General features: G+C 42.9%; 2 protein-coding genes across 4 annotated transcripts; both read right to left on the bottom strand.

The window, feature by feature from the left end:
* Nucleotides 1–10,214: 10,214 nt before the first annotated feature.
* On the bottom strand, nucleotides 10,215–40,544 carry CYP4V2 (cytochrome P450 family 4 subfamily V member 2). The gene is made up of 11 exons (XM_048848039.2): nucleotides 40,253–40,544; nucleotides 31,064–31,176; nucleotides 25,649–25,734; nucleotides 18,601–18,791; nucleotides 18,089–18,158; nucleotides 16,789–16,915; nucleotides 15,511–15,702; nucleotides 14,418–14,520; nucleotides 13,796–13,930; nucleotides 13,460–13,639; nucleotides 10,215–11,694 (listed from the first exon to the last, which is right to left on the bottom strand). The coding sequence occupies exons 1-11, from the start codon at nucleotides 40,461–40,463 to the stop codon at nucleotides 11,522–11,524; spliced, it is 1,581 nt and encodes a 526-aa protein (XP_048703996.1). The 5' UTR covers nucleotides 40,464–40,544; the 3' UTR covers nucleotides 10,215–11,521.
* A 21,402-nt stretch (nucleotides 40,545–61,946) lies between these two features.
* Nucleotides 61,947–140,081, bottom strand: FAM149A (family with sequence similarity 149 member A). Of its 3 annotated transcripts, none has more exons than XM_048848038.2 (14): nucleotides 139,516–140,081; nucleotides 87,458–87,565; nucleotides 78,029–78,161; nucleotides 77,584–77,726; nucleotides 73,550–73,675; nucleotides 72,932–73,108; nucleotides 71,494–71,684; nucleotides 69,586–69,740; nucleotides 67,498–67,601; nucleotides 67,071–67,298; nucleotides 66,690–66,810; nucleotides 65,212–65,340; nucleotides 64,667–64,745; nucleotides 61,947–62,857 (listed from the first exon to the last, which is right to left on the bottom strand). In XM_048848038.2, exons 1-14 carry the CDS (start codon nucleotides 140,007–140,009, stop codon nucleotides 62,784–62,786), a joined length of 2,262 nt encoding a protein of 753 aa, XP_048703995.1. In that variant the 5' UTR covers nucleotides 140,010–140,081; the 3' UTR covers nucleotides 61,947–62,783. The 3 variants fall into 3 exon arrangements, with proteins under 3 accessions (XP_048703995.1, XP_074983978.1, XP_074983977.1); XM_075127877.1 differs by lacking the exon at nucleotides 139,516–140,081 and adding an exon at nucleotides 109,250–109,396; XM_075127876.1 differs by lacking the exon at nucleotides 139,516–140,081 and adding an exon at nucleotides 91,055–91,472.
* Between the last annotated feature and the right edge of the window lie 2,630 nt (nucleotides 140,082–142,711).

Here is a 142,711-nt window from a genome sequence, read left to right as displayed (position 1 = left end):
TTTTTCTAATATCCAACCAAGACCTCCTCCCCTGCAACTTGAGACCATTGCTCCTTGTTCTGTCATCTGCCACCACTGAGAACAGTCAAGCTCCATCCTCTTTGGACCCCCCTTCAGGTAGTTAAAGGCTGATATCAAATCCCCCCTCACTCTTCTCTTCTGCAGACGAAATAAGACCAGTTCCCTCAGCCTCTCATCATGTGCCCCAGTCTGCTGATCATTTTCATTGCCCTCCACTGGACTCTCCAATTTGTCCACATCCTTTCTGTAGTGGGGGGCCCAAAACTGGACACAGGCCTCATCAATGACGAATAGAGGGTAATAATCACTTCCCTCAATCTGCTGGCAATGCCCCAACTAATGCAGCCCAATATGCCATTAGCCTTCTTGGCAACAAGGGCACACTTCTGACTCACATCCAGCTTCTCATCCACTGTAATCCCCAGGTCATTTTCTGCAGAACTGCTGCTTAGCTAGTCCGTCCCCAGCCTGGAGCAGTGCATGGGATTCTTCCATTCTAAGTGCAGGACTCTGCACTTGTCCTTGCTGAACCTCATCAGATTTCTTTTGGCCCAATCCTCCAATTTGTCTAGGTCACTCTGAACCCTAGCCCTACCCTCCAGCATATATACCTCTCCCCCAAGCTTAATGTCATCTGCAAACTTGCTGAGGGTGCAATCCATCCCATCATCCAGTGATCACTACCCATTGAACCCGAAAACAGAGCCAGCTTTCTATCCACCAGACCCAGGTGCAGCCCGGGGTGGCACAGACCCGTGATTGGCCCATGGCATCTGACTTGCAGGACTCGGGATAGGGCAGGGGCAATGGATTCTTCCTAAATGTGCGGGGGCCATAAGGTCCCACCCCCTCCATGGCCCCATCCCTGCCCCGTAGTCCTCTTCCTCCTGAGGTCCCACCCAAGCCAGAAGCTGGAGCCAGGCCGGGGAGCCCAGGCTCCTCCACCTGACTGTGCTCCCCAGCCTGGCTCCATCTACACAAGAGCAGCCCCCGGCCCATGTCCCTGGCCCCCCCAACCCAGGGCAGGTGGAGGGTCTGTGGCTCCCCACACAGCTCTTACCCCAACCCGGCTCCGGCTTCTGGCCTGGGGGTGTTGCCTTGGTGACCAAAGAGGAGAGGCAGAAGACCAGGACTGTGGCAAAAAGTGGGAGGGCCATTGCCCCTTGGCCCCCCTGTTCCGGTGCCCCTGTTCTGGGACCCTCTCACCTCACAGAGTCCTAGAGCCCAAGCCTGGGAATTAAACAGCCCCTTAGCCTGTCAGATGGCACAGGCCAGCATTGGGTTCTTAATTTCAGTATAGGCATACCCTTAGGTGCCTGAATCTAACATCTAGGCACCACTGGCATTCATGAAACTACTGCCTGGCTGCTGCTTGACCCTTTAGGTGCCCAAAGTCCCTACGTGCCTAAGTTTCTGCTGGTAAAGTCCCCTACATTTCTGTCAGTGGGCATGCGCAAATCTAAGTTCTGACACTATCAAGCTGCTCTTTACATCTAAGCCCTAGTGGGATTCACATACTGATTTCCTCAGCTGGGCCTGATCCAGTAAGCGTGCTCTTTGCACACTCAACCACACAAAAAGGAGCAGAGGAGTGTGCTACTTCCCTTACAGTCAGTGCCCTGTCTAAATTTCCTGGAAGGCATGGAAATTATGAAAATGCCCCCAAACTGTGATCTTTTCTTTGTTTTTCCCCTCCTTCCTTAAAAAAAATGGCTACAAAGTCTTTAATACAATAATTATTTTAGCTAGTCAGTTTTAAAGGATGGAAAGAATTTTACAAGTAACTAGTCAAAATTGACTGAGGTTACTTCTAAATTTCATTCCTTCCTAGAAATTCAGTAGCATTACTTTAAAATCCATGGAAAATCTGTGAAATTCAATATTTTGCCATTTACACTGTCATGAATTTTCTACAAAAAAAAAGTATGAAAATCATGATGTATACAAGGCCCTGTTAATTCTGAATAACCGAATAGTTTGAGTACTTGGCTGGGATGTGGAAGACCCAAGTTCAAATCCCCACTCTGCCTGATTTGGGGCAGGGATTTGAAGCCAGGTCTCCTACTTCCCAGGTGAGTGCCCTAACAAGTGGGCTAACAGTTCAACAGGTCTCCTGTTGGCATAAGTAGCCTCTTCATTAAGTGCTACAGCGCAATAATTGTAGAGAAACCATGGGAAATTGCCAGGAGCAGAAGTGCCAGGCCCAGAGATGCTTGGGAGGGGCAGCCTGGAGCCAAAGAATGAGATAAGAACAAGGAATGCAGGCCAGATTTACAGAATGTGGGGGGGACTTTATCCTGGGAAGCAGTAATTCTGAAAAAGACTGAGGTCATGGTGGATAATCAAGTGAACACAAGCCCTCAGTGCGATCTGCAGCCAAAAAGGCTAATGCAATCCTTAGATGCATAAACAGGGGAAGATGGAATAGGTGTGAAAAAGTTCTAGTACCTTTGTATTTGGAACTGGTACAATGGCTGCTGTGCCCAGTTCTGGTGTCACTGTTCAGGAAAGATGCTAATAAACTGGAGAGGGTTCAGAGAATCAATGTACTACTTCTTAAGTGGCCATAAAGACCATAAAGTGGGCATATTATGCTTGCAGTTGCTCAAAACAGTGAACAAACATACTTTTAGAATGCAGTAGTAACAGAGATCCAATGTCGCAAGCCCTGTTAAGAGAGAATGACGATAATGAAACCTGGAGGTGGTCATGACACCGTGTGTAGCTATTGCAAGGTCCTAGTCTGCACCCACTCTGCCACTGAAAGTACAGAGATAAAGGGATGCCAGGATCCTTAACCCGACTCCATTTGAGTACCTTCAGTAAGCATGACAATAAGGGAAGACTTTGCCTGATTATTCTGAGAAGGCTATAACAGTATAACATGTCGTGCTGACACAGAGCTAATAAGATTCACTCAGTATTTCCCGAGTCCAGACAGTGAATTTGCAGGCTCTGTAGGTAAGAGATGTGTAATTATATACCACTGGCATCTTTGCGCTATTTCTGATGACATTTTTAAGCAACGGTAAGCAACAGGCACTTCTGTAATATGCAGTCAGAACCACACTGCAAAGTTATGAACACAGCGTATGAAGTGTATCTTGTGGCAGACCCATCCATGTTTCTCAGCAGCTGCTGGCCCAGAGAAGTACAGTTCCTTTTGGAAATACCACCTGGCAGTGTTTCTGAAACAGATTTTTTTTTCTTATTGAAGCAAGAACCTGAAAAGCTCAAGTCTGACTAGCTTAGTTTTTCCATTTGGTCCCTGAATGTAAGAACAGCACATTAGTCATGACACACCCCAAAATTCCCAACCTATAAACGTATACACCTGACAGATGACTGTGGAGCATTGATTAAACATAGCATCGCTCTCTGACATAAGAGCAACTTAGTGGCTCCTCTATGTACAAGGCTTCCATATCAAGTATTTTTCTACAATTCGCGGCATTACCCTAATGTTAAAACCCAGTTCTGAGATCACTGTATAATAATAGTAGTTTTTATCATACTACAGCTCAGGTATGTAATTTAGTGTACATAATTTACTGCTGTCAGAAAGTTATTCAGTCATCCAAAAAGGCACAAACACACAACAAAGACTCAGCAAGGCAAAGTTCTTCACCTGGTTACTTTATCCCAGTATACCAAAGCTTTAACACACTACAGTCAAGATGTCTGCATTAAACAGCCATACAATCTGCTAATACATAGTAGTAAGTACATGGGACATATTCCAAGTCAACCAGTCATTCATGTTATAATAGGCTAACTTCACAGATCCCTGAATGTGACAGCCTGCAGCATTCTATAGGGAAAGATGGTGCACCAGACCGTCAAAGCTGTCTGCATCTACACATCAGCAGGTGTTTTCCCCCACATGAAATTGGTAACCCAGTTACACAATATCTTCCTTTTTGCATAATTTTTCCTGCTTCAGCATAATACTCCTTCTATGGGCGTACGTAGGCCCAGCATTACCCGAGGGATTATGGCTACTTGGATTCCAAACATATATTTTTCTTTTCCACCTTCTGTGAGGCATGGTGTCAATTGCTTTTGAGTAAAATAGACAGCCAAGATTTCTGCGACTAGGTACCTCTAAAAAGGATGCCGACACTATAGATTATCTGTATTCAAAACTGCATCTGTTTTTGTCTCGTTACTATTGCACACTCCTTACCATTGGACAAAGCAAGTTAGTGAGCTCGATAAAAGATAAGTGACAAAAAAGACATTTTAAACAACTATGGATGTTCTCATTTTTGTGGATTCCCTACACTGATTTATCCTGCAACTGGCATTAAGTGAAAAGCTGTAGTGAAAAGCTGCAGTGAAAGCTGCAGGTACTCCGCACTTAAGGCCTGATCCTGCATCATTAAAGTCAGTGAAAGATTTGCCATTGACTTCAATCTGCACAGGATTAAGCCCTTATAGAACTAGGTGCCTAACTCTAGGACACCCAGTTTGAAAAGTTTTGTCTAGGTAATTTGATCAAGGTCACAGGGGGAGGTGGTGTCAAAAATGGAATGAGGCCCTTGCACAGGGAACGTGCTTCCTCACATGATAGTGAGCTTCCTCTCAATGGATATTAACAATTAAACCTACTGAAACAGTGTATTGTAAAACAACATGTTACAAAATATGCCTGAATAATTATCAGAATTTTGGACCCTACTGAGACAACTGAAGGGCTCAAACCTGGCTACAGTTTTCCAACCTTGTTGGAACCTCTTATTATGTTAACTAAAAAATTTAAACTTTTTGCATGTCAAGGTCATTCACAATCCCTTAAAATGTGTTGACACCCACTCTTGACCTTTTAGTGGCCGCCACTTGCTCCAGGAGTTCCGTATATCTGAAAATCTGATCCAAGCTCTTCTCTGCATTCCACTTCTGTAAATAAACAGCATGCAAGGTGACATTGGCCTGAAAGACTACATGGGTAATTAGCACTTAACCTTACCAGATTCAGTTTGGTGGGGGTTCCTTTCAACAATACACTTTGATGTACCATGTGTACTGCCAACAGGCAAAGAAGAGACTAGGGTGCTTAGGTGAAGCTAATGATCAAGTTAGTGACTTGGTTTCACTGCACAGCTGAGCCCAGAAGATACAAATGCTTATTGGGATCCTCATCAAAGCATACTTCTTATAGTTCTCCATAGAAGGAATTAGGTAGTGCAAACCAAATGTAAAAGCATACACACAAAGGTAAGAAGACCAGAATAGTAACTTAAAAAAAAAATCATGGGTCTTAATGCAAAAAGAATGGGGCAACGAGAGCCGGGAGAAGAGAAAGTCCTAAATATGGAGCCGAAAAAATCAGAATAAGAAGAAAAGCACCTTTCCAAAGAAACTTGCCTTGTTTGTGTTTTTTATATAAAGTGGGAAGGGATGGGCTGAGACCCATGCCAAGGGGAGCAAGTTTCATTCCATAGGGCCCACTGAAGCAAAGTCATGACTGCCTCAACTTTTTGGTGCTCAGCGGGAGACACTTTAAATGGGGCTTGACTTTCAGAGACTGCTGAGCACTCTCTGAAAATCATGCCCCAAAAACCAGGGCAACCAAAATCCTGAGTTGCTTTGGAAAATCTTAGCCAATATAGAGTTTAAGGCCAGAAGGGACCACCAGATCATCTAGTCAGACCTGTTGCATATCACAGGCCACCAACACCACATGGCATCCACACACTAAACCCAACAAAGGATATTAGAGCAGAGTATTATAGCCCACAGGAGACTAGACTACAATGCATCACAGGCAGAGAAAGCAGGGACCAAGGTACACTAGTGCTCTGCACGCCTGTAGAGACAGGGAAATGATTGAGATACACCCAGATAATCCTGGCCAGTGAACCACACCCACTTACTGCAGAGGAAGGTGAAGCACCGCAAAGGTCACTGTCAATTTGACGTGGGGAAAAATTCCTTCCCAACCCCACAGTTTAGGATCAGTTAGATCCTGAGCGTGAAACAGCCAGCCAAGCACCTGAGAGAGAGAATGCTTGGTGCCACCTCACAGACCTGGCCCTCCCTGTCCAGTGTCCCATCTTCAGCTCTGGCCAGAGGAAGGACATTAAAAAAACCCCAAAGAATTTGCTGGGGGGTGGAAATCCCATCCTGACCCCTGCACATGGCCAACAGAAATCCTGAAGCCTGAGCTTCTAGGAATATAAGACAAAAACTGGAAGTGAGCCTGAGCCCTGCCCCCTACCATCACAAACAACCCTGTCAGACAATTGGACTCATAAATTTGTCCAATTGTCTCTCAAAACTCATTAAGTTGTTTGCCCCCACAACTAGTACTGGGAGGCTGTTTCAGAGCCTCGTCCCTCAGAGGGATAGAAACATTCTTCTAATTTCCAGCCTGAATTTTTTCCCGGTCAGATTACACTCCTTTGTTCTTGTGTCAACATGTCCTTTAGCTTAAATAGCTCTTTACCCTCACTAGCATTTACCCCTAATGTATTTATAGGCAGCAATCACACAGTCCTCCTGACTTAGTCTTACAATGGTGATCTCCTCTTCATTCTGTCTGTCCCCTCTCTTGTTCATGACCCTTATTTATCTGTATAATTTAAGGCTGGATTATAACTTTACAATCTGCCTGAAAAAGGGGGTCATGTATAGTTGTGCTGCTCCAGGAAAGGAACAGCTAGGGAAGCAGACTGTGCCTCTGAGCTACTCTCTGCTGTAGGGAGGTAGAAAACGATAACCGGCCTCAACTGGTACAGTGTTCATCAACAAACACCCTAGTCAGTGCACTGAGGGTGCAGAGCCAAGTCCCTGACCTTTTCACATTTCCTCCTGCTTCCCTCTCAGGCTGCAACTAGTGGAATAAGTAGCCCATGCAAGAGAACAAGATGAGGTCTTAGATCTGGTCTACACTGCGAGGTTAGGTCTTATTTAGAATTTACACTCCCTTCCACCTATGCACAGGCACGTAGAGCTAGTGACAATCTAGCCCTTAGCTCTGTAAGCTACTTGGAGGTGGAATCATGTCTTCTTACATGTTTTTAAAGCAGCTTGTACACCTCCTGTTCTATGTAATTGATTTATAAAACAATGTTTATTGCCAGCTACTCATTATACAGAATAGTACAACAGCAGCCAATGGGACATATTTGGGATAAAATGCTACAGCGTGCTCAGTGGGCTTGATCCAAAGCCTACTGAAGTCAACAAAAGGAATGACCTATAGAATATAACGTGCACATATCTATAGCCTCCTCCTCCTTTAGATACAACTCTCTTCTACCTTGTTGAAACCATTGACCAGAGTTATTTGGGACACATGAGTCCCTGAGACATAGCATAGTTTAGAAAAGAGCTGGTCAAATAGTAAAAAAAATGGATTTGGGTATATTTTCATGAATACAAATGCCAAGTGAATATGGTTACTGTGATTTGTGGATTGATGTTATTCATTATATGTGAATATTTTGACAACTGCTGGTATCTGAGAAAATATTTGTGTATCCCAAAAGCTACACACATTTTTATTCTAAAATTTAATTCTAGAAGTTTGATTCTCCTGTTTAAAAAAAAATCTGTCACCCTAACATAAATACCATATAATTTAACATAGCACCAGGAACAAATAGCAAACATGGAACAGTCAAAGTGAGGGGGGGCAAACAACTCCGATTCTAAAATTTAGTCTTCTGAACTATTTGCCAAATGTGTATGAATAATTAATATGTTCAAAGAAAATCAGGATGGGTTCACAAATGATTCCCTAGCCAAAAAGTGGGGCTAATTCATAATGAATGTTTTTTTAAGAACTGGTAACAAATAATTTAACCATTATTATCATTAATAATTGTAGTTCGGAGGAATGAGGGAAAGAGTTGAAGTCAGGAACTCCTGGAATACTAATCCAATCACCCTGTGCCATTGGGTGACTCACCTGACCTCTCTGTTTCTCCATCTGAACAATGGGGATATTTACTTATCTACCTCAAATGAGGGAGGAAGGTTTAACGGAGTCATTTGTTAATGTTTGTAAAGTGTTGGCTAAGTGTTGGGTTGTAGTACTAATATATGGGTATGCGCACAACCTATCTGTTGTGATGCTCCACTAATTGTGTATTGTTTCCAAATCCCCAGATACAATCACCCTCTTCTGAGATTGTGAACAACATGTGACAAGTCATAGTCACGATGCTTAATGCAGTACTGGAAGGTATTTGGATACTACAGTGATGAGGGTGACATGAGAACCTATACGGAATGGAACAGAATAGAATATAATACTAATGTATATGTGGTCCCTTGTGTTAATATTTGTCATGAATCAGATACACACTCATCTAGCCACCCCATATGTGTAAGCCTACTCCTAGCAATTACACATCCATGACATGTATAATCTATAATTAAGTAAATATTCCATGTAGGCCTGATAATCTGAAGACAGCATCCACTCTAATTTACATGTCAGGATTACTCCTTTTCTCCCACTGTGACAGCCTAACCTGCTTCATCCATGTCTTAACCTGAGTCATCCAGGACACAAAAATAGGATATGAAAAGGGATCCGTTCCACTGAGAAGACTGCTGCATTTGCACTTGTAGAGATGCAACCCAATTCATGTCTCCTATCACCTATGAGAACCCAGTGATGGGCTCTTGGTCCAATACTATTCAGTATTTTTATCAGTCGTGTAGACGATGATACAAAATCTTTGCTGGTAAAGTTTGCAGGTAACACAAACATTGGTGGGGTCATAAATAACAAGGAGGCTAGGTTACCATTACAAAACAATCTGAATCACCTATTTAAACGATCACAATCGAACAAAATGTGTTTTAGTACAGCCAAATGGAGGATAATACATCTGGGAACAAGGAATGCAGGCTATACCTACAGGATGGGTATAGGATCTGAAACTGCCTGAGGGTGACCCCTGAGGAAGGCAAGGCCTATCACAAGCTTATTGATGGGCAGGTTGAGAAGTGCTTTGATGGCTGTGCTTAGGTACATACCCATGGAAAAGATATCTGATAGTGGAGATCTTTTCACAGGCATAACATAGATCCAATTGCTAGAACTGCAGTGAAACAATTTAACCTTGAGATAGGATGCAATTCCTTAGGTCAATTCACAGTCACTTAGAGTCTTTAAGGTGAGATTAGACATGTTTTTAAGAGATATGCTTTAGTCCAGCTTCTGGGAGAAATTGTATGGCCTATGTTTTTGGATGGGTGGGCTGCATGGTCATGGTAGTCCCTTCTGGTTTTGGAATCTGTGAATTTTATGAATCCCCTGTTCATGACCTTCCTTTGTGGGCCAAGAAAAGAATAGGATTACCTGCACTGCTTCAACATGCTCATAACACTTGCAGCTCTGCATTAAGACAATGACTATAATCGGCTCTCATGTCTCAGTTGGTCACCTACAGTGGCCAGAAAAGAATCTCTTTCCCTAATGAATAGTTGGCCAGATGTATTTTGGGGGTTTTTCTGCCTTCCTCTGAAACATCAAGAATTGGCCACAGCTGGAAACAGAACATAGGACAGGGTGGACCAGTGATCTGAGATGATACAGAGAAAATCCTTTTTCTCAGCTGCCTGGCTGGTGTGTGTTTCTCACAGGCTCAGGGTTAAACTGATTGCCACATTTCAGGTCAGGAATGAATTTTCCTTAGGTCAGATAGGCAGGGACTTTGGTGGGGTTTTGGCTTCCTCAGCAGCATAGGAGTATGGATCGCCTGCTAAGATTATCTGGGCATATCTCACCTAAATGATTCCTTGCTGTTGCAGGAGACTCACACCCACTGGTGGCAAGTAGGGGCTAGGAACCAGCTCCTCAAAGATATTTAGCTGCCTAACTCTCAAAGAAATCAGATAGAATTAGGCACCTCAATACTTTTGAGGATGTGGGCCTAGGTTCAAAGTGGGGATTTAGATTCGGTGTTACAATGCCTGAGATTAAGGTGCCCTGCCACCTAATGCCTGGGGAGAGTTAAGTGGCTAAGAAGGGGATTCATAAAAGCCAACAAGCTGACCAGGAAGCCAAATAAGCTAGCCAGTGGGAAATGCCTAAGCCCCCAGCCCTTAAAGGGATATTGAGCCTGAAAGATAGTGAGAATGACTCAGTAGCCCAGCAGCTAGAGCACTCATATGGGTGACCGCGGCTACAGTCCAAGCTCCAATGAATATTTTATTTATACAAGTCGAACAGCTTCATTTATTTCATTTCATTTATTATAACATTCATTTATACAAGTGGAACAGCTTCATCAGGACAGACTGAAAGACAACCTGATCAGAACACCCTACCCTGTAGCCTGGTGCTTTGGGCACTCACCTATAAGATGAGAAATGGAGGGGGAGGGTTTCAGATCTCTGCTTTGAAGCAGGTAAAGTGGGGATATGAATCCATATCTTCCCCATCCCAACTGAGTGCTCTCTTAGAGTATGGGGTGGGGGCAGCAGCACCTCCCTCAGCTGTGTTTTGTGTGGGGTACAATCTGGTAGACAGCTACTAAGCATGCCTACCAGATCAGATAAGATAGGAGGGTGACAGCCTAGACTGAGGATCCTGCTGGGGTTTAGATGTCCAGCTGCTCAGCCGTGTCAGAACAGAGGTTGCAATTCCTAGTAATTCATGATAACAATGGATAATCATAGGGCTAGAGAAAAGCCAGACAATGACTCCGTAGCCCATATCCTGCATCAGAATATGCCATAGCTCAGAAGCGAGGACACTCTCCTGAATGTGGAGAGTATTTGTGAAGTTCAAATACATTCTCTATATCAGGGAGGGAGAGAAATGAATCTGAGTCTACCACATCCTAGGAAAGTACCCAAACCCCTCGGCTAAAGGGTACTAGGAAGCTCTTTCCCACCCCTTCTCATGAATCCAGCCTTTGTTTTTATAAAAATGCCCAAAACTAGAATGAAAATTTTCAGCTCAAAACATTTTGTTTTGACCCAATTTAAAATCTGTTGACTGTTCAATACACTGAATAATTTCATAATGGTTCGATCTAAAACAAAATGGTTTTTATTTTTTTTTTTACTTGCCAGCAAACTTACAAATCCATTATTCATGCAGCTCTAAGTATGATATAGTCTTTAATTACATGATCAACATACTTGTTTTTCCATAGGACCTGGGTATCTCAACTGATTCTGGCCCTGCATGCTAAATTGTTAGAATTATTTGTGCTGGCAACCAAACTTCTTATTTTGTGCACAGACGAGGCAGATATAGAACCCCCACCTTGTCCTCCAGTACCTGCTCTATTAAGGGAGGGAGGTTACGCTCGACACTACCTCCGTTTTCATTGTAACGTGAAAATCGTGCTGTGTGAACAAAGTGCCAGAAATACAAACTGAACAACAAGAAAAACCCCTTCTAATAATTTGATACTGAGTTCCTTTATAAATGGTTACAATAATTTAAAATGCAGAGATTTACATAAATCTCAGCGAGAATCAACTGCTAGCTGATCTTATAATGGAACATGTTTTAGGAGCTTTCTTCTTATAACACACACACTCTTCTCCTCTTCAGTTGGATCCAGATGCCCTTATTTGGGCGAAGTATTAGTTCTCCCACGAGGCTAAGCCCTTCTCGCTCTTGACTTGTTTCCACCCAAAAGCGCCGTAGGATGATGGCTAGAACAGCTCTCTCTTCCATCTGTGCAAAGCGCTGGCCTTCAAGTTAAATTGGAACAAAACCAGTAGTAGTTTAGAAATTGTACTTTCACGGCAAAGGTTTCCCACAAGATGCAGCATGGGAATAACTGTGCATCTGGTGTCACAGATTATAAGCCAATATGGGCCAAATTCAGGGTTGAATGGGTGTGCACACACAGGGGAAATGATAGAATTATGTCTATTTTTTATCCTAAAAGTGGAGTGTGCTGGTGTGGTAGACAGGGAGAGGAATTAGGCAGATGATCAAAGGTTTACAAGAAAAGAGGAGGGGCGAAAAAATAGACAGAAATAAAAAAAGAACTAAGCAAAGTGACAAGGGTCACAGACCAGACAGTTCGCCTGGGTCTACATGAGAAATTGACATCAGTATAGTTTCGTCTCTCAAGGGCGTGAAAAATCCACTTCTCTGAGGGACGCAGCTATACCAACCTAACCCCCGGGGTAGACAGTGCTAGGTCGATGGAAGAATTCTTTCCTTGCCCTAGCTACCGCCTCTCGGGGACATGGATTATCTACACCGAGGGGAGAATCCTTCCCGTCAGCATACACAGTGTCTACACTGAAGCACTGCAGCTGTGCTGCGGTAGTGTTTCAAGTGTAGACAAGCCCTTAGCCAAAGATTTAACTCAAAAGAGGTGTGGATTTAAAAAAGTTGTTTTCTGCTGCATCTCACCCTTCCATCAACACCTACTCTGTACATTGTCTATTCAGACTGCCATCTATCTAGGCAGGAATCATTATGTCTGCAAAGCGTCCAGACTTCTTTGGGTGCTCTAGAAACAATAATTAATTAGCCTGGGTATAATAAATTAGATCAGCTTTCAACACACGAAGATCTGATCAAGAACAAAAAAGTAATCTTTGAGGGGGGGGTTAATTTTAGCTTCACTTAATATTTGGACTCCTGAGAATATCTACTAGAACTTCGCACTGCTGACAGAAGAAGAGCATTGCCCGTGATTCTGTCATTGGGACTGACCCATACAAAATGGAATGAAATCCTGAAAATGAAATGAGATCAGACCCATGGAAATTTACCTTCCTCTCAGTATTTTGACCCATTCAAGGCTGTTAATATAATAGAATAGTGCTTCTAGATGAAGGGTCAATGGAGGGACAGCTTCTCTGACGTCACAACAACTATATAATACATACAATACTCCAAAAGCTCTTTATTTTTGAACACCCATAGCTGTGTTAGGTGCTTCAGAGAAACAATTGCAGACACAGTCCATTCCCTGAACAGCTTACAAGTTTAGGAATTGAGCGAACACCCCAGCAACCAGTGCAGAAGACAGAGGAGGGTTCTTAAATTTTCCCCTCCAGCCTGCAAGTTAGGATTATTGTATAGCCAGCAAACATATCCCAAGGGAAAGAAAAGACAGACAGTGGCTCATGTTGTTCCCTAGTGAGTTGTCAGGGTGTCATTGATGGGTTCTGGAGTCTTGAGGATGTGTCCAGCCCTCTTGAGCAGAACTGAAGTTAGCATGATACAATGCTACATATGGAGCATGTCCCAACAAGGAGGAAAACAATAAAGTGGGTGTAATGTGGACTCTAAAGAACCCCACGGGAAGAAAGGAAATGTTGTGACAATGATAATGTGAGATACTGGTACTGCTTTGCTGCAGTTATCAGCCACAGAGATCTGAAATCTCCATTCAAATTCATAGGCTCTGTTGTGAGTACTACAGCAAAGGCACCTTCACCTAAGTGGTAAGAAAATAACCACATATGGGCCTTATTACACTTTATCATGTACCAATACAGTTTCTGGGTCCAGCAGAGAAGGGCACATATGCATATGGGTGCCTTCCCTTAGAATTCTCAGGGAAGAATCGCTCAGGCCTGAATTCTTCTGGGTCTGGGAAAATCTCCGGTTGTCTGTGCAGCACATAAGGAACCACGATTACCTCTGTTGCCTTTGGTATCTTAAATCCGCCTGCAAAAACAGTATCAACATGCCAGTGAAGTAAGTGGCTTTCTCTAATGGATACAAAGCTCAAAACCAATTCTTGACTTGTGCACCATCTTGACGGAGCAGATATTTATCATACCTAAAATGATGAATACATACAAAAGGCTGAGAACTACTTACTAATATGGCAATCTTCACTTGTGGTGCGGGCAAAAAATGGAACAGAAGGGAAGAGACGAAGGGCTTCTTTAACAACACACTCAAGATATCGGAACTTCTTCAAGTCATCCATTGTGACTGGCCGGTCAGAGTTACCTGATCAGAATCACAACAGGGGTGTGAGAAACAACTGTCCTAATCAGACTAAACACAAGCTAGCTGAAGAGGCTCACAGCTATCTTAAACGATGACAAAACTACAACTGCACCACTGTGCTTACGGATTTGAATCATTTATCTCAATTTTCATTCTTGCGATGTCCTTAAACTATTGTTATTTATTGTTTGTATTGAGGTAGCATCAAAGAGCCCCAGTCATGGACTAGGACCCCATTGTGCTAGGCACTGTACAAATATAGAAGAGATGGTTCTTGCCCAGAAAGCTTACAATGTCAGTACTGAAGTCTGTCACAACTCCCTTAGCATCAGACCAACTCCTAGTGACATCTCTTTCTCCACAGAAGAGTTACAGCACATACAGTGGCAGTAGAGTGGTTTGCCTTTCTATACAGAAATTAATATATAAACCATATACTGTACCATGCAAACTTACACCCACATCCAAGGAAAGAGTAGAAACTTACCAAACACTTCATCCAATTCTCTGTGAACTTTCTTCTGGGCTTCAGGATGGCATCCAAGTAAGTAGATGACCCAGTTCATAGCAGCAGCTGTTGTATCATGCCCCTAGAGGTACAGATTTATTCAGATGTTCAGATCTGCATTATCCTCATGCATATGAAGATAAATATATACAAATAATTAGGGATATTATAGTGGTATAGCCTAACTGTACAGATACAGAAGAAAAGGTAAGACTATATGAATCCATGTAACAATTTGGCACCCAAGACATAACAAAAATAACCAATTATGTAATAGGATGGATGGAGACTAAGATAAGTAAAAAGCTAAAACAAATCATAATAATTAATAAGCAGAAGTCCCTTTGCCATCCCTCTTCTATTACTTAGCTTTTCTATGTTGCCTGGGTGAAGGGTCTTCCTCCACATTCAGTCTCTATGAGGAAGTGGTTTGCCATTGCTTCCTTGTAGACATAAACTTGTTGACCCACTAAATTGCTCTGGACAGTCACAATAATTTAAACATTATATAGCAATCTTAAATTCACTATTTTTTTCCTCAGTCAACTGTTGGAAGGGCATTTGCCCTTCTTCACCACTTTACAATGAAATGTAAGTATGCCTGACTTTTTAGTTACTCACTATCTTTACTATCCCATGATAAAATATACAGTATTACCATCAATTACCGGAAGAAGGCAAAGAAATTTAATTTTGCTAAGATTATATATTACAAACATAAAACTCATCCATTCAGGTACTATATGCTAAAGAAAACAAGATAATGTTCACTAGCAACAGATTTTAGTACACGAAGTTTAATTTTAATCAAATGTACTCTAATTATGCCATAGAGTAATAGCAACCACAGTACAATTAATTCCACTGCCTCTGGGAGTACAGAGTTACATCATCAGAAAACTGGAGCAGTACAGCAGGGAACCAGACCCAGTGTGATCTTTTCCAGTCATCCTGTGTCACAACGGATCTAAGTGTTATGGAAAGGGTCCAAAGACAGCTGACAAAAGCGATTAGAAGTATAAAGAGATTCATTGTGGGAAGAGACTGGGACCATTCAGTTTAGTTGGAGTACCTCAAACATGAAAGTATCCACTTCTTCTCGAATATCCATGTAGCTCAGTTTGTTCCCTTCATCATCAATTGCATTGAGAAGCATATCAAGAAAAGCCCTTCTCCTTTTGGGCCCACTTTGTTCACAGTTGTCATCAAAGTCATCTTTCTGTTGTGTGTGGTTCTTTATTTCACGGGCTTTTTCTTCAATAACCTTAGATATAAATAAATCAATATATTATTTTTTCCACAATTTAGATTCCACAATCTAAGTGTGTGGCCACTGCATACGTACTTTAAAATAACTTTTACCCCAGATATTTAAAAACCGATTCTACCTCTGACTCCATACTATGCACTGGTTGGTGATAGGAAGCGACATCTATACCCACCCCCTCCGTATTTGTTTTCCTATTGTACACTGAGTTTGCACAGGTCAGGGTTGTGAATCATGTAGAATCTGAGTTTTTAAATCCATGCTGGCTCTTTACTTTGATTGTCCTTCATTTCTGAGTCTTCAACACTGTGTCTCTAGTAAGCAATATTATAATACTGTATAGTGATAGTACATCACACAAAATGCTAATCAGCATCAAGTTGTTATAGAAAGAAAGACAGGATTTGAATGGTAACCCATGTTAAGCACACCATTGTAGCTGGAGAAAATTAATTAAAATCAGATGTTACTTTTATGGATTTAAAATTAAGAGAAAATAGTGGACTTTTATAAAAAGTAGGTCATCTCCACGTATATTTTCCTTGCTGAAGTGTATTCATTGGGGTTTTTATTTTTAAGTATTCCATGCAGTCCAAATTTCTATCATTTTCTCAAAATTCAGATCTGAACTGAAATATTTAAGTACTGGACAAAGCACCAGAACAAAGCAGAATGCCGTTTTCAAATATTTTAGCTGTTACAAGCCTTAGGGGGAAGTGCACCAATTATTTTAAAATGTTGAGAACATTGTACGTTAAAGGAATTAGGATGATTCTGTGTGATTTTTTTTTTTACCACCAATTACAACTAAGTCATACTATTACCATGTGAGGGTGACCCATTGACTAAAACCAACACTCAAGCAATGAGTTCTAAGTCACATTATCTCTCCTCTTCAGAGGATTTCTTTAGGGACTGAATATCATAAATATTCAGTTCTCCTATTATATATGTACCACAGATAAGGTGATATTCCCAGTGACTGATTTCCTGTCACCACATTCACAACCTGGAATCTCTATATTTACTACATTATTTCTCTCCTTTAATGGGAACACAATAGAAAAAGGAATAACAGGTTACACTGTCAGTAAAACTGTGAAGGATCTTGAGGCTTCTAGTATGTTCCCTTCCTTCTTTGAACATAGGGTACATCAAGTTAGACCAAAGCCAAGGAGACTTCTGTCTATGATGAATGAGGTCACTCATCCTAGGGTAACAAAAATAGCATTGTAATATTTATTTCTGAAAACATATTCACAACATGACTACAAGAGTCTAATAGGGTCTAAATTTCCTGGTCCTGGACAGGATGATGCAAGCACTGCTTGATGTTGCAGACACAAACCATTTGGTCTAATCTTTAGAGATGCCCTCAATCCATTTTTAATTCATTATAATGCTCACTCCCAGCTATAATACTTTTCACATTTTTATTTCTAGAAATGCTTCTGTCCAGTGAAATCTATTTTTCCATACAAAAGCAGTATTAATTCAAGAAGTTTGTCACTATGAAAAAAAAAAACTAGGGTCAACTTTTTCTCTTGGTCACACTAATGTAAATCTGGAATAACTCTACTGAAGTCCACAATATTAATCTGCATTTGCAAAAGGATCAGTCACAACACAAATTATTGTATAACCAATGCAATGCTTGTTCTAATATAATCTAATGTAGACCCATATGGTCTGATTCTTATGGTCAATAAGGTGCCTTTATACTGCTGTGGCAATAAAAAGGGGCTTTTGAATTAGAATAAATTACAGTTACACCCACTGTAAGCTCCCTTTACGCTGCTATGGTGTGACTAATTTATTCTCACTTCATTGTTGTGTTGCACCTCCTGTAGTCTTTTACACTAACGCATGACGAGTGCAAAACATCATCATTCCGTACTCACTTTGCACTGTGTAAATGCCTATACAGGTGCAAATCAACAGTGAGTTGGGCCCAATGTGCCATATAGATTCAGTGTCCTCATGCCACCCATAAAGAAGACCGAAAGGAGCTGTGGTGACTAGTCCAGCCAATGTTAGCTATGGAAGGGCTGATTTGCAACTGCAACCTGTTCACACCGTTATAGCAGCTGGCCTTGCAGAGCCAATACAGAGGTCTCCTCTGTGCACATACAGCTTGCATAGGTTCTACCATCATCCTGCCACTCTACCTCCATATACACTCCCCCACCCCCACGCATGGGCAATGCAGGACCTAACTTGCACATCAGCGGGCCTTGTGCTTGGGTGAACTGTTGCTCTTGTGCAGGCCTGGTTGTCCTACCAGATTTTGCTTTCGTAAGCTTTGAGGTGCTATAGCTGGCATTGGCGTTCTCAATCCTTCACCAACAAAACTATAAGACAGACATGAAAGATCTACACTTACTTATAAACAGCACGGACATATTCAGAATCCCTGTTGTTCTGCGCACCAACATTCTTGCCCATTGCAGTTTCTAGGAAGAGAAAAGAGAAATTTTTGAAGAGTACATTAGTGGGGTGGAAAGCCCAAAGTACATTGACAACATACGGCCAGGAGTTGCATGAAAGCATTGCAGTCATTTACATCCTCATCTCATGGCATTTCTCTTTTTTTAGAATATGTACTCTCTTTGAGTCTAGTCCTAATATTCCTGTTCCTTTAACTCTCCCTCAGTTTAGATTCCATGTCCCTGTTTTACCCCATAACACAATGTTTGATTGTTCAGATAGACACAACATAATTAAAACAGAAAAGATGTGTTCAGTGTTGATAATACAAAAACAGTGGTACAAAACCAGCAGGGCTTTTTTGTCAATTATCACAACAAATGAAACTGTAGCATTGTGGACAGCTGTACTCTCCTCATCATTTACAGGACTTTTTATAGCAACTGTTGAATCATCACCAGGACTTACCACAGATTATATCCAGGGCACAGAGAGTGATGTCTAGAAAGCAATCAAAGGGCTCTTTGTCAACGTGCTTTTCAAGTTTATCAATCAAAATATTGGCTTGTTCGTTCATAACTTCTAGAAAATCAGCTAAGATTGTGAAGTGGAACGTGGGAGTTATCATTTTCCTTCTGGAACGCCACTTATCTCCAGTGCTACAGAATAAAGAGTTGGAAATTAAGTATAAAAAACCTCACCAAAAAGGAAACAATTAATTGCTTGTGGAAGTGCTCAGTGAACATACAATTCCTGGCACTAGAGTAGCTACAACTGGTAGATAGATTCTTAAAGCTAATCTTTTCAAATGTTGCCAGTGGACAATGTAGTCTTTGTCAGTCCATCTTCATTGATGACACTAAAGAGTGGCTGTAATGACTAGTAACATTTTTCATACCTAAATTAATGTCGGTAGTTGCAGCCAGCACCACTCACCATTAGGGGAAAAATGGAAGTGCATTTTGCTAAAAAAACATCTAATCATACAGTGCTCCTAACAGTTTGGTGCTAACTGTAGCTGCTGCAAGACAAATACGGTGAACAAAATTACTCTAAGGCAAGGGCTGACATTGAGAAGGCACTTGGGGTGTAAGAGGATGAGGATAAGGGTAAATAAAAAGTCCCTTGTTAAATATTTAGCATCCCAGCTGCGGCTAAGCCCATCTTCACTGATAATCGTAAATGGTGGCTGCCCTCATTTTTCCACTATGTAGAAAAGTGAGGTTTAGGGATAGTTATAGCCTAATGTCCAATTTTTTACGTCAGTATCATCTACCAAACGTTTCTCAGAGAATAGGATTCATCTCCCACAGAGCTGTTAAGGTGATGGGACAGAGACTGCCCAAGTATATGTTTCTGTGGTCCCTCCCCGTTGCAGGGAGCTGTTTTTATTGCAGTGAGACCAACTAGTTTCGTTCCTCCCATGAACCTCTTTCAGGGTGCTTGATCACAGCCTCCCAAGCCATCTGGCTCATTCTGGGTGGGCCAAATCTACTTCACCTCCCCTCTCCTGGGGTGCCACTGATGCTTCTCCAGGCCCCTCTCCCAATTACTGCTAGTCTTTAAGGATGTGCTTGATCTTGCACCATCACAACACAGGCTGGCCAAAGGAGACAGTGGGCCTTCTCTTCTTAGCTACTCTAGCCTGTATGCTCCTTATGCTGAATCCCTACTGCAATCTTAAGAGGAGACCTAGCCTGTGTCTCAGACGGTTTCAGCAGGGAACACAGCATCTTCCTGTTTTGAGCAGGGGAGCTCACAAACCCCCCACCCCTAAATCGCTTATTTTTAAATGTCCCCAAACTGAGCATTTCCTTGAACTGACCCTCCTTTGTCTATTGAGTGAAAGTCAGGAACACAGCATTGCTGAGATCCAGCCACAGTGTTATTCATTCTGAGTCTCTAATCAGCAAAAAATTATGGGGCAAATAATCACTAAAATATTTACAAAAGATCTGAAATGGCAAATACCTACATTACACTTGTGCTTCCAGAACAGCATAAGTAGGTACTATTGCACTGGGGGAGGAGTAAAGTGGGGCCCAGCCAGGGCCACCCCTCCCTCATGAATGGTATCCCCAGCACTGTACAGGGGAGACATCCCTGGTGGACATTAGGTGCCTTCCCTTCCCAGGCACATGTCTGCTGGGGCAAAAAAACAGCAGAGGAGCCAGCCAGAGTCTGAAGCCAGCAGAGCAGCAGTGGAAGCAATTGAAGCAGGCACCCAGGAACACTAATATTTTCCACAGCTTTGACTGGACTTTCTCTGCCTTGTGCTGACTGGGGGAAGGGACTGGAGCAAACAGCCAACATCTCTACTCCTCAGCCTCCCTTCACATCTAACCTTCCCCATATACCTTCCTCCCGTCCTGCTTCTCATCTGCTCTGTCCCTCTCATCACTCTCCTTTCCTGCCTTTTCTGTTGTGTGAATCTCCTCTTAGCCCCCTTCAGAAAAAATCATCACACTAGTATGACATCTGTGCTTTCACATTATTCACTTTGCTTGTGGGTCATATCCCTTTCCCTCACCCTGTGTCTGTCTTGTCTACTTATACTGTAAGCTCTTCATGGAAGAGTGTATCTACTGCTGTGAATGTGTATGGTGCCTAGCACAAAGGGGCCCAAGGCATTACCCTAATAATCATGATTCATAATAACAACAGACTGTCCCTTCAGCAGAGGTATAAGTGTGTATAACTGATAAATACATAAACACACCACCTTTGATATAGCACATAAATCCAAGCTGACTGTGAGTCAGATTCTGTCTGCAAGCTTGCTTTTCATTACACCCCAGCAGCTGCACTTAAAGTTCTAAGAACATAAATGAAGGCAGAATTTAATAATTCTGAATCAGATAACTGGCAAGGTGCTCAGGGTGTGCTTCACAAAGGGAGTTAAGTGCTGAATTCAGATACCTTGTGCAGAATTTAGGTCTAGACTGCTACAAGTACAAAAGGCCCTAATAATGAATGCAATGTTACAGTGGTGGCTAAGGAGCTGCTCTGCAGCTTTGAAGGGTGGAGAAGGATTCTCTTGCTCCATTCCCCCACATAGTGGTGCTCAACGCGTGCACTATTCTCCTTCTTTTGAGCCCCAGGGTTTGAAAATGAGCTATGTTTATTGTGCCACTTGCTCTGCATCTAAGCTGCTCGGTAGCCCTGTTGAGGGGCAGTGTGGTCCAACCGATCAGGTACTAGAATAGGAGTCAAAAGACCTGGGGTTTTGTGCCGCTGTTCTGCTAGATGAACTTGGGAAAGTCACTTCACCTTTCTGTACCTCAGTTTCCCAAAATGTAAAATGAGAATAATATTTACCCTTCTTTTAAAGGTTCTTTGAGATCAACAAATTAGAAGTGATACATGAGAGGCAAGTAGAAGTAGCAATAAAACACACTCAAAAATATTTAAAGGATGGAAGGAAGGGGAAGTAAATGGCAATGAATATAAGTTAAAAATGTAGGCAACTGATATACGAAGATAAAGAAATATATGAAATATCAATGTCCAAATTGGTTAGAGACAATAATAAGGTATTTTTTAAACATATCAGGAGCAAAACAACCCTATGTCAGGTAGCAGAACATTGCTAGATGTAAATGATTTAATTGTAAATACTGATGCAGAAAAGGGAGAAATGTTCAACAGATATTTCTGTTCTGTGTTTGGAACCATGCAGCAGCCTGAACCCATTACACACAATATTGTGGATGGAACAGAAAGGTCAACATCTATAACAAAGGAGAATGTGAGGAAGTGACACTCACCTCTCACGAGCACCCCTTCTGGTTGGATGTGTCTACAGTCTTTCAGTTCTGGTGGCCTCTGCTGGTGGTTCCTCAGGTGGTTTTTCAGTAATTCAGCCCTCTGGCTGAGTCACCCACACTGTCTATATGTGAATCAGAACAGACCCTTTCCAGGATATACAGTCCACCAGAGGCCTGTCTCTCTATCCCTCCCCGAGCTCAGTCTCTAAGTAGTCTCGGCCCTGGTATGGGTACGTGCCCCTGCAGCCCTCCCCAGACTCAGTCCCAGCAACTAGCCAGGAGCTCCTTCTTAGCTCCCCCAGTCACTGCCCAAACTGAGCTGTCTGTTGTCCTGCTGTTCTTTCAGACAGCCAGTAACCTGGTCCTCTCCCTTCCAGCTCCACCCAGCAGCTGACTGCTCTGGGCCTCTTGCTCCTTTTTATATTGCCCTTCTGGCCCCTGATCGGCTGCTCCAGCAGTCTCTCTGATTGGCTGCCTTCCTTGCAATCACTCCTAGGCTGCTTGGAGTACTTCTCTTCTGCTCTTCTCTGGGACGAGGTGTGGCAGGACCCTGAGGTCTCCAGCAGGGGGCCTGTGAGCCTAGTCTTCCCTGGCACACAGCATCTGCTTAAATTAAACATTTCCAAATCCACAGATAACTTACACCCAAGAGCCTTTAAGGAACTAGCTGAGGATCTCTCTCAATCACTAATGTTAATTTTTAACAAATCTTAGAAAACTGAGGAAATGCCAAAGGATGAGAGCATTGCCAATGTAGTTCTAGTATTTAGAAAGGGAAACAGGGATGACCCAAGGAACTATACACTGGATAGCCTGATGCTGATCCCAAATAAAATGATGGAATAGTTAATTTGGGACTCTTATTAAAAAAGAATTAGAGGCTACAAATATAATTAATGCCAGTCAACATGGTTTCATAGAAGGTAGGTCTCATCAAATTAACTTGCTGTTATTTTGTACCTGCTGCTGCGGAGAGCCCCAGGTCCTTTAAATCGCTGCCGGAGCCCTAGGTCTTCCAGCTGCTGCCGCTACCCCAAGGCTCTGGCAGCGGGGCTCTGGCAGCAATTTAAAGTGCTCGGGCCTCCGGCTGCTGCCCGGAGCCTAGGGCCCTTTTAAATTGCCAGCCTGAAGAAGCTGCCCCCTACTGGTACAGTTGGCTGTGCAAAGCTCTTGCAGGTACGCCGTATCGTACCGGCTTACTTTCACCTCTGACAAAGGCAGAACTCAATCCAACAGCTGGAAGTTAGACAAATTCAACCTTGAAATAAGTTGCCATTTCCTAGCCGTGGGGGTAATTAGACTTTGGAACAATTTACCAACGTAGGTGGAAGGCTCATCGTTACCTAGAGTCTTTAAAATGAGATTATATAGCTCTCTAAAAAATATGCTTTAATCCACCTTCAGGCTGGATGGTCATTGTGGGCTCTTTGGGCTCAGAATCTGTGAATTTATTAATTCCCCCCTTCGTCCCTTTTTTCATGGGCCATAGGGAGAAGTAGGTGTGTCTGCATTGCCCTCAGCATACTCATTTACACTTACAGCTCTGTATTAAGACAATGATTATCATCAAATCTCATTCTTCAGGGTTTCAGCCAGTCACCTGTAAGCATCAGGGAGGAATTTTTTCCACAATGCACAATTGGCCAGATTTCTTGTGGGGGTTTGTGTGGGTTCACCCGGGGTGAAAGTAACTAAAGGGACTTACTGGTACTCAGGGCCGGGGCCTCAACTGGAAGGGGCGGGGCTTTTAAATCCCCAGGCCCTTTAAATCACAATTTAAAGGGCCCCAGAGCTCCAGTGGAGATTTAAAGGGCCTGAGGTTCCCAGCCGCTGCTACCACAGCGGAGCCCCTCGCCCTTTTAAATCACCACCAGAGCCCCAGGGCTCACGGCCGCTACTCCAGGGTTCCGGCAGCAGGGCTCTGGCAGAGATTTAAAGGACCGGGGGATCTGGCCGCTGCCCAGAGCCCAGGGCCCTTTTAAATTGCCAGCCTGGGGAAGCTGTCCCCTGCTGGTACGGTTAGCTATGTACGCAGTACCATACCGTACCGACTTACTTTAACCTCAGGGGTTCACCTTTCTCTGAAACATCAAGGATTGGCCACTACTGGAGACAGGACACCAGGCAGGGTGGACCACTGCTCTGAATGGTACAGAAAATCCTCTCTCTCAGAGAATGCCTGGTGTGTCTTGCACACAGGCTCAGGGTCAAATTGATCACCCAATTTGGGGTCAGGAAAGAATCAGCAAGTCAGATGGGAAGGGTACTTGGGCATTTTTTGCCATCCTCAGTAGCACAGTGTGTGGATTATCAGCCAGGATCATCTGTGTGTAGTTTACCTAATCAATTCCCTTGCAAGGGCATTGGGTATTGATAGCACCTTAGTCTTTCTTGTTCTCTGCCCATAGCACACCACAGTTTCGTCTCCTGGGAACTGAAATACTTTACTTTAACCCAAGTGTGACAGATATGGCAACTTCCCACAATATCCTTGGGAATTAAGTTTACATATGTTTGGGGTACATTGCATTAAATGAATGGTTGTGGGCCTGGATGATCAAATGACTACATTGAACAAAGTAGCAGACAAAAATGGATTTTTGGGATAATACCAGTAAAATGGATTTCCTGGGAAAAATCTAGGGGGAGGTGAATGCAAATTTCACCCCCACCCCAACCCCACCTATGGTTATGCAACTGCACCCTAAGGACAGCACAATCATCAGCTGATTCCAGAATCCCGAGATCAAAGGACCAAGCTGTGTAAAGGAAAGATGAACCTATGCATCGGTGTGCTTGTTCTGAGCAAAAGCTGAATGAACTTGTAACTACAGAAAAACCCTTTGGTGCGGTTGGAAGGACTGACTCCTACCAAAGTCCCTGCTGGAGTAGGGAGTGGTGGGCGGGTCATCTTTGGTAAGCTTTTCAGCACATGTGTAGATTCTTTTATTGTTTTTTATATATTTTCCCTGTAATCCTTTCACCTTAAAAATAAGTGTGCTTGCTTAGAAAGATCTGTGTGGTAACTTATAACTGTGTGCAATTTAACTGTCTATAGCCTTTGGAGAAAAAGCAAAACACAGACACTGGCCTGTTCAGGCAGTCTGGCTTGCTGGGAATATCACAGTATAGGCAGGGAACCGTGCAGCCTAGAAAAACTCCATCAGGAGGGAGAGAGACATGAAACGGTGATGGGTGAGGAGTTGGGAGCCTAGAGTGGGTGCCCTTGCACATGGCTCGCCTTGAAGTTCATGAAGCTGAGTCTGAGGACAGCTGAGGGCTAGCTCAAAAAGACTACTTGTGTCATTTGTGTGGGGACAATATTTGATATTGCTGGATTATAATTGACTGATATTCTTTTGCTGAAAAATTAAAAGTTGTTTCTAACGATTATGAAAGCTCGAGCTCAGTGCATCCAAGTGAGGTCTTGCTACATCATTTGCTCTAAAGTCCCATTCACATTCCTCACATCACATGATCCTTTCAAGAACTGATCCTTTCTAGACTCCAGATGGTGGCAGGAGGACCCCATTTTATGGCCCTGCAGGCGATACGTGGGCCTAAAGCTGCTCTTTGGGCATCTGTACTTTAGATTCCAATATTCAGACACTAATTATGCCTTTTATTCTGCCTATTAGCGAATAAAATATAACACATTCTAGTCTTCAGGCAGTAAATATACATAATATCTTAGAATTAAACTTTGCATAACTTTAAAGGTACATGACTCTATTTATATATTACTATACCTTGTCAGAAGTCCTGTGCCAAGCCATGGATGTAGAAATTTGTACAGAAAAGATTTTTCTATGTGCTTTGAACTGTTCAGAACAACCTACCAGCAGGAGAAAAGACAGAGGGGAAATATCTCTTTAAAAGAAGAAGTTGGTAACACTGTATACTCATCCTATTTTTAAGGAGGAGGGCACTTGCAAAATATATTCAAAGATATGACTGCTCTCCTATATACTTGCACACTCATTTACAATCAGAGATTGCTTTATATGGCTCAGTCAACTTTACAAACCCTGGAGGTACAGGAGAGGTCATTAACAAGGAAATATTTATCACAATAAAAATACATCACTTTGACTGTAAGACCAGGAAAATGTTCCAATGGATTGTAATACTCAATAGTCTGAATGCGACATTCCTTTTTAATATATTGCAATATCTCCCAGGCCAAAGAGAAGCTGGATATCTGGACTGACAACCTGAACTGCAACAGAGGTTCTGTCTCTCTCATGTGACTGGTAAAAGTACATCTTCCTAACAGTAATATTAAACACGAGACACAGAATATAATTATTTATGTAATATATCTACAAACTTTGCCCAACTAGAGTAGGAGTCTTTTTTGGGAAACAACACCATCTTGTGCAGAATCTAAGCTTTCATTTTTAAAGTTAGGTTTCTAGCCCTTCGTCTTGTGAAAATAACTTGATTTCTGGTTGGATGGTTTACACCAAGGCAGCGACATCTTCCCAAGACAAAGGAGGTCAGTCTCCGGAGCGGGGCTGAGAGCGAGAACCACATGTTTATGAAGAAGAGTCTTTTCAGAGGCAAAAAATGGGTTGTTTTCTTGAGAAAGGGCGGTGGACATAAACACAGACTCTTATTAACAGTAAGATAAGTCATTTTGTCAGTCTCCTGGAGTTTTAGTTGGGCTAGTAGATTTTTATAGGAATTCTGCAGGTATAAACTGGTGCTGTGCTTCCAGGGGCTCTCCAAGCAGCTCATTTAACTACCCCTCTTAGCTCCATAGAACTGACATATCCCCAGAGAAATTTCCATGGGGTCAGGAGGAATGGGCGAGCAAACTAAAGAGGCAGATTTACTCCAGTCCATGACATACGGTAGAAGGGGCTCCTGGGGTGACGCTGAGTCAACCTGAATTTCTTGGACATATATTTAAAGATTGAATTATATACACACCTAGAGGCTGATGGTAGTGGGCAGATTTTATACACTGAAATACATAAACAAGTGTCCTGATAATCAGTGGCAGAAGAGATACCTGAACAACAAAGCTGCCTTAAGGCTACTCTAAATAATGCATTCTCCTTTATAAAATAATGCCTATGGTTTTAATTAAAACACTTTTTTCAGTTTTAATCTGATTGATGTAAGTTAAATCATTTCCATCAGATAAACTGTCTGTCCTCAAGTCCTGTTGAGAGATTTCTTTGTATGCACTTTATTTAATAAATACAATAAAATGTATTCACAAAAAGAAAAGGAATACTTGTGGCACCTTAGAGACTAACCAATTTATTTGAGCATAAGCTTTCGTGAGCTGCAGCTCACTTCATCGGATACATACTGCGGAAAGTATAGAAGATCTTTTATACACACAAAGCATGAAAAAATGGGTGTTTACCACTACAAAAGGTTTTCTCTCCCCCCACCCCATTCTCCTGCTGGTAATAGCTTATCTAAAGTGATCACTCTCCTTACAATGTGTATGATAATCAAGGTGGGCCATTTCCAGCACAAATCCAGGGTTTAACAAGAACGTCTGGGGGGGGGGGTAGGAAAAAACAAGGGGAAATAGGTTACCTTGCATAATGACTTAGCCACTCCCAGTCTCTGTTCAAGCTAAGTTAATTGTATCCAATTTGCAAATGAATTCCAATTCAACAGTCTCTCGCTGGATCTTCGAGACACCACTGACTTCCTGAGGAAACTACAATCCATCGGTGATCTTCCTGATAACACCATCCTGGATCTACTACCCAAGATCCATAAACCTGGAAATCCTGGGCGCTCCATCATTTCAGGCATTGGCACCCTGACAGCAGGATTGTCTGGCTATGTAGACTCCCTCCTCAGGCCCTACGCTACCAGCACTCCCAGCTACCTTCGAGACACCACTGACTTCCTGAGGAAACTTCAATCCATCAGTGATCTTCCTGATAACACCATCCTGGCCACTATGGATGTAGAAGCCCTCTACACCAACATTCCACACAAAGATGGACTACAAGCCGTCAAGAACACTATCCCCGATAATGTCATGGCTAACCTGGTGGCTGAACTTTGTGACTTTGTCCTTACCCATAACTATTTTACATTTGGGGACAATGTATACCTTCAAATCAGCAGCACAGCTATGGGTGTTGGATCATATTAAAGAAGTTCTGTATTAAAATCACAAATGAGTTTGATTCACCATAGTTTAAATTCCAGGGTATTACTAATTAAGAGGTCTCTTGGTTTTTGGTACTGTTTCTCTCCCTCTATGTGTGAAACTTGCAAGCTGCTAATTGTGTTAGTACATTCTAAGACAGAGTCTGTTCTCAAAGCAATTCACAGAGAGAGAGACTCAAAGCAATACTCTAACAACAGAAACAACACCCAGAGACTCCCCACCCTTTTGTTGTATTAACAATTGTGATTAAAATAGAGATAGAGGATGTATGTGGATGGATGCTTGGTGTGGATAATAACTGAATGATCAGGGAGGTGCCAGCCTAAGAATCCAGTGTCCATCGGCTGAAGAAGGCGTCAAGTGGAAATAACCAGAGGACCCCCCCGGAGGGCAGACTGGAATCCACCCAACAGCCTCAAGAATGGGAGAACCAAAGAACAAGATAACATCTTGGAGCCGTCAGGAATGTGCTATCTGCTGATTGATTCAGCAACAGCATGATGAAGCAATTCCCATAGACTGGCATAGGAAGAAATTCCTATAAAAATAGACTCTAAAAAGTGAGAACTTTGGGGGTCTGATTCTGCAAACCAACTTCCAGGAGCATCAGATGAGCATCTGACAAGGCCCTGCTCCCTCCTCATGTCCAGGCCACCTGGCCAGTGGCTTGGCATGAGCAACTCTAAGGCTGGTAACTATGATAACAACCTTGCAGAACCTGTGTGTGTGTGTATGTGTGTGTTTGTATGAATGAATGTGTGAATAAATATGAGATTGAATGGAATGTTATAACTAGAACTAACTGCTTTCTATGATTCTTTCTGTATTCACAATAAATGTGGTATTTTGCCTTTTTCCCTTTAATAAGATCCTGCTGGTTTTTATTTTATTGGTACAACATGGGTACCCGCATGGCCCCACAGTATGCCAACATTTTTATGGCTGACTTAGAAAAACGCTTCCTCAGCTCTTGTCCCCTAACGCCCCTACTCTACTTGCGCTATATTGATACACCTTCATCATCTGGACCCATGGAAAAGAAGCCCTTGAGGAATTCCACCACGATTTCAACAATTTCCATCCCACCATCAACCTCAGCCTGGTCCAGTCCACACAAGAGATCCACTTCCTGGACACTACAGTGCTAATAAACGATGGTCACATAAACACCACCCTATACCGGAAACCTACTGATCGCTATTCCTACCTACACGCCTCCAGCTTTCACCCTGACCACACCACACGATCCATTGTCTACAGCCAAGCTCTGCGATACAACCGCATTTGCTCCAACCCCTCAGACAGAGACAAACACCTACAAGATCTCTATCAAGCATTCTTACAACTACAATACCCACCTGCGGAAGTGAAGAAACAGATTGATAGAGCCAGAAGAGTTCCCAGAAGTCACCTACTACAGGACAGGCCTAACAAAGAAAATAACAGAAGGCCACTAGCCGTCACCTTCAGCCCCCAACTAAAACCCCTCCAATGCATTATTAAGGATCTACAACCTATCCTGAAGGATGACCCATCACTCTCACAAATCTTGGGAGACTGGCCAGTCCTTGCCTACAGACAGCCCCCCAACCTGAAGCAAATACTCACCAGCAACCATATACCACACAACAGAACCACTAACCCAGGAACCTATTGATCAAACTGGACAGTCTCTACGTAAAAGAATAAATGGACACAAATCAGATGTCAAGAATTATAACTTTCATAAACCAGTCGGAGAACACTTCAATCTCTCTGGTCACGCGATTACAGACATGAAAGTTGCGATATTACAACAAAAAAACTCCAAAACCAGACTCCAGCAAGAGACTGTTGAATTGGAATTCATTTGCAAACTGGATACAATTAACTTAGGCTTGAATAGAGACTGGGAGTGGCTAAGTCATTATGCAAGGTAACCTATTTCCCCTTGTTTTTTCCTACCCCCCCCCCCAGACGTTCCTGTTAAACCCTGGCTTTGTGCTAGAAATGGCCCACCTTGATTATCATACACATTGTAAGGAGAGTGATCACTTTAGATAAGCTATTACCAGCAGGAGAGTGGGGTGGGGGGAGAGAAAACCTTTTGTAGTGGTAAACACCCATTTTTTCATGCTTTGTGTGTATAAAAGATCTTCTATACTTTCCACAGTATGCATCCGATGAAGTGAGCTGTAGCTCACGAAAGCTTATGCTCAAATAAATTGGTTAGTCTCTAAGGTGCCACAAGTCCTCCTTTTCTTTTTGTGAATACAGACTAACACGGCTGTTACTCTGAAACCAATAAAATGTATCTCACCCATATATCACTTGCTTATAAAACACAACTGTGCCTCGAAGATAATAGCACAACACTGACATTTTAAATCAGTAGATCATTAACACAGTATCTGCATTCAGAACCTCTTAAGTTGATCATGCAAAGTGAAGTTCAAGGTTTTCCACAGTCCAAAACCTGGATAAACATTTCCTCTCACTTAGCTGAGAATCACAGAAGTATTGTTAATCAACGTAAAGACACAGAACAAGAAATTTTGCATTTATCTCCAAGCAAACTACAAACCATTCAGGGCTAGACTGCACTATTTGCACACTGCCATAATAAAAGGGATGGTACTCGCACCCCTGCAGTGAGAACACCAGGGGTATTGTGTCTCAGCTGGACTGACAGGGAGTGATTTGTGTCACTCCTTTAGCTCAGGCAGCATACCACTGCGAGGAGCATCTGGCATGCAGTCCCTATGCTCCCCTGAGTGCCTAGAGCTATAAAGCACCTGCACAAAAGTAGGGAGGGAGGGCAGGCAGGGAGGAGGAGGAGACCAGCATGAAGCCTAAGCTGTAGAACTAACAAGAAGTTTGGTGACTGGCATCTGTGCTTCATGACCAGCCATTTTCAATGTTTACTATAAACTCTGGAGATGAAACAACACAAAATTTCAAATTAGGGAATAACTGTCATAAATTGTATGACTTGTACAAACAAATCTATTAAACCTGAGATACAAACACTCACCTCTACAGCATCTGGATGATATAAAATCACAAAAGGCAATGGTCCTATCCAAAGTTTTAGCAGTGGTAGATTCCTGTATTCTTCAAATTTGTCTACTATTTGTTTAAAGAAATCTGTGGGGGGGAAAAATCAATTTGAATAGGCCAAAACCAGAACTTCTGTAATCATGTAATTGATCATGAGTTCACCGTAGTGTTAGTTTTGCTACCGTGACAAAGCAAGTATGTTTTGCACTTATTTATTATTTTGATCATAGTAGCACAGAGGGGTCTCAGTCGAGATTGTTATAAGTACTGTACAGACACAGGAATCTTGCAACTTAAATAGAAAGGACAAATGAAAGAGTATAAAGGAAATATTTTTATCCCCTTTTTACAGATGGGGATCCAACACACAACAGGTTATGTGACTTGCTCAAGGAAGTCCATTGCAAAAGAAGACTATGACTTGCCAAAGGAAGTCTTGCCCAAGGAAGTCTATGGCAAAGCTAGAAATTGAATACATTTCTCCAGAGTCCCAGTCCAGTGCATTAACACAAACCCATCCTCACACTGATTAATTTTTCTGAACAACATGGAAGACGGAATATAAATCTTGGGTGGGGGGAGGTAAGGATCATCTATTAAGTACAAGAGAACCTCTACTAACTGACTTTATAGACATTAATTGAGTCCCTCTAAAATGACACCATGAGCATCTGAGATAAAAGGGGAAATGAGATTGTGCAGATTAATAAATCATTCCACAATAATGCTAGAGTCCCACATTCAAAAGAGATTTATACACAAAAGACCAGAGGGTCACCACCTATTATAAACATTGCCTGACACTTTCCACTGTAAGGCCTCATTTTTAGTTGCTTATAATTTTGCCAAACTTTAACAGTTTGGGTTGCAAATTTCCACGCCAAGTGCCCACCTCAAGCCAAATTTCAGCCAAAACCATTCAGTTGTTTTGAACAAGTTGAACAAGGCTAAGTACAAATATGTTGTTGTTTTGCTCATGTTAAAAAATTCTTGAGACCTTTACTTTTAAATGCCTTAACACCTACTTGCAAGGGAGTGGACTGTGTGTCAGGAATGTACCTTGTGCCACCCCAGTAAAAATCCACCCAAATTTGACCATCTTTAGCCTTTGAAAAAAAACATTTTGTACTTGTTCAATAGAGACTTGCTGGGTTTTAAAAGCTAAAAATCTCTGAAGATTCCTTCTTCACTGAGCATGCTTGAGTCTCTCACAGCTCCTTTGTGTGACCACACATTTTATGTGCCATCCCTGCAGAGCAACTGGCTATGCTGCATCCCCTCCCCACCCTCACATGTGACCAGACCATGCATGTGCCATCCTCACAGAGTGACTGAGCTGCCTCCATCCCCTCAACAGCTCCTGCGTGGGACTGGACTGCACATGCCCTCTCCAGCCAAGGGTTACGAGGCTCAGAAGAACTTTCCCCATAATGGCTGCTTCAGCCCAGGGTGCAACTGGGCACCACAACTCAGAGCAGGGAGCCTCTCTCTTCTGTGCTCTCTATGACCCTCCTGCTGGTACCCAGGCAGCATGGAGAAGGAAACTGCAGACGAGGAAAAAAGTCAGACTGGGGGGAAGGAAAGGAGTAGATTGGGACAAGAGAGCTAATGAAACTGGGACCAAGGGGGGAGAGAAACTCTGACTGGGATTGGACAGGGAATACTGGGCTGACTGGGCAAGGAGACTGGGAGCTGGGGAAGGAAGGGCATGTTGGGATTTGTTGGGTGGGGAAACAGGGACTAATTGGGCAAGGAGACAGGAATCATTGAGGGAAATGGGAAGATAGGGGACTAGGATACAGTTAGCTGGAGGGCTGGGTGGAGGGAGGGAAACTGGGACTGTCTGGCCACAAGACGAGGACAAGGAACCAGGGGGAAATGGGAGCAGGTGAGAGGAGAGACAGATCTGACAAGGAACTGGGGAGAGTGGAAGGAAGTGAGACTGGCTGGGCAAAGAGACTGGGACAAGGAGCTAGGGAGGGAAGAGAGAGATACTGAGACTGGATAAAGAATCCCGAGAGGGAGACTGGGACCGACAGACAGTACAAGAGGGAGAGAAAAGGCATATCAGATGAGGAGCCAGATGGGAAAACGGAGAGTTGCTGGGCAAACAGACAACGACTGGATGTGGGGACAGGGAGAGATTTGGAATCATTGGGATATTTGGATTCAGACAGTGAGACCAGAGGGGAAGACAAAGACTGGCTGGGTAAGAAGACTGGGACTAAGATAAAAAGCCTGATAAGAGGTGACTGGGTAGGCAAGGAGGCCAAGGCTGGAACAGGAACCCAGAAGTGAGGAAGATATAGGACTAGAACAGGGATAGGAACAGGTTGGAGGGAACAGGGAAGAAAGGGATCAAAGCTTGGGGAAAACAGGCAGAAGAGTTTGTGGAGAACATAAGCCTCCAGAGTCTGGAATAAAAGCCTAAATTCCTGAATCTCATCATTCCTCTGTTGACAACAAATATCTGTGACACTAACTGGCAAATCTGTGTCTCATCCCTCTCTAGTGCTGGCCCACAAAGAGATGACACTGTACTATTGCTATCAGATACTCCATTAGTTTAAGTGGCAGAGGTCTGTGCAGTGGATTTAATGGTCTCAACCTTGCTGATGAACCATGTGGGAGTCAATCCAATGATGGACTACATGATGGAATTTCTGTGTTTTCAGCTTGCTTTTTTAAAAATTCTGAAAATTATACACACACAAACTATGTTTAAAAACATTGTTAAGGTTAAAAAGTCAATCACTTAAAAGTTAGGAAATGCCAGAGTTAAGTGTCCCTGTGCATCCTTAAGAATATACATTATGATACAGTCTTTATCTACATGATCACATATTTTTTTCCATGAGCCCCGTGCCTGATTCAGTGAATGGGATGGAACTGCTCTGAGGATTAATCAGGGCCGTGTAAGTGAAGGAATCTGCTGTCTGTAGGATCCCTGCCTCATATGTTATAGAAAAGGTGCATAGTTTGGGCTCTACCAAATTCACGGTCCACTTTGGTCAATTTCACAATCAGAGTACGTTTAAAATCATACATTTCATGATTTCAGTTATTTAAATGTGAAATGTCATGGTGTTGTAATTGTAGGGGTCCCTACCCAAAAAGGAGCTGTGGGCAGGGTTGCAAGATCATTGTACAGAGGGTTGCAGTACTGCTACCCTTACTTCTGTGCGGCTGCTGGCGGCACCACTGGCTGTGAGAGTGACGGCTGCTGGCCGAGAGCCCAGCTCTGAAGGCAGAGCTACCTGTAGAGCTGGGCCCTCAGTCAGCAGCTGCCACTCTCCAGCCACCCACCTCTGAAGGCAGCAGCGCAGAAGTAAGGATGGCAATGGTATGGTATTGCTAACCTTACTTCTGCACTGCTGCTGGCAGAGCGCTGCCTTCAGAGCTGGGCACCCAGCCAACAGCCGTCGCTCTCTGGCCACCCAACTCTGAAGGCAGCACAGAAGTAAGGGTGGCAATACCACAACCCAACCTAAAATAACATTGCAACCCCCCTGCAACTCCCTTTTGGGTCAGGACCCCCAATTTGAGAAACACTGTTTCTTCCCTTCCCCTCTCCGCTCCCCCTCCCCCATGTGAAATCTGTATAGTATAGGCGACAAGAACACAAAAGACCACATTTCACACGGGGGAGGGGGACTTCACGGTAAAGCTTTTTTCATGGCTGTGAATTTCGTAGGGCCCTATGCATAGCAGATGAGGGCAAGGGGTTGCAGGAAGAGAAAGGAGGATCTGGTAGTTTAGATAGTGGAATTCTGCCCTGGAGAACTGGCTTCTATCCCACCCTCTGCCACAGAGGGTGATGCTAAGCAGGTCACTTAACCCACATTTTCCACAGGTAGTCATTAATTGTGTGTTCCTCATTTTCTGGATGCCCAAACGTGGCCTGTTCAGGAGAAGTGCAGGGGGCTCATAATTGCAGCTGAAGGCAGTGGGAGCTGTGCTTGAATATATAAAGTGTGATACATTGTTAAGTACTATAAAAAATCAGGTCTTCAGCATCTCAGATTGAGCACCTAAAATCAGTGGATATTTTTTACCTTAATCTCTCTGTGCCTCACTTCCCCATAATAACACCCCCTCACCTCACAGTGGTGATGCAAAAAAATTAATTAATTAATGTTTGAGAAGCAGATGGATACTACTGTGATCAGTATCATAGAAGAGACCCCGAGGAAACTAATAATTCTATCTTCATATCAGAATTTGACTAGCATGCAGTAAATACAGCCTATGGCAACATACTGAACTGTGGGGTTAAAACAAAACATTGAATAGCTGCTGCATTAACTGAGCACTGTCCATCCTACATGCAGAATGACGCTGGGGTCCTATGGAAAATATAGTATGTGATCCTGTAATTAAAGACTAGATCATAATCCTTATGCACAAAGAGAGCTCTTTTAAGGTTGTATAGCCAACCTTAATTCTGGCATTTCCTAACTTTTGAGTGCTTGACTTGAAAACCTTCATAATGTTCTTTTAAAATAAATTTGTGTGTGAGATAGATATAAATGTAGCAAATGCTGTCTTAGGCCCTGAACTTGCAAGGAATTCCACACAGGCAGCCGCCTGCACCAGAGCAAATGGCAGGACTGTGGCCCTAGTGTATGTCTTTTAACCCACTTATGTCATAGTACAAAGTCAGAAATGACATGTAAAAAGAGCAGTGCAGCCAACTAGATCTTCATCAGAATGTATGATGCAAAAGAAACACATTTAAACAACCCAGAACCTTGAAAATTTCCCTGGTACTGGCAAGACATACCTACAGAAGCATTATTTATGCTTACCCTGATCAAAACAAAATTCTGCTTTTAAAGACACTCGTTGGCTTTCCAAATAAAATACTGTAACATTTCCAAATCTGAGCCCTGTCTGCTCTATAACTGGTTTCCAGGCCCTGGGCCAGGAATTGAAACAGGAAGACTTGGAATCTTCCCTAAGCGAGAGCTATTGGTTTCCGTAGAATCTAAGATTTCTGCTTCTTGTGGTTGTGAAGATAACTTTCCAAACATGACCCAAGTATGATCTGATGCAGCATTTCCTGGTCTTTCATAGAATCATAGAAGATTACGGTTGGAAGAGACCTTAGGAGGTCATCTAGTCCAATCCCCTGCTCAAAGCAGGACCAACACCAACTAAATTATCCCTGGCAGGGCTTTGTCAAGCCGGGCCTTAAAAACCTCTAACGATGGAGATTCCACCATCTCCCTAGGGAACTCATTCCAGTGCTTCATCACCCTCCTAGTGAAACAGTGTTTCCTAATAGCCAACCTAGACCTCCCCCACTGCAACTTGAGACCATTGCTCCTTGTTCTGTCATCTGCCACCACTGAGAACAGCCGAGCTCCATCCTCTTTGGAACCCCCCTTCAGGTAGTTGAAGGCTGCTATCAAATCCCCCCTCACTCTTCTCTTCTGCAGACTAAAAAAGCCCAGTTCCCTCAGCCTCTCGTCATGTGCCCCAGTCTGCTGATCATTTTCATTGCCCTCCGCTGGACTCTCCAATTTGTCCACATCTTTCTATAGTGGGAGGCCCAAAACTGGAGCAGGTGGCCTCACCAGGGCCAAACAGAAGGGAATAATCACTTCCCTCGATCCGCTGGCAATGCTCCTACTAATGCAGCCCAATATGCCATTAGCCCTCTTGGCAACAAGGGCACACTGCTGACTCATATCCAGCTTCTCATCCACTGTGATCCCCAAGTCCTTTTCTGCAGAACTGCTGCTTAGCTAGTCGGTCCCCAGTCTATAGCAGTGCATGGGATTATTCCATTCTAAGTGAAGGACTCTGTACTTGTCTTTGTTGAACCTCATCAGATTTCCTTTGGCCCAATCCTTCAATATGTCTAGGTCACTCTGGACCCTATCCCTACCCTCCAGCATATCTACCTCTCCCCCCATCTTTGTGTAATCGGTGAACTTGCTGAGGGTGCAATCCATCCCATCATCCAGATCATTAACAAAGATGTTGAACAAAACCGGCCCCAGGACCGATCCGTGGAGCACTCCGCTTGATACCGGCTGCCAACTAAACATCGAGCTGTTGATCACTACCCATGGAGCCCAACAATCTAGCCAGCTTTCTATCCATCTTATAGTCCATTCATCCAATCTATACTTTTTTAACTTGCTGGCAAAAATACTGTGGGAGACCGTATCAAAAGCTTTGCTAAAGTCAAGATATGTCATGTCCACTGCTTTCTCCGTATCCACAGAGCCAGTTATCTCATCATAGAAGGCAATCATGTTGGTCAGGCATGACTTGCCCTTGGTGAATCCATGTTGACTGTTCCTGATTACCCTCCTCTCCTCCAAAATGCTTCAAAATGGTTTCTTTGAGGACCTTTCTAAATCAACAGAAAGATTGTGCTGGTTAGGCTTTTGGAAGGGGAAAGAGCTGCCACCGTTAGGAGAAGGGTTCCATGTGTGTAAGTTTGTAGGAGGGCTGCACTTCCCACCTACTGGAACAGAGACTTGAGTGCAGTCTCACCTCCTAAAGCAAGAGTCCATGGGAGTATTCAGTCTCCCAAATAGAAGGCTCTTTGGGTGTAGGTGGGGACATCAACAACACCCCATCGCCCCTTAGAAACAGTTCTGTGGATAAGAGTCTCTCTTGCTATAGCAACAGAGGAGGAGGATGCTAAGTCCATCAACCACAACCTACCCCAAGCAGAGTTTCATCTAGCTCTCAACACAGACACAGCTGTCTGTTGGGATGGCCAGAGGGGCCCCAACACAGGGCTCTGTGCCGAAATGTCTGCTCATAGTTTTAATTGTCCCTCCCAGGAGTTTGATTAAAGGATAAGGGACCCCTGGGTCTTTGAGGCTCTTGAGGTGTTAGTGCTTCAAAGCTCCACCCTCAGAATACCTATGCTGGCCTGGTGGCTAATTGAAGCTGCTCTTTGTGAGCACTTGTGCACCAACTGGGACCCAGTGCCTCTAGATGGGTTCCCTGCCCAAGTGTAAAAGGTCCAGGCCATTGTAGTTTCTCATGGTGGCTGTGCTGCAGCAAAGAGCTCTGGGGCAGCTTGGAACTTTAAAGCTCCCATCTACAAGGCCTGTGCTGGCAGCTGTTGGAGCCATGGAGTGGGAGGTGCTGAGAGGAGCCAATGTGCCCCGCTGCATTTGCCTTAGCTCCAGCAGGTAGGGAAGGGTCCAAGAGGTTACATAACAGTTATATATAATGTGCTACAAATCGACTTTGTGTTGTTTCTCTAGTAAGAGAGTTGTGGCAGATGTACTTTAATTACACATAAAATAATTACATAAGATACTAAGTCCAGCAGTTATATAGTGTTATAAAATGTGGACTTCATATTTTACAGATAGAAGAACACAACGTGAAATACAGCTCACAATTTATAACCTATAGTACATCTATTATACTTCTGTTTTGCCACAGAAGCATTTTGTAGATGGAAGGCCATATCAATCTATATTTTAATGAAAATTCTACAAGTGTGAGAAGGGCAGGATTGGGCCTGTACATTTAGCAAAAAGCTAACAATAAACCAGATCAGCTACCTTTTGGGATATCCAGACACCAGATAAAATTCACCGTATTAGGTGTTCAGTTGTTGTAAATCAGCAGCACTCCACTGAAGACACCGGATTTACACCAGTTGCAGGTCTGGCATATTGTTTTCCCAAATGACATCAAAAAGAAAAAACTTCACCAGCAGGAGCATTAAACCTACATTTATAGTATTGTCTTCTTCAGCACAACCACCACACCCACCCTGCAGCAAAGTTAAGCAAAAAAATAATCCTTTTTCTTCATTCCACTTCAGGTATAACTTACCTGAAAGATCCCTTTTGTTAAAAAAAAAATCAAGGCTCAATAATACAGCACAAAAGCCCATAGTTGCACAGGTACAAAAAGCACAGAAATCCATGCTTATTGATATTTTTACTATCTCACTGGGGAGAAAGGCACAGTAACTTCAGCATCTTAAGACTCATATGAATATAGGTGTATAAAAAAGTCTCACAGTAGAAAAAGAATTAGTAATGTCCGATTTGTCTTGAAAATCAGAGGAGCATAATGAATGGACTCATAACACTGTAATGTGGAACTGTTCCAGTTTTGCATAAATACTGCATACACTTTGAAAGTTTGTTCTGAAACAACAATTCCTATGTACATAACAAGCTCATCTAATTATGTAATTATCCAGCGCTTTAGCATAAGACTCCTTTACCGTAGAATCTAGTGGGAAAGCATGTACCATGGCAGTTGTTTTTAAATGTATTAGCCATAAAGAGGCTGACCAATGATCTCTAAAGTTTCACTGAAAGACAAGAAATGGATTTCAAAGCATACAGGGGTGGAAAGGTAGCTTCTGAAAAAGGTAAACTTCAAAATGTCCTTTTGAACTCTTGAAAGTTAAAAATATTTGACATCAGTTAGGAAATATCTGGTAAAAATCAAAACAAACAATTCGTCCAAGTTTAACGTTACGTTTGGACCAAGACGGAGGGGGAGCTGAAAGCAACACAGCTGTCTGCCGGCTAGCTATTATTCCGGCTGCAAAAGAGAAACTAACACAGAAGGAGGCTTTGCAATGGGGAGGGGAAGTGCTCAAATAATTAAAAGGACAGGACATCATAATTAAGAACTTGTTTTCATGAAACAAATTATAATCAATTTATAAACTCGTTGCAAATAGCGGGGGAGGAGGGAGAATACCCCAGGAAACATAAAGAGGTGTCAGAGGTTTCTGGGGGAGGTTTGGTTGGTAGAAGTAGAGTCTCGGTAATACGGCCTGTCTGTTTTGCCTGGATCTAGAAATGCAGCAGGATGCTGAGTAATGAACTGTTTTGTTTTTGTCTGCAGCTTGGAAAAAATCCTTTAACCTAAGACCAGCTCGCTCCTACTCTGTTATTCTACAACACCACCACCACTTAGTGATGGGACCAGTCCAGCTCCACTGCTGCAAATCAGCTCCTATTTCTACAGCCCCTGGAAATCGCCAGCCACTTCCCGAGCACTTTACTAATGTCTACACCGCTGTACGCCCTGTTGCCGGGGCTGATCCCCAGGGCATTGCGGTCACCCGGGAGAGAGGGTGCCGCAGGCAGCAGCTCCAGGAGGGAAGAGGGGTTTGCAGGCACCCCCCGCTACGTGTCTGGGCGGCCGTTACCTTCCCCTTTGCGCTCGAAGAGCAGAGCATTTCCCAGCAGCGGGTAACAGGGGCTGAGCCCCGGAATCGGCTTCAGCGCCTTCCACTTCCCCAGGTAACCCGGCAGCAGGCGGAACGTGAAGGCTGCCAGCAGCGTGAAGAGCAGAGTGACGGCTCCAGCCCCCCAGTAGAGCAGCCGGTCCCCCTCCTGGGGCAGCTGCAGAGCCCCCATCGCTGCCCCGACCCGGCCGCTGGGCGCGCACTGAGCCGTTGTCCCGAGAACAGTTCCCCTCTCCTGGAGCCCGAGCTGAGCGGCTGCGCCAGGGGACTCCAGGGGGCGGAGCTCGAGCCCCAGGGGCTGGGCTGGAGCGGGAGGCCGGGGAACAAAGTGGCAGGGAAGGGGGGATCTCTAGGCAGGGAGCGAGCATGAGCGAGCAGAGCAGCAGAGGAAGGAAACGCGGCTGTGATCTATGGTTGGCCTTGTTCTCACTGTGTAAGCTGGGATCTGCAGGAGGTGACACGAGCCCACAGCAGGGGAAAGACCACGAAGGAGGGAAGCATCAGAGAAGACAGACTCAGCAAAGGCACAGACTCCATGCAACGCCCTCAGCTTCTGTTAGTGCCTCCAGCAAAAGGCAAAGTGTGACCCTAGGAGTAAATACTTCAGCTTTCAGCTGCCAAGGACCAGGAGCCCCAACTCTGAATGTGATACCCCTGAGCCTGTGCAGCCTGGGATCTGAACTTGGAGGGTCAAGTGAGGTCTCCCTGTAGTTGTCAGTGACCCTAACTACCACTGCTCATAGGTAGAGGGGTCAAACCATCTTTCACTCAGCTACTGCAAGGTCCAGGGCACAACTACTAGCCTCATGGGCAACACTGAGAATACCTTCAGGACACAGGCAATATTACATATGAGGGCAGGGTCAGTGTGGGAGAGGGACAAACTACAACAACCAAGTATAGTCATGAGTTGATACCCTGTGGGGTAGAGGGCCCAGAGCTCGGTCCTCCAGCCCAAGCCTGGAAGTCTACACAGCAATGAAACAGCCCCACAGCCCAACCTGTGAGCCTAAGTCCACTGGCTCCCTTCTTAGGTCAGTGGAAGCACTCCTGGTGAGGATGCGCACCACTGACACAAGGAGGGTAGCTGGATGTGAATCACTGCAGAAATTACTACGGTGGCTGTTGTAGTAATGTAGACTGTAGTTAGATGAGGCCCTGAAACATAAACCCTTGTATCAGAGGCCTGGTATGAGGCGTAAGGCCTGAACTAAAGTAACGGTCAAGACTTTGTTAACATAAAGCAAAGTTAAGCTGTGAGCAAAAGGCAGGCGCTGCTCAGAATCTGGCAAGGAAAGGGCTGATGTTTCAAAAACACACATACCTAAAAGGTACTGGACACTAGAGATATAAACACGTGCCAGGATGGTACCAGAACACTCCGATACTTGCACATTCCACACAGACAACAAGGAACAAGCTGACCCATCCTAAAGACAGGGGCAGAAGGTTAATATGATGGATGGGGTTGTTTTGATCAAACCAACATGTACAAGGTAATAGGCTGCACCTTACTACGTAGAGGGGTTGTACCTCAGTATGTCAGGAGTGAGGTGTAATTTGTTTGTACCTGTATATAAGAATGCACTCCTGAGGGGTTGTCTTTGTCTGGCATAGGGGGCAGTGGTAAATCCCATCACTGACTGAGCCGGTCCATTGTCAGGGAGCATATATGTACTAGTAGAGCTGTAGACATCTGATCCGGGGAGCTAGAGACTGTGTTTCGTTTGGCAATAAACCTGGCCAGGTGCCTTCGTACCTTATCAGAGTCTGTGGTCCTTGGGGTTTCTCTTGGGGTCTGCTGTGCCAGCTATCTGTGCAGAGCCACGGCAGCACGCAGCCAACTGTTATCAACATCTAATAGAGCAGAACACCACACTGGTGACACTTGACGACAGCTGTAAGCCAGCCGAATATAGGTCAACTTTCTAGCGTAGACATACCCTAAATCAGTGCTTCTCAAACATTGCAGGTTGGCAACCCCTTATTTGAAGTCAACATTTTTCACAACTCCATTACATTTACTATAAAAAGTAAGAGTAAAAAATGTATAGATGGTAACAATCATAACCCTTTATAATTTATTTGGGTGCGTGGTTTAAGAGGTTGCCATAGAATACTTGACTTTGTAGGTGAGGATATATGGGGAGTGAGATTTTCTTTACTATAGATTGTAATAAAATTTTCAATGCTTTGTGACCCTCCCACCCCCCCACCACCACACACGCACACAAGGGGATCACAAGCCACTGGCTTAGAAAACACTAACCTAAATTGTGTAGGTAGACTAGAGATGATCATAATGATCCCTTGTGGACTTAAAAATCTATAACTTCTCAAAGTTATTGATTTTCTTTCTGATCCTAGTCTAGTCCTTGTTGTTGAGGTGCACAACTCCTGACATATCCAAGTAACTTAACAATATTTTAGTACATTAGTTAGAGAGAGATCCCTCCTTCAATGCCCTTAGTGAAGCCAACTCTGCTACATTTCCTCCATGATGAAAACTTGTCTCTTTCCATCCAAACGCACAGTTAAGCCTGTCTTTTTGACATTTCCTTGTGTATACCCAGCTAGCAATTTATCTTCAACATGGCCAAAATTGAGCTTACAATCTTCATTCACAAATTTTCCATCACAGTGGATTACACCACCATCCTCCCAGTCACTCATGCCCAAAATCTGGATGTCATTTTTGACTGAGCCCTCTCTTTAGAGGCCATCCAGGGTCTCTCCAAGTATCACCACTTCTCTCTGCATAATATTTCAAAGTTTTAGCCTTTTTCTGTCTCTCTGGATTGCCGAGGCTATTGTTCAGGCCTTCATCATCTCATGCTTTTGTAACGTTTTTGTCCATGAAATAGAGATTATAAATTGTTTTGTACTTTAGAATAAGTTGTACTTTATGCCTTTACATTTGGTTAAGGTAGTTGACCATGTATTGGATGTGGAGTCTGAAATTCAAAATGGTGTGTCTGCCAAACAACTGCTCGACTCCATCTTTGTTTAGCTTCTTGTTGAAGTTTTCACGCCCTTTTGGAACTTTGGCAGGAAAGGCAGTTAACCATTAGCACAGAACTGGTTCCAGCAGGGGAGCTGCCAGTTTTACCTCAGAACTTTGGTGCACTTGTTCCTATATAAACTCTGAGCGCCCGCTGTCCTAGAGGCAGCCACGGTACCGTTGTATCTGCGCGGCTACATGGACCAGAAGATCAATATCTGAAGACATCAGCATTAAGAACTGTGACTGTGCTACCAATCTCTAAACCCCACATTATTTTCAGAGAAAGGTACAGAGGTCCTGTAGATCACACACCCTTGGGTGATCGCAGAGCCAGGCCTCTCTTTAGCATCAGCAGATCGTGTTGATCTCCCACTAAGAAGCAGTTGAGACCCAGGGTCCATCAGTTGGCTGTGACAACGGTGTCGTGCCATCTATTGCTTATCAACACCTAGAAACGGTGGAGTATCTAGGGTATTTTGGTTTTAGGTTTATTTGTTTATTGCCAGAGTATCTGTTTGGTTGGGCCTGGATTTTAAATCCAAATTGTCATACCACATCTCGCTGTTGCTTCTTATTAAGTTATCTGTTCTAAATAAAAGCTGTCATCTGTTTACTTTATTCTTCTCTCTTCTTTATCCATTTGCATCATGGAATAGGAAGGCACACTATCTTTCCCTTCTAACCCCCAGCTGATGGACCTTCATCCAGTATCTAAGATGCTGCTAATTAGCTGCAAGGGATAGCTGGCCTTTACCATCCTCACCATCACAGTTAACGTTGCAGGGTTAACACTTTCACTACTATAATCTCCCTTTCTCTGGCTTTGAGGCAAGACAAATTGCCTTCCTAAAGCCACTTAAAATGTTCCAGCTAGGGATTATCTTCCTGGCTCATCACTCAGAACTTCTGGGCTGCTACTGACAAAGTTCTAAAAATTTCTCCTATTTTAAGGGTCTAACTGACCACTTCAGCAGTCTGCTGCATGATCCTATTGCCACCTTTGAAAATCACCATGCCTGCAGCTTGCTGAAGGTCTCACATCAAGTCAGTAATACAGCTGGTGTGGTCCAGAAATACAAGTCAAGGGATACGAATTCTAGTCACAGCCTTGCCACTAATTTGTCTTGTGACCTTTGGAAAATCACATACCCTTTCTGTGCCTTTGGGATTTAAGGATACCGGTGAAGCAACAGGAATAATCTGTGAGATTGATAGTTAACTGGAGGGATTAGAGACAAGAACAAAAACTAAAATGAGATTCATCTTGGTAAAAGGTATATTGATGCCACACTTAACCCTGATTACGTCTGAATATTAAACTGAGGCTAAGGCCTAACTTCCTCGATCCCTGTAACTTTGTTTCAAGGGCAATCACAGTAGTTATCTTCCTCCCTACTTAATTGCTGTCCTGAGTAACAGTGGGGGGGGGTCTAGGTTGGCTATTAGGAAACACTGTTTCACTAGGAGGGTGGTGAAGCACTGGAACGGGTTACCTAGGGAAGTGGTGGAATCTCCATCTTTAGAGGTTTCAAAGGTCCAGCTTGACAAAACCCTGGCTGGGATGATTTAGTTGGGGTTGGTCCTACTTTGAGCAGGGGCTTGGACTAGATGACCTCCTGAGGTCTCTTCCAAACCTAATCTTCTATGATTCTAACATAACATGTGGGAAAATGGAATAACCAGACAGAAACACAGGATTAAGACTATCATAAAACTATTGGCCACATAATTGTGCCTCTAGCCTGCTTCGTGCATAATAAAAAGCCCTACCCTTACACGCCAGTGAGCTGCAGTAGCCAATGGGAGGGTGAGTATCTCTCTCTCTCTCGCTTGTTGGCATGCACATACACTCAGCCCTGCCGCCCACCCACCCCCGACGGTGATCACGCAGGCATGCGCCCCCAACCCCGCTCCTGTCTCTGAGGCTGCTCCAGGCACACTGAAACCATCCCAATGTGTAGAAAGAATAGTAAATATGGCAGGCGACCAACTTGGCTTAACAGTGAAATCCTTGCTGATGTTAAACACAAAAAAGAAGCTTACAAGAAGTGGAAGATTGGATAAATGACCAGGGATGAGTATAAAAATATTGCTTGGGCATGTAGGAGTGAAATCGGGAAGGCTAAATCACACCTGGAGTTGCAGCTAGTGAGAGATGTTAAGAGTAACAAGCAGGGTTCTTCAGGTATGTTGGCAACAAGAAGAAAGCCAAGGAAAGTGTGGGCCCCTTACTGAATGAGGGAGGCAACCTAGAGACAGAGGATGCGGAAAAAGCTAATGTACTCAATGCTTTTTTTGCCTCTGTCTTCACGAACAAGGTCAGCTCCCAGATTACTGCACTAGCCAGCACAGCATGGGGAGGAGGTGGCCAGCCCTCTGTGAAGAAAGAAGTGGTTCGGGACTATTTAGAAAAGCTGGACGTGCACAAGTCCATGAGGCCTGTCAAGGTTCCTCCCCCACTCTGAACTCTAGGGTACAGATGTGGGGACCTGCATGAAAACCTCCTAAGCTTACTTTTACCAGCTTAGGTTAAAACTTCCCCAAGGTACAAATTAATTTTATCCTTTGTCCTTGGAATAACCACTGCCACCACTAAACTCTAACTGGGTTTACTGGGAAACGCAGTTTGGACACGTCTTTCCCCCCCAAATCCTCCCAACCCTTGCACCCCACTTCCTGGGAAAGGTTTGGTAAAAATCCTCACCAATTTGCATAGGTGACCACAGACCCAAACTCTTGGATCTGAGAACAATGAAAAAGCATTCAGTTTTCTTACAAGAAGACTTTTAATAGAAATAGAAGTAGATAGAAGTAAAGGAATCACCCCTGTAAAATCAGGATGGTAGACACCTTACAGAGTAATTAGATTCAAAACATAGAGAATCCCTCTAGGCAAAACCTTAAGTCACAAAAAAGACACACAGACACAAATAGTCATTCTATTCAGCACAATTCTTTTCTCAGCCATTTAAAGAAATCATAATCTAATGCATACCTAGCTAGATTACTTTCTAAAAGTTCTAAGACTCCATTCCTGTTCTATCCCTGGCAAAAACAGCATACCAACAGACACAGAGACCCTTTGTTTCTCTCCCTCCTCCCAGCTTTTGAAAGTATCTTGTCTCCTCATTGGTCATTTTGGTCAGGTGCCAGCGAGGTTAACTTTAGCTTCTTAACCCTTTACAGGTGAGAGGATTTTTCCTCTGCCCAGGAGGGATTTTAAAGGGGTTTACCCTTCCCTTTATATTTATGACAGGGCCAGATGCGTTGCATCCGAGAGTGCTAAAGGAATTGGCGGATGTGATTGCACAGCCATTGGCCATTATCTTTGAAAACTGATGGCGATCGGGGGAAGTCCTGGAAGACTGGAAAAAGGCTAATGTAGTGCCAATCTTCAAAAAAGGGAAGGAGGAGGATCCTGGGAACTACGGACCAGTCAGCCTCACCTCAGTCCCTGGAAAAATCATGGAGCATATCCTCAAGGAATCAATTCTGAAGCACTTAGATGAGAGGAAAGTGATAAGGAACAGTCAGCCTGGATTCACCAAGGGAAAGTCATGCCTGACTAATTTAATTGCCTTCTATGATGAGATAACTGGTTCTGTGGATCAAGGGAAAGCAGTAGACGTGTTATTCCTTGACTTTAGCAAAGCTTTTGACGCAGTCTCCCACAATATTCTTGTCAGCAAGTTAAAGAAGTATGGGCTGGATGGATGCACTACAAGGTGGGTAGAAAGTTGGCTAGATTGTCGGGCTCAACGGGTAGTGATCAATGGCTCCATGTCTAGTTGGCAGCCAGTATCTAGCGGAGTGCCCCAAGGGTCGGTCCTGGGGCTGGTTTTGTTCAATATCTTCATTAATGATCTGGAGGATGGTGTGGATTGCACCCTCAGCAAGTTTGCGGATGACACTAAACTGAGTGGAGTGGTAGATACGCTGGAGGTAGGGATAGGATACAGAGGGACCTAAACAAATTGGAGGATTGGGCCAAAAGAAATCTGATGAGGTTCAACAAGGACAAGTGCAGAGTCCTGCACTTAGGATGGAAGAATCCAATGCACCGCTATAGACTAGGGACCGAATGGCTAGGCAGAAGTTCTGCAGAGAAGGACCTAGGGGTGACAGTGGACGAGAAGCTGGATATGAGTCAAGAGTGTGCCCTTGTTGCCAAGAAGGCCAATGGCATTTTGCACTGTGTAAGTAGGGGCATTGCCAGCAGATTGAGGGACGTGATCGTTCCCCTCTATTCGACATTGGTGAGACCTCATCTGGAGTACTGTGTCCAGTTTTAGGTCCCACACTACAAGAAGGATGTGGAAAAATTGGAGAGAGTCCAGCGAAGGGCAACAAAAACAATTAGGGGTCTGGAACACATGACTTATGAGGAGAGGCTGAGGGAACTGGGATTGTTTAGTCTATGGAAGAGAAGAATGAGGGGGGATTTGATAGCTGCTTTTAAACTACCTGAAAGGTGGATCCAAAGAGGATGGATCTAGACTATTCTCAGTGATAGCAGATGACAGGACAAGGAGTAATGGTCTCAAGTTGCAGTGGGGGAGATTTAGGTTGGACATTAGGAAAAACTTTTTCACTAGGAGGGTGGTGAAACACTGGAATGCATTACCTAGGGAGGTGGTGGAATCCCCTTCCTTAGAAGTTTTTAAGGTCAGGCTTGACAAAGCCCTGGCTGGGATGATTTAGTTGGGGATTGGTCCTGCTCTGGGCAGGGGGTTGGACTAGATGACCTCCGGAGGTCCCTTCCAACTCTGATATTCTATGATTCTATGAAACAGACATGTTGCCGAGGGAGAGGCGCGTGTCCCCCGGCAGAGATTTTTTTGCATTTTTCTGCACGGGGGGCACAGAAAAATGCAGGCCATATGAATTCTGTGTCCCCGCATTGGTGCAGAATCCCCCCCACACGTAACATATGTATAAGAAACATAGGGCATTAGGAAAGTAGATGTGAACTCTATATACCACAATCATAGTGAATAGTTTGTAGATACAGTATATGCAAATATATCCCAGTTTTATTAAACAGCTCTTTTATTATTAATTATTATTATTATTATTAGAAAAGCTATTTGTGATTTTCATGTATTTTACCATCCAGCTCTCACTCACTATTGAACCCAGAAGGAAGCCTCTAACAGACTGAATAATTTTCCTTCTCTTACCCCTTTATCCATCATCTACAGCAGCACCAGCCCCATTTCAGTCACCTTACCATTCGGCACCTGGTCTCACTGCACCGCCTCAGTTTTTACATTCCGGGGACTTAAGTGTGTCCCATGCCCCTGAGTCTCCATTACTCGGCACCAATCTATCACTGAGACCTTCAGCACCCTTTCTACAGTACTACCCTACCACTTCAAGCCTCTCAAATGAAGAGGACGACGACGAGGAAGACGGTGAACATATGTTTTCCTCACATATTCTTCCCAGGTTCCATTACCTGCAACTGGGAGATGCATTACAGCACAGTTTCCCTATCCTAGCGGCTACCTGCACTGCTATGGCAACCCCTGGATGGGACCACCTATGCCCTTCCCTGGGTGTCATATCCTTGGGAGCAGCAGTTTTAGGAAGAAATCACTTGAGACACAGAGAGCTGTGAGCCATGAAAGCAGTCATTTATTTTCACACACTGAACTAACCAAACCAGCCAAAACTGGCTGGGCTATCCCCTAATAATCTAACTCAGTTGCCATAGCAACAACAAGGTGCTGTTACCACGACAACCAAATACACAACATATTCCTCCCCCCTTAATAAGAACATCCCCTAAATAAAACAAACACTAAACTAGAGAAGGAGAGTAGACTGCCTCCATTCCCAGCTAAACCCCAGGGATTATGTTGCCCCATAACTGTGGGTTCGTCCTCGCTAAAGATCCAGCCATTGAGGAGGTCGTCTGTCTCTAGGTAGATTACGGCAAACTGCTGGTGTTGTTGCACCCAAAAGTACCTTGGGCGCAGGCCTGACAATGGGCTCAGGGTTCGTAGCGCAAACAGGTGAGGAGGTGTTATCAGCTTGTTCCGGGCAAGGGGGTATCTCAGCCACCAGCAATAATGGAGGAGAACAGTCAGGAACAGGTGATTTTTGATTCGGTGTCTCGCCAGAAGAGGTGAAGTCAGACAACTCAACTGAAGATGTGTCCTGAGGACTGACATGACCTGGCAACAGCTGATCTACATGTTGCCACCAGGTGAGATTCTCTGCAGTCCGGACTGTGTAGGAAACAGGTCCTGTTTGAGTGATGATCGTGGCAGGTACCCATTTAGCTCCAGAAGTACAATTCCAAGCCAAAACAGGCTCTCCCGAGCTAAAGGTTCGGTCTTTTGCTCTGGGTGCACATCTGCTGACTTGATATTGCTGCTGATGTTGCACAGTTTGTCTGGGTTCAGAAGGTTTCAGCAGATCAAAGCAAGTGCGCAGCTGTCGTCCCATCATTAGAAAGGCTGGGGATGCCTTGGTCATAGCATAAGGTGTGTTTCTGTAGGAAAGTAAGAAGGTGTCCAGACGCTCTTGAATGGAGTGTTGTCCCCTTGCTGATTTCAAAGTTTGTTTCATTGTCTGCACAGACCTTTCAGATAATCCATTGGTGGATGGATGATATGGTGCTGAAGTGATCTGGTGTATCCCATTTGCCTTCATAAAATTTTGAAACTCCTGAGAGATGAACTGCGTTCCGTTGTCACTCACAAGTTGTTCTGGCAGACCGAAACGACTAAAAAGAGTCCCCGCAGTTTTTGGATAGTACTCTCTGCAGTAGTGGACTGCATTATAGAGACTTCTGGCCATTTAGAATGGGCATCTACCATCACCAAGAATATGCTGCCTTCAAGGGGGCCAGCGAAGTCAACATGAATACGTTGCCACGGGTTTTCAGGCCAGTCCCATGGGTGTAGGGGCACCCCCACTGGGGTGCATTCCTGACACCCTGACATGACATACAAGCTCTTGCCTTCTCTTCAATAGCACTGTCCATTCCAGGCCACCAAAAATAGCTTTGTGCAATTTCCTTCATATGCACTATTCCACAGTGTCCAGAATGTAGCTGTTCTAACATCTGTGATCTCAGTGGTGGTGGGAAAATGACACGTCTCCCCGACAACAAACAACCAGATTGGATCGATAACTCCGTCCTCCTGGACATATAGGTAATAAGGCCGGGTGAGACCAGAGAGGTTCATCGAGATGTTCCATGCATCACCAGGTCCATAACTTGGGACAATACTGGGTCAACGCGAGTTGCCTTCTTTATCGGAGTAGCAGTGATGGGTGTATTCTCTACGTGTTCAAACTAGAAGATTTCCTTTTGGGCAGTATCTTGATGTTCGACTGGCAAAGGCAACCTTGAGAGACCATCTGCATTGCCATGCAGAGTGGATTTCCGATATTTGATCTCGTGTGTGCGCTGAAAGTAACAATGCTCAACATTGCATACGACTAGCAGCTAATGGAGGAATGCCTGTGTAGGGTCCAAAAATTGACGTCAGAGGTCGATGGTCCGTAAGAAGAGTAAACTTCCGCACAAACAGGTACTGATGAAACTTCTGAATTCCAAAAACAATTCCCAGTGCCTCACATTCGATTTGGACATAGTTAGTTTCTGCTTTGCTTAGAGTGCATGAAGCAAAAGCAATAGGTTTCTCTTCTCCCGAAGGCATAATGTGTGACACGACTGCTCCCACTCCATAAGGGGAGGCATTGCAGGCCAATTGTAGGGGTAAGGATGGATCAAAGTGCTTTAGAACTTCAGAATTTAGCAATGCATCCTTAGCTTTGTTAAATGCAACATTACAGGCTTCAGTCCACTTCCAGGTCTTGTTCTGCCCAAGAAGTTCGTGAAGTGGTTTTAGCAGTGTGGCTAACTGTGCGATGAACTTTCCATAATAGTTCAATAGTCCTAGAACCAAGTGCAGCTGGCTAACATTCTGAGGTGGGGGAGCCTCTACAATAGCCTTAACTTTTGCAGGGGCCTTATGAAGACCTGCAGCATCAATGATGTGTCCCAAATATTCTACAGAGGGCTGGAAGAATTCACATTTGTCTTTGCAGACTCGTAGGCCTTACTCTTCCAGTCTTTGTAGGGTAGCCTCTAAATTCTTTAAGTGATCCTCTTCATTCCTTCCAGTGACCAGGATGTCGTCCAGATAGCACTGGACTCCTGGCAAGACACACAAGATCTGGTCCATAGCCCTCTGGAACAGGGCAGGAGCAGACGTTATTCTGAAGGGTAGGCGACTGTATCGATAAAGCCCCTTATGAGTCACAATAGTCAACAGCTCTTGGGACTTTTCATCAACATGCATCTGTAAATACGCTTGACTCAGAACAATCTTAATGAACTTTTGTCCCCCTTTCTTTTGCCAGGCCCGCGAAGAGGTCATCGATGCGGGGAAGCGGGTATTGCTCTGCACACAACACCAGGTTGACAGTGATTTTAAAATCACCACAAATCCGGAGGGAGCCATCTTTCTTCACTATTGGAATGATAGGAGTGGCCCATGGGCTATGGGAAACTGGTATTAGGACTCCATTGGTGACCAGGCACTCCAGGTCTGCTTCAACTTTCGGCCTGATGGCATATGGCACAGTTCAGGCTTTCAGATATTTTGGTTGACTGTCAGGTTTAATGTTCAATGTCACAGTGATTCCCTTCATACTTCCCAGATCCTCTCCAAAAACAGCAGCACGTTTCGTTAGTATAGTGGTCAAACCGGTTTCTTCTTTAGTCATTCGGTGCACTTCTGCCCAATTCAGCTTAATCTTCCCAAGCCAAGACCTACCCATTAAGGCTGAGTAATTACCTCTCACCACAAAACAGTGGCAATTTAGCAGCCTGTCCATTGAACTCCACCTTATGCACAGCACTGTCCTTTTACCTGGATAGAACAAAACCGTTTAGAAAACCCCCCAAACTTTTTGTCTCTACTACTCAGTGATCACAGGAAAAAGCTCTCTCCACCCAGAGACTCTCCAAATGGATTGCTGACTGCATACATCTGTTACCAGCTGAGGCAAATACACCCTCCTACATCAATTAGGACACACTCTACTAGGGCTGTCTCCACCTTCACTGCCTTTCTCCATAATGTCCCGTTTTTTGACATATACAAGGCAGCTACCTTGGGCAGCACTACACTCTCATGCTCACTGCAACATACGAAACCAAGATGGGTAACGCTGTCTTGTCAACAGCCTTCTTACCTGATCCAAGGTCCCAACCATCCTAAGGGATACTGCTTTTCAGTCATCTGAAGTGGAGCACCCACAGGGACATTTCTCTCTCGAAGAGGTTACTTACCCTGTGCAGTAACTGACGTTCTTCAAGATGCGTGTCCTTGTGGGTGCTCCACTACCCACCCTCCTCCCCTGTACTTCGGAATCTGGAACGCACTCCATTGTAGAGAAGGAACTGAGAAGCCCGGGCCATGCACGTGCTATTCAAACACTGACAGCTAGTGAGGCAGGCACAGCACATGCACGGTCCACAGGGGTACTGCTGTAGAAATCTCCAATCAAAGGTACTGGGATGCACCTTGACCTGAAGTGGAGCACCCACAGGACACTCATCTCGAAGAACATCAGTTACTGCACAGAGTGAGTAACCTCCTCTTCCCGCCTAAACATAAAAAGTCACCAAATTCGGAGTGAGGAGGGGACAAGAAGGGCTTACAAAATGGATGCCTAGTTGTCCTTTAGAGGATGCAAGATGGCCTTAGGATTTTTACCTCTACACTGTGACATGGGTAAAAGCCACTCATTTTACAGCGTGGATACAGCTGATGCCTGGGTCACCAAACTCACATCCAGAGAGTCAGCCAGCATTATCTCACAATCACCTAGGCCTGTGTGTCCCAACCCTTCTACCCCAAATTTACCACTTGATTCCCAGGAACCGGAAGCACTCTCCTGGTTCAAACACAACTCTATGTGTTTAACCCTTCCTTTCCATGCCGACTGCTCAACTGTAAACACAGTTAACCTATTGTGTGTTAGCTAAGTCCGTCACTAAGAAGAAGCCCTACATCAAGCACACTGCTAGCTGACCAGAGAAACACAGCCAGATTCTGGTAAAACTGCAGTGGAAGGAGTGCAAGACATTTGACTTCATCAGAGCACAAGAAATGATCGTGGGTACAAAAGTATCTTACCTGGGAGTGTTGGGGAAAAAACAGTTACTCACCTCTTGTAACTGTTGTTCTTCGAGATTTGTTGCTCATATCGATTCCAATTAGATGTGTATATGTCGTGTGCTCAGTCGTCGGAAAGTTTTTCCCCTAGCAGCACTCGTCAGCTCGGCTGTGGGGCCCCCTGGAGTGGCGCCTTCATGGCACTCAATAAATGACCCTGCCGACCCAGCACCTCCTCAGTTCTTTCTTGCCGGCTACTCCGACAGAGGGGAAGGTGGGTGGTTTTGGAAGGGATACGAGCAACACATCTCAAAGAACAACAGCTACAAGAGGTGAGTAACCGTTTTTTCTTCTTCGTGTGATTGCTCATATAGATTCCAATTAAGTGACTCCCAAGCCTTACCTAGGCGGTGAGGTCAGAGTTAAGAGAAAGCTGATTGCAGCACCGCTCTGCCGAAAGCCACATCATCTCTGGCGTGCCAGACAATGGCGTAATGAGAGGTGAACATATACACCAAGGACCAAGTTGCTGCCCTGCAGATTTCTTGGATAAGGACTTGGGTCAAGAACACCACTGATGAGGCCTGGGCCCTCGTGGAGTGTGCTATAAAAGCCAGGGCTGGTAGTTTGGCCAGCTCGTAGCACGTGCGGATGCATGACATGATCCAGGAGGATATTCCTTGAGATGAGACTGGGAGTCATTTCATCCAGTCTGCCAATGCTATGAACAGCTGGTTCGACTTTCTGAATGGCTTAGTGTACTCGATGTAGAAAGCTAGTTCTCAGTGAACATCGAAGGAGTGAAGCCGCTGTTCCTAGTTACCTGCATGAGGCTTAGGGTAAAAGACGGGTAGGAAAATGTCCTGACTGGTGTGGAAGTACGACATCACCTTGGGGAGAAAGGCCAGACATGGCCTGAGTTTCACCTTATCTTTATGGAAAACTGTGTAAGGTGCATCAGAGATGAGGGCCTTTACCTCAGACACCCTCCTCGCAGATGTAATGACGACCGGGAACGCTATCTTCCAAAACAGGTACAGGAGGGAGCAAGTTGCCAGTGGTTCAAATGGGGGCCCCAGGAGCCTGGAAAGGACCAGGTTAAGGTCCCACGCAGGGACAGGTTGCCAGATCTGGGGATGTAGGCAGTCCAAACCTTTAAGGAAGCAACCAACCATAGGGTTGGCGAACACAGATTGACCAGACGCTCCTGGGTGGAAGGCCAAGATAGCAGCGAGGTGTAATCTTATGGAGGACATTGCCAGGCCTTGATGTTTCAGGTGTAGGAGGTACTCCAAGATGAGAGGTACTGGAGCCTAGAGAGGGGGTATGCAATGCTGGTCACACCAACACAAGAATCTCTTCCACTTCGCCAGATACATGGCTCTAGTAGAGGGCTTCCTGCTGCCAAGGAGGACCTCCCTTACTTGTTCCAAGCATGGAAGTTCCAGGGGGTTCAGTCATGAAGCTTCCAAGCCATGAGGTGGAGGGACTATAGGTCAGGATGATGGAGGCGACCATGGTCCTGAGTAAGTCGGGAAAGAGAGGGAACGTGACCGGTGCGTCCACTGACAGCTCCAGTAGCGTGGTGTACCAGTGCTGGTGAGGCCACACTGGAGCTATCAGAATTATCTTTGCCCCCTCCCTGCAGACCTTGAGCAGGACCTTGTGCAAGAGAGGGAACTGGGGAAAGGCGTAGAGCAGGCAACCTTTCCAGGGTAGCAGGAATGCATCCATGAGGGAGCCTGGGCTGTGACCCTGGAAGGAACAGAACATTGGGCACTTCCTGTTGCGTCGGGTGGAAAAAACAGGTCAACCTGGGGAAACTCCCACCTTTGGAAAATGAGGTGTATGATATCTAGCCAGATGGACCACTCGTGTGTGCGGAATGACCTGCTAAAGTGCAGGGCCACCCTTAGGCATACACAGCATGTGTGGCTGCATAAGGCACCCGAAAATTTGGGGTACCTCTGGGTCTTAGTGTCCACCGTCCCTCCTCTTCCTATTTCTGTTCTGACCCCTCCTGCAGGCTCCCACAACTACCTGCTGCAGCCTGGTGAGTCTTCCAGGAAAGGGAATCTAGTAACTTAAAAGTGAAAATGTCTTCCAGGCCTATTAGCACAACACTGAAACTGTTAAAGAGCCATTCAAGTAGTCATGAAGCCATTTAACAGGCATTTGCCAACCCCTAGGTATATACTGTCAGTTTCTGAATTTACTGACAAAAACAGTTGTGCGTTACTGTAACATGTTCTGAGTAAATATTAGTCTACAGGACCTTCGTTTAAAATTTGCTTTAAAAATATTTCATTAGTGTGTTGCTGAAGATTATAAAATCACATCTCTAAAAAATCCTTGCATAGATATTTAGATGCACAATCTGACTATTCATCTTTAGCCTTAAATGCTTAACTCTTCAGACATATATTTTTTTACATAAATCCTTCAATACACATTTTAATTTTAATTACCATAGTAAAAAAAAACCTAGCTTCCAACGTCGTCCTGTCCTTTCTGTCCACCTCTTTCTCCCTTCGCACCCCTGTTGAAGAGAGCCTTAAAGGGACAACACCCCTTTCCTTCCAGATAGCTGGACAAATAAGTTTCCCTTTCTTCCCTTCTATTTGATGAACTAGTTTTAAGAGAACCCTCTAGCAAAATCAGTATCTTAGTAAGATATAAAATCCTTTGTTATGCCTAAAATCTTTGGAAACATATTTTTTAAAGTTGGTGAAATTTCATAAACAGGTCCATTGTTATGGAGATCACACAAAATAAATTAGTGTTCCCTTTTTCTAAAACAATGAACATTCTTATAAACAAACTAAACCTCTGTGACTTTTTAATTTAAAATAATGTCTTCGTTTCAGTGAGTTAAATATGTAGTAATCTGGAATGATTACTTTATGAAGGTTTAAGAGTACATTTAAAATATAAAATCACCTTAGAAATATTGATTAAGAAAATGTAAATCAGAGAAGAGCTGCATCATGTATTGCATAATATTGAATGTTGTATTCAGCTGACTTACCCTTACTACAAAGTTTTTGCAAATAAATCTCTGACAAACTTCAGGGTATATCAAAAAACCCGTGACTGACATTTTTTATTCCCAAATATGGTGCTTTTAATTAGGTACCTTCTTCATCTCCAATCTTCACCATCTGACATACAGTGGAAAACATGCTCCATTTTCTTTAGAAAGAAATTGCAGAAGAGTGTTTTTTTCAAATGTCATTTGCTTTATTTCGATTCAGGGATTTGGCTGGAGTGGGGGCAGGGCCTGGAGCAGAGCAGGGGGTGGAGTATGGGCGAGGCCACAGGCAGAAGAGGCAGGCTGGGGAGCTAGCCTCCCCAAGCGGCAGCTTCACCCACCGCCCATGACAGCAGGTAATAACGGGTTGGCTCCCGCACACCCAGTGTGCACTGGAGACTCCTTAAGCAGGGGCCATATTCACAGAGCCAAATGCATTTTTGGTGCCACACATTCTGCATGAGGGAGAGGGTATGTGGGTCTCTGCGGGGAACTGTGATTCTCCACCGCCATGAGGCAGGCTGAGCTGCTCAGTATCCTTTGCTGCCTTGTCGCCCGTGCCCTGGGCTGTGAGCCTAGGCTGCCATCGGACATAGGGGCACCAGTTTAATAATACTGCGTAGGGCCCCATAAATCCTAAGGATGGCCCTGCTGAGGCGGTCGGCCAGTGTGTTCTGAACTCCTGGTAGAAAGGATGCTTCCAGGTGAATAGAGTGGGCTATGCAGAACTCCCACAGTCAGAGGACCTCCTGGCATAGGCGAGAAGTACGGGCTCCCACTTGCTTATTGATGTAAAACATGGCATTGGTGTTGTCCATTTGGACTGCTATGCATTGGCCTTGCAGTCGGGCCTAAAAGGCCTGGCAAGCGAGGCGCACCACCCTCAGCTCCTTGATGTTGATATTTAGGGAGAACTGCGACCACAGGCCTTGTGTCTGGAGGTCCCCCAGATACCCCCCCGCCCCATACCAGAGCCAACACATCCATAACCAGGGACAAGGAAGGTTGAGGGTTGTGGAAGGGTACTCCTCCCCACACCGCTTGGGGGGTCAAGCCACCAGCGAAGGGACGTGAGGACCTGCCCTGGCACCGTGACCAATGAATTCAAGCTGTCGCGCCCCAGGCGGTAGGCCAAGGTGAGCCATGTCTGCAACAGTCTGAGCCAGAGCCTAGCATGCCGGGTCACGTAAGTGCAAGAAGCCATTGGCCAAGGAGACTCAGGCACCCGCTTGCTGTTGTGGTTGAGAATTGCTGGAGGCTTTGAATTATGTCTGTGATGGCTCAAAATCGGGACTCCAGCAGAAGAGCTTGCGTCTGTACCGAGTCTAACACTGCCACAACGAATTCTATTCTCTGGGTCGGTTCCAAGGTCGACTTCCCCAAGTTGAGGAGACCAAGCTACTCAAACATGCAATTGACCAAACGGATTTGGGACTGCACCTGTGCCCTGGTGCAGCCCCTGAGCAGCCAGTTGTCTAGGTAGGGGTATACTTGCACCTGCTGGCAATGGAGGAAAGCAGTCACAACTGACACGCACTTGGTGAACACTCAGGAGGCTGTTGAGAGGCTGAATGGTAAGGCAGTGAATTGGTAATGCTTGTGGTTGACCACAAAGTATAGGAAGCGCCTGTGTGCTGGACAAATCGCTATGTGGAAGTACGGACTCTTCATGTTGAGGGCGTCATACCAGTTTCCCGGATGCAGGGAAGGGATAATAGTGCCCAGAGAGACCATGCAGAACATCAACTTTACCATTAATTTGTTGAGTCCGTGCAGGTCTAGAATAGGTCTGAGATCCCCCTTGGCCTTGGGGATTAGGAAGTATTGGGAGTAGAATCCCTTGCCCTTTAGCTCCTGAGGAAGCTCCTCCACCGCTTCTATGGTGAGGAGCACCTGCACCTCCTGGATAAGGAGTTGCTCATGAGAGGGGTCCCTGAAGAGGGACACAGAAGGGGGTGGGGGGGAGGGTAGGAACAGAACTGGACCCAGCAGTCCGAGGTTATTTGGGACCAAGCACGTTAGACGTGGGACAAACCATTCAAAAAGGGCGGGGAAGGATCCGGGAATGAGTCTGGTGCACCGTCCTCAAGCACCCCTTCAAAAGGCTTGCTTGGAACCCAACGATGGTTTGGTCGGGCCCTGGCCTTTTCCGTAAGGGGGAGGTGGGGTTGGAAGGCTTCCTTCTGCCGTTCTTGCCCCTTCTTCCATAAAATTCCTGCCTTAGTCGAGGAGGGTAGGAGAGCTGCTGCTCCTGTAGTGGCTTAAAATGTTTACATTGGGTTGTCAGCGTGTGCATACCCAAGGATTTCATAGTAACCCTTGAGTTTTTGAGGCTATGCAACTGAAAGTCAGTCTGCTCCATGAACAGGCCTGCCCCATCAAAAGGCAGGTCTTGCATTGTCTGTTGAACCTCGGGCAGTAGGCTCAAGGCTTGCACCCATGAGGTGCACCTCATGGCGATACCGGAGGACAAGGTGCGCACCACCGAGTCCACAACATCCAGTGAGGCCTGTAAAGAGGTCTGTGCCACCACCTTGCCCTCCTCTACTATGGCTCCAAACTCCTCCCTGGACTCAGTTGGCACAAGCTCCTTGAACTTGAGCATTGAGTTCCAGGAGTTGAAGTTATACTGGTTCAGAATTGCCTGCTGGTTGGCAATCCTGAACTGGAGCTCCACACTGTGGAGTACACTTTACGTCCGAACAAGTCCAGTCATTTGGCTTCTTTGGACTTGGGAGCTCTCATTTATAGCCGCAACCACCAATGAACAGGGCTGCGGGTGCATAAAGAGGTATTCGTACCCCTTTTAAGGCATGAAGTATTTCCTCTCAACGCCCTTGGAGGTGAGAGGGATGGAGGTCAGGGTCTGACAGATGGTCTTGGTATTGGTCTGTATAGTTTTGATGAGGGGCAGAGCCACCCTCAAAGGACCCTTTGGGGCCGAAATGTCGACCACCGGGTCCTCTGACTCCACTACCTCCTCAGCCTTCAGACTCATGTTGTGTGCCACCCTGCACAAGAGGTGCTGGTGGGTGCGACTACAGGAGGTGGTCCGGAGATGGAAGTGCCTGCAACAGCCTCGTTCGGGGAGAAGGACGAAGAGGCTAATGGGGGAACCAGGTCCTCCTGTCCCTCCTGCTCATCAGGAGCCTGACTACCTGTCTCGCTGGCTGTACCAGGCTCAGGAACCAAAGTTGGAGTTGGTTCTGGGGGGGGGCGCGGGGGCACAGCGCCTTCTTAGCATCCCTAGGTGTGGGGCGACTGGCTGAAGCCTCCAGCATCCTAGGTTAAGAGGTGGCCAATCAGAAGCATTTAGACTGGGTGCCCTGGGCGTAGTGGTACACCCACAGGGTCCAGAATGACCACGGTGCTGGTCCCTGCCACTGTGCAGGCCATGGCCCTGCCCCCACCACAGGGCATCCACAGCCTGACCGGTGACCCGCCCTGAGTACCTAGATCCCGAGTCCGAGGGCTAGGATCAGGACCGCAAGGGCCAGGGTGGTGCTGAGCAAAGCTGATCTGGCAAACAGCTCTGCGCTGGGGAGTGGTGCCGCGACCTGGAGCAATGCCACAATCTGGAGCAGTACTGGGATCTGGAGCTATGCGGGGTCACTGAGCAGTGTTGGGACTGGTGCCGGGTCCGGGACCTGCTGCGCGATGGGGACCGACACATGGATCAGCATTGCGATGGTGAGCGGTGGCGCAACCTGGAGCGGTGCTGCGAGTCCAACCGGTTCCGCGATTCTATCAGTGGTACCAAGCGTTGGATCATCGCTGGTTTGCCTCGAGATGGTGCCATACGATGTGGTACCAGAGGTTTGGCGCAAATCGTAGGTGACCTCGGCGCTGTCATGGCAATGAGGTTCCTTGCAGCAGCAAAGGTGTCTGGGGTGGATGGCGGGGTGGATGGCAGCTCCACTTCCTCAATGATGTAGGCTGGGAAATCCAATGGCACCAGACTCAACGGTCCCCCTTGCGGGGCCGAAGTCAATGGTGCCATCTCTGCAGGCTTCGGCACTGAGTGCTCCTCATGAGGATGCGCCCCATTGGCCGACTCCAGAGGGGTGGGCCTCTGGGACGAAGAACTGCTCCTCCCTTGCTTCCAGTGCTGCTTCTGCACTGGGGAGTGGGAGTGGGAGCGGTGCCGGGTCAATCCTGCTGGTTTCGGCACCGAGGAGCAGCGGTGCTACAGGTCTCTAGTAGAGTCCATCCGCGGTACCACTTCCACCACTGTCGCCAGGGTGCTACGCACCAAAGAACTTGGTACCAGGTCCTGCCGCACCGGCAGAGGCTGAGGTTTAGGTGTCACCTCCATAAGGAGCTGCTTAAGGCAAAAGTCTCACTCCTTTTTGGTTCTGGGGTGAAACCCTTTACAAATCCTGCACTAATCGGCTTGGTGAGCCTCTTCCAGACACTTCAGACAAACGTCATGGGGGTCGCCCGTTGGCATCAGCTTGGAGCAGGACTTGCAGGGCTTGAACCCCTGGGACTTGCGCATAAAAGCCCTCCCAAGAAAAAGCAGTTGGGATAGAGGGTAAACCCCCCAGCCCAACTGCTAAGAACTAATACTAACTAAAAATTAAACTAACTAAAATGTATAAAGAACAGAGACAAAATAAAGAGGCTGGGGAAACATGGTAGAACTTGCTGAGCAATACGCCACAGTTCCAACGACTGTCACTGGCAGTAAGAAGGAACTGAGGAGGTGCCGGGTCAGCAGGGTCATATTTTGAACGCCATGAAGGCACCACTCCAGGGGACTCCACAGCCGACCCGACGGGTGCTGCTAGGGGAAAAAACTTTCCAACAACTGTGCACGTGGCACACGCACACCTAATTGGAATCGATATGAGCAATCATTTGAAGAAGAACCACTGGCATGTGATCAATACTGGGAGCACGATAAGCACCTGAAGACCACTTATTGCCAAACCAGGGGTGATAACCACACCTTAGAGCACTCCCAATCAGCATCGACCTGCCTCTTGTACAAGCAATCAGATTGGGTGCTGGGAACTGTGCCAAGCAAAGAACCCACAGTGCTGCATGACAATTTCCTGAGCAAGCATGGCTGACAAGAATTATGTTGTCCAATGAACAGGGGACAGGACTGGGACTCAGCAGACCTGGATTCTATTCTCAGCTCTGCTACTCACCTGCTGGGTGATTTGGGAAAGTCACTAAATTTCTCTGTGCTCCTGTTTCCCCTCCAATTTTTAGCCTATCTTGTCTATTTAGACTGTTGGCCTTCTGGGACAGGGACTGTCACCTATTGTATATATGTACAGGGCTAACACACTGGACCCTGATCTTGGCAGTGCCCTCTAGGCACTACTGCACTACACATAATGAACAACAAACATTTTTAAGTTACTTTTTGTTTTTTTGTATGGTCTAAACAGATGCAGGGAGTATGAAATGCTGCCTCTATTCATTAAGTAAATATTTTAATGTTAAAACAAATCTGCTGCAGAATTAGATACAGGAATTTTTATTAGGTTTCACATTAGTATGTGTCATTAAAAAACTTCAATAATAACTGGTTTGGTAAGTGAGACCTGTCTTATTCACAGGTCAGCGATTCAAATCTTGAGACTGTAATGAATAATTCAGCCTGACAAGACAACTGTTGTTTCCTGAGAACAATTCCATTTGAGCTACAGAACACTTAACATTCTGAACAGCTTAATTACTAACAATGAATGAAATACAGCTCTCTAATCACTGTTCAGATGAAGATAAATTAAACAAGGAAGAAAGGCTAGGGACAGGCAATTTTTACAGAGAGCAACAGGAACAGTCCGAGACTAGAAAAGCGAAAGGGCATAATAAACACGGGGTACTACAAACTCTTATTTAAAAAGACATTAACTTTGTACATAATCAGTGCAAGGACAGTACAAAATGCCTGTAACACTGGAAAGAGGAAGGGGAATATAGCTACAAGGACTTAAGCAGGTTGTTACTTGCTTCTGCCAAAAGAGAAGCAGAACTATGAAGTTGCTTCCCAAATGAAGGACTAAGTCAGTGTATGTGTGTGAAAGAGACAGTGGCCTCATCTTTACCCTGGAAAGACACCAAATTCCTACAGTCTAGATTTAATCCATTGGTTTTATTTTCTTTCATTTTGCTCCAATCTCTGCTGATGCTACTTTTGAACAAGGCCATACACATATGCCCAGGACTGGAAGACGAAGTAGCATACAGTATGCTGCAATACTCTTTCTTTATTCCTTGTGACAATAGCTAGTAGGCCAAGCAGCGTAGTCCTCCAATTAGTGCCATGGATTTTCTGTCTCTTTCCAAGTTGTATTAAGAGGCTACTTGAAATCTCTTCCTGGAAGTGGATGGATTTCTTTGAAAGGATTTGGAGTAATGTTGTGAACCTGAAAATAAAAAACATTATTTAGTAAGTGTACTATAACCAAAAGTCACATCAACCCTGTATTTGGGTTGTTTCCGTAGGCCTCCTTTAGAAGAACATGTATTAGCTTGATTGTATTCTCACGTCACCTTTTTTATCAAAGTAGTTCTTTTGGTTTGTATTAGTTTCTCTACACAATGCTTTAACTAAAGAATTACACAAAACTCAGGAAAACCTACAATTCTTAGAAATGAGAATGGACACACAATGTGTGGAATGGCAGACTTTCATTGGCTGAATGCAACCTAACATAAGAAGTACTGCTTTATCCCAGAAGTTAGAGAGCCCCATACGAAGATTCATTTTAATACTGAATCCAATATCCAGTACCTCCTTGTTTTGCTGGTACAGCAAAGGAAAGACCTTAGCTGAAATCCAACAATGATTTAATTTAATATTTGATTTAAAGAACATTATAAACAAAAAATTTCCATTTTCTTTTTCACATTAAAATTACTTGTTTATGTTCAATATGCTATTAATAAATAAGGGACTTTTACACTTTGTAGCTCATGTAAGCCAATCTTATCACACACATCAGGGGCTCCTTGCATCCCTCCATTTCCCCCCACCTCCAGCTTCTTATGTGTCACCGTACCATCCCCCTCTTTTTCAGGGACTTCCTGCAACTCCCCCCAATCTTCTCGCTGCCAGGAGTTGTTTGTGCCCCCAATTTCCCCTTCCTCCCATGTAAAGGCTACCCTTTCTATCCCCCATGCTAGTGGCTCTGTGTCTCCCCATTCCCACGTCATCCCACGCACTCCTCCCCCCATCTCCCTATGCCAAAGGGTCTGTCTCCCTCCTCCCTCCCATGCAAGGGATTCACAAATATCCCCCCACACCAGGGTCCCCCCACTCTCCCCATCCCCCTTGGCAGGGACTCTGCTTGCAAACCTTTCACCTATTCCCCTTATATCACCCCCACCAATTGCCATCCATTCCCTCTCTTGCCCTATACCAGTGTCCCACATTCTCCCCTGAGTGACAGGGGCTCTGTGTGTATACCCACATTTCCCACCTCAGTATTATCTGTCTGGGTGTTGTCATTCACGTGTCAATGTGCCCCCACTTCTTCCCTTTCAATGTTCTGATTTGCCCCCCGCCAAAAAAAAAACCCAATAGGGTTCTGGCCACTGATGCCTAGAAGGGACCCTGATATTTTGGAATTGATTAGATGCAGTGTTCAAAAGTTTTTGCATTACATAGACAGACAGACAAACAGAGAAATGCTATCAAAAGTTGGGTGTAAAGCTTTTGCAGCCTCAGCCAATGAAAAAGCATAATTATATGGAGTATGTTTAGACATTTTATAATCTAGTGTGGAATGTCATGTGCAATACACATCTATGAGTAAGTGTCTGGAAAAAAAACTATAAACAACCACCACCACTGCTGCCATTTATATAGAACCTACAATGAGGGGGTTGCACACTTCATAGCTTCTGTAGGCCAAGCTTATTGTACACACCAGGGGCTCCTTGCATACCTCCACCCTGCCACAAAAGCTCCCTGCATGCTGCCCTCCCCTCTATTTCAGGAACTCCTCCAATCTCCTCCCTGCCAGGGGCTCCGTGTATCCCCCCATTCCCCTCTCCACCCATACCAGGGTCCCCATTATCCCCACCATTCCCACCTCTTCCATGCCCTCCTTTCTCCTCTTCCCCCCCATGTCAGAGGCTCTGTGTGCTCCCCCACACAAGGTACCCCCAATTTCCCCCTCATCAGGCGTTCTGTGCGTTCTTTTTTAAATTAATCTTTTGGTTTTGCTTACCTGTTAAAAAGCCTTGACCTGTCCATGTATGGTTAGCAAAATCCATGGGCGTCAATGACCTTTTATGAGGGGTATCTGACTGTAAAAAGGGGGGAAATATTTTTGTTCATTATGGTCCTCTCACAGGTTAAGGATTTGATTGTGACTTTCACACCACAGCCCAGCACAGAGGGCACTGCTCTAGGCGTATAACAGACATTGTGCCTCCACAGGCATCTTTCTTGCATATGGAGGTGGCGCAATCTGCTTCACTCACTAGGATGCAGCAGATCTCTCTTCCCAGCACACTAACCCCACTCTTCAGACCAGTGTAGATGGGGTGCAGGAATGTGGTCCCACCCTCTTTTAGACATCCTGCTCTCTGGAGGGAGTAGGAGTAAGCAGTCCCTTCACTCCTGAGATCGCAAGGTCTGGTACTGTGGGAGGCTGTTTTGCAGTCATACAAAGATGGTGGTGGTGTTGGGGAGGCAGGTTTTCTGCATCTCTCTCTGTCCCACCCTTCCATAGATGTCTGGCCCAACATCTCTAATCACACAAAAACCCACCCTGAATGTGTTAGTTGTGTTGGGTCTTGAAAACTGATCAATAATGACAGTTCGTTCTCTAAGTGGTCGTTGCTCTGTACTGTCAGGTACTGCACTTGACACTCTACTATGAGGATATCTCCCTCTATGCTGAAAGAGAAAAAAAAATTGAGCATTGAAATAAATGCAAATATTGGCATGGCTAAAATAAGAATCCTTTTGACCTTTGCTTAAATTAAAAGGAAAAAAAAAAGCAAAGAGCTAATTCTCCATTAAGTGAAAGGCTTGAGTTAAGAGTTTTTAAAATAACTATTTTGGGCTTTTCAATTGGATTTCAAGTGTCTAAAAATTAAGATAACATGTTTTATAGAGAGGGTAGGAGAGGGGTAAGTGTAATTGCAAGAGGCTCTGTTTAAGACGAAGAATGATAGCTGTGTTAACAGCATGTGTCTATCTCTCATGTTCTACATAATTTGAGAGGGTTATGCTAGACCCTACTGTACCTATTATAAAAGACAGCTAGGAGGGTCTTCCACATCCCAGGTGAGTCCTCTAACCATTGAGTTTTTAGTAGAAGGAGTGGGGGTGCAGGACCACCACCAGTACTGTTTTTCATGAGAAAGGACTGAGTTGGCTAAAATGCTTAATTCTAGGAAAGAGTTTACATGTAGGAATCCTGAAGCACCTCCCTCCCAGCACAGAGTTAGGCACCTAACATCCTTTGAGGGGCAATGCTTAGACCTCTCCCCTCTCCTCAACATCTCTACTGACTATGTCCATTTTAGAGATGAGGAAGTGAGGCACAGTAAAGCAAGTGACATGCTCACAGTCACACTGGATGTCTTTGCCAGAGTAGGGACTTGAACCAGGGTCTTCTAAGTCCTAGGATAATGCCCCAACCACTACACCATCTCATTAAGGAGCATAAGAACATACAAAACCATAAAAGTTATGGGTTTCTTCATGTATGTCCATATTTATAATTTTAAAAATATTTGGAAATATATTATTCAAACTGAAATAATTTCAAAATTCTAATTTACTTTTCATCATTTTTCTCTTTTCTTGTACTTCATACTTCTTGGACAATGAAAATGGATCAGTTTCACTTTTATTTATATTCACTTTTAGTCAATTTCAATTTCTACCTCTCATGCACTGGCACAAGGCAACAAAACACTGCAAGGCAATATATAAATCTAAAACACAGATACAAAATTCATTTATATCTGCTCTTTAGAAATTCAAGAAAAAATTATTTTATTTTAGAAAAATATCTTTAAAATAACCTACATTTGGGACCTAAAATATCTCCCAATGTCCCTTCAAAACGTAACTATAAATTCTCACATATCTTAAGGCCTTGTATCACAATAAAATATGATTGAATACAACTCTCCCCAAAGTACTAATTTCAACCAGTGATACAAAGTGGGTTTGGGGAATTTTTTTGTTCAAGTTACTGATGTCCTTTAACAATATTAACAAGCACATCTTACAAAGCCTTGCCGTGATCCAGGTACTGAAAGATACTGTTCAACAGTCTCCGTGTTTATTGGTGGTAACTTGTTCCGGGCTGTATGTACAAGTGGAGAGGACAAGCGATCTAAGCCAGTATACCTGTAGGATTCAGATTAAACAGATTTCATATTCCATCTAATACACCGGGGACAACATTTCTTAATACATTTAAGTTACTGTAAATAGCAGAACACTTAATGCAGCGGCAGCTCTCAGAACATGCTTTATGTATGCTTCATTTTTCTGTATGAAGTGTGGAATCTTTCAGCAATCTTTTACAATACTTCACTAAACCCTGTAACAATGAATGCTCTTGTTCAAGTTCAGCAAGGAAGAAGAAAGTGAAACTAAAAACTCACAATTTAGTGCCCCTAAGGACTTCATCACTGTACACATTAGGAGTTTTTGAGCATAGTGGGTCTGAAGTGAGAGATGGTAGCCTACGATGGGTTGGCATTTTCCTAGAAGATGCCAGCAGTACCCGAGATGATGAGAGAATACTGTTATCAGTAATTCGCCCCCGCCGAGTCCGCACTGAGTTGAGAACACTGGAGCCTGTACTATGTTGTTTGTCTTCTTGTTCATTCCTAGAGAGAAAACAAAACGCACACTTTTTAGAAGAATATAATTGTTACTTTTATAAATTAAAACTCAGTCATATCTATTATTGACAGAAAGATGTCTGCATTTTTAATTACATTTTTGAAATCCCAAAGCATATTTTATATGGCCAAAATGACAAAGTACAGCATAAAAAAAGTGTACTATTTTCATAGCAATATTTACTGTATCTTGTCTGCCAAGCTTGTATGCCTCTGTTGGAGTGGTTTAGCTTGAATTGTCATGACGCCATTCAAATCACTATAGAAATTGCTGGAGAAACGGTGAACCTAAACAGAGCAAAAAAATAAATGTATTTAACCTTTCAGTCTCATTACCTTCTATGGAGGAAGGCTTCAAAACCCCCAAAACCCACATAGTTAGGTCAAAAAATGCTTAAAAACAGTATGCAAGAGAAATCCCACTTCAGATCATAATGGAAAATGTCTCCCATAAAGAAGATAAAATGCAAACAAATAAGGGTTAATACTCCACAAAACAAAGCTGGAAAACTAAAACTAACAATACATATTACAAGAAAGAACTCCTGAATATTATCACTGCAAACATAAGTAATATGTATCCCATTATTTATTGCTATTATAGGCAGAGATGGCAGCAATGACTATAATTAGGGTTGCTTTTCCATTCTATTGTAAGTAATTGAAAACAGAGCCCTATAACTTTGCCTAAAGCTTTTTCTTCAGGCTAAAATTTTTCTTATTGTGTGTCCACTTCAGGCTTTTATATATAATTTATATATATAATTTATTTACTTACTTTTTGAAAAGTTCCACCAAAAATGGTTCAGCCATTTCTGAGAATGAGGTTAGTGAAAAATACGTTTTGTTACTATTAAAAAAATTTACAACCACTTTACAGAGAAGCTCTACCACCACCAGGCTTTGGAGTAGGGACTCAAAAATTTAGCGGAGGAGTTGCTGTAGGGACAGAGAGGCGACTTGAAATGCCCCCATGAAAATCCATCCAAATTTGGCCAAATTATAAACCTCTGACCATTGCTGTCTGCACTTAGTCAGTAAAGGTTTGTTAGAGGACGGTAGCTAAATTCTCAAAATATTCCATTTTCACTTGGCATATCCTAGATCAAGGCTGCAGGGGCTGAATAGGACTTTTTTTTTGGTTGCAATTTACTCCTGGCTGCTGGGCCACTACAGTACCAAGCACTGGAACTAAGGCCTTGTCTACACTACAGGGAAAATTCAATCTAAGCTATGCAATATGAGTTACATGAATAGCGTAACTCAAATAGACATAGCTTAGATCCTCTTACCGCGGGGTCGACACTACGCAATGTCGACAGGAGACGCTCTCCGCTCGACTCCCCCCACGCTTCTCAATCCGGTGGAGTACAGGAGCTGACAGGAGAGCGATCTGCGGTTGATTTAGTGGGTCTTCACTAGACCCACTAAATCAACCATCGATGCATCAATCGCTGCTCACTGATCCCCCATAAGTGTAGACAAGCCCTAAGAGCAGAGAAGCTGTCTCTCCTATGTTCTCAAAGTTCCCTCTGTGGATGCCTAGGAAGCATGGAGGAAAAGAAGAAAGCTGCTTGAATGCAGGGGTAGGGACATGCTGGATGTGAATAGGGACAGACTATGGGAAACAGAAGCATAGGGGACAGAGACAGAAAGGGACAGGCTAAAGAAAAGAAACAGAAGAGTATGTAACTGCTAGAGCATACCCACCTCCAGAAACTCAAATAGAACCCAAGACTCCCAAGTTCCAACACTGAGGCAGACACTGAACAAGTCCCTTTGTCCACCAACCCATAATGCAGTGGGGAGCAGAAGGGGAGAGAGAGGGAAGGGAAGAGAGAGAGAAGAGGAGCAACTAAGACAATCTGATGTTAGGGGTTTTGAACGAGGGGAGTTAAGCTGGAACTTCACATGCACCTTGCAGGGAAGAGTTCTTTCATGGTTCTATTAAAAGGGAAGGATTGTCTCTCAATATAAAGGGTATGATTTTCTGGGAGGGAATAGGGAGTACTGTTATCTGTTTTTATTGCACCTAACACAATAAGGTCTCAATTCTAATTGGGGTCTTTGGGCTCTAATTGGGGTCCAAATAAAAAGTGGTTATAACAATGATGTAGACTTGTGTTTTTTAAAAACCAGACTCAAAGATGGAAAGTCAAACTAAATACCTTAGATATGCATAAATCAATAAAATGGAAACTTTTCAGATCTAAGTTAGAAAAGGCCTAGGCCAACTGAAAACAGAATTCTGTTTTGTGGAACAATATTTTACCTGAGATGGAACAAAATGCGAACCAAAAGATGTGCTTCGTGCCTCAGAGCCTCTTGATGGGGGGACACTTGCTGTATCTGCTGTAATACGGGAGACTAGTTGATGTGGCAATTTACTTGTAATAGCTTTCAATTTCTCCACCTGCTTGTCATTCTCTGCACCAGTGTAGAACATACAAGTGATTAAGAAACAAAATTTTATGCAGTTAAACAAATTGATGATGGTAGGAAAATATCAGTGACTCAGGTTTGACATATTATCTGCTAGAAAAACAGTATTCCACATTTATTACAAATGTTGACATTTTGTCTTAGATTAGTTTTAATTTAAGTCTTCATAACATTTAAAAATAAACTAGTTGTGAGATTAAAAGCATTTATTTCTAAAAACATTTTCAAAATGACTGTATTTTCTCTGTCAATGATAAAATCAGTTGGGCCATGTACGTGGAAGAGATGTAATTTGCTTTTTTTTAGAAAACACTGGTAAAACAACTGGAACATTATTGAAACATTCTCATGTAAGGTGTGTTAGAAACAGAAAAATGTGTGAACAGAAGCAACCAAATGTCCTCTTAATCCATTCCTGCCTGCCAAAAGCTGAATTGCTACTTTTCCAGTGAGTATAAGCCATTATATTATTTCTATCATATCCTTAAATTTCTCAACAGTCCTAGCCCACATACTTTGCTTAGCAGCCTATTCTCCACAAGTGGATTTCCTTCTTAGAGGACAAGGTAGCAAACCTAAATCTCCTCCTCTTTAATGCATAATACTGAGCTAAACAATTCACTTGTAGCCTGAACAATTCTTGTGCAGTCTGGCAATTACACACGCAACACTCAGTTCTACCAGCATAGATTCCTGCAAATATTTAACAACTTCTACTTAGACCGTTTCTACACTATGGGGGCTATAATGGCATAGTTACAGCCCTGTAGCTATGCCAGCATAACTCCAAAGTGTAGACACAGCTAGAGCACTGGAACGGGTTTCTACATTGCTTAGGGAGGTAATGTTCCCACTGAAATAGTAACTAGGTCACTAGAAGCATTCTTCTGTCAACCTAGCTGTGTCTATGCCAGTGGTTAGGCTGCACAGCTACCCCACTCAGAGCTGTGAATATTTACGTGTAGACCAGCCATAGTTTTAAAATGAATTTGAGGTTTATTATTTTACTAGTTTCCATTGATATGTTTTTCCTTTTTATTTAAGATTAATTTTATGTATGTTTTTCTGGCATTGTTTCTTCTGTTAATCTGCATTGTTTCTTAAAATGTATATCCCATTAGCTTCTAAAGGCAACTCCATGCACATGCCAGAGGACAACATTTCACCAATAGTTAGTTCTTTACCTTCTGCTTTTCTGTGCAACAGTCTGTTGAAAACACCAGGAAGAGTTAAATTTAATCACAGTGAACTATGTTCTTTCATCCTATGTTCATTTCTGCATAACCCACAGTCAGCGTAGCTCTCTCTCCTCCTCTAGTGGCTGGACCACACAGAGTTTGATGAGTCTCTACTGTGATTTTGCTAACAAACTTGGGTCTTTTAGCTTAAACATTAGAGGCTAATGCTTTTAAATACCCAGGTCCCAGATTCAATCCTTACTGCTGAAGAGCTTCCAAGAGGCATCATGTTATATATTGCACCAAGGATCTCTTTGTGCCTACAAGCACTTCTTGTGAGAGACCTCTCTTTATGGGGCTGATCCAAAGCCCACTGAAGTCAGTAAGAATCTTTCCATTGGGAGGATGTGCATGAATTTTATAAAGTGCCATGTAAACACAAAGTGATATTTAAGAATAATAATAAAGATGTTTGCTAAGCCATATTTAATTAATTGGTGAAATTAAATTACTGTTCCAAGTACAAGTCTATAAGTGCCATCTACAAAAACTCTGAGTACCTGTGATAGCAGTTTCCCAGTTTTTTCTAATCAGCTCCTCCACTATTTCAACTATATTGCTCCAGACACCATCAAACACTTCAGCAGCCACTGCGTCTTTGATACAGGCATTGGGAGAAACTGGAGGAATGCCACATTTATTCCTCTTTCGAGCAAGCTGGGTTTTCTTTTGTTCCAAACACTCATCATCACTAATGATTGAAGCAAATTCAGCTTTATTACCAACTTCTACATGTTTCTGTTAACAAAAACAGTGAAACTAACATATTTTCTTATGGATCCAGAAAAGCATAAAATAGATTTGTATTTAAAAGATCAAGGTTCATATTATACATGACCCAAGTACTGTGGGAAGAAAACAGAACCGCTCTAAACTGAAATTATGAATTGGTTTTACTTTGCTTTGTTGCCTCTTGCTGGTTGAATGGAGGTGGTAGCAGCATGAAAAATTAAACTGGGGCGTTATAGCAAGAAGTTTTTGAGACTCTTGATATAGCAGCCATAGACATAGATAGTATAGCAGGAATGAGACAAAACTGATGGACTTGGGCACGTGGGGCTAGAATCCCACACCCCCTTACTTCACCACCACCTAAGGAAAATACCATCCCACCAGCTCTGAAGGGGAGAATATTGTGTAGAGTAGATCCTTAGCTCCACATCCTGCTCATCCCGACACATTTGCCATGACCATGTGGAATGACTTGGAGGGATTTCTACAGCTTTGCAGGAGCAGGGGACCATGTAACTTCATGTGCCACACCCACCCTTCCATTATTATATGGACATTTTCACCCTTTATTTCTCTCTCTTCCTGTCTGGACTGGGGAACAGGTGTGTCACAGAACCCTTACTCACTGCCTCATGATACACTTAGTATGAAAAGAGCTTTCTGGAACTAAATTTTATTCTGTGCTTATTCTAACATTAACTATATCATATTACAATTTAAGAAAATGAAAAAAATTATATTAAAAACAACCTCTATAATCTCAATTCAGAAAGGCCTCATCCTTGGCTGCATTCTAGATGTGCCGATGGAAAGTGACCCTAAAGATGGTGTAGCTGGCCCCAGAAGAATCAAACTAGTTCAGGGACAGGGAGAGGGCACAATGGTTCCTTTACCATAACTTCCCAACCCTACAGCCAGCGCTAGGTATGTGGTTTCCCTGCACTCTCACTCTTCAGGCTCCTTTAACTTATGCCAGGGGACACATCGGTAGCCCAGGGTTGGAAGGGAACGGAAAGGGGGCTTAAAATCACTTTTGCATCCCTCCTTTTTGAGCTACACAGTGTACTTCTGAACCACAGAAGTGAGGACTAAGGAATTTTCTAAATTAATTGGAAGTAGGTTTAGAGAGAAGCAAAGCACCAGGTTTTAAGCAATTTCATGACAGTTTCTCATTATATTCTTCAAAAAAATATATAATTTATTTACAGCTCCTTGTTGTCAAAAGCAAGATATTCTTCAAATTTTCCATCCACCTCATAGATTTCTTCTTCCAGGAATGAATACTCAGATGACTCAGAAACAGAAATCCTTGGGGAACCACAGTTTAATGATTTGTGTACTGGGGATGCTATTGGAACTAATTTAGATCCCGAAATGCACAGCCTGAAATAAAAGAATTAGAATTAAATATACATGGAAAGAAGTGTAAATAGGCAGATGCTGCATTATACTGAGGTGTTTTAAGGTTATTAAAATAATATGCCTATAAACCTATGAAAAGATATGATAGATCAAAGTGAAGTGCTTTTGACTAAGTAAATTTTATTTCCACTACATAAAGACAACATACTGAAATGATATCCTAATAAGGTCTTAAAAGCCTACGATACAATTGCTGCACAATCAGGGAACTCTTTGATAGGTCATACAAACTTTTCACTTATTTGATCATCTATAAGAGGTAATGTTTATGTATTTGTGACTGAGGTTTTTTTATGTTAACTGTAACTATATTTAGTTGCTATAAATATTAGGAATATATGAAAAAAATGTAATGTCAATAGAAATGCTTAAAAAGTAACATATATGAAACTGTTAACATACTCTTTTGTGTTGCTAGTACTTTCACAGAGGCCAAGTAAAGATTTGGTGTATGCCGAGCTAGTTGTTCTGCTCTGAAAATGCTGAAAGCCTTCATCCCTAGGAAAAAGAAGCTGTTTTCCTAAAATCCTGCAAAATACAGAATGTGAAGTAGTTACACGTAATCAAATCAGAATACCAGGAAGTGCAGCAATGTGAAAAATACAGACACCTGCAATACCAACAAACATGTAGAAATAATTTAATAATAGCTTCCATACATTTATTCTGAGTAATTAATGGGAACAAGGGGCCAGATCCTCAGATAATGTAAAGTGGTGTAGCTGCACTGAAGCCAGTAGATCTATGCTAATTTAAACCAATCGAGGATCAGGCCTATAAGCTTTAAAAATAGCCAGACATTTACTGAAAGGACAACAGATAACACCCACACGAGCTACATGAACTATGTTATAAAAGTTGATTTGCATACAGAACATAAAACTTTCTTTCATATCAACAGTCCATCAGACAACATAGAAAGAGAAAATTTTAAAATACATGGAGATCACGATCCCAATAGAGTTACTTTAACATCACTCTGCACAACTCTAGTAACACAAAAGTGACCTCTCTGGGGACAAAGGATCTGACCGAAAATGTTTATAAAGGTGGCTGCTAATGTACATGTTATTGAAATTGGGACCAGATAAGGCTTCAATGTATAGGCTGCAACTGGGGGGGTGGGGAGGGAAGTTTATTTTTCTTTTAATGTATACACAATCCCTTTGTGAAATAGAGAATTTTGGATCATTATTTATCTGATTAATGTTCATTACTTTACATTGCTTTCCACTAAACATTTTCAAGGGCTCTTGAGGGGAGTCTACAGGTAATAAGTAGGAACTTGTACATTTCAATCTGAGATTCTCAGGTTCGTTCAAATACTTGGAAACTCTTCCTTGAGAAACTCCTACTTTTTCACTGAATGGCACTGTAAATAAGAAAGTTCTGAGTCATGTTCATTAGTCAATAACTCATTAATTATTACAAATTCTCTACTTTATAAACTGACGCAGTAAGTAAAGACCTTTTCTTTTATTAGGTTTGATCCCATGCCTAATGAAATCAATGGCAATGTTCAGGCCCAGTCTGAGCAACTAAATATGTTTTGCTGTTCAAACAGAGACCAGCATGACTTACCTATTGGAAGGACTGACTGTAAACCTCTTTTTCACACTGGGGAACAATTACTCAGAGCAGCAGTCCCACTAGAGTCAATGGAGCAACTCCTGAAATTGCTCAACACTGTGAGTAAAGGCGTTCACAATCTAGCCCTGACTGAGAACTAAGGGTGTTTTTTTTTTAAAGCTCAGAGTTAACTATGGCACACTATGCATTTTTCAATATCAGGTGGTAGAAAATTCCCTAAAATAAACTCCCTTAGCACCTGTAATTAAGCACTGTAATGTTCACAGAACTTCTCGTACCTGTGAATATTTCTTCGAGAGCTGACATTCATGTCAGACAGGCTTTTTCTGTATCACTAGAATTTTTCCATACCTTTCCAGTAATCCAAGATCAGAAGAAACCACTGTGATCATCTAGTCTGACCTCCTGTATAACACAGGCCATAGAACTTCCACAAAATAATTCCTAGAGCAGATATTTTAGAAAAACATACAAACTTGATTTACAAAACAATCTCTGTCTGTGGAGGAGAGATATAGCTCTGAAAAATCTACATGACAGGATTTGCAAGAATGTTCCACTCACGGGACAGGGGATATGAACTTGAAAGCCCAAAGATCCACAGAGAACTGAAGGGCCAATGCAATGGACTCTCAAGAATCCATAATGACAGCGTTGTGTGGCTCTCTTGCTAACACCTCACCTAGTAGGATAGCTCCTTCAGAAATCATATTGCTATAGTGCTAGAGCTGTGCACTATTCTCCATTTGACAGGGTAGAGAGTTGCAGAGGCAAAGTTTATGTTGGTTCACTCATTAACTTGTACAAATTTCCAAGCAGAAATCTACCAAGTTCCCAAGGGAGCCAGTCACTCAGAACAACTGCTTCCAACCTCCACCCCCAGTCCTGACATACACTTGCAATCATTACAAGAGGCTTCAGCAGATTCCTGGAGAAGAAACGGAGCATACAGAAACAATCCAGACTGGAGAAGAGCATGAGGACCACTGTATCAAGCTTTCTTTTCTACTATACTCATCTTTTTTCAAAATAACTTAACAAAATAGTTAATGACACTTATATTCCATAACTAGTCTATCCAGTGTTATTGTAGCTATGTTGGTCCCAGGATATTAGAGAAACAGGGTAGATGAGGTAATATCTTTTATTGAACCAACTTGTCCCTCTCACCAACAGAATTTGGTTCATTAAAAGATATTTCCTCGTCCATCTTGTCTCTCTACTATCTAGTCTATAATCTTTAAATTGGCTCAAATTAAGTTAATATATTTCCCTCCTGAATCATGTACTGGTAGGCAGGTTCAATCTACCTATTTCCAGGAGCTCATTAATAAAAGTTCCATTTACTTTTTACCATCATTATCAGAGCTAAGTACCCAACATTCATATGAACTCTAGTCCAGTGAAAATACTGTAAAAATGTAATCAGCTGAGAATGCATATATTGAATTAGCTACACTTCTACACAACAGCAGGATTTCTGCATATCCTATGAATTGTTATAGCATTTAAAGAAAGAAAAGATTTTGTATAACAATACGGAAATGTTGCTTCAAGTTTATGTATTTAATGTCTCCTGATTCACATAAAGGATTGTAGTATTTATTAGTTATTATTATTGTCAACCTTAACAACACATTCTAAATCTTTTTTCATTGACATTTGGTAATTATGATTCTCTGGAAACTTAAAACTAAAATCCTTTTAAAGATTAAGGACTAGGTTATCCAGATACACACAGGCTCACATTAGAATGGTGTGGAGCCACCCTATGACAATAAGAGTGTACATATGTGCGCACACAAGGCAGTACCACTTTAATGGTGTTGTGTGACCCTCTGAGCACATAACAGGGCATGGGTCTCCTCCCTGCCCTCGTTGGGTGGTTTGCTGTGCTAGAGATCGAAGGAAAGAGCAGTCCCTGTGTTCCGCAGGCACCTTGCACCACCATGAAAGAGCCAAGGACATTTTCTCCATAAGTCCATATCTCTCCATTTACAGAACTACTTATTGCTTTGCTAACATTTCACTTTGGTTCATACTGGTTTACATGCCTCAGGATGGTGACATCACCATAGCCACATACTATTCCTGCAGCCTATGGACACACTCTTTTCTCCCGACTCCTAAAAAGGACTGCATTCAACAGGGTAGAATTGGCAGCATGGGTGTCTTTGTATTGACTTCAGGGCACACAGGATTTTGTTGTATGTCTTCACTGAGGTTGGTTTTTATAAATAGAGTATTAATTGCACTATTAGATGTATGCTGTAAATATTAAAAGTCACTACTGAAATACATTTTTCTTCTTTTCTCATATTAATTTTCACACACACAACTATTCTCATGATACTGCACTAATATAAAATCTTTTGCGATTATTACATTACTTAGGAAGAATATCATGAGCAGGTAGAGCACTGAGAGTCCATGCATGGCTAAGGACTAACACCCAGTTTGACCACTAAAACAATGAGGAGTCCAGTGGCACTTTAAAGACTAACAGATTTATTTGGGCATAAACTTCTGTGGGTTAAAAATCCCACTTCTTCAGATGCATGGAGAGAAAATTACAGATGCAGGCATAAAAGCTTATGCCCAAATAAATCTGTTAGTCTTTAAGGTGCCACTGGACTCCTTGTTGTTTTTGTGGACACAGACTAACACGGCTACCCTTCTGAAGTTTGACCATTGAACTGCAGATGAATTTGAACACAATTGTGAAAATAGTACTACAAATATATGCCAATAAGAACAGCTCAGATTGAGATACCTAGAAAATAAAATAAATTAATCAAACAAAATTCTGATAGCTTCAAACTAATTCTAGTAAGCAATTTCCTTACCTCAGATGAAGAGACCTTTTGGTCCACTCTTTACATTCTGCCTGCAGACTCTGGGTTTGAGAACTCACTTTTCCTTCAAACAACATTTCATCCACATCCCAGAATGACTGATGCACTCTTTGTGTATTAGCTTTGTCATATTCCTACAAATTATAAGACTGTTTTTAGGAAATACAGCTAAACATATTTAAAATGAGAACCATACCAAATATAAGACATTATTAGTAGTAGTCACTGGAGACACAACTGAGTTAACAAATGACCTTGTTACTAATTTGGTTTTCTTTACTGCTATAGCAGCTGTCCTGCACTGGAAAAAAAGTAACTTTTCGATTACAAGTCATGTGCTGTACGTTGATTCAAAACCTTAGTTTTCTGTAAAACAGTTTAATCTTTCATCAGTAAATTAGACAAAAAGTACTATTAATAAAAATTTGTGACATACATCATCCCTCCAAGAGTAAATTGAGCTTCTTTCAGTGGACAAGCCTGTAGTATAGCTTTGTATTCCAGACCAAGAATTATTCAAGTCTGTTGGTGTTATAGGACTGCTAGAAGACAGTGATGAAACAGTTTCACTGTGGAAAGAAACAAAGTAATAAGAATCAAATGTATTTTACACAAACATACTCAAAGTAGCATTGCACATATACCATATATATGGTAGTGATGTATGCCTGTGTGTGACACTGTCAAGGTTCCTTCCCCACTCTGAACTCTAGAGTACAGATGTGGGGACCTGCATGAAAAAACCCCTAAGCTTATTTTTACCAGCTTATGTAAAAACTTCCCCAAGGTACAAACTACTTTTCCTTTTGTCCCTGGACTTTATTGCTGCCACCACCAAGCGCCTAACAAATATAACCGGGAAAGAGCCCACTTGAAAACGTCTTTCCCCCCCATAATCTCCCCAAGCACTACACCTCCTTTCCTGGAGAAGGCTTGATAAAAATCCTCACCAATATGCATAAGGGAACACAGACCCAAACCCTTGGATCTGAAGAACAATGAAAAAACAATCAGGTTCTTAAAAAAAGAATTTTAATTACAGAAAAAGTAAAAGAATCAGCTCTGTAAAATCAGGATGGTAAATACCTGACAGGGTAATCAGATTCAAAACATAGAGAATCCCTCTAGGCTAAACCTTAAGTTACAAAAAGACACAAAAACAGGAATATACATTCCATTCAGCACAGCTTATTTTATCAGCCATTTAAACAAAACAGAATCTAACGCATATCTAACTAAATTGCTTATTAACCCTTTACAGGAGTTCTGACCTGCATTCCTGCTCTGGTCCCAGCAAAAGCAACACACAGACAGAGAGAACCCTTTGTCCCTCCCCCCAGCTTTGAAAGTATCTTGTCTCCTCATTGGTCATTTTGGTCATGTGCCAGCGAGGTTATCTTTAGCTTCTTAACCCTTTACAGGTGAAAGGGTTTTTCCTCTGGCCAGGAGGGATTTAAAGCTGGTTAGCCTTCCCTTCATGTTTATGACAGACACACATGACTTTCAGAACATGCTGTGAAATCCATCTGTTAAATAAGGGTAATGAGAGGGGTATAGGCTTTTAGGCAGAGCGGGATGGGTGTATGCTGCAATCATACCTATCATTCAAAGGCTGATAGGTAGGGCCCTACCAAATTCACGGTCCATTTTGGTCAAATTCACGGTCATACGATTTTAAAAATGGCTAATTTCATGATTTCAGCTATTAAAATCTAAAATTTCACAGTCTTGTAATTTTACGGGTCCTGACCCAAAAAGAAGTGGCCGGGGGGTTGCAGTACTGCTGCCCTTACTTTTGCACTGCTCCTGGCTGCAGCGCTGCCTTCAGAGCTGGGCAGCTGGAGAGAGATGGCTGCTGACCACAAGCCCAGCTCTGGAGGCAGAGTCGCCTCCTGCAGCAGTGCAGAAGTAAGGATAGCATGGTATAGTATTGCCATCTTTGCTGCTGCAGAGCTGGCCCCGCAGTCAGCAGCTGCCACTCTCCAGCCACCCAGCTCTGAAGACAGCACAGAAGTAAGGGTAGCAATACCACACCCACCCCTAAAATAATCCTTTAACCCCCTGCAACTCCATTTTGGATCAGGACTCCCCGTTTGAAAAACTATGGTCTCCCCTGTGAAATCTGCACAGTATCAGGTAAAAGCACACAAAAGACCAAATTTCACAGTGGGAGACCAGATTTCATGGTCCGTGACAAGTTTTTCATGGCTGCAAATTTGGTAGGGCCCGATTGATAGGTTAATTTTTCTACCACATTACACTGCTGGATGATTATCATTTTAACTATTACCAGGACACCCTGAACATGTGTATAGGGATTTACTTTACACATGCGACCATGCACATGCATACATACTCAATATGTGAAAGGTGCTGAAAGAATAACATGGTCCCTCCTGCACAGTTAAAGACAGTGAAGCCAAAATTGTACAAGTTATAGACAGTGTGACAAAGTTCCCCCTCTGCCTTGGTGGGTTCTCCACTTTTTGGCGGATTTGCCCACCTCAGAGGTTCACGGCAGCCCTCAGTTTGGCCTCTTCTGCTAGAGGCTCAAACCTGCTGTTCACTCAGCTAACCTCATCACTGGCCAGCATGGGGGAAATGGAGAACAATCTCTGCAGTCTCTGTTGACCCACCTAGTGGCTCGAGGACAGGCCAGATCCCTTTCCAAATTAGAACTTCCTTTTTGGTGTTGCTCACAGACCAGATCAACTCCTCCTGTGTCCGATCAGCAGTTGGAGGGATAGAGACAACCCAGGCCCGCCCTCTACACCGGGTTCCAGCCCAGGGCCCTGTGGATAGTAGCTGTCTATGCCTCCTGTATCAGCTGCGTGACAGCTATAGCTACAACTCCCTGGGCTACTTCCCCATGTCCTCCCCCCAGAACCTTCTTTATCCTCACTGCAGGATCTTTCTTCTGAAGCCTGATCATGCTTGTACTTCTCAGTCCTCCAGCAGAACGTCTTCTCACACCTTGCTCGCCCTCCACTAACTGATGGGAGGTCCTTTTTAAACCAGGTGTCCTGATTAGTCTGCCTGCCATAACTGATTCTAGTATGTTCTTAATTGGCTTCAGGTGTCTTAATTAGCTTACCTATCTTAATTGGTTCTAGCAGGTTCCTGATTGCTCTAGGACAGTCCCTGCTCTGGTCACTCAGGGAACAGAAGACTGTTCATCCAGTGGCCAGTATATTTGCCTTTTACCAGACTCCTGTACCCCACTGGTCTGGGTCTGTCACAACAAGTAAACTTTTTGAAATCTATTAGAAATTGATAGGCTCAATTTGCATTATTTCTTACAGTAAAGTGTTTAAAACTATAAAAGTTTCAATTAGTATTGCTTTATTATATTTACTGCTACTTATTATACTTTACACATACAGAGAGTGGGCTTGTGATGGTTTGCGCCCTTTGAGGTGTCACCTGATGTGCTGGGGTGTCACTGAGTCAGCCTATTCTTCCAGCCTGGGTCCCCTTTACCTGGCCTTGCTGGGCCTAGGCTCACAAGCCTCTTCCAGTCAAGCACACAGGCAGAGCCCACACCCAGCTGCATAGACAGACAGAGATCCATTCTGGTGCCCACTCTCTTTAAGGGGTACAAACCCAAAGGTTTTATGAAATTCGCCCTCTCCCTCAATGGGGAGGGAGATATGCACAACTTGAGTCAGTGGCAGTATGGACTGTCCACAGGAAGGCCAAACCTTTTGACAGTCCATTGTCCTCGCTGATGGGCCATGAACCGTGTCTGGCTTTTCCATTGTTGTACCTGAAGTGTTAGCAGTGGGCGTCACCCAAAGTAGCATAGTTGAAATACAAAGTCAATATTCCTAACTTCAGATACAGAAATGATACAGGCATACAAATTGGATAATCACATTCAGTAAATCATAACCTTTCCAATGACACCTCACAAGATCCATCCTGCATAAAGTATTTCTCAGCTGTTATTCCCATATCATAAGCATATTTTCATAAAGAATATGGAGTGAAACATCACACCTTCCCTTGGAGATTACTGCCAGAGGTTTGATCATCGACCAATACGGAGGCAGTATGCCTAAAATCCCTTTTTGGCTTTGGTTATACAACCGCCAAGAGTTATCGAACATTGTAACGTTATCCACAGGTGCTTTTGCAAAGTCCTGAGTTTCTGGTCTCAGGTTGCCTGAAAACATTTTGGTGTGTAGCATTGCGAACATAATGCAGATATCAATATCTTTTAAAGTGTAGGTGTCTTGGCATTTAGCCACCAATACCATGAGGTGGTGGGCCTCAGTTTCCCCTTTCACACAGCAGTCTAGATTAGTTGTGCTTTTTCTGGTGTGTCCAGCTCTAAGCCTGTTTACAGGCTCTAGCTCAGAAGCAGCACTGTTATAGGACTTTCTTGTTACCACTCCCAGTCCGTACCAAAGATTCTTCCAACAATCATGCATGTTACACATTTTGAAGTATTTACCACCAGTATCAAATTCTTTGTCTTGACCCACAGTGTGTGTAGTAAGAGACATAAAATTACCAGCAAATTCATGACAGAGAGGCGCTTCCAAGTAAGATCATCATACCACATCCTCTGTCTAAACAAATCAGTTTGTTTAACATTTACTGTATTTCTCATCCCCTCAGTAAAGGTTCTTAGTTTAGGTATGTCTTTGGAGTTTTGGTACGGAAAGGGTGTATGGAGACCTTGTATGTTACTGGCCCACCCCCTGTGGAGTCACATTTCCTCGCTAGGGTTAAGCCCATTGAAAGAATCCACTCCCACACACACATCCCCGGGGTTCCTTTGCGTTGCCAGCCCCCATCACTCAGTGTCTGATGCTTAGCTGTGGGGAGGGGTTTACCTGCCTGGGAAGTGGCGGTCTCTGCATGAGATGGTTCATTTGCATATCCACTGACACCAGAATGCCTGGAAGAACACCGTCCCCCCCTCCACCTTAAAGGGAGGGAGTTAGTTTTCACAGGCACAACAGGAAAAAACATTTTGCAATAGTGCTGGCCACAGGTGATGTGCCTGGGAGTGCAGATGCAGATCCAGCAAATTTCTCCTGTTACCCTTCCCTGTAATAAGTAGGGGGACACTCATGTACTCCCCCACATTCCTTCTTAACTCCTTTCCTTGCCCCTTCTCTCCCAAGGAACACACCCCTGTGTCCTCAGAGCGGCATCTGCCCCCTGTTCAGCTGTGGGCTCAGAGCTAACAGCCTTCACTGTTAATTGGGTTTGCCTCCAGTTACAGGGCCCAAGGAAACCTTAACCACTGCAGCAGTCTCCAGGATTTCACCCCCTTTCTCTGGGCTTTCTTCTAGGACACATTTTCCTATGAATTTTACAGTGAGTTCTGTTTCGTGCTTAACTGCCAATTCCTGGCAGCCAGCAACCTCGACACACTCCCTACCATCAGACAAAACACTCCCATCACCCAAGGGGATAGCAACAGGACAGGAGCTGGTTTTACCCACTCCCACCTTTGGTAGCAAATTGCTTTGCAGGGCAGTAGAGGAATTAAGGAGACATTCTCTCATTTCCTCAGCAGTTTCTGTAGCTTTGCTCCTTCCCACTGGGGCTTCAGCACAAGATTTCTCCTCGCTGTTGACAGACCCCTGCATAGCCCTAGCCACATTGAAAAAGTAATTTCCCAGAAGAATCTGGGTAGGATTTTGAGCAACCGCAGCCACGGTTAACTCAGCTTTCAAATCTCAGTTTCCATGTGCACTTTAGCCAAAGGCACAAAGATTTTGTGACCCCATACCAACAAAAGCTCTGCCATTTGTCCTGGCAGTATGTCTTTTTCCTGAACCAGGTCTCTCCTGACCACAGAGATTTCTGTACCAGTATCTCTCCATGCAGGGAGTTCTCTGCCAATTACTTTGACAGCCTTCATGTGCTTACTGCCTGGCTGTGCAGTGGCAACCTTTACAAATCCTGTGTGATAAGTGGCAACTGCCTGAGGTGCCTCTGTGCTCTGGGTAGCAGCATTTCCATGAGTTGCCTGCTGCCTGTTCCCACTCAGCAGAAGGCATATATTCTTCAGGTGCTCAGTGGAATTACGATAGCACCTGCTGGGCTCTTCTGCTTTCACAGGAGATTTGGGACAAGGACTGCAGAAGTGAACTTGGGGAAGTGAGTGTCCAGCCTCCCATCCACCCTCCTTCCTGGGGTAAAACAGGGACTTTGCTTCCCACCAAAATTAAACCCCTTTGCCTGTGATTTATTCCACTAGGTGCTTCGGATTGCTCCAATTTATCAGCATAAACTGCAAGTTCATCAACAGTTTCCATCTTTTTATCCCTTAAACACTGTTTTACATTAACACTAGACATATTCAGGAACTGTTCCTGACCAACCAAATCATACATTCCTTCAAAACTTGTATAAGTATCTTTTCCCCTCACCCACTTATCCAGTAAATCTCTCATTTTGGTTCACATAAGCCACATTACTTAATCCAGACCCTCTCTTAAAGCTTCTAAATTTTACTCTATACATTTCAGGTGTAATCTGAAACTGTTCAAAACCGAATCCTTAAATTTACCACAATTGGAAGCATCACCCATGGACATCTTATTGAATATGAGATTTCAGGCAGCAGAATTTTTGAATATGTCCAGAGCTCTCCCAGTCAATTTTGCAACCAAAATGGTCATCTTTGGATCGTCAGGAATCACATGGAGCATACACAGCCTCTCAAAGGTGATGAAATATTCAGCAGGATCACCAGATTCGCTATATAGTGGACACAACCGCTTCCACTTGTGGATTTTTGGAGAGGTGGCGCCCTCTGGTGTGGGGTTTTGTCTCCTCCATTCCATTACAGCCAGTTCATGATTCTGAGCTTCCCTTTCCCTGTCAGCCTCGAGCTGCCTCAATTCCATGGCCCTCTTGTGGGCTGCTTTCTGGGCCTCAATTTCTTTGTCTTTCAATTCCAGGGCTTGCTTCTGGGCTTCGATTTCTTTGTTTTCTTTCATTTCCAGGGCTTGCTTCTGGGCTTCCATGGCCCTCTCATGGGCTGCTTTCTCCCTGGCATTTTATGCTTCTTGTAATTCCATACGTCTTTTATGCTCTTTCTCATTTGCCACTGTCTGAAATCTGCAGAGCTCCAACTTTTTGGTAGCTTCACTTTCACTCATTTTGCTGTTTTTTCCTGTCCTTTTTTCTCTTGCCAGAAATAAGCAAACAGAAAATAACAAACCAGTAACCACTTTGTCTGTTCTCTAGTCACCACACTTAAAATTCACTTAAAATCACCACCAGTGTTTCAGGGCAATAAGCTGTGCACACTATCCTGCTGCTTACAACACTGTGACAGGTCTGGGCCCTTTGGGGTGTCACCTGATGTGCTGAGATGCCACCAAGTCAGCTTATTCTGCCAGCCTGGGGTCCCCTTTACCTGGCCTTACCGGGCTAATCTCACAAACCTCTTCCAGTCAAGCACACAGGCAGGGCCACACCCAGCTGCATAGACAGACAGAGATCCATTCTGCTGCCCACTCCCTTTAAGAGATACAAACCGAAACGTTTTATGAAATTCGCCCCCTCCCTCAATGTGGAGGGACATATGCACAACTTCTTGCCCCTCCCCACACAGTTAGCAATTACATAAACTGGGTTATATTATAAACAAGAAATAAGTTTATTAACTAGAAAAGGTGAATTTTAAGTGAATATAAGAGATAACAGAACAAAGCAGATTACTGAGCAAATAAAACAAAGTACCCAAGCTACGCTCAATATACTTAAGAAAAAGGTTACAAAATGTAAATTAATCACCCTAAATGTTATTTTAGGCAGGATGCAATGTTTCTGTGGTTCAGAGTTCCAGTTATATTCCTTTTCAGACTGGATCTCTGTCTCAGCCTGGACTCCCCCCTTGCCTTCCCCTCAGGTGGCTTTAGCAGTCTTTCTTCTTGGGCAGATAGGCCATGGAGAGCGGCAGTCTTGTTTGCCTTCCTCCCCACCCTTAAGTAGCATTTACATAAGGTGGGAATCCTTTGTTTCCCAAACTGACCTCCCTTCCCTTCCAATAGAAAGTTACAAGAAGTTCCAGGTAATGTTTAGTATCAGGTGACAAGATCACCTGACTCTGTAGTATTACAGCGTCCATGAGTCAGTTGCAGTGTGGATTGTCCACAGGAAGGCCAAGCCTTTTCACATTCCATCGTCCTCGCTGATGGGTCTTCAGCCCTATCTGGCTTTTCCATTGTTGTACCTGAAGTGTTAGCAATGGGCATCACCCAAAGTAGCAAAGTTGAAATACAGATACATCTCCAATATTCCTAACTTCAGATACAGAAATAATACAGGCATACAAATTGGATAATCACATTCAGTAAATCATAACCTTTCCAATGACACCTTACAAGACCTATCTTCCACAAAGTATTTCTCAGTTATGTCATATTCATATCATAATCATATTTTCATAAAAAATATGGAGTGAAACATCACAGAACCCATTCCAAACTTTCAGTTATGGGTTTTTAGTTTGTCAGGAGGCTTTTATATGGCTGTACTCCAGATCCTCCAACATCGGAATGCAGTGAAGATCTAGGCAACCATCTTTGCAGACCAACCAATGTCTAGGCCAGTGGTTCCCAAACTTGTTCCGCCGCTTGTGCAGGGAAAGCCCCTGGCGGGCCACGCCGGTTTGTTTACCTGCCGCGTCTGCAGGTTCGGCCAATCGCGGCTCCCAGTGGCCGCGGTTCGCTGCTCCAGGCCAATGGGAGCTGCTGGAAGCAGCGGCCAGCACATCCCTCAGCCCGCGCTGCTTCCAGTAGCTCCCATAGGCCTGGAGCAGCGAACCGCGGCCACTGACAGCCGCGATCGGCCGAACCTGCAGACGCGGCAGGTAAACAAATCGGCGCGGCCCACCAGGGGCTTTCCCTGCACAAGCGGCAGAACAAGTTTGGGAACCACTGGTCTAGACAGTGGTAGTTGGAATGAGGCCTCTTTAAAGTTAGCTGATCTACAAAAACAGTTAGCTTTCTCGTCACTGAACTCTGAAGTTTGAACCTGGACTCTCCATGCTGGCAGGTGCCTCTTCATTTTGCTCTGAGGTTGTGGTGCCCTGGAGCCCAGTAGCGTAGTTCAAACCCAGAGATATTTACAGACGATCTGATTAACAAAGGTTATTTGTATTTTGTGCAGTACAGAGCCTGTGTGTTTCTGTTCATAGATTAAATGCATTTAGATACAATAATAATAGTTTTATAAAAAAAGAAGAATGTGGGATTATATTACTCAGCAAGTGGGGGCAGAGGAGAGGAAAGGAAAAATAAACTCTGAGAAGGAAAGAATCATGGTTGTACAAAATATTAAGTACATTGGAGAAAATGCAGACCAAAAGCAAATGTTATCTGCCTGAAACGCGGCAAAGACAAACTTTGAGTTAAGCAGACTAATACATAAAAAGTTGAATTTACTTGCTATCTCAGCTAGTTAAACTGCTGCTTCCCTTGCATGGCATAATGTTTATTTGGAAAGTTGAAGTCCTCACTTAACACCTGTCATCCATGAAAATGACCTGGAAATGACCAATGAAATCCAAGAGGTATTCTGAAAATAATCACTTGAATTAAAAGATGATGTTTCTTGACCCAATACTCCCGCAGGAAAAGCTTACCTAAAAATGATTGATGATATTCATTTTAACTATGTTAGAGAATATACTTCAGTGGAAAGAAACTGCACTACATTTGTATAAAAGCATAATATTAAATGTAGCCACTTTTTTCCAAAATAATAAAGCAACCTGTTAATCATCCAGATTTGCTGTAGACACATTGTAATATTTAATTATAATGGATTATATTACCATACTTAGACCATTGTTCTATTATTAAGTACTATTTCAAATGTTAATGCATACCAGGTAAAATTGTCAATGGCGTCCTGCACATTTCTCCTAAAAATTGCTGGAAGATCTCCACTCTTCCCTGGGAAACAATGATCTGTAGATCCTTTGGACAACCCCTTTCTGAAAACACCACAAGAAAACAATATTAATTTCTATAGTCTGTACATAATCATAACTCATGTCTCACAATCAAAAACAGAAAGTAGAAACTAACTACTCATACAGCATACTACTGTATAGCCAAATGAAAAGAGCAGAGCAGATTTAAGATAGGTTCGGAGCAAATGATTTTCACACTGCAATTGATACTGTAAATTCCAGTCACAAGTAAAAGAAGATAGCTCTGGATTCCTGTACAACACTCAAGAATGTGCACTTATGGTGAGAGTGGTAGTACTACACTGTAAGACAGAATGTATTTGCTCCCAAACTGACAAATAAGAAGGCTTTTGCCTAGGAACTAATACTACGATCAGGGATCGGAGGGGAGATCCCACAAACCTTTTGCACACAGTCATCAGCCAATGGGATCATTTGTTTAAAGGTCATTGCCAAGATAGCAATGAAAAAAATAAAATAAATTAGCTTTGCATTTGGTCCATTTATAGGAAAAAAAAGTATTATTTTCCATCTCCTGCAACCTATTTTTCTTTACAGACTCCAACAGCTTATTTGCAAGATCTGGACCAACGACTGTATGATTGCACCTCTCACCACTAGACAGGAACACTGGCTGAAAAGTAGAATAAAGCACCTCTCACCACTAGACAGGAACACTGGCTGAAAAGTATCTGGCCTATTCTATATTCAGTATTCTGAACAATGACTTGAATTTCCGTCTCGGCCAACTCCTTAAAAGTGTTAATTAACAAAAATGTTTGCTCAAACAATTTTAAGATACAGTAAGTCAATTTACAAGAGCTTTCCTGAGGAATAAAATGTGAGTGTACTTTTAATGGAATTAAAGGCTTATGTTAAGAGTGATCTTTACAGAAATCTACATGTTATTCTTCAAGCATTTCTTTACCCTGCATTTTGCCATGCAGAAACCACAGGAAAAACACTCATGCAGTATTCCCTCCCGTCACCAGAGGTACTTCAAAAGCACAAAACAGTAATTGTTCAGACAGTACTTAGTTAAATAAATTTTGTTGTTCAATCATTAACCTGCAGCTGGTTTCACTGCCTGTAAAGTCTGCAGGAAGATACATTACAAATATGCTACTAAGTGGAAAAGGACCTTTTCAAAGAGTCTTTAAACAGTCAACTTAACATTTTCATTAGGAAATCTGAAATGCTAGTTAAATATCAAGAAACATGCACATATCAAAATTTTCATGAGCTGCAAAAAGCACCATGACTTTTGCATTAGGGAATAGGCCATAACATTTTTCATTACTCTGCCCTTTCCAATGTAACAAATGTTAGTACTGATCTTCTGACTCATTTTGATTGCTATTTATAAAATGTAGTTCTATGTCGCCACCCTCAATAACTTAAAGAGTCTATAAACCTTAAACTACATATTTTAAAATACACAGATGAGGAAAACTATACTGTTGCTTTATTGCTATTTCTACAACAATATCTTAGTGTGGAGAGAAAAGTTAGTGTTTTTTAACTGGAGTAGTTGTTGGTTTACAATCCTAAATGGCTATAATCTAACTCAGTTGTACAATTAATAAATTAAACTGATCCCTTTAGAACATACAACACTGAGAACTCACGTATAACAACTCTGACAAGAGTACCCTAACAATCATTAAACTTATAACAATCACTCAGCGACCTTAATACTAATATACAAATAACATTACTCTTCCAGCTAGCAGCCTTAAATAGTTAAATTCATGAAACAATTTACCTCAGCCAGCAGACAATAAAATCAGAAATACTCCAAAAAACCCCTCTCATCCTTAGATCACACACAGTAATATAACCTCATCTCTCTCCAAAAACCCCATCAAATACAACAGTAATTTTTTCCAATATTGCCACATTAATATAATCTCAGATAACATCTTAATTTTAATACTTACTTTTAGTTAATTTTGAACACACAATTTCTTTTCAACATAGTATTGTTGTTAAATCATTATATAGCAATTTATGAAGTATAAATATATATATTCAGAACACACATACAATATTTTGCACAGACAGGAGAGGGTTCAAAGCACTATTTGAATGGTAGCGTGATGGGACAACTGTGTTCTATTTTGATGCAGATACTTCTTAGACATTTTTCTTGGATAACTAACACTGCATGTAATATTACAATATAGTTTTCTTTAGAGAAATCACCTTGCTCAGAAAAAAAACTAAAATCTCTTTAGAAGAAATACACGCATTTGTAAACACAATATACAGGCTCAGTCCTGCAACCTTTTCTGAGATGTATAATTCCTACCTTAAGTAATACCCATGTAAAGATTATATGATCGGCCATACTATTTTCCAATTTGTCTTAATGTTGACTGGGATTTAATGTAATGCATAAAGCCACTGTCTATGGTTATGAGAAGAGTTCTGTTAAGAATGATAGGAGCAACTAAAGCCTTAAATTAAAATAAGAACAGTCACTTTGAGTTATATTCTACCCTTGTTCCAAATGTGGGCCTTCCACTGATTTCAATTGGACATATTTGTTTATTTCTAAAGAACAAGGGTCAAATACAGAATCAAATCACTAATCAGACATAAAAATTATTATTACATACATGTACACTCCTCCTATTTAATCCTGCATCTATCATGAACCTTTGACTGCCTCAGCTGCACTCTGCTCTTTAATCTATCTCCCCAGAGAATTCTAAATTCCAAACTTCTGAACAGCTTCAAAACAGACACCATTATTTTAATTAAATCCACTGGCCACAGAAATGTTTCCTTTTTTCTCTTCGGAGATGTGAAACTCACACCTCACATGCCTATGCTTAAAATGACCTGAAGCGCCAGTTGGACAACAGTCAGTCTACAATGGCGATGGTATTCATGGTCAGATATCTTGTGCCTCCTGAATGCTAGAAAAAGAACCTCATACTTTGCAAAAGGAGAGATTCCCAAAAGGCGCTGAGATACTGACCTGGAAATCATGACATTTGTATGTATAAACAAAATCTATTTGTACAGAATTTTTAATGTAAGAGATTTTCTTGCTCCCTCAGAGGTCTGTGTGAGTTGTTCTCCTGGCACTGGGAGAGCATGGAGCTACAGGCTGAGGTATGAAAAAGTAACAATAATAAAAAAAAATGCAAGTGCTCTAAAACGGGCTTTTTCGCCAGGAAAAACACTTGATGGTATGCTTTCAAGGTTTTACCGGTGACTCTTTGAGATGACTCGTTGTCAGTAATACAGTCATGCCAAATTTACACCAATACATCTTGCTGCCACCCCACCATGTATTTTATACACCATTCACGTACCCTATTCGTAATAAGCTGTATACAGATATACACACACACTGGACACGTGTAACACAGCCCTGCACACGCCCTGCCCCAGGGAATTCCGACCTCCGCTTGCACACGCGCGCAGGCTGAGGCCGGAGTCTCCGCAGGGAGGGTGCCCCGAGGCGCGCCCGCAGCCCCCCGTGTTTTCCAGCCTTACCCTACGACCACCAGCTCTGGATCTCGGGCAGGCCGCGGCGGGTCGGAAGTCACGGGCGGGGGGCAGGGGCGCCGCACCCCGCTAGCCACGCGCATGAAAGGCGCAGAGAAGAGCGGCGCCCGGGCTCGCAGCAGCCCAGCAGGGTCCCTTCCTGTCCTGGCGGCCGCAAGCGGCGCCCCCCTGTCATTTCTCATTGTGACCCTCCATCTCCCGTCGGGAGAGAGGCCGGGGGCGGCCGGGAGGGGGTGGCAAAGGGGTCTGCGGGGTCGGGCTGCTCCGGAGACGCTGGAGCTTCACCCTCCGCTCGCTGCGGGCTCTGAGCGCCCCTTCCCGAGGGCCGCAGGTGGCGGGGAGCGGAATTCCACGACAGCTGCAGTAAGCGGGGCTGGGCGGCTCCTTCTGCCCAGGGCGCGGCTCTCCCCTGGGCAGACACTGCGCCGCGCGGGCCCACGCGCCCGGAAACCCCACTCGAGCCAGCCTCCTCCACTGTCCGAACAGCCCCCACCTCCCGCCCCACCACCCCATCCAGCTGCCATACCCTGCCCTCTTTTCTCACGCGGTAGGGAGAGCCCTGACCACTACCCCATCACCATCACACCCCACCCCACCCCACACAAAGGCCCCTTCCCTCCTACCAATTATTCTCCTCCTTCCAGGAACAAGAGCCTCAATGCCCTAATGCCAATGCCCCCTAAACCCAACAAAGCCCTACCCATCCCCCAGGCAGGCTGGAGTAATTTGTATAGTGGGGGTGCTGAGACCTATTGAACCAAACTGTTAACCCTGTATATAATGGAAACCACTTCAAGCCAAGGGGTGCTGCAGCACTGGCAGTTCCCCACCCTCCTCTTAGCCAATAGGAAAAGCCATACCCACCATCGTAAGGTACGCAGGCCAAGTCCTTCCACCCACCCCACCCCCCTTTCCCATCCCCCCTACAAGCAGGAAGATTTCACACACAATGACCAATTAAATTGTGAGTTTTAAGAAAGGAAACCAGTGGTTCACATACACCTGTGCAGGTCAAGTCCATTGTCTTCCTTCTGCCCCTTCTTCACTGGATTTTCAGGACAAGGCTGCTGATGGACTACTCACCAGAATCCAGATTCAGCCAGCATCGAGTAGCACTTTACTGTCCTCATAACCCTACTGAATGACAGGGTGACTCAAAAAGAAAGATACTACTCAATGAATCCTAGTGGTGGAATCTGGCCCACCTTATTTGGAAGGGAAAAATGCAAGAACAAAACAAAACACAACAGAGGTAGGGACAATTGCTACAAACAGGAGTTAAAAATACTCTTGTTCAGAAAATAGTACCAGGCATAGGAGTTGGAGGGAGCTACAGCATCAGTCCAGGCAACAAGAATGCATGCACATCCTTAATGCACAGTAAACCATAAATATATGGAGAAAATAAGATAATTAGTGTCACTCTGGGGAATTATGGTGATTCCTCCTTTGCCTAAGTGTGAGAATTTTTATTTCAAAAGCATGATTTAATAAAGAAATTCCAAGGGAGATTTCCACCAACTGACTTTAAATGAAGGTTTATTTCAGAAACGAGTTTCTAATGCAGTTTATTCACTACAAAATTCCTGTGCTTGCCCATGGGACTGGCAGGTGTAGCCTATTGAGTATTTCCAAACTGTACCATTTAAAAATTTCTCTGTACTAATTATATGCCTTAAACAATTCCACACACTCCCACCCCTACCCGAATTTCCCCAGTTGTTTCTGAAACAATTCCTGTATGCTTGGTTTGATGCACGAGAAAGGCGAAGCACCAGATAACACTACATCAGGCCTTGGCTTTCCTTTGCAGGAGTTAATGAATTTGGGAAAATGAGTCAATCCAGAGCAAAGAGTTGGCTAGCAGCCTCTCCCTCAAAATCCTTCTGTGGGGGCAGGAGGGCGGGCCATCTCAGATAAATTAATCCACACCAGTTTCCCCCTTCACTATCCCAGTTTAAAGTATAGCTAATTTTCATGCTACAGGCAATGGGGGAAGGTGTATATTTACACCCGAGCACTTCCCACTGCTACTAGTGTACAGGTTCCAACAAAACATGTACATCTCAGATAAATACTGTACAACTCGCCATAAACAAGCACTACCAGGAAAGGGAGAGGTCTTAGAGGAGCTAAAAATAAACTGCTAAAATAGCAGGAATATATAACAATTTGCTAAGCTATATTAAAATATTATTTAGATCTTGAAAATGTAATTTTTAGATATAGGATTTTTTTTATTTTGGTTTGTTTTAAGAGACAGGAATGAAAAGGAAAGTATGCAGAAATATTTCTAATGTTTACTAATACAGTTATCCTCACATATAAGATTGAAAAACATTTACTTTACAGATTCTTCTGAACCACTACAACACTAAATAATAATAATTATACAATCCAGACAATAAGCACAAAAGAACATTGCAACATAATTTTAATTGTAAGCTGTTAGGATATAGATATTCAGGCCTGTCTGTAAAGGCCTATACTCTAAGAATTTAGGTGTATTCTTATCACTTGGCTAGTGATAGAGGTATAAAAGAAAGAATCAAAACCACTGTCTGCCAGTGTAAGGGCCTTCTCTTACTGTGACAGTTTGTGGCCTGTGCTTAGGCTCAGGCCTTTGGCTAAGCAGCAGAGGCAGCCATAAGCTGGGAAGCGAACGGTCACATCCTCACATTCCAAACTAGTCACATTGAAATAAGGTGCTATTGGGCTGTTAGGCACTATCAGGCCAGAGAAAGGGAAGTGCCTAGAAAATGTAAAAGGAAACTTAGTTTGATAGCATCCTGTCTGGCAAGAACTCACTTATCAATAGCTGGGATGTGAAATCCTCACTTCTGTATTGTTTTGTCATTATAGTTCCCATTTTGCTGTTGTTTGTCTGTATAATCTCTGTCTGGTTCTGTGATTGTTCCTGTCTGCTGTATAATTAATTTTGCTGGGTGTAAACTAATTGAGGTGGTGGGATATAATTGGTTACATAATCATGTTACAATATGTTAGGATTGGTTAGTTAAATTTCAGGAAAATGATTGGTTAAGGTATAGCTAAGCAGAACTCAAGTTTTACTATATAATCTGTAGTCAATGAGGAAGTGACTGGGGGTGGGTGTGTGAGATGGGAACAGGGAATGGGGGTAAGAAAATTGGAATCATGTTTTGCTAAAGGGGGAAATGGGAACAGGGAATGGGGGTAAGAAAATTGGAATCATGTTTTGCTAAAGGGGGAAATGGGAACAGGGAATGGGAGTAAGGAAGTTGGAATCATGTTTGGCTAAGGGTAGGAATGGGAACAGGGACACAGGTGTAAGGCTCTGTGGTGTCAGAGCTGGGAAGGAGGATACTAAGGAAGGAAACTGGAATCATGCTTGCTGGAAGTTCACCCCAATAAACATCGAATTGTTTGCACCTTTGGACTTCGGGTATTGTTGCTCTCTGTTCATGCGAGAAGGACCAGGGAAGTAAGTGGGTGAAGGAATAAGCCCCCTAACATAAGCCATGATGAATAAAGACATTAACAAAATGCAACTTATGAACTGTACATCTTTAAGTATAAATGAGAAATATTTGCTTTGTTCTAAACTATAATGTAGTTTTATACTGCCACTAGGTGGCTACTTTGTTTATCAGATGTTACACTAACACCACAATACAGGTTTCAGAGTAACAGCTGTGTTAGTCTGTATTCCCAAAAAGAAAAGGAGTACTTGTGGCACCTTAGAGACTAACCAATTTATTTGAGCATAAGCTTTCATGAGCTACAGCTCACTTCATCGGATGCATTCTGTGGAAAGTTTAGAAGATCTTATTATATACACACAAAGCATGAAACAATACCTCCTCCCACCCCACTCTCCTGCTGGTAATAGCTTATCTAAAGTGACCACTCTCCTTACATTGTGTATGATAATCAAGTTGGGCCATTTCCAGCACAAATCCAGGGTTTAACAAGAACGTCTGGAGAGGGGGGTAGGAAAAAACAAGGGGAAATAGGTTACCTTGCATAATGACTAAGCCACTCCCAGTCTCTATTCAAGCCTAAGTTAATTGTATCCAATTTGCAAATGAATTCCAATTCAGCAGTTTCTCGCTGGAGTCTGGATTTGAAGTTTTTTTGTTGTAAAATAGCGACTTTCATGTCTGTAATCGCGTGACCAGAGAGATTGAAGTGTTCTCCGGCTGGTTTATGAATGTTATAATTCTTGACATCTGATTTGTGTCCATTGATTCTTTTACGTAGCTAGCATTGCTGGCACATAATGGCATATCTCACATTGGTGGATGTGCAGGTGAACGAGCCTCTGATAGTGTGGCTGATGTTATTAGGCCCTGTGATGGTGTCCCCTGAATAGATATGTGGGCACAGTTGGCAACGGGCTTTGTTGCAAGGATAGGTTCCTGGGTTAGTGGTTCTGTTGTGTGGTATGTGGTTGCTGGTGGGGGTGGGGGGTGAGAAAACCTGGATTTGTGCTGGAAATGGCCCAACTTGATGATCATACACATTGTAAGGAGAGTGATCACTTTAGATAAGCTATTTCCAGCAGGAGAGTGGGGTGGGAGGAGGTATTTTTTCATGCTTTGTGTGTATATAATAAGATCTTCTAAACTTTCCACAGTATGCATCCGATGAAGTGAGCTGTAGCTCACGAAAGCTTATGCTCAAACACAATACAGCAGCTCTTATCGACAAGTCACTTCAGTTATAAGACACTAATTTACAGATGCTTGTGACAGTCTTTTTAAAAAAAAAAAAAAAAAAAAACCACCACACCCTGAGGCTGACATTTTTCATATTTGGTCAGTCCAGAGATGAATTTTATGGAAAAATTTGACAAAAATTCCAATTGGTTGCCTGAGATATTGTGGACAGGGCGATTTTCACCAGGTAAAACTAATTATTTTTTTCCTCTACTTGGATATCACAAATACTGAGGGGAACCAGGGAAGCTGAGTCAGATGGATCACAAAGGGAGGAACCACTAAAGCCATAATTCCCCTGTGGAGCTCCACTAGCGGTAGCAATTGTGAAAGCAGCAATTAGGACATGGTTACCATGGTATCTTACAACACTTGGTGAATGGACTAGGAAGAGGACAGGATTGTGGCTAAAAGGGGGCCAAATCTTCATCCCCTACATGGAGTTCAAGTAAAAGGGTTTTGCACAGGAGACTTATACAGCGGCTTGGAGGACAAAAATCCCCTCACCCAAAGAGGGAGGCAGGGCATGGAGCACCTGCACAGGTTGGAGTGCAGTGAATTTCCCAAGGAGGGATAAGATGTTAAATATCATTCAGTGGTCATTAAGGGCTACACCCTGCCTTAAAGAAGGCAAGAGAGAAAGAACCCATAGGTCTTGAGGCCTCTGCATGTGCTGGGCCCTCCACATTGCTTCCTCGCCACTCACCCGACAGCATGCCTTTCATGACCTGTACTGTCATTAGAGTTTCTACCAATCCCTTCAAGTGGAAGGAGTTTGGTGTGGAAGTCAATGCTGGTTGAAGCATCATTAACTCCTGTCTCAATATCCTTCAGTCTTGGAGTAAAGTGTTCTGCATAGAGTGATTGCTTCCTCTCCATCCCCACCCTCAGTATGTGTCCTGAATGCCAGCTGAAGCCCAGCTGTGTGGAGTTGGTGCACAGCACCTTTTGCTGGCTCAGAGAAAATGAAGACTGCATGCTATGTAGGCTCTACTGTACCCTTTCATGGGCTTAGAACCCTTCCATGTTCCTTTTTACTCTGTTTTGTTTCAACACCTTGATGTAGAGGAGAATATAGGGCCTCAAATGAGAGAGCAGAAGCGTATGGTAGTGCATAATGCCAAAGAAGTTGCACAGAGGGTGCTGAAGTACTCATGGAAGACTCTGTGGATGGGAGAGAAGGAGAGAATACTGGGCTCTCTATAGGAAGGGTGCAAGAGAGCACCAGAGGTTTATATAAAAGAGTACAGAACTGCTGTGTTTTACATAGAGGTCAGGAGCACATGAGGGAATTTTAGATTGTAAGCTCCTGAAGGCAGGGACTGTCTTCTTTTGTGTTTGTACAATGCTTCGCCCAATGGGGGCCTGGTCTATGACTGAGCCCTCTAGATGCTACAAATGCAATACAATATATACCTTTGAAATAGGTCTGGGAACACATAAGGGAACACTTTAGGGGAATGTGTAAATATCTCAAAAGTTTCTAAAAGAAGGTTTGTGAGCATGTAGGAATCTTAGCAAATGGACAGATTCAGGAAAACACTGAGGAGCATCTACAAAGCAGGAGCACTTAAATGAAATATTAAACAGGAGGGGTGCAGAAGAGGTATTCACAGGGGATGTTGAATTATATGAGGAAACTGAAAATGTGTTTAAAGTGCACAGGAAGGCTTCTGAGTGGTGTGCAAAAAGCATCAAGCATTTAAAAAGAAATGGAGTAACACAGGGTATCTCTATAAGAGAGGTGTGGTAAAAGTTTCTAGGGGAAAGTTGTGGAGCACTTGAAGGTCTCTAAACAGGAAAACAGAGACTACTGACATTTTCAAATGAGTTAACAGAAGTGTATGGCTGTGATAGAGAATTGGGGTCATTAGAGGAAGGGTACAAAAAGTACTTGGAACTTCTATGGTGAGCATATATGGAAGTGTATGGGTGATCTCCAAGAGAAATGGATACTCAGAGCAAAGGAAAGGAAACAAAGGAGCATAAAATCTTTAAAATTAGGGTTCTTGGATATGTCAGGAACTACAAAAAGAAAAGGAGTACTAGTGGCACCTTAGAGACTAACCAATTTATTTGAGCATAAGCTTTCATAAGCTCACAAAAGCTTATGCTCAAATAAATTGGTTAGTCTCTAAGGTGCCACTAGTACTCCTTTTCTTTTTGCAAATACAGACTAACAGGGCTGCTACTCTGAAACCTATCAGGAACTACAGTGCTTCAAGCAATCTTTAGAGTGGTGACAAAGCACATTAGAGAGAAATAGGGTGTGGCAACACGAGGTCTTTACAGGTGAATTCAGGAGCACACTAACTGTCCATAAAGGGCAAGGCAACCACATGCAATCTTCTCTTTTTCTTCCTTTTCTGACCCATTTCTCTCTTCCACTACAGCATACTAAGCAGCAGAAGAAAATTAACAATCAACATGAATTTGCCCATGCAGTGTTGAGCAATATTTTCCCAGAAGCACTGGCTACAGTAGTGTAAATTAAACTAGTTTTGACTAATCATCTTCAAGCTGCTACTGCTGCAAGCACATCCAAGGAAATAATACTCTGCAGCAGGACAAATACAATGTTGCTGATGGGAGAATCCTGTGGAAATAACTATTAGTGTGTGGGGAATGTGGTGGGGAGGGAAACTGCAGATGCCGCATATGTAGGATAACTGCAATATCATGCCTTGTTTAAACTCCTGTGTCCTCAGAGAGTATACTATAATAGATGTTAGATAACTAACTACGCTACAAAGTGAAACCATAAGAAGAAATCAGTGGCGAGCTTCCACGCCGCAAACAACAACTGCAGTCACCTCAACTTCCTTTTTTTCCTCCCCTCTTAAATTATATCTTGTGCCTTAAAATATGCATTTTATAGTGGTTTGCAAAGACCTAAAGAAAATATATTTCTAGAATGAAGATGGTAAAATTACAGCTCTGTTACATCAAGAAATAAAGAAGAAGAATAAGATTATGGAAATGATAGACTATCATATCATCTGAACAAGTGGGTGCCAAAGGAAACAAAATATTAGAAGAAAAATGTTTAGTGACTCTAATATGATTTATTGCAGGCTGGAACATACATGCTATAGTTTGCCAAAGAGGAAGTTCAAGATATGGAGAATTACAGAAAGAAAAGGGAAGTGAAAAAAGGCTGTCTGTAAAGCTACCCTGTGAAAACTTAAAAATAAATAAATAAATAAAAAGGACATATAGGACAAAATCACTATCAAAATAATGCAAATGGGAATGCCACTTGAATTTACAGTCCCAATAGAAATACAAAACCTTCACAACTGTATTTAAAACTTAAGTTAGGCTCGGTACATTATTATCTACACAATAAATGTTTGCAGTGCTATAGAGGGGACAAAACAGTCCCTCCCCTGAAAAGCTTACTATCTAGTTAAGAAGAAATTGACCAGCGCAGGTACAGATACATAGAATCATAGAAGTGTAAAACTGGAAGGGACCTCAGTAGGTCATCTAATCCAGACCCCTGCACTCAAGGCAGAACGTAATAACTTGACCATTCCTGATAGGTGTTTGTCTAACCTGTTCTTAAAAACATGCAAGTATGGAGATTCCACAACCTCTCTAGGCAATTTGTTCCAGTGCTTAACAACCCTGACAGGTAGTTTTTCCTAATGTCCAAAATAACCCTCCCTTGCTGCAATTTAAACCCATTGCTTCTTGTCCTATCCTTAGAAGTTAAAGAGAACAATTTTTCACCCATCTCCTTGTAACAACCTTTTATGTACTTGAAAACTGTTATAACGTTCCCTCTCAGTCTTCTCTTCTCCAGACAAAACAAACCCAGTTTTTTCAATCTCACCTCATAGGTCATGTTTTCTAGACCTTTAATCATTTTTATTGCTCTCCTTTGGACTTTCTCCAATTTGTCCACATCTTTCCTGAAATGTGGCACCCAGAACTGGACACAATACTCCAGTTGAGGCAATATCGGCATGGAGAAGAGTGGAAGAATTACTTCTCGTGTCTTGCTTACAACAATCCTGCTAATACATCCCAGAATGTACATCCCAGGTGTTTGCGTTTTCTGCAACAGTGCTACACTGTTGACTCATATTTAACTTGTGATTCACTATAATTCCCAGACTGCTTTCCTCTGTAGTCCTTCCTGGGCAGACAGGGGAAGGAGAGAGAACAGGAAGAGAGAATGAGGGTGATTACAGTAAGATCGCATGACTCATATTTTAGGGATTAATGCATATAGCATTGAGAGTTTCATTATTTCCCTTCAGCCTCACTATTTAGCAGGGGAAAGTAAGGTTTATAGATCTCACAATATGTGAGGGACTTGACAGAGTGGAGAGATGACAGAGAAGGTCAAGAAAGGAGTTCCAGACTTAGGAGCCACATAAAAGAAAGTGAGGAGAAGAACATGTGAGGAAGAAATGAAGGAGGTTGTTAGACCTGTGGCTTAAGCTGAATGAAGAGGTGAGGGGAAGAGTGAAGAGGAGGTGGAGGAGCATCAAAATAAATGCAAATGGAGAGAGATGCAAAAAACGAAGACTATGTCTATGCTACAGACTTCTGCCAGTAGATATATATGTTGATTGGGGTGTAAAGAGGTGTGATCACTGACTGATGCAGCTATGCTGACAGACATCTGTAGCGTAGACACAGTTACACTGGCAAATCTGTGCTTTTACTGTTGTAGCTTGCTTCACGTGTAGGGGATGGTTTTACTATACTGGTACAAAGCACACCTTTGCCAATATAGCTGTAGCCATGCGAGGAGTGCTTTGTCACTGTAGTGTGCCGGTATTCCTAGACCAGTAAAGCGCTGCTAGTATAGACATAGCTTGAGTTGTGCATGGCCTCAAAGGAGCTTGGATTTGTTACAGAAAGCCAGTGAAGAGAAGACTGAACATAATAAGAGAGAGGTGTCAGATCATTTTCACATCTAATTTTGGACAAACTAAAGGGGAAACATAATCAGGAAGACCAGAAAGGAAGTAGTACTTTAAATTCAAGAAGAGAGATTGGAATAGATAAGAATGGCTTAAGGTGGACAGCATCACAATAGCAACAATCTTATTTGATTTGGACAATGTGGGGAGGGTGACGTAGGGTACCACACTTCGGCAATACTAAGAGTATGGTCATTGGCATGGTCAAACTCAAAGTTCCCCCAAGTCAATGGTTCACTGGGCTGACACAGTGAAGACAGGTCAGTTTCACAGTCAGCATACCCAGGGGAGTGACATGGCCAGCATCATGTCTGACTGTAAGGGATCAGGGCATGGGCAGTCTTGCCTAGCAGTCACAGCTGGGCCAACCCACATGTCAAGGATGGCTACAAGGCAGAAGTCAGCAAGCAGGGATCAGAATAATCACTAGAGCCAAGATCAATAAGCAAGAGTCAGGGTCAGAGTCAAGGCAGGGTCAGAGGCCAGAGATCAGAGGTAGTTAGGCTGGAATCAGGAGGCAAGAAGAAGAGAGAGTCAAGCAGGGGTTGGAGACTGGAAATCAGGAAAAGAGGTGAGGTCTGGAGTCACAGCAGGCCAGAAATCTGTGTAGTTGCCCAGACAACTTCCTGGTGTACCTTCTACGTTTAAATAGCAAATATGGGACAATCAGAGGGTCATAGATTGCTGTCACTCTGGACGGTACTTCCTGCAGCACCTAATCTCCATAGTGCCCCTTGGATATGGTAGTGCATGGTCTCCTGGTGGCAACATCACATGTCCCAGGCTCTGCAGATCTGGGTTCTAGTCACATGGATCAATACATTATACTCACCACTTCCTTGGGGTTGGCCTCAGGCCTGTTTTATCCAGCTGGTCTTGAGGAAACCTTTTCACCAGGTCAGGGCATGACACGGGCAGCAGCAATGCTTTTCAGGATCATAACCCTCCCAGTCACTAAGCTAGTACAGTCTCCCATTCTGCAGTTTAAGAGAACAGGATAGTATGGACTACCCTCATGCCCTTGGACCTGGACTGGTGGGGGTGGCTGTTGGGACCGGTCAGGAAAAGGGTCCTCCATATAAGGCTTCAGGAGGGATACACTGAAATCATGATATGTCTCAAAGGATTGAGGGAGCTGCAATTTGAAGGTTACAGAGTTGATTTGCTGATAAATCCAGAATGGTCCAAGTAACTGGTGGTCTAGCTTGCAGATCAGCCTGTTCATACAGAGATGTTTTGCTGCAGGCCAGACCATTTGGCCTCCTGCGAGAGCTGGGCCTTCCTGGCATCAATAGTCCACATACCACTTGTAGTCCTTTTTCATGTCTTCATGGTGGTATTTAAGCTCCTCCTGGATATGTTTAATTCATTGGATACAGCCAGTGGCTGCTGGGTTTGGGCAGGCTGCCGGCAAAGCTGGGTGGAACCCATAATTTGCAAAAATGGGGAGGCATGGTCAGCATCGTTGTATGAGAATTCAGCATAAGACAGGAGGGAGAACAGTTATCAGAATGGTAGTTGACAAAGCACCTTCGGTATTGCTCTAGTACTTGATCCACCTTCTCTGTCTGCCCATCTGTCTGAAAGTGGTACATAGAGGAGGTAAAAGCGCGAAAGTAACCGGAGCATTTCATGCCAAAAGCATGAGACAAACTGTTGACCTTGGTCCAAGATAATACAGTCCAGAAGCCCATGATGATGGATTAACACACACCACTAGCAGCTGAGCCGTTGCTTCAGCAGAGAGCAGGGAGCCAAAGGAGATGAAATGCATCATTTTGTTCACTTAGTCCACAATGGTCAAGACCACTGTGTGGCCATCAGAGTCAGGGAGTTCCTGAAAATCCAGAGTGATCGAGGCCCAGGTTATAGATAAGGAGAATGCCAATGGGCTTAGCATGGGGTCTCTTGGTGTGTGCACCCAGGTCATGAGAATCAACATAATCCCAGACTTCAACTTGTAAATGGGGTCACCAGAAGAAATGGAAAGCCATGCAGGAAGTCTTAAGGCAGCCAAAATAGCCCACCAATGGAATATCATGGCACATATGACGCACTTCTGGCCTGGGACGCCCTGGTGGAATGTAAATAAGCCCATTGAGTTACGTGATCGTGTTCTGTGTGGATCATTGCATTTTGGTTCTGACTTTCATTTGTTCAGGCTGTTCAGTCACCTCCTGGGCTTACAGATCACGCCACAAAGCAGATCGGGTTAGATCAAATCAGGTCTTGATGTATTGCAACACTAAGGAAATGGTGAGTTTTTAGGAGATAGGGTGTTTTTGGTTAGTCTCCTCGTTCTCTTGGTAATGTTCACCCTTTTGGAATAAGGCATCGGCTTTCCCATTCCTGGCTCCTGGGCGATAGGTAATGATGAAACCAAACCAAGGGAAGAACAATGCCTACCTGAGCTGTCTTTGGTCTAAGGGTCAAGCCTTATGAGGCTAATCAAGGTTATTATGGTCAGAAAAAGACTTGCATCTGGTGTCAGACTCCCTTGAGGTGATGGCACCACTCTTCAAAGGCCGATTTAATCACAAGCAGTTCTTTGTCTAATATTTCATAATTCCATTCAGCAGAGGTGAGTTTTTGGGAGGAGTTTGAACAGCGGTACAGCACTTGCTGTAGCCTGTACCTCTGAATGAGTACGGCCTCAATCACAACACTGGATGCATCGGCCTCCACTATGAATGCCTGGGACAGGTCCATATGTGCTAGATCAGGAGCAGTCATAAAAGTGGCTTAAGCTATTTAAAGGCATGGTGAACTTCAGGCATCTAAACAAATTTGATGGCTTTCCAGAGGAGGTTTGTCATGGTGGGTATTTGCCCTGAGAAGCCTGGAATTAACCATCGGTTAAAAATTTGCAAGTCCAGAAAGCCCTATAACTCCCAGGGGGACCTGGGTACTGCCCAGCTGCAGACAGCCTCCATCTTTTGCGGGTCCATCTTAATGCCCTCTGGGAAAAGGATATAACCCAAAAATTCTGTGGAGGATTAGTCAGATACATTTTTCCAGTTTCACATATACACTCTGCTTCCGTAGTCTTTTCCGGATGGAATGAACATGGTAACAATGTTGATCAGGGTTCTTTGAAAACACAAGTATGTCACCAAGATACGGGACTGTATATTGGCCCAGAATGAAGTGTTGAAAGGTTATGGGAGCATTGGTCAGACTATATGGAATTACTAAATATTCGTAGTGCCCACAGCAGGTTAAAAAGGCCGTCTTCCATTCGTCTCCTGCTCGAAGGTACATTAGGTTGTAAGCCCTCCAGAGATCCAGTTTGGTGAAAATTCAGGAAGACCATACATGATCTAATAATTCTGAGATTAGGGGCAGGGGATACCGGTGTCAGACCATTACCTGGCTTCGGGCCCGAAAGCCTACACAGAGGAATAGCATTCCATCCTTTTTCTTAACGAAAAGGACCAGAGCCCCTGGCAGGGAGGTGGAGTGCTGGATGAAGCCCTAGGCCAGATTTTCCTGGATGTATGAACAAAGGGCTGCCAGTTCTGGCTCAGACATTGCATAGATCCATCCATAAAGGACCTTCATCACAGGATGCAGGTCTAAGGAGTAGTCATAGTTCCAGTGCAGATGTAGCATGTCTGCATTTTTCTTGGGAAGCTTGAGAGCAATTCCTTCTGGCTAGCCAATGCCAGAAATCTGTATGGTTGCCCAGACAACTTCTTGGAACACTCTCCAAGGTTAAATAGTGATCATGGGCCAAGCAGAGGGCCGCAGGGTGCTTTCACTGTGGACCCTTCGGGTGGTATTTCCTATGGCACTTAAGTGTTCCTTGGATGAGGCTCTGCATGGTCTCTCTCTGGTGATGTGGAAACATCTGCTATCCTAGACTCTGCAGACCCAGGTTCTAGTCCCACACATCCTTACGATTGCCTTTGATTGCCCAGTGGATCAGGTATTCATTTTGCACCTGGGTGAACCGGAGCTGGCCATTAAGTGTGATATCAAGAGAGACTTGAACACGACCTTCAGGGTTGTAGTCAAGCACCTTAATCACTCAGCCACCAATAATTTTGTTTGTTTTAAACTTAACTGGATTTTTATTCCCCCACACAAGCCTCTCAATAATGAGGATTTAAGAACCTAGCGTAATTCCTGATACATATATAAAATTAAACTCTACATAATAGCATCTGAATAAAGGAGATGGAGAGCGGAGTCCCTTATATATGAAATTTACTGTTTTTTAAATGAGTATTTGGCACTTACATCCCACAGTGATAAACAGATTAGAAATACATAGGCAGAGAAAGAAAAAGGGAAAAGTTATCTTGCCGTTGAACATTTCATGAGTTTTCTCTCTTTGAGTCCTGATGTCATATCAGGGTTCTAAATGAAGGGAAAAATCGGGGGAAGTGTAATTGCATTTGTAAAAAGAGCTTTATTACTTTAAACAACAGGAAAGCACATGGCTGATACCTGATGCCAGTTTTCAAACTGTTTGTAGACACAATATGAAGATACTGGGTCAGATTCTCAGCTGATTTAAGTCAACACAGCTCTACTGAAGTTAATGCAACTACCCAATTTGCACTAGCTGAAAATACAGCTCTGTTTATGTATAGAATACAGCACTGTTATAGTTACAAAACTAGATGGTCACTAGATGTCACTCTTGTTTCATAAAAATGAAACAGTATGCACTGATATTTCACTGGAGAAATTCATGGGTATCTTCCATAGTAACATCTACATGGCTAAAAGGAAACTTTAATACAATGATGATATTTACCTTCTCACAGAACTCTGTGTGATGAAGCTAAAATGCTTGAAATATTAACTCTCCACTAGAGATGGACCTGCATCCAATCCCTGGATCTGATCCCCCTTCCCACAAAACTTCAGTCTGTGTGGGTGGGCTGGGGGGGAGTGAAAGGGGGATTCAAAATCCAGATCTGAATTTTGCAGCTTTCAGGCCTATCATGTGTCTCTACTACAATTCTTGGCAACGGTAACGGGTTATAGCAGGGGGACTAGAGGTCAGTACCACGAAATGTTATTCTGATCTCTTTTACTGTACTGATATGCAAGTTTGGGAAAGTCACTGACCCTTTCTATGCTTCATTTTATCCACATACTAAATGAGTATATTACTATTACTGGCCTCATAGACTTTTTTTTTTATTTTATTTTTAGAGAGAGCTTTGAGATCCATGAATGAAAGCCACTATAACATTTGTCATCTTGCTGAACAAATGAACCATAAGATGTCTTTAACATAAAAGCAATAGATACATCTATCGAAGGAGACTAAATATTGAAAAAAAAATCCTTTGACACTAATTTGGAAGAATAAATATTGATACCTAGTTTTTTTTTTGTTTGTTTTTGCTTACCTGATTAAAAGTACATTTGTTATTTCGCAGAATCACTTTGCTAAGTGTAATGCTCACTATGAATAGTCTCAAGGAAGTTAATAAGACTGCTCATAGTAATGAGTGGCACATCTGATAGTAAGTGCTTACAGATTACTTCCTCAAGCAGAAGCACCAGGTCTTGTGGCCTGTAATGTAAACTTAAGTTCCTTCCTTTCTGGTGAATAGCAACATCATACACATTTGCTTTTAGCTTATACTTTTGAACTATTTTTATTGTCTTTTGTTTTATTGTGTCAGTAGTGCACTAGCCTTTCACAATTATGGCCTAATCCTGCATGCCCTCATTCATATTCTATGCAAATGGTGTCTGAAAACTTTCTCGCAGCTGAATGACTGCCAAAGTTTGGACATCATTCTGAAGTACTGTACACGGTTTGAATCTAACATTACCCAGAAAATAGAAAATGGGAAACAAAAAAAAACTTGGTAACAAAACTGCCTGAAAACAAATATTAAACTTTAATATGCAATAACCTGAGCATTTGCTGAGTATTAACTCATGCATGTTTTATTTATATCTTTTTTAATCCTGATTTGGTGCAAAAAACTTGTATTTCCCTAAGCAACAGGGTCATCTGTCAGATGATGTATTATATACATTATTTCTTAGACTGAGCTTCTGAACGCTACTGAGATAAGGCATACATACTTAGGAGTTCATTTATCTTTAAAGGCAAATCTGACATTTTATCATATTTTTACATAAATTATGAATTAATGTCAAGAAAATGCAATCATCTTAATTAACTACAATAACAAAGAAAGCTAATTAGTATTTTGGTAGAGGTGTTTTATTTCTTTGGGATCTGATAGGAAGCATTTACTACAGCAGGATCAAGTGTCCCTGGAACTGAAGGGGGAAGGGGGAAAAAAAAAAAAGGGTTGAATAAAATTCTTGGAAATGGTCCATAAGGCTTTCAAAGCACATCAGTAATAAGAATACAATGATAAAATACAGGGAAAACACAATTACTATTCTTTTCGCATACAATGGATTTCTTTTATCAACATAATGATTATATCAAAGTGGTCAGTAAATCTTTCTTTTCTCTTTTTCTTAACCCAAAAAGCCATGATCACACGGCCACCATCAGAACTATTTGATCCACTGTATATCAGGTACTACTGAGCAGCTAAGATAACAATGTACTTTAGAGTTTGCATTAAATTGTTTCAAATAAACCTCCACCACTCACAGGAGGTCTGAGCACAGCAGGAGTGCTCAAGCCATGTTTGGAGAAGGCCGGAGAAAGAGTCTGCTCTAACTTGTGCAAGGAGCCAGACTAGCTCCTGGCAGCCAAGGCACAGGAAGGCCCATACCTTGGTCACTGTACCAGGCTCACCAACAGCACAGAGGTAATTTGGTCCAACATGTGTGCAACACTAAACCAGACAAAAACTTGGTTTAATCTGGAGGGGTATTCAGAGGTGCAACAGGACAGCCTGTGTCCCAGAGTCACAGCTATCCCAAGACATGCACACAAGGTGAGTATGCTCCAACAAATCAATATTTAATGTGCAATGCCTCAGACATTTGATGTCCCTGACCTTCTCGCCGTTCATATAATACCGAATACCAGACTGAAAACTATCCCCACAGGCATACTACTGTATATTTGCTTATTTTGGGGATTGACACCTTCGTTCAAAGCATCTGGGTAATTTAGAAAGGGCCAATTTCACAAAGCTGAAAACAATTATGAGCCAAATCAGCTGGGGATAGGGGAGAATTTAAATGGAAAAATGTGAATATCTGTGAATGGCTTATTAGATGCTCAAAAAGCAACAATAAAGAAAAGTCTGCACTGGTTAAAAAAACAACCAAGCTTAGAGGGGATGTGGAGGCAGCTATAAAAAATGAAATATATGTAACAAATGAAGGAAAGTAAAGATAGTAATGAATATAAATCAGAAGCTAGGAATTGCAGAAAATTGGTAAGGGAAACAAAGGACACACAGGAAAAAAAAATCTATGGCCAGCAGAGTTGAGGATAATAAGAAAGAGATTGTAAGTATATTAGGAACAAAAAAAAATCCTGAAAATCATATTGGTCTATTACTAGATGGAAACGGTAGAATTATCACTAAAAATGCAGAAAAACCAGATATGTTCAATAAATAGTATTGTTCTATATCTGGGGGGGGAAAACAGCGATGTAGTCATATCATGATGATGATACTCATCCCATTCCACTATCATCTCAGCTTAGGTGCCCGCTGTGCAACCGCAGTCCCTGGCTTGAAGGGGTTTCCATCTTATACAGGGTTTACAGTTCGGTTCAACAGCTCTCAGTACCCCCACTGTATACATTGTTCCGTCTCAGCAGCTACCACAGTCAGACATTTTTGGATGCAGGTTATCTGGACCTGCTGATTTAAGAGTTTAAAAACAGCTAGCCCCAGAGCTTATTGGACAATTAATGTTGCCTTCCACTAACTCTTGGAACACAGAAGATTGGAAGAAGGCTAATGTTTTGCCAATATTTAAAGAGGATAATCAGGATAACTTGGGTAACTACAAGCCTATCAGGCTGACATCGATCCCAGGCAAAATAATGGAGTAGTTAATATGGGACTAAATTAATAAAGAATTAAAGGAGGGTAATACAATTAATGCCAATCAACATGGGTTTAAATAGATCCTGTCAAACTTTCTTGATGAAATTACAAGTTTGGTTGATAAAGGTAATAGTGTTGATGTAATATATTTAGACTTCTATAGAGCATTTGACTTTGTACTGCATTATATTTTGATTAAAAAACTAAAACAAAAATTAACGTGCTTCACATTAAATGTATTAAAAACTAGCTAAATACAAGGTCTCAAAATGTAATTGTAAATGGGGAATCACCATGGAGCATATATGTTTCTAGTGGAGTCCCATAGGGATTGATTTTTGACCCTACGCTATTTAAAATATTTATCAATTACTTGGAAGAAAACAAAATAATCACGATAAAGTTTTAAGAGAACAAAAAGGTTTGGGGAGTGGTATATAATGAAGAGGACAGGTCACTGATACAGAGCAATCTGTATTGCTTGATAAGTTGAGCACTAGCAAACAAACATGTTTCAATATGGCTAAATATCAATGTACACATCTAGGAACAAAGAAAATAGGCCACACTTACATGATGGGAGACTCTATCCTGGGAAGCAGTGGCTCTGAAAGTGACTTGGGGGTCATGGTTGATAATCAGCTGAACATGAGCTCCCAGTGTGACACTGTGGCTAAAGGGCTAATGTGATCCTTAGATGCATACAACAGAGAAATCTCAAGTAGGAGCAAGGAGGTATTATTGCTTCTGTATTTGGCACTTGTGCAATCATTACTGGAATATCATCTCTAGTCCAGGCATCTGCAGATGAAGAAGGATGTTGATAAACTGGAGAAGGTTCAGAGAAGAGCTATGAGAATGATTAAAGAATTGGAAAACATGCCTCATAATGATAGACTCAATGATTTTTTTATCTATTTAGCTTAGCACAAAGAAGGCTAAGGAGCAACTTGATCACAGACTAGAACTACCTACATGGAGAACAAATATTTGATAATGAACTCTTTAATCTAGCAACATAGGTATAAAAAAGAGCCAATGGCTAGCTGAAGCTAACAAAGTCAGACTGGAAATTAGGTGCACATTTCTACAAGTGAGCATAATTAGTCATAGGGACGATTTCCCTAGGGTCATAGTGGATGCTCCATCACTGGCAATTTTTAAATCAAGATTGTATGTTTTTCTAAAAGAAATCCTGTTTCAAACTGGAATTATTTTGGAGAAGTTGTATGCCTGTGTTAAGCAGAAGATCAAACTAGATTATCAGAATTGTCCTTTACAATCTATGAATCTATTAGTGGCCAGTGCTGGAGACAGGGCACTACTTTAGCTGTATCACTGATCTGATCCAGTGTGGTGGTTCTTATTTTCCTCTGAAGAAAGCCAATACAACAAAGAGCTAATGACTTCATTTGTTCATCTCCCAATTTTACATGTAAAGTCTGGGGTCACTTCCCTGATCTAGTTATGGATGGATAAAATTTTACTTGTCACAAACATTGCATTAAATTGCATAAACACAAGAATAAGGTCACTGTTAGCAGATACCCACTTTGCTTTCATACATAAACACTTGAAAATAACTCACCCACACATAATATACTACCCAAACCAAGATCAATAATCTTCTTCTGCTATCAAGATGGCATGCCTGCCATATTTGAATGTTTATTTATTAATTTTTATGGGAAAGTTAGGTTGTTTAGATTCTGCTGTCTAGCATGGATTTAGTGGCAGGAGGGCCATGGGCTTCAGGTATTGTTCCAGTACAGAGGTCTCTAACTGTAGTGAGTAGGGGGACCAGGAAGAGTCTCAATGGCTAAAATCCTGAAAAGTGCTTGGATTTCAAAGTCTCTTCTCTACCACTCTAGAGCTAGGTCCTGTTAGTGCATGGTGGAGCAGAGGCCATGGTGAAAGATGTTTACAGAGAAAGCCATGCATGAGTCTTTCAACTTACCACCATTCTTTACAAAGGCCCAAGACACAAGCCTGAGAAGTCCAGGAGGTGCCTGTTGATATGTCTCCTTAATCATCCATTAAAAAAAAGGCAAAAAAAAGCCCATGAAGGAGAACCCATGGTACATTCCACAATCATCAGCCGGTCTCAGGGAGTCCTGCTGGTAGGCCTGATGGAAATAACTCATATATAGACCCACCAGAAAGTATATGGGGTTCCCAGGACAAGGCCACTGAAGCAAAATGTTAAGAACACTATTCTCTATGCAAGTTGCAGAGTCAGCTGCCAAGGCAAGTCCTCTCTGCTCTAGGGCAGCTGAATTTCAGAATAGCTCCACCTCCCACAATGAATATGGCATAAGTGTCTGTGAGGGAAGTACTAGTTATTTAGCTATTTCTCTTTTTAACCTTTTCCACGGCAAGTGACGCCAGAACATTAACATGCCAATCCTTTCCGAGTCTAATATCCAAGTGCACTCTTGTCACCAGCCAATTCCAAATAGAACACAAGGTGACCTTCCATTGACTACTTAAAACTATCACAGAGAGTCAAAAATTGTCATTCAGTAAACTTCTTCAACTTGTTGCTACCCAGTAATATGTGGTAGTGGGAAAACTATAATTTGGTGATAAAGGCTTCAGTTCTCTTTTCTGCTTGGCAGTTTGCTCGAGCCCTCATTCTTAAAAAAAAACATCAAAAACAACAAAATGACAGTTAAGACCAATAATTTTCAATTGAAAAATTGCTAAAGGTTACAAACTACACCCCGACTTATCTCTCTCTTTTCTTAAAAAAATTATGTACTGAAACTCCTGGATTTCACAGCACACGTGTACTCATTTTCAAAGACACCATTCAGTATTATGGTCTGTCGGCTTACAAAATAATAATTTTCTTTCAAGTGGTAAACTTGTTTGATATTTTTATGTCTAGTAGAATACTGAGGCATCTAACAAATGGAAATATAAAACACTGATAGGGATTGGGCCTTGGATGCATTTAAGAAGCATATCCTTGCTTTCATTTACTGTAGACTACTATATTATAGGTTTCAGAGTAACAGCCGTGTTAGTCTGTATTCGCAAAAAGAAAAGGAGTACTTGTGGCACCTTAGAGACTAACCAATTTATTTGAGCATGAGCTTTCGTGAGCTACAGCTCACTTCACCGGATGCATACCGTGGAAACTGCAGCAGACTTTATATACACACAGAGAATATGAAACAATACCTCCTCCCACCCCATTGTCCTGCTGGTAATAGCTTATCTAAAGTGATCATCAAGTTGGGCCATTTCCAGCACAAATCCAGGTTTTCTCACCCTCCACCCCCCCACACACAAACTCACTCTCCTGCTGGTAATAGCCCATCCAAAGTGACAACTCTCTACACAAGGTGCATGATAATCAAGGTGGGCCATTTCCAGCACAAATCCAGGTTTTCTCACCCTCTACCCCCCCACACACAAACTCACTCTCCTGCTGGTAATAGCCCATCCAAAGTGACAACTCTCTACACAAGGTGCATGATAATCAAGGTGGGCCATTTCCAGCACAAATCCAGGTTTTCTCACCCTCTACCCCCCCACACACAAACTCACTCTCCTGCTGGTAATAGCCCATCCAAAGTGACAACTCTCTACACAAGGTGCATGATAATCAAGGTGGGCCATTTCCTGCACAAATCCAGGTTCTCTCACCCCCTCACCCCCCCTCCAAAACACATACACACAAACTCACTATCCTGCTACCAGCAGGATAGTGAGTTTGTGTGTGTGTGTTTTGGAGGGGGTGTGCAGGAAATGGCCCTGGAGGTATTGTTTTATGATCTGTGTGTGTATATAAAGTCTGCTGCAGTTTCCACGGTATGCATCCGATGAAGTGAGCTGTAGCTCACAAAAGCACAAGTACTCCTTTTCTTTTTACTATATTATAATACTCCATCTGCTGAGTTGACAAGTACTTTTAATATCAAGCTTCAATGAATGTAAAATTCCTCTTCCACAATATTACATTTTATAAAGTAGACAAGCACATCTCCCTAATCCTCCCATCTCTGGAACAATTACTAATAAAACTAAGAATTCAATTTAAATCCTGCAATTGCCATGGATATAATACAGGCCTAAGTATATTTTGAAATTGATGTTAAGAAGTACTCTTCTTCCAGAGCCTCTTAACTTAATTCTAATCATAGAGCAAGTTCTCTTCTCCGATTTACTTGACAAATCTTTACTCCAATATTCTGTTCTCCCTTTGTATAAGGAAACACTTCTCCTTCACAAGCACTGCATCAAAAACACATACATTTTTAAAATCAGATCTGTTTGATACTTAATTTCTTTATGGTGATATGGAATGGTCTCAGCCAGAGTGAAGGGAAGATTTACAGTTACTGACTGTAAATGTACAATAATTTTGCAGTTATGCAATTCCCTGCACAATGATTTATGTGAGTCTAATCTGCATAATCTTTGCACGGTTACTGAGAAATAATCACTTGTGATTATGCAAATCCCTCTCTCTCTCACTGGATGCAGCGTTTACAACTCTGTATCCAGAAGCCAAAAACAAAGCCACATCAATATCTGACCCCATTCCCACCTATTGTCAGCACTTAAATACCACAAAAACAATGAGGAGTCCAGTGGCACTTTAAAGACTAACAGATTTATTTGGGCATAAGCTTTCATGAGTAAAAAACCCACTTCTTCAAATGCATGGAGTGAAAATTACAGATACTGACATAAATATACTGTCACATGAAGAGAAGAGAGTTACCTTACAAGTGGAGAACCAGTGCTGACCAGGCCAATTTAGTCAGGGTGGATGTGGTTCACTCCCAATAACTGATGAGGAGGTGTCAATACCACATTCTACAGGCCATTATCCTCCGACCCCACTGAGGAGTACCAAAAGAAACTATATCATCTGCTCAAGAAACTCCCTGCTTCAGCACAGGAACAAATCTTCACAGACACACCCCTAGAGCCCTGAGCAGGGGTATTCTATCTGCTACCCAAGATCCATAAACCTGGAAATCCTGGACGCCCCACCATCTCAGGCACTGGAACCCTTACAGCAGGATTCTCTGGCTATTTGGAGTCTCTCCTCAGACCCTACACTACCAGCACTCCTAGCTATCTTCAAGACATCACCAACTTCCTGAGAAAACTACAATGCACTGGTGATCTTCCTGAAAACACCATCCTGCCCACCGTGGATGTAGAAGCTCCTTACCCCAATATTCCACATGAGGATGGACTGCAAGCTGTCAGGAACAGTATCCCTGATGAGGCCACGGCACACCTGGTGGCTGAGCTTTGTGACTTTGTCCTCACCCACAACCATTTCAGACTTGGGGACAACTTATACCTTCAAGTCAGTGGCACTGCTATGGGTACCCGCATGGCCCCACAGCATGCCAACATTTTTATGGATGACTTAAAACAAGGCTTCCTCAGTTCTCGTCCCCTAGCGCCTCTCCTCTCCTTGTGCTACATTGATGACATCTTCATCATAGGGACCCAGGGGAAGGAGGCCCTTGAAGAATTCCATCTGGATTTCAACAATTTCCACCCCACCATCAACCTTAGCCCAGACCAATCCACACAAGAGATCCACTTCCTGGACACTACAGGACAAATAAGTAATGGTCACATAAACACCACCCTATACCTGAAACCTACTGACTGCTATACTTACCTACACGCCTCCAGCTTCCATCCAGGACACATCACACAATCCATTGTCTACAGCCAAGCCGTAAGATACAACCACATTTGCTCCAATCTCTCAGACAGAGACAAATACCTACAAGATCCCTATCAACCATTCTTAAAACTACAATACCCATCTGGGGAAGTGAGAACACAGATTGACAGAGTGAGACGGGTACCCAGAAGTCACCTACTACACGACAGTCCCAACAAGGAAAACAACAGAACATCACTGACCATCACGTACAGCCCCAAGCTTAAACCTCTCCAGCACACATCAAGGATCTACAACCTATCCTGGAAAATGATCCCTCACCTTCACAGACCTTGGGAGGCAGGTCAGTCCTCATTTACAGACAGCCCCCCAACCTGAAGCAAATACTCACCAGCAACTACACACTACACCACAGAAACACTAACCCACGAACCAATCCCAGTAACAATCCCCGTTGCCTACTCTGTCCCCATATCTACTCCAGCGACACCATCAGGGGACCCAACAACATCAGCCACACCATCAGAGGCTCATTCACCTGCATATCTACTAATGTGATATATGCCATTATGTGCCAGCAATGCCCCTCTGCCTTGTACATTGGCAAAACCAGACAGTCTGTACGTAAAAGAATAAATGGACACAAATCAGATATCAGGAACGGTAACATACAAAAGCCACCAGAAGAACACTTCAATCTTCCCGTACATTCAATAACAGATTTAAAAATAGCCATCCTTCAACAAAAAAACCTTCAAAAACAGAATTCAAAGAGAAACTACAGAGCTACAATTCATTTGCAAACTTAACACCTTTAATTGGCCTTGAATAGGGACTGGGAGTGGCTGGCTCACTACAAAAGCAATTTTCCCTCTCTTAGTATTGACATCTCCTCATCAATTATTGGGAGTGGACCACATCCACCCTGAGTAAATTGGCCTGGTTAATACTGGTTCTCCACTTGTAAGGTAACTCCCTTCTCTTTATGTGCCAGTATATTTATGCCTGTATCTGTAATTTTCACCCAATGCATCTGAAGAAGTGGGTTTTTTACCCACGAAAGTTTATGCCCAAATAAATCTGTTAGACTTTAAGGTGCCACTGAACTCCTCATTGTTTTTGTGGATACAGACTAACACTGCTACCCCTCTGACACTTAAATACTGTAAAAGTTGCAACAGAAATAATGAAGCTATATTCCCAGATATTAAATGCAAGTTGATTAACAAAGGAATTACTCTTACTTAGTAGAAGAAAGGGGACTAAGGGTATGTCTACACAGTAACTAGACACCCATGGCTGGTCCATGCCAGCTTACTTGGGCTCACAGGGCTTGGACTGTGGGTCTGTTTCATTGCTGTGTAGACTTCTGGGCTCGGGCTGGAGCTTAGGATGTGGGAAGGTTAGAGAGCTTGGGCTCCAGCCCAAGCCCGGAAGTCTACACAGCAATGAAACAGCTCCGCAGCCTGAGCCCCACAGACCCAAGCCGGCTGGCACAGGCCAGCTGTGGGTGTCTAGTTGCAGTGTAGACATATTATCCTAAGGCTATCTTAGAGTAAGAGGGCAGTGAAAGATGGTGACAGGTTGGACAGTCTATCAGAAACTATGGGGACCACATTTATTGAAATGAGATGTTCTGAGGCTAGCAGCCAATCAAATTGGAGGTAGCTGTTTTAGGGCTCTCTGTTCAGTTTCTTAAGGTTAAAAGTTTAAACAAGCCTAGAACAGAAGACCTGGAAGGGAAACAGTGAGGCTGAAAGAACTTCATGGCCAAGGTATAGATGGTTGGGAAAGGCTATAAGGGAAGGGATAGTTAAAGGGGAAAAATAAAAGAAAACTGGGTATTATATTATAGCCATTGTGGTGGACAGATGTTTAATAGAGAGCAAGAGATAGTAGTAAATATTTTTTCTCCTTCTCCAGTTTCTTATAGTTTTACCCATATGTGATTAATTGGGGCTATATCTATACCACTTATGAATTCTAACTGCTATTGTGAAGTTGTATTATGAAAAAAACTGCTCTGTTGTAAGTGCCTATATGTATGCGAATCCATCATTGCTGACAGTGCCTTTAGCATGTACATCCCAGACAGTTACAAAGAGAAACACTTAAGGTTAACAACAGTACTTAGACCTCACAAGTTTACACGCAAAAAAAAAAAAAAAAAAAAGCATCCACATCCTTCGAAAAACCTGTTTAGCTGATTCCTCTGAAGAGAAGGGAGCAGGTGAGCAGTGGAAGTTACCCTGAGGAGAACAAAAGAGGCCGGGTGACCTGAAGGGGTTTAAAATACATGAACACACAGAGAAATAGAACAAGCAGCATGGGGCAGGAGAAAGCGAGGCCACAGATGCTGGATAAAGGGTTTCATGAGGGAGAGAGGCAAGCTAGCATGCAGCAGACTGAATGAGGAGGGGACATCCTGGTTATCTGCCCTCTGGGACCCTGTTGGTTCCCCAAGGACTCACAAGGGACAGGTAAGCTAGAAAGTGAGGGACATTTGCAGTTTTGAGATGTTCATTATTTTTTATCTGTATTATCCTGTGCTTTACACGATTATGTATAAAAGAGAATAAGGGTTTTACACCATACAGAGTGTGCGTGTATATATGCTTCACAACTACTGGGTGCCTCAAAAGAGTTAAAGTATAAACCAGAAGCTTGACACCTTTGAGTTGGAGTGTGGATCCATTTAAGTAAGTGAGATATTTCAGGGTCAGCACTGGTTGCGGGACCTAGGGCACATAGAAGAAAATCTGCCAGAAAAACCAAGAGAAAAACCAGTGCTGCAATCTGTTGAGGCTTGTAACGGGGCAGGACTCAACCCTGTGGTGCCTCCTGCTGGTCGTCCTTGGAAATTAGCTCTTCAAGCCTCCAGAGTGCCCTCTGCAGGCCAGTGTCCCGCTTGCTGCTGGCCCCCCCGTGTCCCTCCCGGACCACGGTGCCCCTTTACCCGGGGTGCTGCCCCCTGCAGTACCCCACCACAGATCTGGGCCTCCCCCTCCCAGGGGAACCCCTACCCACTATCCCCACCTCGCCTCAGTATATGGCTACCGCCCAGTCATCATCTAGCCCCCGTTCACTGGGGCAGACTGCAGTATATAAGCCAATCATCACAGGCAAAGGGGGGGTTGGACCTGCTGCCTCTGCCTACCCGTGGGCTGCCCTCTGCAACCCCAGTACCTATTTGGCCTTATACTAGGCTGCACGCTGGGAGGTTTCCAGGCAGGAGCTCCCCAGCTCCTCTGGCCTTCCCCAGGCCTGCTTCACCTTAGGTACCCAGGTACACTCCCCAGCAGCCAGGGGCTTCTCCCTCTACGGCTAGAGGAGACTCTCTCAGTGCGTGGCCCACTGCCCTTTTATAAAGGCCAGCTGTGGGGTCTGTTTGGGGTGTGGCCAGGGATGAAAGTAAGTTGAGTGACTTACCGGTACGCTGGGCCCAGCTCTGGCCCCCGGAAGGGGCAGGGTTGAGGGGGTCAGAGCCAGCCCCAGCCCACCCTGTAAGGTAAGTGGTCCCGCTCCACCCTGCACCGGGGTAGCAGCAGCAGCCCGGGGCTCCAGGAGCCATTTAAAGGACCCAGGGCTCCCCTCTTCTACTGCCCCGGCCCTTTAAATAGCCGCCAGAGCCCTGGGGAGCGGCGGGGCTCAAGCGGCTATTTAAAGGATGGGGCAGCAGAGGCAGCTGGGCCCTGGACCCTTTAAATAGCCCCTGGAGCCCTCACTACCCCAGGGCTCCAGGGGCTATTTAAAGGGCCCGCGACTCCCCTGCTTTACTGCCCCGGTCCTTTAATTAGCCCCCATAGCAGCGGCGGCAGGGCTCCGGCAGCTATATAAAGGGCCGGGGCCACAGAAGCAGGGGAGCCCTGGGCTCTTTAAATAGCCACTGAAGCCCTGCAGCCGCTACCCCAGGGCTCCAGTAGCAGGGCTCTGGAGGCAATTTAAAGGGCCTGGGGTTCCAGCCACTGCTGGGAGCCCCACGCCCTTTAAATTGCCCCCTGGGGAAGCTGGGCTGCCCCAGTACGGCGCACCGGCTCTTGCCGGTACGCCGTACCAAGGCGTACCAGCTTACTTTCATCTCTGGGCGTGGCCCCCAGCTGTGGCTGCTCTGCCAGTCAGCCCAGCTTTTTCCCTGCCCCAGCCCTCTCCCAGGGCTGTTTTAGGCCCTTCCAGGCAGGAGGGGTGACCACCCCACTACAAGGCTCAAGAAGCTTAACACACACCAAGAAATCCACAGCACAAAGACTCAGATTGTTCTCACAGCTGTCCTAAGTGGATGCCAGAGCAGCAGGTATTTATTTTGAGGGAGAGAGGGATGAAATCCCAGCTATATTCTGTTGGGAGTTGGTGCATGGTTGTGCCATCACCAAAAAGGCTTAAGCAGCCAAAGCAAACCCATGGCTTTGAACAACTAGTATCTCCAACCATACTCTAATAAAACTCATTTCCCAGTCACAAACTAGGTGTACTTTTTAATTGCCTGCAGAACTGCAAACATGTATTCTCTCAAACCCTACACATGACCTGTTTTTACTGCAGCTCAGTATTTATGCATTATTTAATGTTTTCTTTCTACATCACATAGGTAGTTAGTTGAACATGTTCCAGAGAATGACTAGTGCAAGTTATTGTAGCTCTGCTGATAAAATAAACTAGAACTTGTTCAGCCTTGACATATGCAACCAGATACTTTTCAACAATTAAAATTTTAGAACACTTTGATATGGGCTTCTTTGTCTTATTTACCATATACATGAAGGCTATATCTAACTTGTGTCTCACGATGAAGGTTTCAATCTGGATGGAAACACCACAACAATATTCTTGGAAACAGTTAAACCGGTTCATTGCAGGATATTTCGCTGTGCTGTTCAAAGTATTGTATATAAGATTCCACTCAAAGCTTACAGATATAAGCTTTTACAAGAAACACTTTAAGCTCTATTAGAATAATGTACATGATGTTTAGTTATTCAATTATGAATGACAGATTTCAGAGTAGCAGCCGTGTTAGTCTGGATTCGCAAAAAGAAAAGGAGGACTTGTGGCACCTTAGCGACTAACAAATTTATTTGAGCATAAGCTTTCGTGAGCCACAGCTCACTTCATCGGATGCATTCAGCATATAGCTTGATCTAGCTCATGCAAAAATTTAGTGTTGATCCTAACATAGTTCCAGGCTTTTTTAAAAATTTGTAAAAATGAAACAAAAATGTGAAGGAGTCATTAATAAATATGCATTCCATATTTGAATTTTAATGCAAATTTCTCTTTCAGAAGAGAAATCAGTTTGACTTCACACAGTTTTTAAAACATTGTAAGTAAATGGCCTGATTTTCAACCCCATTTCCAACCTAGCTTTTCTCTGTGCACATGCAACTTTGTGCACAAGCATGCACATACATTGTCCCTCCATTATCACCAGAGTATTCAAGTGAAAGTAATAAAATAATGCACATGCAGATGTGTGCACCTACAGTATGGCTCACACTCAAATGAAAGTCTCCTTTAAAACATATTGAGTAACCAAGTCAGGTTTTGATAAACTGCGATAAGATGTCCCCATAGTACCAGACATGTAAACAAAATACCACCACTACTATCGCAACAAAAAACACTTAAGGAATTATTTTTTATTTTTAGGAATAGCAAGCTAAAGCCACAAACTCTACATGTTGGTAAGGAATTGTATAGTCTACAAATTTGCCTCTATTACTGATTTTTTTAAAAACAACTCTTCTGTTCCACATTAAAATTGTTACTCTTGGATAATTTTCAGATCATATCAAATATATTTCTTACTAGTCCAGTGCCCAAAACCACAGCTTCCAGGAATGGCAATTGCAGGGAAAGTCCTGGTCAGCAACTACAGTCCTTGGTTTCAGTGAAATTCTGTACAGATTAATCTTCTGAGAATTTGGCTGCAAACTCTCACAAGTCTCCACTCAGCATTTGCAAACTGAGATTTTTCAAAGGCTTATCATTTGGATGCTGTTTCAAAAAGGCACAACTCTGACACAAACCCAACCTCCCAGCCAAATTTCAAGCCCTTTCTCCAAAGCATGGACGCACTAAAGATTCTCAATAAAAACAATTGTAGACATTATTTTTAACATGGGAGAAATAATATTTTTTTCTAATATTGTTCTCAGAAATGGCTGAACCATTTTTGCTGAAATTTTCCAGACAAATACAGCCTGCGGCTGGCAAAAGGCATGGAAATTTTCAGCCTAAACAATTAAAGTATGGCAGAGTTATAAGGTCATGTTTTCAGTTGCATATAACAGAAGTATCAGGCTACCTTAATTAAGGATGGTGCTGGTGGAGATACCTATAATAATCTGGTTCAATATTTCCTGAACAAAGCTCACATTATTAATCAAAGTCTTAACCCGCATCAACCAAATCAAGAGACAGTATTATTTTATTTTTACAAAATGACCAAGTGTTCAGTCTTTACATGTGAAAGCTGACAAATTGTACAATGCTTGTTTCTGGTGAATGGAGAATTTCAAGAGTAGTATTACCAGTAGTAAATAAATACATTCCACTATATCAGCTATTTGCATGATACTCATATAGTTCACCTCACTGCAGTATATTTTCAGCCAAATAAATAACGTATATCTTCATAATGCCCTTCTTATAATATCTTTGAACTGAATTTTGTAACCCTGCTATTACCAACAAACTACTTCAGACACTAGAAGGACTATATACTCTGTACTGTACTCTGCCATATCAAGGTCATAAATACAAGTATATTACTGCTTTTCAGAATAGGCTATCAGATGAAACAATCGAAAATACACTACCTAAATACTGAATGAGGAAACAAGGGAAAGTCAAAACGTAAAACTTTTTTACTCGTGAGTATAGCTTTCCCACAATTAAAATAAAAACCCACTATAGTGAGGGAGAATTTGTTTTTGTTTTTTACACGTACCAGATATATTAGCTTGTAAAGTGCTCAGATACCATGGTGATGAGCTCAATACAATAATGAGGTGAAATTTTGCTACATCTTATTCTAGGATATGAGAATCATTTAATCAGATTGCGGGAATATATTTTTCACAAAGTAACTTTCCCCCCCCCCCATCCATAAATTGCAACCACAGCAACAAATGCTCCCTTTCCATGGCAAAATTCCACAACAGACAGAAGCCTGACTGAAAAAATATGTGTGGTCATCCAACAGAAGCACCCTGTATTTCTTCCTTCCAGAAGTAGGGGAATGTGGCCATGTGATGAGCACAGGGTTTTACCAGCATTCCATCTTGATCAGAAGAAAAACCTTAATTATTGGTAAAAAGGAGCAAATATTGGAGGCCCAAAGATTTTAAATATGAAAAAGCAGAGACAAGGTATTTGTGGCCAATATATGCAGAAAATAATAGCAACACGTGATACAGACACCATCAAGAAGTAAAAAAAATAATTTGAAACAAACATGCAAACTAGCAGTATAAAACTTTCCTTCCCTAATGGCAGTATGTTTCACAGACAATCCAGCAATGAGAAAAGGAGTACTTGTGGCACCTTAGAGACTAACCAATTTATTTGAGCATGAGCTTTCGTGAGCTACAGCTCACTTCATCAGATGTTTACCGTGGAAACTGCAGCAGACTTTATATACACACAGAGAATATACCTCTCTGTGTGTATATAAAGTCTGCTGCAGTTTCCACGGTAAACATCTGATGAAGTGAGCTGTAGCTCACGAAAGCTCATGCTCAAATAAATTGGTTAGTCTCTAAGGTGCCACAAGTACTCCTTTTCTTTTTGCGAATACAGACTAACACGGCTGTTCCTCTGAATCCAGCAATGGGCTTCCTTCCAAATTCACTCTGGCTTGTCTGAGCTGTAATTCTTCAGTTTCAGAGTCAATTTCCATAGCAAGGCAAAGAGAACTCTTTGTTACTTCTGTCAGGACAGGCCCTGGATGCTGCCATCAGCTGCACACTGTAGTGGTATTTTTTCTATTTAAATTTTAGTTATAGCAGCAAAATATCTCCCTTCCAACAGATCCTTTTATTATAAGTCATACTGTATCTGTTTATTGTACTTTAGTGAGAAAAAGTTATTTTTTACTCGTTAACACTATGATGTTCATCCAGCTATGGGAATTAACCTGGATCCTCTTATGGCTCATGCATCATCAACATAATTGTTAACTAAGTGCTAAATTACACAAATTTGTTACTGATGTGTGAATTTAGCTTGATTTACAGATCTTAGGCAGGATCCCAAATCATGTGGTCACTTTCTGTACATGTGTAAAGCCGACAGACCCCTCATCAGCGGGCAGAATCAAACCGGGGACCTCTGGAGCTTAAGTGCATGAGCCTCTACCACATGAGCTAAAAGCCAACTGCCTGTTAGCTAAGGCTCTAGAGCAGACTCATTTTATCTCTCTCTCAGTGGTCTCGATGCCACTCGACAGGATAGAACACCACACCCACAAGGTGTGTGGGTTACACATGGAGTGCCTAGAAACCACACATGTACTAGCTAAAGCCCCTTCAGTTGTCTAAAGGTTTGGTGCAAATTCTCTAAAATGGACGTTTTGGGCCAAAGTTCATGATCATTCAGTAGAGTAGGAGAAACCACATTTGTCCATGGGATGATCAGTCTTATACTGCACAAATTGAAATTCACTTTCTATTCCCTTTTATGTCCACAAGCCCCTTCCCAAGGAGAAGATGCTGAACTGGCAATGAGGAAAACCATTATTTTTGGGATTGGCAATGAGGAAAACCATTACTGTGAACTAAAGTTGTGAATAATTTTTACCTGGGTTTTTTTTTGTTTGTTTTTGTTTTATTTATTTATTTATTTTGCAAACCTCCCCAGCAAAAAACAAAAAAACTTTTTTGGCTACTGTAAACAAAAGTCACCTTTAAAAGTAAAAGAGAAGAGGTTAAAATTTAAAAATATCCTACGTCACAAACTGGATAGGGGTTTTGAAACCATAAGATATTGGCCACTCCCCTCAAGCATTTGCAAACTTTTTGATATCAGTAGTTCAAGTGAGATCACCTACCCAGTTATATAGTATTGTTTTGTAATCAGCTTGCTGGCACAAAAGAATACAAGAGGCAGAGGAGAATTGAATAGAAATACCATTCTTAAGGCTGTGTAAGTATTATTGCTAAAAAATAAAATAAAATGATATGATCTGAAACAAAATTAGGAGCCAAGAAAGTATGAAAAAGGACTGTTTATTAGAAGGATTTAAAGTTTGCTATAGTTCTTAGCCACAATATTCAAAATGCTGTGAAGCACTTTCCCTCGCTCCCTACAGCCTATGTATACCAATACACACACAACACACCATCTTCTGGAAATTCATCTAATCCTGTCTTTTTTCTGTACAGAGAAGGAATAAATTATACACTCATGCCCTCATTTTGAAATACCAGAGAAATTATATGAAGATAAATGGAACACAGTCCTCCCAATCCAACAAGGGACAGGTTCTGTGCTGCCCTTCCTGAAGGTACCTCTACATTACACCCTCTTTATGGTGGCGTTTAAGTACATACATTGCACACTTCCGAGCACAGGTATAAATACCCATGTAGATGGTGAGGCACTGCTTATGCGAATAAAGACACCCCTGTGGGTATGTACCCTACATGGCTCTCTACACACTCAAGCGGTGTCTCTCCTGTCTACATTGCTATTTTTAGCTGTGTAGTGTCCCACTGCCAGAGCCTTTCCCCACCACAGGCGATGCCAGAACCTTTCTCCACCGCTGCCCCACCACCAGAGCCTTTCATTGACACACACAATTAATGCCACGTGGGCATAGCTTGCTTTTCACTGCAGTGTGTTGCTACACACATATCCTACACACAGCTGCCAGTGGTGCGCAGTGCAGACATATTTTAAGAGGTTCAGAAGGCACAGTCCAGGGGGGAAAAGAAGGAAACATGGCATTAAGCTTGTTTTCCAGTGCCCAGAGTCTGGCCTCTGACTTCTGCGGGGTCCACTGTGGCTGACTCCAGAGCCGCGCAACACAAATTACAGCAGCAACCTTCTCATTTACAGCAGCCTCCCCATGGCTATGTATGGGCTGAGCTACAGCCTTAGAAATGCCAGTGGCTGGCACTATGTATATAACCCTTCCTGTCCTGGTTCGGCTCCCAGCACACTCCACATGTCAGGGGCTACAAGGTGCCATAATCTGCTTCTGTGTCAGGGAAATTCTTCTCTGGCCTGATGTGACTCCTCCACAGCCCCTATAAACTAGTGGAGTAGCATATTGGGGTAGGAGTCAAAATTGGCCCCTGAACCTTTGGAAAAATGTATGAACTTGCATATAACACCATCTTCTTAATTGTTTATAAATAGGGTTCTGTGTTTGTCACGGAACTCACAAATTCCGAGACTTGTTGCAACCTCCATGGCTTCTGCGGCAGCCAGTGTGGCTGACCCCAGGGCTGCCCAAGCAGCTGGCTCCGGGGCCAGCTAATCAGGTGGTTCTAGGGACAGCCACGCTGGCTGCTGCTGAAGCAGCCCCGCAGCCAGCTGCACCAGTGGCTGCTGGAGTGGCCCCGGGACCAGCCAAACTGGCCGCTGCTCGGTTGGCCCCGGGCAGCTAGCCCTGGGGACCAAACGTTCTTTTCATTAAGAGCACTATCCAAAGAACAGTTATATAGGAGCAAATCCTAGTCCCAGGCAAGTTAAAAGAAGAGTTCTCATTGATTTCAGAGGTGTTGTGTTAATTAGGATTTAGCACTAAATATTTTGTTACTGATATATTTTCACTCAATCCCAAATCCAAAAATATCCTGCCAATGCACCACAAATTATTTTAAAGCTTTCTTCTAGTTACAATATTTTTAAGTGACACTATAATGTTATGTATAGGATACTACACAGAGTGAAAAAGATATATGTTAATTGTCTAGCAATTGGAAAAGGAGAAGGGGACTCAAGGGATTAGGATTCTGTTTCCATCTCACTCTGTCACCTTCCGCAAGACACTTATGCCCCCTTTTTCGATGTGACCATTGATTTTGAATGCTGAAGCCAAGACTCAGAGGACCAAACTGGAGGTGGAGGATGACATCATGGATGGAACTTGATCTTCTAAATTCTGACATATTAAAAGTTAAGTGCACAGTTAAACAGGACCTCCAGAGATTAGTACCACTTTGACAAATGGGGGCAGATGCTTTTGAGAGATAGATATTGGCTGTGACTCAATAAGTTCTTCAAAGTATTTCCCTCTTCCAACCAATATCACTCCAGTCTTGTCCACTTTAAGTTTGAGCCAGCTGTTCTTCATCTATACACTGATCTCCTCTAGGCATTTTTTCATTCTTAAAATGGCACTGGTTACAACTCTGGAAGAGGTCGTATACAGTTGGGTGTCACCAATGTACTGCTGATGGTGGTGGAGTCTATGGCATCTCATTTCCAAATGATTTCATATTGAATAGTGCAGAGCAGGATAGATTTTACAGAACTCTGCAGGGGAGGGTGCTTTGTTTTTGTTTGTTTTGGGGTTAGGAGGTTTTTTTGGTGGTGGGGGTGCGGGGAGACTAACAATTGCATATTAGCATTCTTGGGCCCTGTTGGAGAGGAATTCATTATATACCTAGCCAATGAGGCAGTGGGGATGGAAGGATGGAATCCTTTTTGACCACAGCAGCAGTTGACACCTCCTCCAGTGCTTCAGGCTGTTCACTGATTATTATGTAATTGAAAGAATTTGAGTGATTGGCATATTCAATATTCAGCCTACAATAGGGAAAACTGAATTCCAGATTGTGGGTCTTTTTGGTACTTCAATTTATTGAGGATGCAATCATGCTAAAGTAATTGAAGAAAACGGTGATGAAGTAGAACATGAACACTTATTTATTTGAATGATTACTTTTCCATAAATGTTTTTTTAAAAGATCACATTTTAACATTTAAAAAAAAACGAATGGAAAAGGATTTTATGTTTGGATGAGCTACCTCATCTGCTTAAATACTAAGCGAAAAAATATATACTTTATAATTTAGACCAACTTAAATCTGAACTCAAGGTAAGGAGGACTATAGTTATCAATATTTAATTTGGGTGCTTCTAACAGCTTAAGTGGAATCATCTAATTAAAAAAATGCTAATGTAGAGGTATAGACTTTCCTTCTCCAAGTGCCATATCTTATTCCTTCTTCTTCATCTTCTTGGTATGTTTTTTTCTTTTTAAAACAGACAATACATGTTCACTACATGGCTTTTGGGTATGAATAAAATATTTGATTTGCAATTAAAAATACACAAAAGAACAAAAATTATACCAAATAGAGGGGTCTGAACTCTGAAGGGCATGGTCTAATAAAAGGAAGTAAGCATTTTGTAGTGCATGTCTATCTTGGATCTTAGCAAGAATATGCAACCAACTTTAAATGACAGAAAGTACATTTTAAAGTGTTTACTGATCAGCCCTTGTAAGATAGGCAGCAATTTCTCTTCAACAATTAACTAACAATAATCAGATCAATCTTTTAATTTGTCTAATAGATTACATCCTCTACTTTTCACTAGGAAAACAAATTCAGATTGCATTATATTCTGCTTTATTTTTCTTACTCAAAAAAGAAAAAACAAAAGGATACATTTAGTATTCATGAAATTAGACACACAGCATTGACCTGATTCAGGCATGATGTACGCAGGCACTGCATAGCCTTCCTCAGACAACTCTGCCAATGAACCTCAATTCACACCTACAACAACCCTGTTACGCCAGTCCTGTACTTTTTTGAGCAGAGTGCAAGTCATGCACTCACACAATTATCTGAGCTTTTGTGATGTGAACAAATGGAGATGAGGATAAGACCACTACACTCATTTCTAACCATTATTGTTATTTGTATTGCAGTAACACAACTAGGAGTCAGGTCCTGTATAAACGTACAGAGAGCACAGTCAATGCCCCAAAGAGCTTTCAAATTATTCTGAAGACACAATGTAACAAAAAAGGAAGGGAAGTGGGCAGGGAGGATGACTTATAAAGATAGAACCATACAGTTATGTATGTTAGTGTGACGGGGCACACCCCCACTCTAGTATAGCAAAGACTAACAAGCTCTTCTGTGCTCCTTCAGCATTACTAGGCACACCTGTAAGGCTTGCTATGCCTGGAAGAGGAGCTTACAAAGGGAAAACCTGCTACAGGAAGGCTTGGTGAACAGGAGGAAGACTGCTGTATCTCTGAGACTACTGAACACAGAGACAGATAAGCCAACAGAAAGACAGTTGCAGGCGTTACCACCCCTGAACCTACATGGATCAGCTATAAAGCAGGGTGCCCCACAGGAGGAGGGGCAGGAGACAGACCCTAATTATAGACACTATACCTGCTGATAAACCAAGCCCCAGAGGGGTGACCCCAAAAAAAGACTAAGAGACAAACCACCTTTGCCTTTCTTTTCTTTTACTCTGATTCCCTTCTCTCTTAAGGGAGAGAGAGAAAAGTTCTCTCTTTTGTTTGTGTTTATTTTGTTTGGAAAACTCCTTTGTGGTACAAACAGCAGATGGATATCATAAACAATCCGAATTGGGATCTGGTGGGGACTCAAGGGAGCCCCAACCACCACCACCCAGTCAGCTATTGCACAACTTATAGGTTCCAAATCATCTGTGTTGTTTTGCTTCGAATAAATAACTACGTTAACTACCTGTCATAAATATAAAGGGAAGGGTAAACAGCTTTAAAATCCCTCCTGGCCAGAGGAAAAACCCTTTCACCTGTAAAGGGTTAAGAAGCTAGGATAACCTCGCTGACACCTAACCAAAATGACCAATGAGAAGACAAGATACTTTCAAAAGCTGGGGGGAGGGAGAAACAAAGTTTCTGTCTGTGTGATGCTTTTGCCGGGGACAGAACAGGAATGGAGTCTTAGAACTTAGTAAGTAATCTAGCTAGATATGTGTTAGATTCTGATTCCTTTAAATGGCTGAGAAAATAAGCTGTGCTGAATGGAATGTAGGTTCCTGTTTTTGTGTCTTTTTGTAACTTAAAAGGTTTTGCCTAGAAGGATACTCTGTGTTTTGAATCTAATTACTATGTAAGGTATTTACCATCCTGATTTTACAGAGGTGATTCTTTTTACTTCTATTAAAATTCTTCTTTTAAGAATCTGATTGCTTTTTCATTGTTCTTAAGATCCAAGGATTTGGGTCTGTGTTCACCTATGCAAATTGGTGAGGATTTTTATCAAGCCTTCCCCAGGAAAGGGGGTGTAAGGGTTGGGAGGATTTTTGGGGGAAAGACATTTCCAAACAGGCTCTTTCCCAATTATATATCTGTTAGACTTTTAGTGGTGGCAGCGATAAAGTCCAAGGGCAAAAGGTAAAATAGTTTGTACCTTGGGGAAGTTTAACCTAAGCTGGTAAAAGTAAGCTTAGGAGGTTTTCATGCAGGTCCTCACATCTGTACCCTAGAGTTCAGAGTGGGGAAGGAACCTTGACACTACCTATCTCCAATTACTGTATAATCAGCATTGGTTGTCCAATTTCTCACAGGCATCACAGCAGAACTGGGTCTTGAGGCAGAATTAGAAAGAGGAGAGGGCAGTGATCTAAACATTGATTTGAACTTTATTCACAAAAAGTAAATGGCTAGTGCACTATTTCCACTGCATTATATAAAAGATTGAAAAAGATCCCAAATATTTGTGATTTGATTCTCTTTCATATTTTTAAACCAAACACTTCAGTTCAAAGTCCAAAACTGTTGTTTGGGGGGGGGGGGGTTGGAACAGATATCTGCTAATGAAACAAACTGTTTGCTCAATAAGTGTTTGTGGACATTTAATGTATCTGTTTTTCAAATTAACATTTTACATCATGATAAGAAACACTGAAAGATAAAAATGTCCCCAGTCCTCTGCAGTTTTTAAACTATATTACCAATACTGTTTGTTTTATGGGAAACATTTAATAAAAAGAAACAATTAGTTAAACACCTTAATTATTCTAACTTGTATTATAAATAATTTAAATATCTAAGCTGAATTATTTTAGTTTGCAGTATTAAATACAGTTGGCTTTAGTACTCAACTGCAGAAGTTAATTTTGATGGTTTTTTTTTATTTCAGATGAGAAATGTTTTTACATCTATTTTCTATTAAAATACAGGCAAACCCATTATCCAAATTTCATTTAGGTCCATCAGATCCAAAGTTTGCTGAAGAACATACCAAGTACACACTAAACAGTGTTCAGATCAAAATGTACAGCTCACTTTCTCAGCTAAGTCTAAGTCCAACTGTGTTTCCTCCAAACCAAAAAATGTCCACCCTGTAACAAGGGGAAAGTAGAGAAAGGAGAACATCTTATGGGTTATTTTTGTTTTGCTTTTTATGTAGATGTATTCTGCACTGACATATACACTTAGAAGTGCATTTGGATTATGAAAGCTACGGAGCATATGATTTTGGCATTTTGATAATATGCATTTTTATATGTCTCCTCTACATTTATCTGTGTTTGTGGATATATTTTAACTTTTTAATAGGAGCTTCAGTAATATCTACCATTTGGAAGGCTTACATTTATTTTTGCTTTGCCTCAATAGAGCTTAGTTTTACTTTGTATAGATATTACACTTGTTAGTGATGAATAAGAAGCTTAGCCTGACTGTTTCTGCTGGCGTTTCGCAAATCCTTGGCTTAAATTATGCCAGGTAGATTTTAAACTATTCATTTAGTTGATAAATTAGCAAAGTCTTTTATTTTTAGGGTTTATTCATATATGTTCTAGTGTTTTTCCATAATTTATTTCTAGCTCCAAGGGGTAATTCAGGAAATCTTTTGTTTACAGGTGCTATTAATATCAAAGGCCCCAATTCAGCAGGACCTAAGATCCTGAGCCAAAGTCACTGAAGTCAATGAGAGTATTTCAACTGGCTTCAATGACCACTGAATCAGACACTAATTGAATCAAGTCCTGTGTGGTTAGTAAACTTACCTAATAAACTGCTCATTTAAGGGCCACAAATCCTTCCCTGTTTTTTTCTTTTAGTGTAACCCTTGAGCATCTAAAAAGCAAACAGCAAGTCTTTAATTATTATTTGCATTATGGTAGCATCTAGAGGCCTCCGGGAAGGATCAGGACCCCACCATAGTAAGGACATACATACATAAAATGAAAAAAGGCCCTACCAAAAGTTCTGAGATACTAAATGTCTTCATAATTATATTTGGTTATAATCTGTGTAATAATTCAATATATGTGTTACTTTCTGTTCCTATTTTTTAAACAGATGGATGATACTTTTTTCAACTTTTCAAAGAGAAGATTATGTTCAGGTTAATTAGTACAATCCAATAAAAGGATAATTAGTTGTAAGTCTTGTGTGTATAGTGCTGATCAGATTTTCTGCATTGCATAGTGCCCAAAACACTGGATTTGAATTTTGATAAATACATAACAATTTGAAAAATCTAATTTTTGAAAGAGACACAAAACTGACAACGTCATTAAAGTGTAAAGAAATAAATGTACACTGTTATAAGAAAATGTAAAAACTTTTTTTGCTGTGTATCTTATTGACACAGCTTTCAAAGATTGAATTTAAAAAAAGCAGAAAGTTAGTTTGTGTCTTTTCTACAGTGGATTCTTAGTCTATATAGACAACAGGGCAAAGTGAAATAGACAATGTGTAATGTATTAGCCAGATGCAAGGAAGAATGTCTAGCGAGGATAAACACTGACTGGACAAAACTAGTCAGCAACTCCAAGGCCACAAGAAGCACGTAAGTAACAATAAGACAACTGTTGTAAGAAATATTGAATAAATGAAAGCAATGAGTTAAAAAAGATAAAAAGCTAAAAATTTGAGCATTAGCAGAATAAGTAAAAATGCATTAGAAAATATATTTAGAATGAAATATTTACAGATGAGGTAGTTTTAATAAATTGCACCTATGTAATGTTACAAGACAAGGTATAAAGAATGTGTGTGTTTAATGGGGAGGCGGATGGAGCAATCCAGATCGGACCATGTCAAGGTTCCTTCCCCACTCTGAACTATAGGGTACAGATGTGGGGACCTGCATGACCCCTAAGCTTATTTTTAAACTTCCCCAAGGTACAAACTATTTTACCTTTTGCCCTTGGACTTTATTGCTGCCACCACCAAGCATTTAACAAATATATAACAAGGAAGGAGCCCGCTTGGAAACGTCTTTCCTCCCAAACCCTACACCCCCTTTCCTGGGGAAGGTTTGATAAAAATCCTCACCAATTTGCATAGGTGAACACAGACCCAAACCCTTGGATCTGAAGAACAATGAAAAAGCAATCAGGTTCTTAAAAAAAGAATTTTAATTGAAGTAAAAGAATCACCTCTGTAAAATCAGGATGGTAAATACTTTACAGGGTCATCAGATTCAAAACATAGAGAATCCCTCTATGCAAAACCTTAAATTACAAAAAGACACAAAAACAGGAATATACATTCCATTCAACGCAACTTATTTTATCAGCCATTTAAACAAAACAGAATCTAACGCATATCTAACTAGATTGCTTACTAACTCTTTACAGGACTTCTGACCTGCATTCCTGCTCTGATCCCGGCAAAGGCAACACACAGACAGAGAGAACCTTTGTTTCTCCTCCACTCCAGCTTTGAAAGTATCTTGTCTCCTCATTGGTCATTTTGGTCAGGTGCCAGCGAGGTTATCATAGCTTCTTAACCCTTTACAGGTGAAAGGGTTTTTCCTCTGGCCAGGAGGGATTTAAAGGTGTTTACCCTTCCCTTTATATTTATGACAGACCATCTTTATGATGACAAGTGGCTTACCTGTGCCACATTATCCTATCCCTGCTCTCTCTACTTCACTTATGTTTTATGCTTGATTAAGATGGTAATATATTATCCTAAAAATTTCTTATTAAAGCTTTAAATTAGTTAGGCTTAGTAACTGGTGTGGACAGTGCTTTTCACCCCCCAAAAATGTAGCATCACTGATAAAAATCACATCAACTAATAATCAAATGTGAATCACAAGGCCGAAAAAAGAAAAAAAGAGAGAGAGAGAGAATCAGATCACAGAAAATATAGCAATGGAGACTTTATTGTTCATCCAATGTTTTAGATAAGCAGAAACTGCTAGCTGGATTAAAATAGTACCATTAAGATCATGTCACCCACATGACAGGGTGCTGCTGTTAAAACTTATTGCTGGTTAGCTGGCAATAAGCAATATTGTTTACTTCTTATCTTAAAGGATGGATAGTCAGTCACGTGTCTACTGTAATACAGTTCTAAACACTGATATTACTACTCCATCCCTGCATAAATGCATATCAAATAAAAGGTTCCCAGAAACAACATTAACTTCAGAGGCATCCCACTGTAACAAAGCAAAAAGCACAAGGCAGCATGTGAAGTGTAAACCCTAAGTATTTGCCAAATGGACTTTCCACATTACAGATAGGCACCTTTCTATGACCTACGTGATATTTTCTACTTTAAAAGGGAAATATCACAAATACCATGATAAATTAAATTACAATGCTGTGGTACATGTTCATAATTTTGGATGGACACCAAGTCTATTCTCTCAACAAGGCCTCTTTTTGTTCATGTAATGACCAAGTTTTGCAACACATGGTAATCAGACTACAGCCTTCTGTTACAGCAACAGCATTCGTGTGGGCTCACAAGCCGAAACACAACCATTATGAACAGGAATTTCAGGAGTTATGCCAGAGGAAATTTTCTAACACACAGCTAGTCGTATAACTGTATAATACAGAGCACAGGCTATTCCAACTAAGAGTAGCTTTAATCTTGTTTCAGGCATTTGGCACTTAGGTCCCAAGTCCTCTCTAATTTCCTTTTAAAAAAAAGAAAAAGTTTGAAGTGTAAGACTCATTCTCATTGATCTTTCTGCTGCTTTTGACTCTAATTCTTTTGCTTTTTTTTCATAACCTCTTCTTTCTCAACTCAGGACTTTCCTCCTCCTCCTCTTACCTTACAACTTGTTCTTTCAATGTCTCTTTTGGTGGCTCCATCTTTTCCTCCACATCTGTTTGAGCCCAGTCTACTCTACAAACTTTTGCCAGCATAGCTACGCTGGTCAGGACTGGGTGAGGAATGATCTCTGACAGACAGCTATGCCGACAAAAATCCCATACTACAGATGCAGTTACACTAGCAAAACTGCACTTTTGCCAGGGCATGTCTATAGGAACATTTAGTTTGCAACAAGCTGGAGTGTAAATCTACCTGGCACTGGCCTGCCACATTCTATCTGTCCTTGCAGATCCTGCTGCCGCATACCATAAGTTCCCTAGTATATTTAAATCTTCTCCCATTTTAAAGCGGGGTAGATCTGTGTATATATGTGTATATACATATACCAGCAAAGCGCCCCTACAGCACACTCGGTCCGAGTCCTACAGGATCCATCCACTGTCCCTTCTTTTTTCATACTACACTCTGTTCAACTATGTGATCTCATTCATTCCCTTGACTTCAGCCACTGTCTTTATGCTCATGACTCCCAAATCTACTTCTCCTTTCTTGACCTCCCATCTTATACTCCTGCCTCTGCCTCTCTCCAACACTTCCCCCAGATCTCTCCCCAGAACTTCAACTCAATGAATCAAACTGATTTATCTTCACTCCTAAATCTTTTCCTCTACCCCTTTCTCCATTTCTGTTGATAGTACCACTATATGTTATTACCAAGTCATAACCATAAGTCATCATCAACTCCTATGAAGTCATCTTCAACATCCTCCCCTCCCCTTCTATCTAGGCCCTTACAAGTCCTTTTGTTTCTTCCTCTACAATACCAAACTTTGTCACTTCTTTTATGATTACTGCCAACATACTAGCCCATACCCTCTTGCTCTCTTCTTAACTACTGTAGCCTTCAGCTCTCTTATCCAAAACAGTTCCCAAAAATCACAGAATCATAGAAATGTAGAGCTGGAAGGGACCTCAAGAGGTCAGCTAGTCCATTCTCCTGCACTAAGACAGGACAAAATATATTCTGACCTTTGTCTAACCTGTTGTTAAAAACCTCCAATGACAGGGATTCCACAACCTCCCTTGGAAGTCTATTCCAGAGCTTAACTATTCTTACAATTAGAAATGTTTTGCTAATACCTAACCTAAATCTCTTTCCTGTAGATTAAGCCCATTATTTCTTGTCCTACTTTTAGCAGACATGTAGAACAACTGAACCTCTTCATAACAGCCCTTTAACACACTGCAAGATTTATCAGGCCCTGCTCAATCTTCTTTTTTCAAGATTAAACATGCCGAGGTTTTTAAGTTTTCTTCATAGGTCATGCTTTCTGAACCTTTTATCAACAACCTTTTGTTGTTCTCCACTGGATTCCACAATTTGTCCACATCTTTCTTAGAGTGTAGCACCCAAAACTGGACACAGTACTCCAGCTGAGGCCTTACCAGTGCAAAGTAGAGCAGGACAACTTCCTCCTGCATCTTACATATGACAATCCCGTTAATACAACCCAGAATGATTTTTGCCGTTTTTGCAACTGCACCACATTGCTCACTCATATTCAATTTGTCATCCACTATAACCCCCAGATCCTTTTCAGCAGTACTTCCATCTCGCCAGCTATCCCCACTTTGTAGCTGTGTATTTGTTTTTTTTCTTCCTAAGCGTAGTATTTTGAACTTGCGTTTATTGCCTTTCATATTGTTGACTTCAGATCAATTTTCCAATTTGTCAAGGTAGTTTTGAATTCTAATCCTGTCCTCAAGGTGCTAGCAAACTCCCTCAACTTGGTGTCATCCACAAATTTTACAATCATACTCTTCACTCCATTCTCATGGCAAGTTATAAGAATGTATGTCATCTCTGAAAAATGGATCAAGCTGATAGAAAACATCTACAGCAAGTTGATGAGTGCAGTGAGATTAGACAAGAAGCTGATGAAATGGTTCAGGATCACTGGAGAAGCGACAAAAGGATGAATGGTATCACAAGATTTGTTCAGCTTGGTTCTGGAAGCAGTAATAGCTGTAGCACTGACAGATGAAATGGGACGAGTCATGTTAATATGTAGAACGACAATGCATAACCTTAGATTTGCAGAGGATATTGACCTCATGGTACTGAGCAAGGAGGATTTACAGAGAATAACTGACAAGGTTGATGATAAAAGCAGAAAATTCATATTGAACATCAGCATGGAGAACACAAAAATTATGGCAGTTGGAAAACAAGAGGTAAAGATCAAATTCAGAGACAAAGGACTAGAAGAAGTGGAAAAATTTGCATACCTTGGAGGACTACTATCAAAGAACGGGAATTATGAAGACGATATACAAAGAAAAATCAGACTGGCCACGACTGTATTCGCAAAACTATGCAAGATCTGTAAGGTTAAAAACATTTCAATAAAAACAAAACTCAACATATACCAGACAACTATCATGCCAATAATGCACTATGGGTCAGAATGCGGAAGTACGAGTATTTCTGACAATGAAAGATTTTGACTGCAGAAATAAACTTGCTCAGGCTAATACTGACAGTTCCAAAACTGCAGAAAACAAAAAGATGAAGAGATAAGAAAACGGCTAGAGCAAGAAATAATGCTATTACAGAAAATTCAAAAAAGACAACTGTGGTGGTTTGGAAATGTGTCAAGAATGCAGCTGAAAAGTATACCATACATGGAAATACATACCAGAGTGCAAAGACCTGGGAATAAGAGGAAGACCAAGGATGTGTTGGATAGACATGATGAAGAATGGCATAGAACAAAAAGATTTCAAGATGAACAAAGCTGTGAAGCTGGTACAATACAGAGTAGTGGACATAAGAAGGGCCATACTGGGTCAGACCAAAGGTTCATCCAGCCCAGTATCCTGTCTACCGACAGTGGCCAATACCAGGTGCCCCAGAGGGAGTGAACCTAACAGGTAGTGATCAGTGATCTCTCTCCTGCCATCCATCTCCACGCTCTGACAAACAGAGGCTAGGGACACCATTCCTTACCCATCCTGGCTAATAGCTATTAATGGACTTAACCTCCATTAATTTACCCAGCTCTCTTTTAAACCCTGTTATAGTCCTAGCCTTCACAACCTCCTCAGGCAAGGAATTCCACAGGTTGACTGTGCGCTGTGTGAAGAAGAACTTCCTTTTATTTGTTTTAAACCTGCTGCCCATTAATTTCATTTAGTGGCCCCTAGTTCTTATATTACTGGAACAAGTTAATAACTTTTCCTTATTCACTTTCTCCACACCACTCATGATTTTATATACCTCTATCATATTCCCCCTTAGTCTCCTCTTTTCCAAGATGAAAAGTCCTATCCTCTTTAATCTCTCTTCATATGGGACCCGTTCCAAACCCCTTTTCATTTTAGTTGCCCTTTTCTGAACCTTTTCTAATGCCAGTATATCTTTTTTGAGATGAGGGGACCACATCTCTACACAGTATTCAAGATGTGGGCGTACCATGGATTTATATAAGGGCAATAAGATATTCTCCGTCTTATTCTCTATCCCTTTTTTAATGACTCCTAACATCCCGTTTGCTTTTTTGACTGCTGCTGCACACTGCGTGGACTTCTTCGGAGAACTATCCATGATGACTCCAAGATCTTTCTCCTGATTTGTTGTAGCTAAATTAACCCCCATCATATTGTATGTATAGTTGGGGTTACTTTTTCCAATGTGCCTTACTTTACATTTATCCACATGAAATTTCATTTGCCATTTTGTTGCCTAATCACTTAGCTTTGTGAGATCTTTTTGATGTTCTTCACAGTCTGCTTTGGTCTTAACTATCTTGAGCAGTTTAGTATCATCTGCAAACTTTGCAACTTCACTATTTACCCCTTTCTCAGATCATTTATGAATAAGTTGAACAGGATTGGTCCTAGGACTGACCCTTGGGGAACTCCACTAGTTACCCCTCTCCATTCTGAAAATTTACCATTTATTCCTACCCTTTGTTCCCTGTCTTTTAACCGGCTCTCAATCCATGAAAGGATCTTCCCTCTTATCCCACGACAGCTTAATTTACATAAGAGCCTTTGGTGAGGGACCTTGTCAAAGGCTTTCTGGAAATCTAAGTACACTATGTCCACTGGATCCCCCTTGTCCATGGCCTTCAATCAGCCCCATCGTTGCTTTTGAGCTGACAGACAGGAATAAAAGACGACAACAACTCCTCTCCATTTCATTATGCACGTTTTCATTAATGGAATATTGAATATTACCAGACCCAGGACAGACCCTTGCAGGACCTCCTAGATGCACCCCCCTCATCTGACAGGAAACCTTGATAACTACTCTTGGTGTACAGTCTTTCAATCAGGTTGCAGAGTAACAGCCATGTTAGTCTGTATTCGCAAAAAGAAAAGGAGTACTGGTTAGTCTCTAAGGTGCCACAAGTACTCCTGGTCTTTCAATCAATTGAGCACCAGCCTTATAATTTCACCTAGACCACATTTCCATAGTTTTGCTTATGAGAATGTCATGTGGGACTGCCCCAAAAAGCTTACTAAAATCAAGATATATCACGTTTACATCTTCCCCCATCCATTAGGCCAGTAACCTTGTCAAAGAAGGAAAATAGATAGCTTTGGCATGATTTATTCTTGACAAATCCATGTTGGCTATTATTTATAACCCTATTATCCTCAAACACTCTTCTTCCTTTTCTACCAGTGTGACTTTCTGCACCTCCAGAATTCCTGTTTTCCTCACAAAGTTCAAGTAACTTTATGTTTAGAACACTGCACATTCTCCTCCTTCACATGCTCCCATCCTATATTTCATTACAATAAGTTATGAATATTAATTTAGTATCACATTGATGTATATTCAGTGTTTATGCTGAGAAAGTCAAGAAAATTGAAATCATAAGTGACCTCAGCAATCAATGTTACAGCTTTGTCCAACATGATTTTCACATCAAAATAATAGTAGATTTCACATATTAATTTTATATTAAGGACTAAAAGAAATCCAGACACACATTTTGCAACACAAAGCTGTTTTTAAATACCCCAATTAAAATATGTTCTCACTAGGGCATTACCAAATATTTGTTTTTCTCTGATCATAACTGTGCTAACTTTAGCCACAACTGAAGCATGATGTGGGTATAATATAATATCCATAACTTTATAATTTTAGAATGTATTTTTCCTTTTAAAACTTTAGACAAGGTAATTAGCTGGTAAATAGGCTTACCTACACTTGATGTTGTTGGAGCTATGCTGCTTTACATCAGCTGAGAAACTGCCCTGTTTTTTAATGTGGTACAACTTTTTGTAAGCAGAACATCCCCCAGTAGAATCACACAAAATCCACATTTAAGTGGCTGGATATGTGTAGTTCTCTTTAACTATAATCGAAGTTAAGCATTTTGAGACTCAATGCCGGGAAAATTCAGATTTAAAGAAAGTTTCCAATCTGTTTTAAAGTAACTCTTTACATTATGAACATAATTCAAATGTGTACTTCAACACACAGCAGGCATGTTGAAGCAGCCTTTTACAATGAGCACAAGTGTACAAATAATCCTAAGCAACACCTCCTCATTTGAGCTGTCAGGCCCTTTTACCCTCTCCTTTGCCTTAGTTGGTTTCTCTGCTGAGCCCCATTTCTAATTCTAACAGAATGATTTTACCCTACCAGGATAAAAGGAAATAGGTGAAACTCCATTTAGGAGATTATTACAAGTCTTGGGAGGACAGAATCGGATCTCAGCTACCTTAACATAAATCCAGTCACCTTGTTGACGGTGGTAGAGTTGCTCTGGATTTATTACACCTGCGTAACCCAGTGCAGAATCCAGGCCCCTGTCCCCAGGGGCACAGCTGTGCACAGGAGCATTTTAAACCTTTTCCCCCAACCATGGGTCCTTCCCAGAGGGGAAAGTTCATTAGCGCTTTGGGCACCCCGGGGGCTCGCTGCATGATTGGGGCGGTTACCCATTAGGTGGGCAGGACGCAAGCTCCATACTTTTAAGGGAGGATAACACCCCCCCCCCTTACCCTACCCCCCCAAACACAGAGCTGAGCCTTTCCTCGTCCAAAGAGCCAGGCTCTCCCAGCGGCCCCCCACCCCCTGGGCAGGGGGAAATCCTGCGCCATTTCGGACCCAGACACAGTCGCCTCCCGCCCCCAGTTTCCCCACTCACGCTGGGTCGGCGGCGCTGGGGGCGCAGGCTCCGCCCTCCGGGTCGCTCTCGGCCACCCCCTCCTCGCCGATGTCGGGCAGGGTGACGAAGAGCAGCGGCTTGGCGCCGAGGGCTGACCAGGCGCCGGGCTCTCTGTCCGCGGGAGCCGCTGCCTGGCGCGGGGAGCCTCCGCCCGGGTACGCCGCCCCAGCCCCGCCACCGGGAGCCGCCTGCCCTGGGAGCGCCGCGGCGGCGGCAGCCGGGGAGCCCCCCGCTAGTGGAGGGAGCGGCCGGGGGCTGGCGGGCAGGGAGCTGGGCAAGGGAGCGCGGGGGAAGGACGGGGCGGGCCGGGGGTGGAGGGGGGACGGGGGAGGCGGCGCCCTGGACGCGGCAGGGCAGCCGGGAGCCGCCCCGGGCACGGGGGAGCAGGAGGCGGCGGGGCCCGGGGCTGGAGCCGCGGAGGGCTTGAAGAGCCTGGCGAAGATGGTGCCCAGGTCCAACACCGCCACCTTCATGGCTGCGCGCCCGGCCGCAGCCGCTCGCAGCCCCACGCACAGCGAGAGCAGAGCGCGGAGCGGGCAGCGCCCGCCAGGCGGGGAGGGGGCTGAGCCTCCAGCCAGCCGAAGCCAACCCCGGGGCCAGGGCGGAGTGTCCCCCTGTCACTGGCCAGCGGCGCGGGCCGCGCTCGCTGTTAGGGGCTCCGGGCTGGCAGGTTGCCGCAGGTGCCCGAGGGGAGGGGAGGGGAGGGGGCGGGGGTTGCTAAGCTAAACAAAAACCCAGGAGCTGCGGTAATTGGGCGCTTGACTGCAGCTCCGGGGCCTGGGCCGTGCGTGGAAATTGACAGTGAGCATCACGCGCAGCTCCACCCGGCATAGCCCTTAACAGGGAACGTGTTGCTGAAGAAACAGACCTGTCCAAATTATAGATCATCTGGGCTGGACAAAAACAGGCTGCTGGAGCTGAACCCCATTGGAACAATTCCTGGCTGGTCAAAGCAAGAGCTCTGTGGGAGGTGGGGAAGGGGAACGTGCAAAAGAAAATGGGATACTTTTTGCATAGCAAACAAAGCATGTGTCTGAAAAGGCTTTTGGTTTTAAATAATGTACTCTGTTTGGAATGAGGAACGTAGTTCTTAAAGCTACAATCCCAGCCAAATCAGCTCTTAGGTGAGTCTGTCAAACAAGGGTTTGTGGTAAAAAGGTGTTAACTTTTTCTGGCCAAGTGACAAATCACTCCTGAGAAGAATGGATGAAAGCTGGATGCCTAGGCTCAATCCTGCTAAATCCAGTGATGTTGTTGGGTTAGGTGGGAGGGACTGGGGGAAACAGCAGAAGTAATTTTTCCCCCTTTGATTAAGGTAGAACACCACTTCCCATTAGCAAGGTTTGCAAACCAGGGTCCTGATACTGCAACTCCAACACTTGGGTGGATAACTGCATAATGAGGCTCTGCACAGGCACAGAGATCCATCTGCAAGCTAAAAGTTGCAAGAGTGGGATTTAGAAGTCTAAATGGCTTCTCAGTTGTTCATGGATCTTTGGATAACAATAATGAAGAGTGCAGTTTTGCATTTTTGCTTGGTGGAGACATTGCAACTTTTCCCATAAGATGCAGAGCTCACAACCACAGTTATCCTTGCCATAGTTTCAGTTTGGATTATGGCAGTGTGCTTTATAGGGTAGGGCACCTGAAGACTACTGTTTGAAGCTGAAGCTAGTGCAGATTGCAAGTCACTATGGCTTGGAGATTCTAGGCTGTTGGAATGTTCCCCTTAAGACCTGTAGGCAACATAAGTTAGAGCAGTTTGCCCCAAGATCTGGGGCCACAAAGGTATCTGGAAGCCACTTTTGCCCATCACCCCTCATTTTGTGTCAACCACAGCTTGGTCAGACCAGGGTCCGGTCAAGTGTTTCACTATTGATTGGTGCCTCTCAAGGGGTATCACAAACTAAAATTATGAAAATTGTCTTCCATTTTGAGTGTGCGCACCCACACACTGGTTTAATACTGTTGCTTGTGCATAAAGTCTACCTTTTTTTACAGAATAAATCATTAAAGTATTTAGTGAGATGATCATTTAGATTGTTAGAGTTTACTCATCAGAGAGTCTCCTTTGTGAGGCTACGTAGTCTATGTGTATAAATACATTATGATTGATTACAGGAAATCAAACTGCAATTGATCTATCTTAATGTTCTTCAGTTAATTTTCAGCAAAAGAGACATTTTGAAAATGTACATATCTGAATAAAGTGTAGGTATGGAGGGAAATATTACAAACAGGTTATTATTACACAAATAATCATAATAATCTTACTGACAATAAGAATTAGTAATACAAATACCATTCAGAGGATTCATTTAGGATTGGACCAAAGAGAGAGGTCAAAAAGGGTACAGTAGTCAAGACAAGAGATGAGCCTGCACAAGACTTTCAGCAGCCAAATAGAAAGAAAATATGAAACGAGAGAGAAACTCTATGGAAAAAGAAGCAGCAGATTTGGACACAAAGTGGAGTGTGGGTGTAGTGAAGCAGAGTGACCTCCCTTCCTTCCCCACTGGAGAGCAAGGGACCACTACACTTGGTGGAGAACACAGGTAGCGCCCCCTCCTCTGAGATAAGGGGACAAGCCAATGACAGCGGTAGACAGAACCCCTTCACCCTTCCTCAATTTAGGAAGGATGGAAGCCAAGAAGTTGATTAAATGGCTTGCCAAGAGCCAGCAGCAACAACTGCTGCAACAGCTGGGGAGTCAGCAACAGCAACTGATTCAAGAACTGGGGGCCCAGAACTGTGAGCAACAACAACAGTGCTTGCAGCAGCTTGCAGCACTTCTGCCAACCCCCATGGGCCCCAACCCCAGGGGTGCTGCAGCACCCACCACGATGCCGGTGCACTTGGCAAAAATGGGCCCCAAAGATGATCCCAAGGCCTTCCTTATCATGTTTGACGGGGTCGCCTACACAGCTAAGTGGCCCCTGGAGCAGTGGGCCAGCCTATTGGCTCCGTACTGGAGAGGCATGGCCCACGCTGTCTACTGGGGGGCTCCCAGTAGGGAAGCTTAAGAGTATTGGTGGTTGAAAGCCGCCATCCTTGATGCACTTGAGATCACACCAGAGACGTTCTGGCGGCAACTCCAGCTGCAGCCCGAACGGTGTAGGGGGCCGAAGTCACTGAATGAGTTGTGCTCGAACAAGTCATACATATCCTTCCAATG

This window comes from Caretta caretta, chromosome 4 (genome assembly GCF_965140235.1).
Source record: "Caretta caretta isolate rCarCar2 chromosome 4, rCarCar1.hap1, whole genome shotgun sequence".
In the NCBI taxonomy this organism is placed as follows: domain Eukaryota; kingdom Metazoa; phylum Chordata; order Testudines; family Cheloniidae; genus Caretta; species Caretta caretta.
Note: the sequence above shows the minus strand (reverse complement) of the source record. Positions and strands in the feature narration are given on the sequence as shown.

Excerpts from the sequence above, each read along its gene's own strand:
- CYP4V2 (XM_048848039.2), bottom strand. The coding sequence starts at position 40,463 with ATGGGGGCTCTGCAGCTGCCCCAGGAGGGGGACCGGCTGCTCTACTGG. Across the intron at positions 18,792-25,648 it reads GGCACAGGACTTCTGACAAG|CACTGGAGATAAGTGGCGTT; the intron begins GTATAGTAATAT and ends TTTATTCTGTAG. Across the intron at positions 16,916-18,088 it reads TATGTCCGTGCTGTTTATAA|GATGAGTGACCTCATTCATC; the intron begins GTAAGTGTAGAT and ends TTGTTACCCTAG.
- FAM149A (XM_048848038.2), bottom strand. The coding sequence starts at position 140,009 with ATGAAGGTGGCGGTGTTGGACCTGGGCACCATCTTCGCCAGGCTCTTC. Across the intron at positions 69,741-71,493 it reads CTGGGAAACTGCTATCACAG|AGAATGACAAGCAGGTGGAG; the intron begins GTACTCAGAGTT and ends ACACTGGTGCAG. Across the intron at positions 67,299-67,497 it reads AGCTTGGCAGACAAGATACA|GAATGAACAAGAAGACAAAC; the intron begins GTAAATATTGCT and ends TTTTCTCTCTAG.